The following is a 114,285-nucleotide window of genomic DNA, read 5'->3' as shown; positions in this document are numbered from 1 at the left end:
AAAAATCTGAAGATTTACCCTGGGTGGGGGCAGAAATAATGGGGCCTGAAACCATCACCCCTGTGGATGAGCCAGACTCCCAGCACCTGTTCAGTTTGGGGAGTGTGGCCATTGTGGGGCAGCGGGAAGGTTCTCTAGCCCTGGGGGAGGCCTGGTGGTGATTGGAGGGGAGAAGGAATCAGTGGAGGGAGTGGACACATGCAGGCAGGGCAGTGTGGCTTGGGCTCCTTGGCCTGCTGGTGGAGCAGGTGCTTTTGTGGGGGGGAGGGGTTTCTGCCTATGGGCCTGTGGACCAAGCTCTGGGAGACTGATTCCAGGGCCTTGGGAACTGGCAGAGACCAAGTGGTTTCATTCCACTGGCCTCATTAAACAGATGAGGAAAACAGGCTTGGAGGACAGAGGACAGTGGCTTTGTCCAGTTAGCCAGGATTCTAGGCCTGGGGTCCTGCCAGTCTTCAGGGATGCTTCTCAAATCCCACACTCCCCAGCAGCCTCCTGGCACCCCTCCCAGGAAACATAGGTGGGGAAGGCCTCAAGTAACCAATGAAAAATGATAAAATCTGGAAGTGGCCAGGGCCTAGAAGGGTGACCCCCTTCCCTCATCCCCCCAGCACCAGGCTAGTCTTGGGAGTTAAGCTGAAGGCAGAATCAGGGTGGGCATGTGGGTCCTCTCTCCCTAGGAGAGTCCTCCAGTCCTGGGGCTCCAAACACCATCCATATACTGATGACACCCATTAATGTCAACCCTCATTTCTGTCTCTCTTCTGACCGACAGACTGGCAGCCAGCTGCTTGCCCCCAACTCCACCTGGATGTCCAAACACATCTCTCGGGTGATGGCTAAAACAGAACTTTTTTCTCTCTCAAACCTGCTCCTCCCCAAGGTTTCTAGGGCAGTTCCACCCAAAGCACAGACTTGTCCCCATTTTTTCCCTCTACCCTCTCATTCAACCTACAGATTCCTGTCACATCTATCCGCAAACATCCTCCCCGAGCCCCACCCCGTCTCCACCTGTCCCCTCTCGGCTTGCCAGGCCCTGGCACACTGCAGGCACGCAGCAGCAGATGGAGCAGCTAACACAGAACTCTGATCTGCGTCTCACCTCTGCGGAAGGGCCTCCGGTGGCTGTCATCAGACTTAGGATGAGTCTGCTCTCAGCCCCACTGGCCATTTCTTTCCTCACACAGACCCAGGGCGTTCCCGCCTCAGGGTCTTTGCACCTGCTGTGCGGCTGACTACACTTATTCCCATCTCCATCCTTGAGAGCCTCCCCACGTAGCCGCCTAGCCAGCCAGGCTGCATACCTCCCAGAGTTCCTGTAATCACAGCGCCCTACTTGATTTCCTTCATAGCACTTACTATCATCATCATTTCTTTTTTTTTAAGATTTTTTTTTTTCATGAGAGACAGAGAGAGAGAGAGAGGCAGAGACACAGGCAGAGGGAGAAGCAGGCCCCATGCAGGGAGCCCGTCCCGGGACTCGATCACGGGACTCCAACCCGGATCTCCAGGATCAGGCCCTGGGCCGAAGGCGGCGTTAAACTGCTGAGCCCCCCGGGCTGCCCACTATCCTCATCATCCCACCGTCTTTGGTCTGTTTACATGTGTACCGGGTGCTTGGTAAGAAGAGCATTGGGTGGGCCTTGCTCCCCGCTGGACCCCAGCCCTGGGCACACCCTGCCTGGCTGCTGCCCCTGCTCACTGCCGCCTGCTACCTGGAGCCAGGACAGGTTTGCCTGCTCCTGCAACAGGAAGGTGGGCTGGGAGTCACAGGAGCTCCCAGCTGTGCTTGGACCCTAGCACTCCCACAAACTCCACGTGTGGCCCCCCGCTCCTCCTACACTACTCTGCCCTTAAGTGTCCCAGTTTGTGAAAAGGGGGTGGATGTGTGCCGCGCCCTCCAGCTCTGGCAGCCTGAGCCTGGACTTCTGAACAGAGGACATGTCAAGAGAAGGGAAGACCCACAAGAATACAACCTTCCTGGAGGATGAGACACGAAACAGAGGAGTCGGCCTGGCCCGGTGGCAAGTCTGGGACTAGGATGTAGAACCCTAGACTCTGGGTGGGCTCCTCTGCCTCTGCCGGCCTCGGGGTTACCTGTAGAGAGGATATCCGTTCTAGAGCTCAAGCGGAGGCCCCTCTGCATGGGAGGGTTTCAGAAGGCCTGGGTGGGTGTCACCAGCCTCAGGGACCGGGTTCAGAGGCCCTGCTGCTGAGGGCCCCTCACCAGGGAGGCCCCGTTGGCTTTTAACTGCTGAGGGTAACAGTGGAGGGCCAAGAGTGTCTCCCCAAAATGTGTTTTAAACCGAGAGGTTGGCTTCACCCTAGGCCTGGACCGGGAGGGAGGGTGATGGGGCCCAATTTGGGATTTAAAATGTAAATAGAGAGGCATTAAGTATTTTTCAGCATTTAAGGGGAGACAAAGGGAAATTCACCAGGCAAGACCTTGGGGAAGGTTGCCTTTAAGATGCAAATGTGTATTGTGAAGCCCCGAATGGGGACGTTCTTAGGGGCCCTGGCCCCCGGCCCCCTGTGGCTGTGCAGTGGGCTCTGAGGGGACGGAGGGTCTGAAGAACCCTGGCAGAGCGGCCTGAGATCAAAGGAGTGGACAAGTCGATGCTGAGGCTGAAAGGGTGCGAAACATGTGGACGGAGAGAGCTTAGAGTTCCCGGAGGCCTCACTTGGAGGTAGCTGGCTGGGCCCTCCAGCCTGGGAGGGTCCGGAAGGAGGAGCTGGGCCCCAACTCTGCCGGGAGAATGGGGCAGGCCAGGGGCGGGTTCCTAACCGCAGGCGGCCCAGGCTTAGGGCACCAGCAAACCCAGCCGGCGGAGGGCTCCGATGCGATTGTCTTGCGAATGGAGGTAAGGAGCGCCCCTGGGGGAAGAAACCAGACCTTTGTGGGGGGCGCTCAGCGTGAAGCGCCTTGTTCTTTCGGAACTGCATTAAGGCCGAGGGACGGCAGGCCCACGTGCACACGTCTGCGTGGAGCCTCAGGGCAGGGTTCCACCCCAGGCACCGGGGGACCTGGAGTGCCCAGTGAGAATCCTCAACCTAGAGAGGAGGCCCACAAAGGGGCGGAGAGCGGAGGATGGTCGGAGTTTGAAGCCGCGCGGCCCTGCCCTCCGCCCTCTCTGCCGGTCCTCCCGGGGCTGCGAGGGCTGGGGCCGGGCCGGGAGTGGGCCCCGCTGGCGGGCCCTGCAGCAGAGCGCGCTGCTCTTGCCCACGCCTTCGTTTGCCTCATTTCTTCAAAAGCCCACTCGAGATTCTTCTCAGTAAAGTTATTCGTGGTCTAAGCCCCCACGGTGTAGAAGGATGCGAAGTGGAAACAAAGCCCCGGCCCCACTCCCCGCCGGTGTCCGGGGCGCTCGGGCCGGGCCGGGGCTCCTGCGGGCGCAGCTCGCTCCTCCGCGGCGCCGCCGCCGCCCGCCCGGTGCCGAGGTTACCCAAGCGGCCCCGGGGATGGGCGTGCAGCGCTGTTGCCGTGCCCCGTGGCTACCCTTTCTTCGCTAGCGCGAAAGGTCTAGGAGATTCGTCTGTAAGCGGTTTCTCTGTCAGAGAGTTAACTCCTGGTGGCCATGGCCTGGCCGTCCTCCGAGCAAGCCCTGCCCCGGACCCCGTCTTCATCCCCGCCCCGTTTCCTCCTGCCGTGCCCCGTGGCCCCACCTGGGGCCCGTTTCCTTGCACCGGTGCCACCACGGGGCGGGTGGCGCGGGGCACTCAGCCTCGGGATTTGGTTTTCTTTTCCTGTTTGGCAGCCCCGGCTTGTGAATGTGCGCCTCCCCTGGGCCCCCATTTCGGGCGCTGGCGTCCCCCTCCGGCCCTGGCATCCCCGCGGCGCCCGCCCTCTGCCGGCGCGTCTAACTTCACATCCCGTTCCTCGTCCCGTCGCAGGCCGAAGCCGCCCGTCTGCCTGCCTGGCCGCCTTGGGCCCTGCGGCTCCCCAGAGCCCTGACTCCCCCGCCCTGGGGTCCCGGGGCTTGGAAAAGGGCGGGGTGCAGGTGCTGGGAGCTTGCTCGAGGGCTGAGGGTTAGGAGGAGGGACTGAGCCGTGGAAGCTGGGAAATGGCTTCTCCAGGCCCCGCCCTTGGGTGGGGACCGTGGAGAGAAGCTCGGAGGAGCCGGGCCAGTCGCGTTTGGGAGGCAAGGCCTGGGAGGAGAGGAGGGTAGCTCCCAGGCGGAAGCCTTCAGGGGGCGTCCTCTCCAGGGATGCAGGGGTGTCCAGGCCCAGTGTTGGGCCTCCCACCCCCTCCGAGGGGGAGCATGGCCCCGCTGGGCTGGACCTTGCTTCTGCCCCTTTGGGAAGTGCCGGCTCTGGGGATAGGCTTGGCTTCCTGAGGTGGACAAGGCCAGCCTCCGACCTGCGGTAGGACTTGACATCTCTTCTCCAGAAGCCTCCATGTGAGGCCCAAGGAGCTGGGACGGCAGGATGGAAAGACCATTCTGGGAGGGGGCTCCAGACAACCAGGACAAAACCTGACAGACGGAGAAACCACCTCCTTCCCCCTCCTGTGCCATCAAGCACACGCCTGCTTTGGCCGCCGCTGCATCACGATCCCTGTTCTGAGGTGCAGACAAGGGAATCTTGGCTTTATCTCCCTCTCTTACAAGCAGTCTCAGTTTGTGGACACCCTCTTCCTGGGGAAGAACTGAAAGCCCTAATGGGTGGGAGAGCAGCCTGGCCCCTGCTCAAGTATCACGCTGGCCAGGAATTGAACATTCCAGGGCAGGGGGGTGGGGGTGGGGTGGGTGTATTTCTACCTCCATTGTCCAGATGAGGAAACTGAGGCTTCAGGGAGGTTGGGTAATGTCCCCAATGATACTGGCCAGGAAAAGATGGCAAAGCATTTGCTGTTTACCCCATTGCAAGTAGCCCCTCCTGCTCTCAGGCAGTCTCTCTACTTTGCTGAGATTATCCTGTCCGCTGCCTGGAGTCCCCACAAGAGCAGGGACTTTGTCTAACTCACTGCTGCATAGGGTCTGGCACATAGTAGGCCCTCAATGAATATTTGTTGAATGAATGAGATGGGTGGGATTCAAATCTTAGTTCTGGCCATGAGGCTTGTGCTTCCTGTCACAGTACTGTCCCTACATGTGTCACAACTCAAAAAGTGTGCACTGAGCCTACTAGGCCTCCTAACAGAGCAGCCAAGGGACCCCACAGGATTGCAGCACCTTTGAAAAGTCTGGCAGAAAGCCTGTAATCTTTGCAAGGCCCAGAGAATTTTATTTCTGTTACTTGCTCGTCCAGTTTGAGGATCCTGAACTGGTCAAGAACTGGTTAACAAATGCTCTGGAAGTTTCCTGCTGCAATGAGGTGGAGGTGAGACCTCAAGCCAGACTGCTCCCTAACGGCCATTATCTGAGGGGCTTGAAGAGCAGGACGTGATGGCCGCACTGGGTGGCTGGTCACAAAGATGGGCCACTCTGGACAGCCACCTGCCAGTTGGCCCTGCCGCGGCCTTCTCCTCCCCCATGTTCAATCCAGCTCTTCCTCCCCTTAGAGGCAGCCAGGGCAGCTTTGAGAAGGCGAACCTGAGCTCTTTGCTGTCCTTGAGTGGACCTGCCCCCATGTCCTGCAGCCTCCAGACCCTGCTGACCTCTTCGACTTTATCTCCTGGCGATCCTGCCCTCCCTTTGGGCTCCCTCTCTGTGGGGCACACCCTGAGCAGACTCATGGGGTCCCATTGGGCAGTGACACCCTGGGGCCTGCCCCCCACACGAACTCCCTCAATCCTGCCATCCTGATTCCTTTTCTCATAAGATTCCTCTAGCTATGTGGGCTTTCATTTGCTTCCTTCCTATCTGTTCCCCTACCTCCAAGACCTTGTCTGTCTTGTGTAGCATCGAATGATGAGAATCTAGAAATGAGTCTAACCTCTGGCCCTACTCAGGTTCAGAGATATATATGGGGATGGGAAAAAAAATCCCAATCAAACCAACACTTAACCTGGAGCCTGACAAATAGCTCTCAGAAAATGTGTCCCCCCTCTTCAGGTAATCTCTCCTGAAAGAGGTGGCCTTTGAGGAATGCTTTGGGATGGGCAAGGGATCCAAAGGGAGGACCCTTAGCCCTGTCCTGTTGTCCCACCTGCCCTGCCCTTGCCTCGTTTTGCATGAAGCAGCTGAGGTCCAGAGAAGAGGCAGGGCCCGCGGGGGCCATCTGGATATACTCCAAGTCTAATTCCCAGTCCAGTACTCTTGCCCCACCCGACCCGCCTCCATCTCCTGTCCAGTTGAGAAAGCCTCCAAGTGGGGCTCCTGGTGCCAGGTCTTCACAGGGGCCAGGTTTCCCCAAATCCTCCATCGGGTCCTGCCCACACCCTGCTTCCCATCACACTTAGAGTAAGATCCAGGGGTCTCCCCCAGCCCCAAGGCCGGGTGTGGCCTGCGCCCCGCGGTCTTCCTCCGGTCCCCACCCCGGCTCCCTTCGCCGTCCCTGCCCCGGACCGCGAGCCGCCCGCCACCACGGGGCCTTCGTGCTGCTGTTCCCTCTCTTCGCAGACTTTCACAGTCTTCCTCCCTCTGTGCCGATCAGGTGTAGTGTCCCCAGGGAAGCCCTCCCTAAACACCCCATCTGCAGTGGGGTTCCCTGCTTCACCACTTCCCCGAGCCCCCGCCCCCGCGTCTTTCACAAATCACGTTTCCATGTTTTTCTTCGGTAGCACTTATCACCACTTGGGAGCTTTTGCACTGATAACCCTAGTTTTCTGCGCCACCCTCAGGCCAGCTTGTCTGGGCGATCACGGACTCCATCGCACCTGGCACACAGTAGATGCTCAATAAACATTTGAATAAATGAAATAAAAAGGGCCCTCGTGGCGTACGGAGGTCTGGCCTGGTCCTTCCAGCCCCAAGTGTCAAACCGGGCGTGTGCGGAGCCCGGGGTTAAGGGCGAGGCTAGGCCAGCATCTCGCCCCTCGCCGACCCCGTGACCGCAGGAACCCCGAGGGGCACCCCGGCTCCCCCGCGCAGGGAGGAGGGGGGCGGCGTCGCTGCGGGCGGCGAGGACCGAGGCCGGGCCCCGGCGCCGGCCTCTGGGGGCAGCACCAAGAGGTGCCCGGACGCGGCGGAGGCCTGTTCCCGCGCTCCCGGCGCCTGCCCGCCTGCCTCGGCCAGCGCCGCCCCCTCCCAGCCCCTCAGGTCTCGGGGGCCCTGGCACTGGGGGGCGCCTCTCCTTCCCTCCCGCATCCGCCCCGCCGCCGGCTCCCCCCGTCGTCAGAGACGCCCGAGCCCCGTCGGCTTCTCCGCGCGGCCGTTAAGCGTTGGGCGCGCGCCCCGCCCCCGGCGTCAGCGCTGCGGCGCTCGGCCCCGCCCCCGTCTCCACGGAAACCAGCGCGCTTCCCGCGCCGCCTCCCAGCGGCGTCCCGCGCCTGCGCCTGCGCCTGCGCCTGCGCTCCGCGGGCCTGTGCCCCCCAGTCGCCTCCGAGGAGTCAGGCGGTAGCTTCTTACTCTGGCAGGGCGGTTCTTAGGGTCGGTGAGGATCGGCGGGCTTGGGAAGGGAACTGACCCAAAGTCTAGGGAGTTTCGACCTGCATTAGAGCTTTGCTGCAGCCAGGTTCCCCGGAAACGTCGCTAAGGTTCCCCTGGGGCAGAGCCGAGGTCAGACACCAGGGGCTTGTGCCCTGGGTACAGATCCCCTGGGCGGCTGCAGTGACGGAGGCTCTGAGGCTGCTGGGTCGGGGACTTCCCTCCCCGGGGAAGCCACTGCTGCCTTGGGCACTGCTAGTCCGCAACAAATCTTAGCCAGGCTATCCCAGAAGCTTTGCAAAGCTGACGCCGTCTTTGATCTTGAACTGGGAGGCTGGAAGAATACTCTAGCGCTCACTTGTGGTCTCCTCCGCTTCAGGCTAGGCCACATCTAAGCCTGACAAGGAGACCAGCTGCTGATCTTGGAAGACCCCCAGAATAGATTTTTACATGTCTCGAGTCCCAGCAGAGAAACTCATGGGTTAAAAATACACATACTGGGGCAGGCTGACCTGAACGCTGACTTCTCGGGTGGCGCGGTGAACTTAATGCAGCACCAGCTAGCAGAGCTAGCTTCCAGAATGACCTTTTCACTGATCCCCACTGACCACTGGATAAAGGCTCTATTCCTGATGCTGCCTTCAAGGCCTGTGCAATAAGCACCTGCTGGCTCTCCGTCTTTAGGATCCATGCCGCCAGTCCCTGTGCTGACACTGGACCCTGGGGGCCAGTGCTTCCCAGACTTCCCTGACCAAAAACTACCGGAGACATGATCAGACGCAGAACACCATACTCTGCCCGTCTCAGTGCCTGGCTCGCGCACCCAGCCCTGAGATGCCTAAACTAAGGTTTAAAAATCTGCAACGGGGCAGCCCCGGGTGGCTCAGCGGTTTAGCGCCATCTTCGGCCCAGGGCCTGATCCTGGAGTCCCGGGATCGAGTCTCGCATCGGGCTCCCAGCATGGAGCCTGCTTCTCCCTCTGCCTGTGTCTCTGCACCCCCCCCCCCATGAATAAGTAAATAAAATTGTAAAAAAAAAAAAAAAAGATACCTGCGACGAATTCTTGGGCCCCTTTCTGGCTGGCTTATAAGTGCTAATTAGCAACCTGCCTTTGTCGGTAACCCAGCACCCACTCAGGCACACCAGCGATCAATTCAGGGACCACATTGTTCTAGGGGAGTCCTTGCCTCCTTCCTGTCCAGGTGTGGCTTCCCAAAGCAGTGGGATAGTCACAACTTCCTCCAGGGACCATGTTCATGTGCATACAATATGTGAAGAGCAGTTCTGCAGGTTTCAGTCCTTGATTAAGAAAGGAAAATTTTTTTTTTCATTGCCTACACAGAAGCACACAAAGCAAGAATAGAAATAAACCTCTGTGCCTGCCCACTAATACTAGTCTCTTGCCAACCTGTCATCTTACGGGGCCAGGGATGTCAGAATACAATGACTCCCACTCCTTCCCTACTTCTAGCTCTCCAGTCAAGTCCAAGCATCACCAGGGGGGGAGAACAACTGTCTTGAAACATGTGTAAATACTGCCTTGGGAGGTTAAGCTCTGCAGCTCAACCCAAGGAGATGAGAGCTCCAGGGGCTCCCAGTGGTCAAAGAGGTAAGCTTCTGGGCATCCCCGCTTCCAGAATGGCTGTGGGGAGGGGATCCACTCCCAAAAGTAGAGAGCAATCTGAAGCTGGGTAAAAGGGAAGCCTGGGACCTGGGATGGGGGGCGGGAAGAGGGGATGTCACTGCATTTTCCTGGATCATTTCACAGGGGGGTAAGGGTGCCCGACAAGCATTCTCTTTTCCCTTCTGCTTATATGTCCTAACAGGAGCAAAGCTGGCAGGTGTGGCCCACAGCTTCTCTTCAAGCATCATGGCCAAAGAAATCCTCCCTCCTCACTCCTCCCCAACACTGCAAAAAGCTCACCCTCTGTTCCTACAAGGAAGCTGCAATCAGAAGGCTGCAGAACTCAGAACTCAATAGTTCTCAACCTGGGCTGAGAGTGGAGGTTATATCCTTTGGTCTTGCATCCTGTATGATGTTGGGTGCTCACAACCTCCTTTGCAGCTGGGAGGGCTGATTCCAAAGAGGTGTCTGTTTTGGGGAGACATACAGAGGATGGAGAAGTTTTCAACCAGATATGGAGGCAGCTGGGGTTTCTGTGAGGCTAAGCCCTAGTTACAGGTTCATGGACTTTAGGTACTAATTGGCTTTGACCTTTTTTCATCATTGGTATCATTTTTTAAATAAAATGTATGCAACAAAATTCACAGCTCAATGCATTAAGTATATTCACAATGTTGTGCAACCATCATCACTATTTCCAGAATGTTTCCATCATTCCAAATAGAAACTGTACCAACTAAATATTAACTCTCCATTCCCCCTGTCCCTAACTTCTACTTTCAGTCTCTCAGACTTTTCCTCTTCTAGGCACTTCATATAAGTGGAATCCTACATTAGGTATCCCTCTATGTAGGCTTATTTTGCTTAGCATAATGTTTTCAGGGTGCATCTATGTCATAGCAGGATTTGGAATTTTATTCCTTTTAATGGCTGAATAGTGTCCCACTACATATATGTGTGTTTATAAAAATTGGAATATATAGTTAGAATACCAGCCATGTATACATATATGTTACATATATACACATATGTATACATATACACACAGTCATATATACCACATGTTTATCCATTCATGGTGCTGATGGGCACTTGGATTATATATATATTTTAAAGATTTTACTTATTTATTCATGAGAGACACATACACACAGAGGCAGAGACACAGGGAGAGGGAGAGAAGAGGGACTCCCTATGGGGAGTCCAATGTGGGACTTGATTCCAGGACTAGGACCACACCCTGAGCCAAAGGCAGAGGCTTAACCACTGAGCCACCCAGGCATCCCATCTACGTTAACTCTTTGAAGAGTGACTACTTTCCACAGTAGCTGCACCATTTTATATTCCCTCCATCATGCACAAGGGTTCCAGCTTCTCCATATCATTGTGAACACTTATTGAGTTGTAGGATTTTATATATACTCTATTAATCCCTTATCAGATATGATTTACTAAAGTTTTTGATTTTGATGAAGTCAGGTTTACCTATTTTGTTGTCATATCCAAGAAATCATCGCCAAAGCCACTGCCATGAAGTGTCCCCCTATGTTTTCTTCTAAGAGTTTTGTAGGTTTAGCTATTGTTCTTTGATCCATTTTGATTTGTGTATATGGTGTTAGGTAAGCCAACTTCTTTCCTTTGCATGTGGCTATTCAGTTTTCCCAACATGATTTGTTGAGAAACCTGTCCTTTCCTCACTCAATCATCTTGTCATCATTGTTGAAAATTAACCATACATGTAAGAGGTCTTTTTTCCCCCTTTTAGTAGACTCCACGCTCAACACGGGGCTTGAACTCACAACCCTGAGATCCAGAGTTGAGTGCTCTACTTGACTGAGCCAGCCAGGCACCCCAACAATGGTTCATTTCTGGGCTCTCAATTCTCTTCCATTAGTCTGTATGTCTGTTATCGTGCCAGTACTACACTGTTTTTATTATACTAGTTTTGTTATTTTGTTTTAAGGAGACAGAAGTTTATTGAACACATTGCAGCAGGCAGGAGAGCAAAAGAGAGATTGCCTACAGTAGTGCTTTTTTTTTTTTTTTTTTTTTTTTTTTTTAAAGAGGGAGTGGGAGGGGCAGAGAAAGAGGGAGAGAGAATTTTAAGCAGGCTTCAGATCCCCTGACACAGGGGTGGGTTTTACCATCCTGAGATCATGACCTGAGCTGAAATCAAGAGTCAGACACTTGACTGAGCCACCCAGGGTGAAAAACCTGACAGGTTTTTCTGTTGCTACAAAAAAAAAAAAAAAAAAAAAAAACAACATGATGAAATTTTGATAAAGACTGCATTGAATCTGTATAGTTTTGGGTAGTACTGTTCCTTAATATTAAGCCTTCCAATCTATGAAGATGGGATGTCTTTCCATTTATTTATATCTTTAATTTCTATCAGTTTTTTAAAAAATATTTTATTTATTTATTCATGAGAGACAGAGAGGCAGAGACATAGGCAGAGGGAGAAGCAGGCTCCATGCAAGGAGCCTGACGTGGGACTCCATCCCAGGACTCCAGGATCACGCCTGGGCTAAAGGCAGGCACTTTAACTGCTGAGCCACCCAGGTGTCCCTGGAATTATTTTCTTAAATTTACTTTTTGAATTGTTCACGGTTAGTGTATAGAAATCCAACAGATTTTTGTGTATTGACTTTGTAATTTGCAGTGTTACTGAATAGTTTGCTACTGCTAACACTGTGTGCGTATCCTTCAGGGTTTTCTGTATATAAGAGTGTGTTGGAAAAAAAAAAAAAAAAAGAGTGTGTTGGGGACACCTGGGTGGCTCAGTGGTTGAACATCTTCCTTTGGCTCAGATCATGATCCGGGGATCCTGGGATCAAGTCCTGCATTGGGCTCCCTGCAGGGAGCCTGCTTCTCCCTCTGCCTGTCTTTCATGAATAAATAAAATCTTTTTTTAAGAAAGTGTTTCATCTGTAAACAGAGATATTTTATTTCTTCCTTTCCAATGTGGTAGTCTTTTACTTGCATAATTGTTCTGCATAGAACCTCCCAACAGTATGTTCAATGGAAGTGATGAAAGTGGATATCCTTGTCTTCTTCCCTGATTTGAGGGAAAAAGCTTTAATGCTTTCACCCCGAGTATGATGTTTGTTGTTGGGTTTTCGTATGTGGCCCTTCTTATGTAAAAAAAGTTTCCTTCTCTTGCTATTTTTTTTTTTTTTTTAAGATTTTATTTATTCATGAGACACACAGAGAGGCAGAGACACAGGCAGAGGGAGAAGCAGGCTCCCGGTGCATGGAGCCTGCTTCTCCCTCTGCCTTTGTCTCTGCCTCTCTCTCTCTCTCTCTCTCTCTCTCTCTGTGACTATCATAAATAAATAAAAATTAAAAAATAAATAAATAAATAAACCGCTGAGCCCCTGGGCTGCCTAGTTTATTGTTTTTATCATGAATTGATGTTGTATTGTTTTGTGATATGACTGACATAACACTATATCAATTTCAGGTGCACAAAATGGTTTGATGTTTGTATATATTGTAAAATGATCACAGTATATCTAGTTAGCATCCATCAATACAATTAAAATTTTTTTCCTTGTTATGAAAACTTTTAATATTTACTCTGAAAAAAAAAGATTTACTAAGAACTTTCAAATATGTAATACGTATTATTAACTACAGTCACCATTCTATAATTATATCATGGGCTTCTTTTATAACTGGTATGTACCCTTGACCACCATCACTCATTTCCTTCACTCCCCATCCCCTGCCTCTGGCAACCACCAATCAGTTCTCTATATGACTTTTTGTTTTTTAGATTCACATGTGAGATCATACGGTACTTCTTATTTCCCTTAGCACTATGACCTTAAGGTCTATGTTGACACAAATTGCAAAATTTCCCTCTTTTTATGGCTGTGTACACACACACATAGACCACATCCTATCCATTCATCCATCAATGGACACTTAGATTGCTCCATGTCTTGGTTATCATAAATAATGCAGTGAACTTTGGGGTGCATATGTCTTTTGACCTTATATTTTCATTTCCCTTGGATAAATACCCAGAAATGGAATTCCTGGATCATAAGGTGGTTCTGCTTTTAATTTTTTGAGGAACCTCTGTATTGTTTTCCACAGTGGCTGCATCAGTTTGTATTCCCACCCACAGTACACAAGGGTTCCTTTTTCTCCACATCCTTACCAACACTTATTTCTCAGCTTTTTGATTTGGCCATTCTGACAGGTAATTTCTCATTGTGGTTTTGATTTGCATTTCCCTCATGATAAGTGATGTTGAGCACTCTTTCATATAGCTATTAGCCATCTTTGGAAAAATGTCTATTTACCTCCTCTGCCCATTTTTTTTAATTTAATTTTTTAATTTTTATTTATTTATGATAGTCACACAGAGAGAGAGAGAGGCAGAGACATAGGCAGAGGGAGAAGCAGGCTCCATGCACTGGGAGCCTGACGTGGGATTCGATCCCGGGTCTCCAGGATCGCGCCCTGGGCCAAAGGCAGGCGCTAAACTGCTGCGCCACCCAGGGATCCCTATTTTTATTTTTATTTTTTGCAGCTTTCAGTTTAGATATTGGTTGGATGTGCATAGGGAACATGGAAAATGGAAAGTCAAAAGTTAGTGGGCAAGACTGCAACTTAGTGTGTGTCTAGGATGTAGGGCTAGAGCACACATTTGCAATCTTGCATTTTTAAGGCTAAAAATTCTCTTATCTCTTTAGGAACCAGCAACGGGCTTACACATAATTATAGCTCATAAAATACTTAGGGTAATAACTTTCACCACTTCAACTCTGGCTGCACATTAGAATTACCTGGTGAGGCTTTAAAACGCTACCCTGGAGGTGCCTGGCTGGCTCAGTTGGTAGAACAAATGACTCCATCTCTAGGTTGTGAGTTTGAGTCTCACATTGGGTGTAGAGATTACTTAAAATCTTAAAAAAACAAAAAACAAAAAAAAAAGCTTACTGTAAAGTTCAGTAAATAGAGTCGGGCCCAGGCCTTCAGCTGATTTTTTTTAAGATTAGAGAAAGGAGAGGGAGCGAGAGAGAGCACACACACAAGTGAAGGGGAAGGACAGAGGGAGAGAATCTTGAAGATGTCCTGCTAAGTACAAAGCCTGACGGGGGGTTCATGATCACGATCCATGAGATCATGGTGAAACCAAGATCCGAGCCAAAACCAAGAGTCAGATCCTTAACTAAGCCACCCAGGTGGCCCCCTCCAGCTAATCCTAATACATAACTAGGCTGTTTTAACTTTTTTTTTTTTTCCTTCTCTTTATAGAGGGTATTTCGTACCTTACAAGGTTTTTAAGGAAAAGAGCAAAGTTTTAAGTCAGGAAAGGGGAAACCTGGCATGAAGCCAGCTTTAAGAAATGAAGACAAGTGAAAAGTTAATGACAGACACGGGAGGTAATATGTAGACAGGATTTGTTACAGGGCTGAATTGTGTCCCCTCCCCAATTCATATGTTGCAGTCCTAACTCCCAGTACCTCAGAATGTGAAGATGGCTCTTTATAGAAGTAATTAAGTTAAAATGAGATTTTTTTTTTTAAAGAATTAATTAATTAATTAATTTATGAGAGAGAGAGAGGGGCAAAGACCCAGGCAGGCTCCATGCAGAGAGCCCGATGTGGGAGTTGATCCCGGGACTCCAGGATCATGCCCTGGGCCAAAGGAAGACACTCAACTGCTGAGCCACCCAGGCGTCCCTAAAATGAGGTTATATATGCAGGTATATCTCACTCAGTATGGCTGGTGTCTTCATAAGAAGAGATTAGGGCACAGACACACAGAGGGAAGATCGTGTGAAGAAACAAGATGCCCACCTACAGGTCAAGGAGAGCAGCCCCCAGGAGGAACCAATTCTGCTGACACCTTGATCTTGAACTTTTATCCTCCAAAATTGTGAGAAAATAAAATTGTCACCCAGTCTTTGTTAAGATTAGTCCTAGTAAACTAATAATACAGGACATATCCAAGAGAAGGGTCAAGAAAACGAGATCTGTGAGGTGACAGTAGTTTGGGACACAGGAAAAGGCCTCTAGGAGGGCACGTCACGGTCAGATTCAGAGTTCGCTTCGTGATAAAGTTCAAGGAGTGGCAGATCAGATTATGATCTGTCAGGATGAAGGTAGGAGAATAAGGATCAGAGTCAGTGTTATGGTCAATTTTAGGATAATTACCATTTTTTTTAAATAAAGATTTTATTTATTCATGAGAGACACAGAGAGAGGCAGAGACACAGGCAGAGGGAGGAGGCTCACCATGAAGAGCCCAATGCAGGACTTGATCCCAGGACCCCAGGATCACAACCTGAGCCAAAGGCAGACGCTCAACCACTGAGCCACCCAGACACCCAATTATCAATCATTTCAAGGTCACAATAGGTTAAAGTATGAATGATGGTCTGTGTACAAACGATGGTTAAGATATAAGGTACCAGGTTACAGTGGCCTGTCAGCACAGTGGCACAATCAGTATGAAGGCAATGTTATTTGAAGGTCAAGCTGAGAAGGGTTAGAATGACTGTCAATGTCAAAGTGAGAATCTAGAGCAGGGTCAAGGTCAGGTTCAGTATGAAAGCAAGATATAGTCATCATAATGATCAGGGTCAGAACCAGAGTCAGATTCAAGGAAAAATTCAAAATCACTTCAAAGTCAGGGTGTCTCAAGATAAGGAAGGTTGTTGGTGTCAGGAAGAGAGCCCTAAAGGGGCACCTGGCTGGCTCAGAAGAGCATGCGACTCTTGATCTCAAGGTCATGTGTTCAAGCCCCACACTGGCTGCAGAGGTTACTTAAAAAAATAATAAAAATAAATAAAAACACTTAATAAATAGTCCCAAGAATTAAGGTCAGGTTCAAGATCAGGTTCAAGTAAAAATTTAGGCTAAGATATGGTCTGAGTGCTGGTTTACATCAGGGTAAGGGTCAGGTCAAAGGTCTGAATAAAGTGAAGGGCCAGGATTAAAGTAATTTTAAGTTCAGGGCAGCTCAAAATCAGGTCCATCATCAGTGACGCAATGAGCAGATTCAAGGTTAAGTATTAAACTCAGGATAACGACATGGCCAGGACAATAATCAGGGTGTTTCAGATTTAGGCTCAAGATCATGAAAATCATCAGTGTATTTGGTTCAGTACCATAGGCAATGTCACAGTTTCAAGGATAAAACTGAGAATAGAATATTGTAAGAATTATGGTCAGGATGAAAATGAGTCAAAATCAGGGCCTGGTTCAGGACCACTTTCAAATTCGAGGTCAAATTCATAGTCATTCCAAGCTCAGGGAGGATTAAAATCAGGATTATCAGTGTACAAGATAGGTCAAGGTCAAGTTAAAAGGGTGACCTATATATAGAACATTAGATCAAGGTCAGGTTCCAGGTCAATTTCAAAGTAAATACAATGTCATTTGTCATTTCAAGGGGATCAGGATCATTAGTCAGGATCAATGGTCAGGATCATTAGTGTATGAAGGACAAGATCAGGGTCAAGAAGTTCTGGTTAAAGTCAGCAACTCAGTTTGAGGTGGCAGGGTGATCAAGGTCGGGATAAAGGTCAATTTCAAGGTCACTTCAAGATGATCAAATTTGGGGCACCTGGGTGGCTCAGTTGGTTAAGCATCTGCCTTTGGTTCACGTCATGATCCCAGGATTCCTGTGTCAGGCTCCGCTCTGTGGGGTCTGCTTCTCCCTCTGCCCCTAACCCCCCATGCTGTATCTTTCTCAAACCAAACCAAACCAAACAAACAAATTTTAAGTTAAATTAAAGTTCAACATTGATCTTGCCTATTTTTAAAAGATTTTTATTTATTCATGAGACACAGAGAGGCAGAGACACAGGCAGAGGGAGAAGCAGGCTCCATGCAGGGAGCTCGATGTGGGACTCGATCCCAGGACCCTGGGATCACACCCTGAACCAAAGGCAGACAGACGCTCAATCACTGAGCTGCCCCGGTGCCCATGATCTTGGCTAAGATTTTGAAATTCAAGTTCACTCCAAGGTTGTGATAAATAGTAATATAATATTGAGGGTCAAGTTCAGGCTAAGCTCAAAATTGGGGGAATTCAAGAGAAACATGATTATCTAAAAGGGTAAGACTGGATCAGGGTTAGGATCAAGGGCAGTTTCAATGATAAAATCAAGTCCAAGATCATTTCATAGCCAGAATACCATTCTTGACCCAGGGCAGGTCAAGGCTGGGTTCATGGAAAAGATCCAGTTTGAGGCAAGGTACAGGGTCAATTTAAAATTAGGATGAGACATGGTCAGAATGAGTTTCAAGGTCCTTTCATGCCTGGGAATGGTCAAGGTCAATGTGAGGTACAGGAAGATTATCAAAGTCATAATGAAGGTTAAGGGTTCAATATCAAGGCCAAACTCACATTCAAGGTCAGACTGGGGGAAAAATCATGGGTCTCTGGCGTGTGTCTGGCTGAGCATCAGGGCCTGTGTCAGGATTAGTGAGACAAGAATGAAACTCAGCAATATAGATTCACCTCAACAGCCAGCTCTGAGAGTTTGAGTCAACTAAAGGCATCTAATTAAGGTAAGCATTCTCCATCTCAATCATTTGATTTACAAAACTCCTACTGCATACTAGTGTAAACCAAGATGGACTCAAGAAGTGTGCTCCACACATTCATGTAGAGTGAATTGGCATGAACTGAATTAGTGCTATTGAAAAGCATCATTATTTAGTTCAAACAACCTCAATCTCAGACATTCTTCCTAAAGGCAAAACCTTATTGCTGGTTAGTATTAACTAACATGAAAATAAGCAGTACAACATACATTCATCTCAAAGGCACATTCTTAACAAGAAGTGGAAGGAATGAGAATCAATCTGAATAGGTGTTTGGAAAAGAATTCCTGTTAACTGCAACAAACCCAGCCTCAGACTCCTTATAGATTGTTGGAGTAAACTTCAAGTAAGCACAGCAATACACATTCATATTGTGATAGTGAGTTTGGGTCAAACTAAGGCATACTATTTAAATAAATCTATATTAGTGCTGGGCATCTGGGTGGCTTAGTTGGTTAAGCTTCTGCCTTCGGCCCATGACTTGCCCCTGAGGTCTTGGGATGGAGCCCTGCATCAGACTCCCTGCTCAGTGGGGAGCCTGCTTCTCCCTCTCCCTCTGACCCTCCTCTTGCAAATAAATAAAAATCTTTAAGTTCATTCCCATTCTTCTCAAAAGTAACTCCTGTTAGAAAAAATTGAGAGGAATGGAAACAGCAACACACATTCATCTCAATTCACATTTTAAAAAGATTTTATTTATTCATGAGAGGCAGAGACATAGGCAGAGGGAGAAGCAGGCTCCCTGCAGGGATTCTAGGACCACATCCTATGAGCCAGCCAGGTGTCCCTCAATTCACATTCTTACTGGGAAGCAGAGCAAATTCATATGAACCCAAGGAGTATTACTGAAAAGAATCCTAAGTATTAATGAAAACAAACTCAATCCCAGACTTTCTTCTCAAAAATAAATCCTTACACTGCTTGTTGAAGCAAAACTATTTGTTTCTCTCAAAAGCACGTTTATGGTGAATCTAATTGGGAACATGGAAAATAGAACACAGAGTTCAGTCTCAGCCATTACTTCTTTTTTTAAACTTATTTTTTCAAAGATTTTATTTATTCATGAGATACACAGAGAGAGGCAGAGACACAGGCAGAAAGAGAAGCAGGCTCCCCATTGGGAGCCTGATACAGGACTCCATCCCAGGACCCTGGGATCACGACCTGAGTCAAAGGCAGATGCTCAACCACTGACCTACCCAGGCATCTCCCCGCTCCGCCTTTTAAGATTTTATTTATTTGAGAGAGCGAGCACATGCATATGTGTGCACGAGTGGGGGGAAGGAAGAGGGGAAAGAATCTCAAGCAGACTCCCCAGTGAGCAAGGAGTCTGATGTGGAGCTTGGTCCCAGGATCCCGAGATCATGACCTGAGCCAAAATCAAGAGTCAGGGTTCTCAACTGACAGGCACCCAGACATCCTTCAGCCATTACCTCTTGTGTAAGTGGTCATCTCAAAATGAGGAAAGTCAATGTCAGGATGATTATCAGTTTCAGACTGATGGTTGTGATCCGAGGTCCAAATCCGTTTCCACGTCACATTTAAGGTTAAGACTAGAGAACTTGATCACGGAATAGGAGTCTGGTTTGTATACGTGGGCATCACACAGGGTCCATAAACTGGAGAAGATCTAGGCCATGGAGTACTAGCCATGGTGGAGTTGTAGTTGTGAGCTTCTAAAAATGCTACTTGTAACACGAAAATTGAGCCATTAGCAGGCACGAGGAGAGGAACCAACTGAGGAGCCTGAGAAGTGGAAATGTAGAAAAGTGGAGCAAAGGAGAATCCAAGAGTTTAGTTATTGTCGGCATTTCTAGAAGCAAAACCTTTACCAACCCTCTACTGAAACACTACTATTTTATACATTTGGTGCTAGGTGGCATATATTCAGTTCTGGCTAGTGACCTAGAATATCGGAATACAGTGCCCTGCGGCTGCCACATCATCTTTCCCTGTGAATAATCAGAAAATCAGAACCATGTGATATCTAAGTATTAGCAACTATGCTGACTACAAAACAACACAAAAGCTAAGTTACACTTGTATCCAATAGGCTGTGCATGGTCCACAGGCAACCAACAGTTTGCAGTTGCTCCTCTACAGGGACAGGACAGTGTTTTCTCCATTCAGAGTCCCCATACCCCATCACTGTAATTAGAAAAAAACAAACCCAAAAACCAGGGACAGGTACTGCATGCAGGGCTGGATGTGACAAGCCTTTCTGCCTCAGAGGCACCACATGTGCCCAGTTACGGAGGATTCTTTGGCTTGATAAAGCACGGACTATGAAACATGGGCTCTACCGAGCCAAGGATCCAGAAGAAGGAAAAAAGACAGGGCAAAGGCAGATGATCTTTGTTCTTGTTACATTTTATTGGCATCACTGTTCATCTCTTTACAGAAGAACTTGGCCCACACCCTAGAATGTAGACCTTTGGAAAAAGGGGAAGTGCTCCGTTAAGCAAGCTACAATGCAGGGGCAGATCCTAGGGAAGGGGCAGGACTGTCAGGGTTCCATACCAAAGAAACAGGTTAATCAAGAGTGGACAGTACTGGGAGGCAGTGGGGAAAAGGAGAAAAAGGTTTGCTAACCTAAGGATACCACAACCCTGAAAGGAGCGCCTTCTAGAACAAAGGTAAAATCACTAGGACAGATTTGGATTTTCCTTTCCCTCTTATCAGTAGGATGCTGACCTAATAGGGGAGTTTTGAAGTGTGGAGCTGGGGGGAAGGGGGAGAGAAAGAAAAAAAAGAATTTTAATTTCTGAAACGACAGCCATTTATCCATTGCACACACCACTGTATTATGCAAATCAACCTTTTGGAAAATTTAGACACAGAAGGGAACTAGGCAGTTTTCCCCCTGGAGAGATGAAAAGCTTTTTGGCTCTTAAGTCTTTGATAAAAGGCGTACATAATTCTTGTGTCTACTGTACAGAATACTGCCTCTAGCTGGATTTCTGAATTCTGAGTTGCTAATACTCTGCAATCCAGACAGGGTTCAACCCTCCACCTTACACGCCTGCATTACAGGACTTAAACACATAATCCAAGAATTTCTTACACTAATTTATACATTTTTAATTGGTTGCATATATTAACATGTACTATAAGATTCTTTTCTAAGAAGCATTACATAATAAATGGATACTGTAAAAAGATCTGATTAGTTAAAAGTAACAAGCATTAACAGATACATACAAAACTCAGTCTGATCAGACTGGGTGTGAGCCTGTAATGAAGCACGGGGCACCAGCCTTCCCAAGTGGTAGCCTTCACAGGGGGCGGGGGGGGGGGGGCAGGATAGGGGGTAAAAAGACCACAAGACCGTTAAAAAAATCAGATAACTAATTAGACACAGATTAACTGTAAACAGTTCTCTCTCCCCAGTGGACAAAAAGACTAAACTTCCGATGCCGACTCCACACCAGAATGATTTCTACAGCTTGCCTGTCCTGTGGCCACACGAGGGCTGATGCGGTGGTGGGCAGACCCCAACGGCGTCATCGCAGGCCTGGGCTGGAGTCTGCTTGTGTCAGGGGCCTGTATGTGTGTGTATGTGTGTGTCAGGGTGAATGTGTTTGGTAGGGTCTTTTGGCAGCTGGATTCGAGAGATGACTTTATGTTTTGTTTGGAAGAGGAGAGGGGGCTCGTGTTGGAAGGCCTAAGTGTGTTCTTTGTTTGTGAAGGACTCTGTGCTCTGCTCTCACTGCCCCTTCAGCAACTGCAGCTTTCCGCTGAGGTCTTGGCCCGGTCGTTCTTGTCCAGTTTGATGGGTTCAGGGAATTCATTGTACAGCTCCACCTCTGTTTCCTGGGCAGGGAGAAAGAGAGGCCTGTTACTCAGGGTACTGGGCGCCCTCCAAGCCCAGCGGTGGCCCTTAGTGGTGCTCTCCCACGGGTTACTGCATGTGGCAGTGAAGGGAGGGCTCGGCAGGTTCTGTGATAACCCTGGGACAGCATGAAGAGAGAAACTAAGCAGGAAGAGCAGCAATCCACACTTTGAGCAGTCGGGACAGAGCTGACTCACGCTTCCAGCATGATGGCAATCTGGTGGCGTAGGGACCAAAGCCAGCCCCACAGATGCTCTCTGGTCTCCGTATCGGATCATTGCCAACACTCCAGAAGTCAGACTTCAACACGGGCTAGAATGTGGCAGCCCTTAGCACTTCCCCAAGGCAAGAGTGGGCTGGAACAGGAGTGCTACCTGCCTCCTCAGTCCCCAAACATCCTTCTAGCTCCCTGGTTGCCACTCATTTTTCTGGACCGATGGTCTGTTTTTTTTTTTTCTTCCAAAGGTTTAGGAAGGTTTTTGCCTCTAAGTGCTGCATGCTAAGGAACCAGCTATGGATGAATTTTATCACCAACTGGAGATGGTGAGAGGTCATAGGAGATGGACCATGGTCAGCTTAGTGTGACTTTTTGCTGAATTAAAATGTGTCCAGTGAGGAGCAGCTTTTACTTCCTGGTGTAGGAAGGAAAACAATGTGTCACTTGACCACTGAGCACCTATGTGTCAGGAACTGTCTAGGATAAGGAGATAAAGCAGGAATGTTTCTATTCATTAAAAATTCTCTGGGGGAAAATCATTCCATTCATAATAGCTATAAAAGTAAAAACCTCTAGGAATACACATTAAAAAAATTTTTTAAAAAGGTTTACTGAGATCTACCACAGTGCATATGATTCAGTGGTTTGGTTTTTAGTGCATTCACAAAGTTGGGCAACTATCACCCTTAATTCCACAGATTCTTTACCTCACACGGAAACCCTGCACCCATGAGTAGTCATCCCCCACTCCAACCAGACAGCCCCAGGCTTTGGTGACCAGACATCCTATTTTCTGTCTTAAGAGATTTGTCTATTTTGATTTTTTTTTTAATTTATTTATGATAGTCACACACACAGAGAGAGAGAGAGAGAGAGGCGCAGAGACATAGGCAGAGGGAGAAGCAGGCTCCATGCACCAGGAGCCCGATATGGGATTCGATCCCAGGTCTCCAGGATCACGCCCTGGGCCAAAGGCAGGCGCTAAACCATTGCGCTACCCAGGGATCCCCAGATTTGTCTATTTTGGACACTTCATTTGATGAACGTTTGTTTCTGCTTTTTGGCCATTATGAATATTCATGTACAAGATTTCATGTGGATAAGATTTTGTTTCTCCTGGCCTATACCTAGGAGTAGTATTGCTGGGTCATATGATAATGCTTTATGTTTAACTTTTTGAGGAACTGCCACACTGTTTTCCAAAGTGGGTGCACCATTTTACATTCCAATTAACACCTATGAGTATATTTAATATGAAAGGCAAAGGATCTGAAAAATGATAGTTTTATTGAAGGGTATCACACAGGATCTAAAATATAACAGCTGTCATGGACTGCTTGTATGTTTCCAAAACTCTTATGTTGAAATCCTAATCCTCAGGGTGCTAGTATTAGGATTAGAAAGTATTTATGGTTAAATGGGGTCACAGAGGTGGGGCCCTGATCCGAGAGGATCAGTGTGTCCTTTGAGAAGACACCAGAGAGTGGTGGTTTCTCACTTGCTCTAGCTCGCTCTCTGCGAGCACAGAGGAAAAGCCACACACCTGAGGACACAGGGAGAAAGACGGCAGTCTGCAAGTGGGGGAAGAGAGCCCTTAGCAGAAACGGAATTTGCTGGCACCTTAGTTATAAACCTCTGGTCTCTGAACCTGAGAGAAGATAAAAGCCTGCTGTTTTGCCACTGAGTTTGCAGTAATGCGCAATCTCAATTGTAATGCTTCAATCCACTGGGTAAAGTGGTTTATTTAACAATTTGCTACTCATATTTCAAAACTGGCTATCCCTCTGAAAGAAAAAGGTGAGTAGCTATTTCCTGCCATAAAGCCAAAACGAATTCTAACTGAATTAGACAATAAATAATCTAGACAGAGGAAACCTACACATTTAAAATGACACACCTATCTAACAAAAATTACTTTTTTTTTCTATGGCTCAGGGATACAGCGGAGGTGGAAATGTCACTTGCAACACAGGTAAAGTTAATTCTCATTCAGGGAACGCTCATGGGAAGCGATGGGTGCCTGGGCCAGTGTCATGTACTGGTGGTGGTGTGTAGCAGAGGGAACCCACAGATTGGCAGCAGAGTTACAGGTGGTGCTGGCCACCTGCTGGTGAGTGGGTAAGAGGAAGGACTGATGTACTACTGCCCTCGAGGAAAGTAGATCTGGTACCATTTTTTAAAAGCACACATACCTTTCAATCTAATCATCTTAGTCCCGAGAGCTAGCAGGTAGGAACAAAAAAGCACTATAATCAGACTACAGGGACAGCACTATTCAGAGAGAAGAACTGACAGTGGTTCTAGTCAAAGGGAGCTTGTAGAAACAACTCCCCATGCCTGTTTAGATCTGCATGCAAGGGTGGGAGAATTAGGAAAAGCACATTGGGTTACTGACCTAAGTGTGAAGGTGGGTTAAAAGAAGGGGGACGGGGGAAGCAAAGGCCTCAGACCTGCATCCTGCTATCAGTGTTGCTCAGTGGGGGCTCCCAGCATTTCGGGAGGCTTGATTCCTTTCATCAGGGGACACGCGGTGCAGCCTCCAGCTCTTGGAACAACCCAATCCAGTTACTTCCTTTCCCACAGGTTCAGATGCCCTGTTCTGCTAAGAACTGCTGCTTTCTATAATCCCAGTTTCCTAGATCTGGCAAAACCTGTTGTGCCCTTTACAGCTAACACATGCTTCCTACCTGTTTGCCGCGCCTTCTGGCGTGCACCTCACCTCTGACCCTCACCCACTCCCCAAGTCTGACCACCACAGATGACTGATGGTGCCTCATGATCTGCCCTAATGCACTGGCCCCAAAAGAGCTGTTGAATCAAGAGAGCTTTCAACTCCCTCATGCCAACAAGAGGTAACGGTCTCTTGTGGGAACAGCTGAGTAAACAACATAAATAAGAAAGAAAATCTCACTCAAGGAATGCAATTCCTAGAACTTCTGGTTAAGCTTTCCTTCTGGTGATCAAACAGAACCAGTTATGAGAACACCAAGAGTGAGCCCATCTCATTCCATCTTCACAACCACTCTGCAAAGCCAGTATTCATATTTGACAGATGAGGGGATGGAAGCAGAGATGATTAAAACAAAACAAAACAGAACAAAAAAACAAAAAACAAAAACAAAAAAACATACGTAATGATGGGTAGCAGACCTGGGATTTGAATTCAAGTTTATCCCCTCCTTTGGTAGAAGGAACCACCAGACCAAGGGCCTCCTGAAGAATAAAGAACATACCCAAATAATGGTGGCTTCAGCCTGCCTTTGTTGCCTCTGCATTGGATAGATTATTCACAAACAAGTAGGGTTTCTATAGAAGCTTTAGCAGAACGTCTCATTACCTTCCCAGATAAACAACACGGGTTCTTCTGGCTACACAGGAAAAAGCACTAAGAAAGATTAAGGACAGGAAAGCCAGGCATGGGGCTGGGTTGATGGTCAGTCACCAGAGGGAGCCAGACAGCTGCCAGAGACCCACCTGTTTAAGTGCATTCCTTGCAATCGTCTGGAACGCCTGCTCCACATTGATGGCCTCCTTGGCACTGGTCTCGAAGTAGGGAATGTTGTTTTTGCTGTAGCACCAGGCCTGTGCCCGCTTTGTGGCCACCTGGAAGAGGAAGCAAGATGTACGTATGCTCTTAACAGAAGCAGAGAGCATGGACTGTACCTTCTCTAGGAAAGGTCACAGTACCGAGGCTATACAGGTAGCACAGGGGAGGGAGCAAACTTGGGATGAGGGTGTGCAGGGTTGGAGGAAGGGAGCTGCAGACCTGTCCATGGTCATGTTGCTAGCTCTGTGTGATACAGCTGGGCCTCAAACCCAAGCCCACTCTACAATCCATAGTTTCTGACCCCTAGCTACACTTACAGACAACGGTGAAAGGAATAAGCAGCCTGAGAAGTAGTGAATCGTTTCTCTTGGGACCTCAGAGGTCCCAACCCAGGAAATGCCCGGCAGCTTGGTCTTAAGGTTTGCAGATCTTCCTCATTACTGCTAGTATTACACCACCTGTACCACACCCTCTTGCCAAAGAATTCTGCAGCTCTCACTGTCCCCCTACCTCTCCTACCCTAATTCCTTCCCCCACCCCTAGTTCATTTTCAGGCACGAGAAGACCATCACCTAGGAAAGGCAGAAAAAGAGATCAATGGCCAGAAATAAACCAAGCTATAATTAAGAGTCTATGCTCCCAAGAAAAATGTTATTTCAAAGTAAACCAGAGCAATTTTGCTCAGAGCCCAGAGTGCAATCTTCTGCACACATGGAGATCCAGGCAGGCCCCTGAGGGGCAGGAGAGCACTCAAGAATGACAAAATCTAATTCCTTCAAATGCAGAAGGAGAACTGAGGCTCAGAGGGCAAAGGCAATGGCCCAAAGTCATAGCCAGGCAGAGAAAGCATAGGGATTTAAACCAGATCTTCTGGGCCCCTGCCCTCAAAGGCAGCTGGCCGGAAGGTAGTTCATATTCCCACAGGTACCTTTCTAGAGCCCTTCTGGACTTCACACAGAACCCACGAAACCACAAGTCACTCAGAAGTCAGTGTCCCTCAGAGGGGAGGAAAACAGCAACGGTCAACTAGAAAGTCACCATTTCCCAAGCTGCTCCTAGGTGCCAGGGCTCTTGGGTATAGTCATCTGATTCTTGTCATTTGTATTCTTGTCATTGAGTATTCTTGTCATGTAAGTCAAGACTGAGACTCCAAGAAATATTCCCAGATTAAAAGTGCATGAGCCAGGTTTTTTGTTTTTGTTTTTTTTTTTTTGTTTTTTTTTGAGCCAGGTTTTAAATGCAAGTTTGCCTTTAAATCCAAAAGACCAAAATGCAGATTGCAACCAGCCTCAAGTCAAATTATTTCAGCAGGACCAAAACAATGGCTAGTATGGGCAACTCCACAAAATGGATTTGCTACTTTGTACCCTTGCAGACTTTCATGGTCTCTGTTTTCCCCCAGCAAAAACAGTATGCCTTTAGTAGATTAGGAAGCAAGGCCTGATTCCAAGGCTGGGCAGGAAACTAGTTAAGTCATCCCTCCTTCTCTCCCCCATGGTGGGGTCTTTCTCTCTCTCTCTCTCTCTCTCTCTCACACACACACACACACACACACACACACACACACACACACACACAGATACTGGATGCTGGTCTCCTTAAGCCACATGGGTTTTTACCAATCAAAACTAAAAACAGTACCTGTCATCTGAAACTTAGCTGCCACTTTTAAAAGAAGACCCTAATGAGGGTAGATTCATGAGCCTCCACATTTAGGATTCCCACTATCTTTAGCACTTACTTGTCTGTTTTCGAGGTCAATCTTGTTTCCCAACACAACGAAAGGGAAGTTTTCAGGATCCCGGGGACTGGCCTGGATGAGAAACTCATCTCTCCAGCTATCGAGGGTTTTGAATGTGTTGGGGGCAGTAACGTCAAATACCAGAACGCAGCAGTCTGCACCTCTGTAGAAGGCCACACCAAGGGACTGGAACCGTTCCTGGCCTGCTGTGTCCCAGATCTGCGAGAGACAAAAACATTATCCCTTCAGGGGCACAGCACTAGGAGTGAGGGGCATCAGAGGAAACGAGCTGCATCATGCAGCCACTCCGAGATAAGCAAAGTCAGATTTCAGAATTCAGGAAGCAGAGTACAGCACCAGAGTATCCCAAACAGCCCGGGAGAGAGAGCATGTGTGAGTACATGTTCTGCAAGGGCTAACACTGAGTCTGAACTCTGTTACAAAACCTTTTTATCTTGACATGGGTGGTGGTCACACGAATAGATATTTATGTAACGTTCAGGATGAAAACTTAAGATCTAGTACTCTAGGAACTTTCTGGGAGTGATGGAAATACAGGGAGGTGATCACTCACTGAAATATACATTTAAATCTACATATTTTACTGCATATAAAGTTATCTTTAAAAAAATCAACGTTTTATTTATGTCATAACTCAATAAAAAAAAAAAAGCAAAAACCCCTGACAGAGAGAGATGAAGGGAAAGATAAGAACATACTTTAGAATAGAGGAGAAAGCCAGCTTTTAATCAAAAGAACACCAGGTACCACTACTCAACAGCTCAAAAACTTCCTATCCTTCACTGCCTGCTAAGGTTCAAGAGCAAGGATGATTTCCTCATTGCTCTACATCCCTAACAAGGCCACCCTGGTCAACCTGAGAGATGGTGAGTGTTCCAAGGAATGGTCCCACACGCTCCAACAAGTCACCTGGTTTTAAAAAGCGTCTGCTCAGAAGTAGCACACCATCATTTCTAGCTGGCCAGGGTCTTCAACTGCTGGATTCACTGTTTGCAGGGAAGCCACTTAGCTTCAGAACAACACAAAAACTTGGACCACCCCTTATAACCCAAATAAATGCCAACTTTAAGTCCAACTCACCAGCCAATCACCCCAAAGACCCAGGGTTTGAACCAAAATGGGGTGTGGACTGGGCCACTATCGTGTTGTCTACAGAACCAGATTTTGCAGAAGGGTGGTTGAGTTCCTCTGTGAAGCCATTCTCAGGTGGTCAGTCCTGCCTCCCTCCAAGTGATCCAGAACACTTGCGGAACCTGTCCGGTGTCCCTAGGCCATACACAGATTGAGCTTCCAGTTCAGGTAGCAAGAATATCACAGAAGATGAGGTTATGATTAGAATAATATGCATGGGATGCTTGGCTGGGTAGCTCAGCGGTTGAGCATCTGCCTTTGGCTTAGGGTGTGATCCTGGAGTTCCAGGATGGAGTCCCACATCGGGCTCCCTGCATGGAGCCTGCTTCTCCCTCTGCCGTGCCGGTGTCTCTGCCTTTTTCTCTCATGAATAAATAAATAAAATCTTAAAAAAATTGCACAAGGGAAATATAACACAGGAGAGGGCAGTAATGCGGGATTCACATTTTCTTAATACTACACCAAGGTAATCAAAGCTCATGATGTTCTACTAAATCTGGTAACATCTCCCAAAATATCCTCTGAAAGAGTCCTAAAACAATGTGTAAACTCAGGCAGTTGGTTTACTCTTGGGGACCGGCTCAAATGACATCGCAGCAAATAGGAGCAGAGCCAGAACTTAAATACTAACTGGAGGGCTGGAAACATTAGAATCCCCTAAAGGGACGCCTGGGTGGCTCAGTTGGTTAAGAGTCTGCCTTCGGCTCAGGTCATGAACCAGGGTCCTGGGATAGAGGCCTGCATTGGGCTCCTTGTGCAGCAGGGAGTCTGCTTCTTCTTCTCCCTCTGCCTGATGCTCCCCTTGCTTGTGCACATACTAATATTGGCCCACAGACTGGCCAAGGACAGCTCAGGTCAGCAGCATGGTGGAGGGGGCTACTATGGTTACTGACGTCAGTGCTAGGCAAGGACACACTTAAGTTTTCCCCGAGAGCCCAAGCATTACTCCTATGAGGACAACAGCTCTGAGAAGCCCACCTCAGACTTTTCGTTCAGTGCACATGGTCCTCCACAGTCATTAATGACGACAGGGCTGACAGAACTCTTGGCCATAGCTCTGGAAGCAGGGAGCCTGACCTTGGCAGCCCACTCCATTCCCAGGAAACCCCAACTACTATATACACTATCTACACGCACTTCACTCTGGGAAGAACCCTTCTAAAATAGGACGTGCCCCAGCAGCCATGGGAGGTCAGCCTGACTGCAGAGTAGAGGTAGGAAGCTGTCATAAATGTCTGTGTATGGCAGAGAAGTGCTCAGCCCACTGGTAAAAGTAGGAACCACTCAGAACCAGAAGGAAGTGAAAATGACTTCAACATAAGGGTTAAGACCATAAAAACAAAGCAAATTTCTCTTATCAGGATGGGGAACTAAATGCAACCTTCAACGCAACAAGCTGAGTACACACATGTAGACCAAATACAATCTCTGTTGCCAGTGAATAACCAGTAGATAGACTGCTGGTGCTATCTGCTTGTGTGCTTTTCTGGTTTCCCAATGTCCTATAGCAAATGTGTGTTTCGCACTGAAAAAACAAACATCTCTCACAAGAGGGAGACTAAGATGGAGTGGGACTCAAGAGCATGGTCATACAATAAGGAAAGTAGAAACAGAAAATTACTCCTATAAAGGGACAGTAGGAAAGATTTAAAACCAGAACTTAAGTCTAGGCTTGTAGAAATTAAAAAAAATTTTTTTTTCTATTAGAGAAGTAACACTATTATGTAAACATTTGGTTAAGTAAAGCCAAAGCCAATACCCACACCTCAAGACCTGGCACCCTCCACACAGAGACCATCTTCATTACCTCATTTGTTATTCTAGGTGTCTAATGCTGGGGTGGGGGGGAGGTTATGGAGCTTCAGCTTTTTTTTTTTTTTTAAGATTTTATTTATTTATTTATTTACTCATGACACACACAGAGAAAGGCAAAGACACAGGCAGAGGGAGAAGCAGGCTCCATGTAGGGAGTCTGATGTGGGACTCAATTCTAGGACTCCAGGATCATGCCCTGAGCCTAAGGCAGGCGCTCAACCACTGAGCCACCCAGGCACCCCTATGGAGCTGAAATCTTTTTTTTTTTTTTTTAATTTTTATTTATGATAGTCACACACACACAGAGAGAGAGAGTGAGAGAGAGAGAGAGAGAGGCAGAGACACAGGCAGAGGGAGAAGCAGGCTCCATTAACCAGGAGCCCGATGTGGGATTCGATCCCCGGTCTCCAGGATCGCGCCCTGGGCCAAAGGCAGGCGCTAAACTGCTGCGCTACCCAGGGATCCCCTGGAGCTGAAATCTTAATACCACATGTCACTCTCTGCTCTCCCCCATCACTCCTACTCCTCTCTGTGTGGACTACCATGGTACTTTCTGACAGCAGCTCACACCTTTACTGCTGCCCAATAAATTCAGCAAACAATTTCATTCTTGTTTTCTAAAAACATATTGCTGGGGTGGCTAGGTGGCTCAGTCTGTTAAATATCTGCCTTTGGCTCAGGTCATGATCCTGGAGTCCTGGGATTGAGCCCCACAATGGGCTCCCCACTCATCAGGGAGTCGGCTTCTTCCTATGCCCCTACTGCTCATGTGTGTGCAAGTGCATGCACTCTCTCTCTTCTCATAAATAAATAAAAATCTTTAGAAGAATAAAAATATAAACACATTGCTGCCAATTTTCCACAATTTTAAGGACCTCAGAGTCTCTTCTGTGTTTCTGATTGCTTGTTTAGGACAGAAGAATCCCAAGAGGAGAGTAACATAAGAACTCTATGACTCCTGGTGGAACCAAATGGGTATTTGGAATTGGGGTATACAGAGAAGACGAAGTAAGGCTTAAAAAGTTGAAAAACTGGGGATCCCTGGGTGGCTCAGCGGTTTAGCGCCTGCCTTTGGCCCAGGGCGCGATCCTGGAGTCCCGGGATCGAGTCCCGTGTCGGGCTCCCGACATGGAGCCTGCTTCTCCCTCCTCCTGTGTCTCTGCCTCTCTCTCTATCATAAATAAACAAATCTTAAAAAAAAAAGTTGAAAAACTAGCAGTTATTCTTAGCAACTTTTTTTTTTTTTTAAGATTTTATTTATTTATTCATTCATGAGAGACACAGAGAGAAAGGGGCAGAGACACAGGCAGAGGGAGAAGCAGGCTCCATGCAGGGAGCCCGACGTGGGACTTGATCCCGGGTCTCCAGGATCATGTCCTGGGCTGAAGGTGGCGCTAAACCGCTGAGCCACTGGGGCTGCCCTATTCTCAGCAACTTTCAAAGATTAATTTATTTTCACACCTAGAAATGTACAGTCCTATGGCTGTGATCTTTTAAAATTTTTAACATTTTAATTGAAATAGTTTATTTTCTACATTCAAAGCACATCCCCTATATGTATTTACCCACACTCCAATGTGACAAATATTAACAATGCCACTTTTAAAAAATATATTTTATTTATTTATTCATGAGAGGCACACAGAGAGAGGCAGAGACATAGGCAGAGGGAGAAACAGGGAGTGGCAGGGAGTCACCTGGGCTGCCCAACACTGCCACCTTAATGTCAGTTATTTTTTTTCTTTCAGAAACGGAGTTAACCCTTCCTCAGCATTCCTTTTCCTTCTTCCCAGATGTAAATGATCCTATACAACTTTTTGCAACTTGTTTCTTTTCTTTTCCAAAAGTTAACAGCTATATAGCATTCCACTGTCTTCATATACACACTCTATTCCTTGGTCATCTCAGGGGCAATGAGATTTCTCTTCCTGAGCCCAGAGTTCATTCAGTTCCTCTAGGTTCTCTGCCTAGACAGGTAATTGCGCATGCTTAACAATGGAGAGCAAAATGATAGTCTCTAATGAAAAGGGCGGCACTGATACACTCCCATTATCAGTTTGAGAATATTCTACCATCTATATTCCATCCAAAACTTGTTTTTTCTTTCATATCTTTACATTTACAGCAACATGATTTATTAATTTTAAAGTAAAACATAACAAATTACTATTAAAATACAGTAAGGAATATCAGTGTTTTGTATTTAAATGACTTTATTTTTTTTTCTTTTTTTTTTTTTTAATTTTTATTTATTTATGATAGTCACAGAGAGAGAGAGAGAGAGAGGCAGAGACTCAGGCAGAGGGAGAAGCAGGCTCCATGCACCGGGAGCCCGACGTGGGATTCGATCCCGGGTCTCCAGGATCGCGCCCTGGGCCAAAGGCAGGCGCCAAACCGCTGCGCCACCCAGGGATCCCTATTTAAATGACTTTAAAGAACACTATCTACATTAAGAGACAGCTATGTAAAATGAGGAATCGATTAGAATTAAAATGCTATCTGGTTTGCATTTTTCTTAAAATGTACATAAATTCTCACTTCCAACTCATTAACTTTAGTATGTCATATCTGAACATTTACTTTCTACATGAGAGGCTCTTCGCTTTTAAAATATAGTAGTAGGGGCAGCCCAGGTGGCTCAGCAGTTTAGCGCCCTCTTCAGTCCAGGGCTTGATCCTGGGCACCTGGGGTGGAGTCCCGTTCGGGCTCCCTGCATGGAGCCTGCTTCTCCCTCTGCCCACCTCCCCCGTGTCTCTCATGAATAAATAAAAATCTTTAAAAAAATAAATAAAATGTTGTATTGGATCACCTTTTTGGTTCTGTTGATAAATGTTACTGTTTATGATCAAGAATTTCAAATGAGACTTTATATTGAAATAAGACACTTTTTCCCCATATCCATGATTTACTTATTTTATAACCAGAAGTTTGTCCCTCCTAGTCTCCTTCAACTATTTCTCCCATTTCCTACACCCTCCCCTCTGGCCACCCATCAGTTTGTTCTTTGTACTGATGAGTCTATTTTTGTGTTGTTGCTGTTGGTTCATTTCTTTTCTTAGATTACACATATAAGTGAAATCATGTGGTATTTGTCCCTGATTTCACCGGGTATAATACTCTCTAGGCCCATCTGTGTTGTTGGAAGCAGCAAGATCTCATTCTTTTTTATGGTGAGTAATATTCCATTGTGTATATATACTGCACTTTTTTTTTTTTTTTTTTAAGATTTCGTTTATGAGAGACACACAGAGAGAGGCAGAGACACAGGCAGAGGGAGAAGCAGGTTCCCTACAGGGAGCCTGATGCAGGACTTGATCCTTGGACCCAGGATCATGCCCTGAGCTGAAGGCAGACACTCAACCACTAGGCTACCCAGATGTTCCACACACCACATCTTCTTTATCCATTCATCTGTAGATGGACACTTGGGCTGGCTGCTTCCATATGAAATAAGATACTTACTGAATATATTATTATTTTACTTTAAGACCAGAGAAGATGGTGCTATCTCAAAGGCTTGGACAGAGTTTTCTTTTTCTCTTATTCCAGTAAGTTTACTTAACAGCAAAAAACCTGAGGTTTCTTAAGTGATATAGAGCAATGATGCTTCTGTCTGTGATAGACCCAGATGAGATTTCCAACATGTTTTTTTTTTTTTTTTAAGATTTTTTTATTTATTCATGAAAGACACAGAGAGAGGCAGAGACTTAGGCAGAGGGAGAAGCAGGCTCCCTGGGAACCTGATTTGAGACTCAATCTCAGGGCCCCAGTTTAAAGTTTACTTTAAACTTTTCAAGTTTACAAAGTCCCTCCAGTCATGCTCAATATAATGACATTTGCATGATCTTGTTTTTCCAGCATGCTGTTAGCCCTTCATGTGTCAAATCTAATGCTCATGATTTAAGAGTGGTAGCATCAACTGCCTGCATTCTGATTGCCCAGAGGGCCTGATGAAAGGTTGCTGTAGTCTTTCTACCAACTCTCCTGGCCATGGTAGCACACCACAGCCCCACAGCACAGCCACTTGGATGCCACCTGTCAGGGCTGACATCTGCTTGATTCAACCAACCCAAAGTATCCAAAGTCACGTGACCATGGGAGTTTCTTTAAGCCACCCAACCGCTGGGAAATTTTTCTAAAGAGCATCATTTGATAGAGAGAGAGATAGAAATAGAGATAGAGAGAGAGAGATATCCCCGTGTCTACAGCAGCGCTACCCTGTCCTGTCGTTTTTTACATTTGTTTACATTTTTACATTTGTTAATTCCCTGAAACCAAGTCACTAGACAGTAAAGGTTTCTTCTAATACTTGCCTGTTCATGTCATTTGTCCAGTTCTCCACAGGCTGTTTGTTGACTGGATATTATTATGCATTATCAACATTTTCTTCTGGTCTGCGGTTTCTGTTATTTGGGAATTCTGTTACTCAAATGGTTTTTTTTTTTTTTTTTTTTTTAAAGATTTATCTATTTATTCAGTCAGAGAGCGAGAGAGAGGCAGAGACACAGGCAGAGGGAGAAGCAGGCTCCATGCAGGAAGCCCGATGTGGGACTCGATCCCGGGTCTCCAGGATCACACCCCGGGCTGCAGGCGGCGCTAAACCGCTGCGCCACCAGGGCTGCCCTGTTACTCAAATGTTTAATGTGATCTACTATCGATCTTTAATCTTTTATGATTTGTGCTTTCTCTACTTTAAACACCTAAGGTAAAACAATTATTTTCATTTCTTTCTTTTTTAAAGATTTTATTTATTTATCCATGAGAGACACACAGAGAGAGGCAGAGACACAGGCAGAGGGAGAAGCAGCTCCATGCAGGGAGCCCGATGTGGGACTCGATCCCGGGTCTCCAGGATAACGCCCCGGGCCGAAGGCAGGTGCTAAATCGCTGAGCCACCAGGGCTGCCCAATTATTTTCATTTCTAAAGTTTTCATTTTATATTTTTTTCATTCAGGTTTTGAACCCTCTGGTTATTCCCCATCCAAATGGAATACTGGCCCACTCCCATTTACTGTATAACTACCCCTTTCCCTACTCTTCTGGAAGGCACCTGTCTACCCAGTGTCCAACTAGTGTGCCCTGTTTTTGTGTTCTCTGTCCCCGATTTGTGAATCTCTGACAATAACACATTGTTTAAATTACCATCACTTCATAGTAAGTTACCTTTACTTTTTTGAAGCATACTGGATTCCATCTAATGTTAAATACTGATTGATTTCTAGCTTCTTCGTGAACAAGAGAAGGAATTTAAAAAGAAATCCACAGGGATCACTAATCTTCCTCTGCACATTAAATTGTATAGGTCCAATCCCAGTTTTCTGTGATAGTTTGGAAGATACACACACTATTAGGGTCATAATTCTAATAATATATGCATACAATTAAAGTTTATCTCAGGGATGCCTGGGTGGCTCAGCAGTTGAAAGTCTGCCTTTGGCTCAGGGCGTGGTCCTGGGGTCCGGGATGGAGTCCCTCATCGGGCCCCTTGCAGGGAGCCTGCTTCTGTCTCTGCCTCTCATGAATAAATAAATAAAATCTTTAAAAAAATAAAATTTATCTCAGTTTATCTTACCATCTCAGATCTTACTAAATGAAATTACTTTCCTTCTGCCTGAAGTACAGCTTTTAGAATTTTCGCCATAGAACCTAAGGATGTAGGTTTTCATTTTTTGGGGTTATTTTTAGCAGAGGCAAAACACTGTGCTGAAGGTTTCTTTCAGAATCTATTCCACCGCCTGTTGATTTCCACTAATACTGTTCAGAGTCAACTGTCAGCCTCATTCTTGTTCCTTTTCAAGGTCATCTTTTCCTCTGATGCTTTCCGAGTTTATCTTTTGTTTTTGCAATTTTATTATGATTTGTCAAGATTTCTTTTTTATTTATCCAACCTTGCAATTTGGGCTTCCTCAATCTCTGAATTGGTGCCTCGTCAATTCTGGAAAATTTTTGGCAAATACTATCTTTGATCTCTTCTTTTTGAGATTAAAAGGTCTGACCTATCTACTGAATCCTGTTCATGCCTCTTTCCTACCATTCTTCCTTTCAGCTCTTCTGGCATATCTTTTTTTTTTTTTTTTTTTTTAATGATAGTCACACACACACACAGAGAGAGAGAGAGAGAAAGGCAGAGACATAGGCAGAGGGAGAAGCAGGCTCCATGCACCGGGAGCCCGACATGGGATTCGATCCCGGGTCTCCAAGATCGCGTCCTGGGCCAAAGGCAGGCGCCAAACCGCTGCGCCACCCAGGGATCCCTCTTCTGGCATATCTTAGCTGCTGCTAAAAACATTCTTGGATTTCCACCTTTTGTTTATTGTAGTTTATTTTTAGAAATTCTATTAACCTAAACCACCTGTTTAATTTCTTCTCTCCAGATATATGATTGCCTTGTTTCTTTAAATATAAAAATCACTCTGAATGACCAGGGAGCTTTCCATTAGTTCTTGCCTTGTTTTCTTACTTACGAGTTATCTTATTGCATGCTGCTAAAAGCCTGTGAAAAGTATGTGAATATTCCTCTCCTCAAGATCTAGGATGGTGGGCCACCAGGGTGGCTCAGCAGTTTAGCACCACCTTTAGCGTGGAGACCAGGATCAAGTCCCACTTCGGGCTCCCTGCATGGAGCCTGCTTCTCCCTCTGCCTCTCTCTCTCCCCCTCTCTGTGTCTCATGAATAAAGAAATAAAAATCTTAAAAAAAAAAAAAAGAAAGAAAAAGATCTAGGATGGTGATGCCTTTGTCCAGAGATGATGGTTTTCATTTCCCTCTAGTCTTTCAAGCTGGCCACAAGAGCATGAGGGTCAGCCGTTTTTTCAACCTTTCAGGAACACATTCCCTTTCCCACTGTTTCCTGACTCTGATGACCTGTGGTTCTCCATGTGGTATCCAGTCTTGTAGTGCAGCACCACAGGGTTCTGCTTGGTCGAATACATGGGGCTCTATTATAATGGCCCTACACTCAGGAGGAGCAGGTTTCTGACTCTGGGATCAACGTACATTGCTGTCAAAACCACAGCCTGGCTCCATAGCTCTGTCTCTCCTGGTCCAAGAAGGAGCCTTCAGTCTGGCTGGAACACATGTCAAATTTGCAGGTAGGACTTAACCCCAGCATACGGAAGACATTCCCTTTCCTTCTGCCTCCTGTTGTCCCTGAGAACTCCTCTGTTGTTCCTTTGTAAGTAATCTGTCTTTTCTCTCTAGCTGACCACGTTTTTCACTTCTTCAAGTTCTAAGTTTTCCATATCCTCATTTTTTTTAGTGTCCTTGTTCATTATGGTTTCTGTTCCTTTTTAAAAAAATCTCTAGTCATTGTGAACATTTTTTGTGGTACATTATTTCCTCATGTGGCTATGAGCTCATCTTCTATCCTGAGGTTGCAAGTCTTCCTATAGAATGGTCCTTTCTCTGCTTTTGTCACGAACGACGGGGATTTATGGGTTTATATTGAAGTCATCTACATTTCTTTTTTTTTTTTTTTTCATCTACATTTCTGTACCACAGAGTATAAGCTCAGAATCCAGACAAGCATAGTGAGAATGACAGTCTCCCAAAAAAAAAAAAAAAAAAAAAAAAAGGAAAAGAGGCAAAGCCTCAGGCCTTTACTTCATGAGCTCTGCCACTTCCTTGGGCTAAGGTACTTGATCCTGTTTCCACAGCTTTCTGAGGTCCTGGGTGACTGTGAGAGTCAGTGACAGAGAGAGGGAGAGAAAGAGGGTGTTTGTGTATCTCCCCAAGGGAGACAAAAAAGATAGCTCCTCTATCTTTTGTAGTCACATCTCCTGCCCCTGGTGAGTGATGAAGTTCTCATCCTGGTTATACACTTGCAAAGCACCATGAGCTCAGAAGCCCCTGAGCGAATCACTGGCTTTCAGTTCTCCCTTCTTTCTGATAATCTCGAAATTCTCTTTCTCTCAAGCTTGGCTTACTAAAACTTCAGTCATATTTTGAACATCTCTTTAATAATTTTTTGAACCCGTATTAAATCCATCCTGGATGTATGAGCCAAGGAAGTGTCGAGTCCTTATCCTCTCAGAGAACATCACAGCTTGAGGTCAACGTGTAAAAGCTTCTACTTGTAACACCTGGATCACCCAAACATTTTGGTGAGCCTGGTTTTTGCTAGGACCACACAGTGGGATTAAGAGTTACATTTGTCTCTAGAGGCCTAGTCTGCCAGGGATCTCATTTAATACAGGAAGGAGGGGATCCCTGGGTGGCTCAGTGGTTTGGTGCCTGGCTTCAGTCCAGGGCATGATCCTAGAGACCTGGGATAGGGTCCCACATCAGGCTCCCTGCATGGAGCCTGCTTCTCCTTCTGCCTAGGTCTCTGACTCTCTCTGTCTCTCATGAATAAATAAATAAAATCTTAGAAAAAAAAAATACAGGAAGGAACAACTGCTGTGGAGATAGGAATTTCAAAAGACAACACCTAGGCTAAAAGTTGGAGACTTTTCAGGATGGATGGAGATGGGACAAAGGGGTTGGGATGGAGATGGGACAAAGGGGTTGGGATGGAGGCAGACAGGTGCAACGACAGCTTGTTAAAAGCAGCACATGGTTTGGAAGGACTGGAAAAAGACAAAAAGTGAAGAATAGTTTGTAGTCAGAATGCAAAGACTTTCAAAAGGTCATATTAAGGAATGTGTATTTTATCCTAACTGTTGCAAGGGAAACCCCCTGAAAGATTAAAGTAAGGTGATACACAAAAAAGCCAGGCTGACTTAACAGAAATACAAAGTTGGTGGCTATAGATAGGACAGATTAAAAGTCAGAAAAACAGGGAAACTACATTAACAGCTACTATAAGAATCTAGGAGAGACCCAAAGATATTCTGACCTAAAATACTATGTGGCGATTTTTGTTTTTAAGATTTTATTTCTTTATTCATGAGACATGGGCGGGGGGGGAGCACCCAGAGACACAGACAGAGAGAGAGGCAGGCTCCCCAAGGGGAGCCTGATTCGAGACTTGATCCCAGACCCCGGGATCATGCTCTGAGCCAAAGTCAGACGCTCAACTGCTGAGCCACCCAGGCGTCCCCCATGTGGGGATATTAAGAGAAAGGAATGAGTTAAACATTTTGGAGACAAAAGTTTGGGCCTGTATGTTATCAAATTCAGCAAAAACAAAAAAACACAAACCAAACCAACAAAAAAACAGGAACTCCAATTAAATCTGAACTTTGGAAAACCAATGAAAAATTTCTAGTATGTCTCATGCAATGCCTGGGTCATACCTGATGTCCTGTATTTGTATCTGGCCATCCTACCTGCGACCAATTATCCATGAATATAGTAGTGGGAAATGAGGAATGGGGTGGGAAAATGCCTAGGCATGAACAAAAGAGTTCAGACTGAATGAACAAGGCTTGGGTGACAAAGTTGAGATGTGTGCTTACCTGCATTGTAACTAGTCTGTCATCCACCATCACCTCCTTTGTCAGAAAGTCTGCTCCTATTGTAGCTTTGTACTGATTACTGAATTTCTTGTTCACATACTGGTTCATGAGTGATGTCTTACCAACTCTGAAATTGGAGAAAAACCACAAGTATAGGTCAAGTTAGAAGGGGCAGAAAAATGATTCTGATATTTGCAGCTCTGAAGATACTTGCCAGCTTAAAGGATAACAAGCAACTGTAATCACAACAGAGGATAGTGCCAGCAAACTGCTCAGTGTTACTCATTCGAGGTTTTATTTTCTCCTGGAACAAAAGTACGGGCTATAGATGTGGATCAGATGTTGAAAAGCTGCTCTTAAGTTTTGGTACAAGTAACTCAGATGGTAGAACTTAGTATTATTTTTTCCTTCCAGAAAGATGTCAGCAAATACTCTCTTTCTAAAAGAAGCTACAGCAATAAGATCCTGCCACCATTCTAAAAATATCTCTGCTGTCCTGGGTGTCTCTCCATTTAGGGGCTGATATTCAGTCCAAGAAAGTAATAGCAGGAGAAAGTCACTGGCTATGAGCAGACATATATGCCAGTCAGCCACCTGCTACTTCAAAGATTAAAATCTGAAGTGAGGAAAGCATCAATATTCCCACCAAATCAGAATCTACCTCAGAGTAAGCTCCTCCAGGGAAGTTTTTCAGTAAGAAAACTCAGTAAGAGACAATGTGTGGATTTTTTTGGTGATGAGATTAGTTAGGGCAGGCTGAAGATAACATAAAAGTCTTCTTCCAAGTCAACAGGATCACCTTCCTTTCCCTCTAAGGAACATATTCATCTTCATAGGCAGACGACCTGGAAGTAAGTTATGGCTTAAGGCAGTGTTCTCCAATCCAGGTCACCTGGGTCTGAATTTTCAGGGGAGAGGTCAGGAGGTCTCTAATCAAATAAAGGCCCGGTGATTTTTCCCATGCAAGTTTGGGCCTAAAACAGTACCTTTCATTCCTGACAGCACAGTGGTCACCAGGAAGGAGGGAGGAGGGAGACAGAGAGATATATGTATTTAAGTACTGCCAATGAGGCCCAACACAATGGTCTGGAAAAATGCTTACTTTTGAAAAGCTCCTCAGGGCAATCAGAAAAGCCAGACAGGGTAGAAAAATCACTGCCTTCTTAAAGGGCAGGGAACTTTCGTGTAAGGAGGCACACCTGGATTTATCATCATCATCATCATCATCATTTAAAAAAAATACATAGCTTCTAGTTGGTCTAAGGTTTCCAGGTCACATCAGATGCTGAGTCTGAAAAGCCTCCCACAGAATCGTTAACAGCTACTGAAGAGTTAGTCACTTAATTAGTGGCAGATCTAGGATCAGAACCCAGTTTTCCAGTCGCAGGTTCTTTCAGATACACCCCAAATCAGACCCAGTAGTGGGAAGATACTGCACAGCTGTATCCAGACTCCAAACCCACAACTGGTAGGCATGAGGTCAGTGGCAACAAATCTACACATGAACAGAACTCCCTTGTCTAATCAGCTCAGAAAAAAGAGATTCCAGTGAAACCGTTCTTGAGTTTAAATGGCTACTCCTTCCCCTAAATCATGCCAAAGACCAGGGAACCAAGGATTACAGACTAAGAGATCATTAAAATTTCTGCTGTGCTTAAAAAAAAAAAATCTGCTGTGCTGGAAATGGCAAGAGACCTAGAACCCTACTGCCACTACTATTAGAGAAGTGGCAAATGTGAGCAGGGAGGGCATGGCTTCAAAGTCACATTTAATCCAAACCAATCTGTTACTTCAAACTTACCCAGAATCTCCCAGGATGATAACCTTCAGCAACACTTTCTTCCTAGAGGTCATCCTTCAAACTAAAAGGAGAAAGGAGAAAGTACTTGTGAGCGTGACAGAAATACCCAGGCAAACCTCATCCCTCTGTACAAGCATCAACACAGCCCCAGGAGCACTAAGCCTTCCCATTTAGCTATTTCCCTGCCACCCAGGGGGACCAGACAGAAAGCAGAATCAATCTTAGAACTTTGGACACAAGCTGGGCAAAATCATGAGAGGCAGGGTCATCCTGCCCCTTGGAGCAGTCTAAAAGGATGGATTCTCCCTCTCAGATGTTGCTGGATCACTGTGGATTAATGTTCAATTTAACAACTAGGCCCTGCTTCATTCAAGTCTCTGCTCACATAGCACTTCCTCAGAGACATGATCACTTTATCTAAAGTGGCACACCCTCTCCCCATCTGCTCTCTAACCCTTTACATTGCCTTACTTTTTTTCTTCAGAGCACTTACCACTACTTGACATCTAAATCTATTAATTTGTTTTCTCCCTTCTCCAACAACTTCCACCAAGACAGTTTTATTCCCCACTGCATCTCCAGTGCCAAGTAGAGAACAATTATCAAATATTGGGGTTGGGGGATCCCTGGGGGCACAGCGGTTTGGCGCCTGCCTTTGGCCCAGGGCACGATCCTGGAGACCCGGGATCGAATCCCACATCGGGCTCCCGGTGCATGGAGCCTGCTTCTCCCTCTGCCTGTGTCTCTGCCTCTCTCTCTCTCTCTCTATCATAAAAAAAAAAAAAAAAAAAAAAAAAAATTAAAAAAAAATTGGGGTTGGTGTGAGAACAATACTTGTTGACCTGCAGCTCTTGAGATCACCCTTTTCTAGAAAACCTTTCAGGGCAGCCCAGGTGGCTCAGTGGTTTAGGGCTGCCTTCAGCCCGGGGCCTGATCCTGGAGATGGGGGATCGAGTCCCACATTGGGCTCTCTGCATGGAGCTTGCTTCTCCCTCTGCCTGTGTTTCTGCCTCGCTCTCTGTGTGTGCCTCTCATGAATAAATAAAAAAAAATCAAAAAAAGAAAGAAAGAAAGAAAGAGAAAGAAAGAAAGAAAGAAAGAAAGAAAGAAAGAAAGAAAGAAAGAAAGAAAGAGAAAGAAAGAAAGAAAGAAAGAGAAAGAAAGAAAGAAAGAAAGAAAGAGAAAGAAAGAAAGAAAGAAAGAAAGAAAGAAAGAAAGAAAGAAAGAAAGAGAAAGAAAGAAAGAAAGAAAGAAAGAAAACGAAAACCTTTCAGGCAGCCTGGCTAGACAATATGTAAGATGCCTCATTTTTGCTTATCTCTATTCCAGAAATCTGCCCCTATTTACTTACTAAGGCAGGGTTCCTGTCTTAATTATCCCTTGGTCTCCTGAACCTGATTCTGAGTTTCAGAAGAGCAGGAGTCCTATATTCCGGACTCCAATGTTAGCAACTTACCTAAGACTGCTGGAGGATCACTCCTCAGACAGCTGGAATCCCCAGCAGAAGGCCTGCATTCTTCTCTATAATCAGGAATTCAAGACTGAATCGAGACTGATACCTACACCTGAGAAACCTTAGCTCTGGCCCATTATCCTCAGCAGACAGTGAAAATGCCAGGGCAGGAGACTACAAGGACCCAGGCAAGGGTCAACATCAACCTCCTGCCTTCAGTGGAGCTGGAGGAAATGTGTTTACATATAAAAAAGGCAGGTAAGGAAGTGGGTTCAGTAAAGCCTGTTGTTATTCTTCTTCAGTTTGGGGGAACAATGCTGTCAAAACTCCATTTCAGAAAAGCTACTTTTTAGTCTCATTTTTAACCACCTAGCTTCTAGAAGGCTGAGGCTGATCATACTGGCTATAGTGAGTGAGACTTAAGCATGCAAATACTGATCCTGGACCACTAGATTTTTACTCTGGCTATGCTACTCATTATTAGCTGTGATCTGAGGCAAGTCATGTAACCACTGTGTTGAGCTAGGGATATACAGGTAATGGCTATCAGGTCCTAAGGATGCTGTGAGGCCTGAGGGACTAAAATGCTCAGGACAGTCACTAGAATGTAGTAAGTGCTCAGTGAGTACTGGCTGCTATCATTTTAATGTGTGTCAAATACAGAGAGAATAAAAACAGAACATGGACTTCAGAAGGCATTGAGAGAACCAGTAAATCAAGAGTCCATGCAAGGCAATTAAGCTACGCTCCCTCATTTCCAGATGCCTCGCTGTCAACTGTTCTCTTTCAACAGGTGGGATTGCACCAAAGACCACAAACTGAAAGGAAATATTACAACTGACTACTGCCCCACAGGGAAGGATTAGATAATGAGCCCTATGCTCCTGAAGGTGGAGCTTTCCAAAAGCTTCTCAAACACTTTGGAAGTGGGAGCGAGACCAGAAGACAGACTACCAGGCACTTAAACCAGCCCCCACATCACACCCAAGGGTTATGCTGTGTCACTGCCCAAAGTCTCATTTCTCTGGTAGGTCTACTGAAGACACCAACTCTCTGCCCACCAGGATCAGTCTATAAAGTTCCCATTGGTGTGTCAGGGAGCAATATAGGATGAGCTGAGTTTGTTGTAAATTCCATTTCCTTTAGTCTTGCATCATACCTAGTTTTTTTTTCCCCCATCCACAGTGAGAGTTATACCCTCAAATCACCTGTTATCTAAGGAGCCCTACCAGCCCTACCTTCCTCCCCAGAGACTGCCTTGACCAATGTTAAAGAATCTCACCCCAAGTTCTGGTCCACATTTTGGGTTGGAGATCAGATTATGACAGGATAGTTTCAAACTTAAAGAAGGGCAACTTAAGGAAAAGGATGAAAAAAGATGAGAAGCTTTACAAAAAAATTCTTGAAGGATATTTAGGAAAGTCACTGATTTTGAGAACGTGAAAAGAGGTCTCCATTACTTGGTTTAGTAAACCTCACTGGTGTACCAAGTATTGCTTCGTATCTCTTTAATACTGTAAACAATATTAATTTAACAAAATATTTTATAATTTATTATTATTTTTATTTAAAAAACAAACACAACTCACCTTGTCAGGCAGACTGACTCTCTAGGGCAGGAGAGTCCTAAGTTCTTTCCTCATCTGCAAATCTCAGTCATAAAGATCCCAGAAACACCTGACACAGCCCAAAAGGTTCTTAAGTGCTCACTAGAGCAGGCACATATGCCCAGCACACAATCTATATTCTGTTCCTTCTGTATTATTCTTTATCCTTGTTGCTAGTACTTGCTTCTGTTATAGTCTTAACGCCTCATATTTCTTTGAGTGAATTAAGTGTTTAAATAGCCGTTCCTGGGGTGCCTGGGTGGCTCAGTGACTGAGCGTTTGCCTTTGGCTCAGGGCATGATCCTGGGGTCCAGGGATGAGTCTGGCATCAGGCTCCGTGCAGGAAGCCTGCTTCTCCCTCTGCCTTGTGTCTCTGTCTCTCTCATGAATAAATAAAATATTAAAAATAAATAAATGGCCATTCCTGCCTTTTACTTAATATACCAAAAATCTGGGGAAAGTCATGCTATAAAGAATATCTTTGAACTTGTTTGTAGGATCATTTCCTTGGGACACAGGAACAGCCATGTGGTGGGGATGATGTTCTTAGACTCACAAGCATATCACAGGGCATACCTGGCACTTGTCAAGAAGGAGGACTGGGATAGGAACACAGCTTGCTGGCTGTTCTTGTAGCAGTCTACACAGAAGAAGGCTCAGATACAGGGAGACAGTGTGGGTTCAACCCCTGACTTAATACCCACATTGCTGAGGAGCCAATCATCTCTTTTAATAGCTCCTTTGGCTCCTTGTGAGGGGCATATCCAGCACAAGAGCCACCGTGCTCTGGGAAGCCCAAGCATGGGGGTCTATTGGGTACTCACAGCCTCTCCCTGTCCAGATGCAATTACCAACCAGGAGACATTTTACTATAAGCCACAGTGCACAGCAACAGAAGTGATAGTCTGCCTTTATCAGGTTCCCTAGGAACAAAGTTAGCCACAGGCCAAATTTTCACACTGGCCAAAGGGTTTTGTTAAACTTAACTTACAGATTTTGTTCATGAATGGGGTTACTGAATCAAAAGTATAAACATTTTCATGACTTTAATTCGCTTTCCTAAAGGATTTTCCAAATTTATTTATTTATTTTAAAATTTTATTTATTCATGAGGGACACAGAGAGAGAGAGAGGCAGAGACACAGGCAGAGGGAGAAGCAGGCTCCCTGCAGGGAGCTGGATGTGGGACTCGATCCCGGGACCCTGGGATCACGTCCTGAGCCAAAGGCAGACAGTCAACCTCTGAGCCACCCAGGTGTCCCTCCAAATTTATACTATAACCGCTGTTGCAGTGATTAACAGCAGTATAGCACTTAAATAATGACAATCTTACTGAAACAAAGGAAATCTGAGTAACTGAAGAAATATTTCCAATAGGAAGCTTTAATGAGAGATGTAAATTCTCCCATACTGAAACAATCCCAAGGATTTTTATTCATAAAAATACACGAGTCCCTCTCAATCCTCCCCCAAAATAATAATGATAGGACAGCGGACTTGCCTTCATAGTCTTGGGAAAGTATGTTAGAAAAATAGAGTATTAAAAGTATGGGGCTGGAATAGGACTAAAAAGAAAAATAACCCAGAAATGAATAATTTGGGCAAATACGGCATTATAAAATTCAGTAGCAAAAGGATAAAAAAGAATTCACTAAGAGAAGGCAGCCAGAAAAATTCTGATGAGAATTAAGATCTCTACAATGCATGCTCCAAAACAGATTCCCAAAGGAGTAAAGATGTAAATGTAAAAGTTGAAAGGAATACACAGAACTTTAGCAGGTTCTTCCTGGGGGACAGAATTACAAATAGCTTAGTTTTCTTTATACTAGCTTATTGTGACCTTTGGAAGAACATGTTACCTTTAAACTGAAAAGGCCTCAATTTTGGAGGAAAATGTTAATATGCTGATTTTTCAAATACGTTTCCTCACTACAAAAATAGTCCTTATTCATCATGAAAGATGAATTACACATGAATGAGGATTTTCATCTTCACTTAGGGCCTATCGAAAATTCAAGGTTTGTTGCAAATGGCACTCAACAGTGGATGTGAAGAAACCAACATGTGGTTTCACCAGGACGTTGATGGCTTTAAACTGGCAAAGTTAAGAGCTATGTTTTTGTACTTACTGATCTCCAGGACCAAGAATGGGACACTTGTTTCTACAAAAGAGCTAAGAAAAAAACCATAACAAAACCTGAGTACTTTTCCTATAAGAAGCTGCCCAGGCTGCAATGGCTTTAAAATCTCCACTAGCAGTTTCTTCTTCTTCTTTTTTAAGACTTTATTTGGGAGGAGGAGCAGAGGGAGAGGGGCAAGCAGACTCCTCGCTGAGTGTGGAGCCTGACATTGGGCTCACACAACCCTGAGATCATGACCTGGGCTGAAATAAAAAATCGGCCACTTGTGCAGCCCAGGTGGCTCAGTTAGCGCCTGCCTTCGGCCCAGGGCATGATCCTGGAGTCCAGGGATCGAGTGCCAGGTCAGGCTCCCTATAGGGAGCCTGCTTCTCCCTCTGCCTGTGTCTCTGTCTCTCTGTCCCTCTCTGTGTCTCTCATGAATAAATAAAATCTTAAAAAAAAAAAAAATCAGCCACTTAACAGAGCTACCCAGGTGCCCCTAGCAATTTCTTTTGTTACTGATTTCCATCAGCACCTTCATGGATTTCTGAGGACTGAAATTACTTTTTGAAATCCTACAAACTTAGGCAACAGGGCTGGCTCAGGTGGTAGAGCATGCACAACTACAAACTAGCAATTTTTAACTGGAAAACAGTTTCTAACGCAGAGACCACTGGAGACCACAGGAGAAACCAAGGAGGCAAAGAGGAAAAAAAGTTGTATGAGGTCCCTAACCCCTTTTAACATTTCTGATAACATCCATTAATCCATTTATATACGTTATCTTCTAAAGGTCAGGAAAATACTTTCCAAGGGTCTAGGCTGGGCAGGGTCAATGAGTCAGAAAGGGCTCAATCGAGAATGGTCAAGGGGAGGGCAGCAAGAACAAAGAATGGGTATGGGAAAAACAGAAGGAGCAGGGAAGCGGTAGAAGTTGGCGGTCACGGGGCCACTACAAAGTCTGGCCAATGCAATTTTGCATGGTGATCACAAACTCATGATGACTGTGCTCAAGTAGAGGTGAGACTTTAGGGAGTTGCAGTATCAAGGAGCTGAGCAAAGCGTTGCAAAGCCATCAACAGTGTAAAACACAGGGAATAAAAGTGAACCAGGTGTTGTATCATATCCAAGATCACACAGCAACTGAGTGGCAGAGCTGGAATTATCAGATATGTCAGCCCAGGCCCCAATACTCCACCATCATGCCACTCTGCAATACCAGCTCTCACTGCAAGAGGATTCTGGTTCACCAAAGCTGGAGAACAATCCTCATCAGGGCATTCTGAAAAGTTCCCACTGGCAACTGAGGCACACACACTGGGTCTGGAAACCACTGATCTGAGGCCCCATAATTGCTGTTCTGATTTACATGTGTGTCTGACACAGTGATGGCAGAAACGTTAGATGTCCAACAAGGCTGGGACAGTGAAACCAACTGGTTTTCTAGAGCCCATTAACAGTTTTATTTGCTTGGTGTTGCCAAGTTAGTTGCCTACCTCTAACAGCTAGCTAGATCCTAATCAGACAGTTGGCTTTTCTGCTACCCTCTCTTCCACCCCCCAATTAAAGTATTAATTATAGAAAATTCAAAGGCATATAAAAGAGTGAAGCAAAGACAAAAAGGACCAAGGACCCAAAATTCCAACTCCTTGAAACAATCAATACTGAAACAGCACGGTAGAAGTCTTTCTAGTTTTCCTTCAAATGGTTGAGACTATACTGGTGCATCCTGTTTTTACTATATTAAATATCCTCCGGTGTTATTAAGGTGGCATGATATTTCAGCATATTGATAATCCCATTATTAAGCATGCAGTTATTTTTAATTATGAGATGAACCTATGCATATAATCTGTCAGCATATCTCATCAGACACAAACATAAATGTGTTATCATTCAGCAAAGTAGTATGAATATTTTAAAAGCCCTTGAAATATACTGACAAATTATTTTCCAGAACAGCTTTTATTAACACCCACACCAGCAGTGAACTAGTATTTCCATTTTGCCATACCCCAGCTATCATTAGCACAAATCATTGTTAATCACATAGCTAGAAGAGAGGGTCAACTGGTTCCATCTGCAACTCCTAGATAAGCAGAGGTCAAACATTTCAACCAGGTATCTTTCAGTTGTCTGATGGTCTTTGTCTATTTTACCTACTATAAAGTGATTCACTGCATAGTCTAAATACAGTATTGAGAAGAAAGTATCATGGGGACACAGATTTTAGAAGTTGTAGGCTTTTTTTTTTCTTTTTAAGATTTTATTTATTTGACAGAGAGAATGAGTGAGCACAAGCAGAGCTGCAGGCAGAGGGAGAAGGAGAGGGAGAATTAAGCCCCAGTGCCGGGCTTGATCCCAGGACTCTGGGATCATGATCTGAGCAGAAGGCAGACACTTAACCAACTAAGCCACCAAACCACCTGGAGCTGTAGGCTTCTGAGCAGGTTCTAAAGTACCATTCTAAACTTTAACCAGAATGAAACCTCTCCAATCCATTTTCTTCCAAGACTCTGTGCTCTGTACCCTACTATTAAAGAAGACCAGCAGGGGCTCCTACGTGGCTCAGGGGAAACAGAGGAGGGAAGGGACTGGAAAGGAATTTGAAATCACAGAGTATGACTGTGCTGGTTGCCAACCTCAACAGTAATGTCTGCTGTATCCACAGGGTGAGATGGAGTGCACAGCCAAAAGAAGATGGGCATGAGCTATTAACAGGCTGAGCAATGGGTACATGGGGGTTCACACTACTTTTGCACATATTTGAAACTTTTCCATAATAAAAACTGTAGGGGCAGCCTCAGTGGCTCAGGGGTTTGGTGCCACCTTCAGCCCGGGATATGATTCTGGAGACCGGGGATCGAGTCCTGCGTCAGGCTCCCTGCATGGAGCCTGCTTCTCCCTCTGCCTGTGTCTCTACCTCCTCCTCTGTGTGTCTCTCATGAATAAATAAATAAATAAATAAAATTCAATTTAAAAAACTGTAAATGCAATTCACATTTTTAACAAATTGGAATGTCTATAGGAAAATCAAGAATGTATACATTTATTTTCATTAATAAAAATACTGTGACAAACTTTTATGGCAATGTATCCCAGATTCTGGCTTGATAATCATCTCTGGTTATCTGTGATAATCAGCCTTTGGTTTGAGGGCAAGAAGACTGTTAGTTTTGTCATGATAGAAATCTTAGGTTAGAAACATCTAGTACATACCTTCTAAAAATGAAGCCTAAATAAAGAACTATGTTATGACTTTGATAAGTAACTTTTTTTAAAAAAGGGAGAGAGGAGAAAGAATTAGGGGGAAGGACAGAGGGAGAAGCAGACTCCCCCACTGAGCAGGAAGCCTGTCTCAGGGCTCAATCCCAGGACCCCTGAGATCGTGACCTGAGCTGAAGGCAGATGCTTAACCTAATGAGCCACGCAGGTGCCCCAGAAGTAACTTTTTTTTGGAGTAGGCTCCCGGCCCAACATGGAATTTGAGACCTGACCCTGAGATCAAGGCACATAACCTACTGACTGAACTAGCGAGGCACCCCAGAAGTTACTTGTTTTAAGATCAATTTGAGAGAAAAAGGGAGAAGCACAGTATGAATTTGGATTTCCACAACAGAGCAGCTTAAGATGGAAAGAGGGCAGCCTTGGTGGCCCAGCAGTTTAGCGTCACCTTCAGCCCAGGGTGTGATCCTGGAGAACCTGGGATCAAGTCCCATGTCGGGCTCCCTGCATGTAGCCTGCTTCTCCCTCTGCCTATGTCTCTGCCTCTCTCTCTCTCTCTCTCTCTCTCTGTCATGAATAAATAAATCTTTTTTTTTTTAAAGGATGGAAAGAGAAGTTTGAACAAGAGCAGAATCTTTTTAAGTAAACTACCCCCAAATTCATGATCCCAAGATCAAGAGTCATATGCTCTACTGTCTGAGCCAGCTAGGCTCCCCAAGAGCAGAATTTTCAACCAATAATAACACCCAGCCAATCCCAATGTCAATGGCTAAAAGGCACTGGCACTGTAGAAGGGTTCTAGAGTAGCAGGAGAAAACCATAAAAGGTCATAAAGGTAAATAAAAACAATTCTCAGCAGCAGCTCTAAGCCAGGAGATGAAAGGAAGTAAGTTATACTGGTTGTAGAAGGTAGGTGTGCTTGATGGGCATGGGAAGCACTGGTAACAAGTGAAGGAAGACTAGCTACGTGAAAGCCTACAATCAAACATTACTAAGTGCACCTCTTGAAAACTTACTGTGTGCTTGTCTCCAAGCTAAGCATCTTACCTGTATCATCTCATCTGGGTAAGCATAAAGATTAAGATAACTTAGTGTTACTTATGGGACAGTTAAAGGATGTTCAGTGTGTCCTTTGGGGATGGGAGTTGGAGCACGGCTACTTTAATAATCCAAGCGTTAGCAAATTCAGAAAATACCCTATTAAAAAATAAATAAATAATTTTTTTTTAAAAAAGAGGAAAAAGGACGGGGTGTAACAGATTGCCTGAGTTAAAAATAAAAATGTTCTCAAAATTCTAGGCCCAGAAGAAAGGCAAGAAAATAACATCTCAAATGATGTTTTGAAAGCTCCCAAATTAAAACTGAAGCCATAGTTAAAAACAGTAGCAGGAATCCCTTGGTGGCTCAGCGGTTTAGTGCCTGCCTTCGTCCCAGTGCGTGATCCTGGAGTCCCGGGATCAAGTCCCTCATCGGGCTTCCTGCATGGAGCCTGCTTCTCCCTCTGCCTGTGTCTCAGCCTCTTTCTCTCTGTGTCTTTCATGAATAAATAAGTAAAATCTTAAAAAAAAAAAAAAGTAGCAAAAATTCCTCCTATAAGGAAATGAGAAAGATGGAAAACTGGAGTTGTTTGGAAACCCAATGATCAGACAGTGCTAGTACCTGGTGCAGGTACACCAAAGTGAATGGGAGAAGAATGTAGGAGGCCACAGCCATATACTTCCAGAAGGGATACAAAGCTCCAGAGAGGAGGCGGCTCATCCTGGGCGGTGGCACAGGAGTGGAAAGATTGCCAATATGGGAAGGAAGAGGGAAGGACAAAAGCCCTTTCTGTGGAGTCAAGTCACAAGCTCAGGATAATGCTGGTGTTCTAGAAACTCATACAACAAGATTAGGTTGGAAAGAAGAATCTGGCAACTGGTTGGTACGAACTATCACTATCTCCAAATGTACAACAGGCATTCAGGCAGGTAAGCCACCTTTTTACTTTTAACTAGCCTTTGAATAAAGTCACTTGCCTGGTCTGGAGCACCTTTCTTACCCTTCAACTGGCTAAGCTCCAATGCCCTTCATTCAACACAAGTGTATCTCAGAATAATCCTAAAACCTTAAATCTAGGTCTCTACTCCAGGGCACCAGGGTTTGTCTGTAGCAAGTTTTTTCTTTCCCTTTCAGGTCAAATGCTGCCTTCAGAAGGAAGCCTCCTCTAGCCTCCTCTCCCCAGAACCCAAGACAAACTCAAGGCTTCCTTCCACTAGTTTCCATTACAACCACCCAGTACACAAATGGATGCTGTGGGCATGACTAAGCTGTCTTAGTCATATGTCTTAGGGCATACCCAGGGTGGAATGCCCTAAGAGGGAGCCCACACCTGGGACAAAGATGGCTGGGAGAAGTGGGCAGGGCCTGTGGAATTTCTTGCCATGCCGAACCAGTTTGTACTCTGGAAAGTTCAAGAGCCACTGATTTCTCTCTTTCTCTCTCTTTCTCCTATGAATAAATAAATAAAATCTTAAAAAAAAAAAAAAAAAGAGCCACTGATTTAACAGAGTCAAAGATCTGGTCAGGAACATGGATTCTGAAGTTCATATTTCAACTACTTTCATGTTACAGCTTAAGGGGACTTCCAAGTCTAGGAAAAAACATGAGCTCAGTTGAATTTTATCATATTCCCCTTTCTTCCTTTTTTTTTTTTAAATTTATTTATTTATGATAGAGAGAGAGAGAAGCAGAGACACAGGCAGAGGGAGAAGCAGGCTCCATCCCAGGAGCCCGACGTGGGACTCGATCCCGGGTCTCCAGGATCGCGCCCTGGGCCAAAGGCAGGCGCTAAACCGCTGCACCACCCAGGGATCCCCCTCCCTTTCTTCCTAAATAGAGGGCCCGGAGTAATTTTGCAATCAAATCTTTTAAAAAATTTATTTTATTTTATTTATTTATTCATGAGAGACACACAGAGAGAGGCAGAGACATGGGCAGAGGGAGAAGTAGGCTCCCTATGGGAGCCAGATACGGGACTTGATCCCAGGACCGCGGGATCACACCCTGAGCTAAAGGCAGATGCTCAACTAATGAGCCAGCCAGGCATCCCTATTTTTTATATAGATATACTATATTTAAAAAAGAAAAAAAGATATACTATAGTTGTATCTCAAATTTCACTGCTGAGGAATGTTTTTTGTGCTAGGATTTTATGACTTCAGTTTAGATGCCTGTGCTAAAATGGGAATGTCAACATTCACTGGACACACAGGGCAGTTCAAAGAACAGTAATAGATGGCTGGCCTTGCCTTCTAGAGGTGTGCTGTTTGATGGCAAGAAGACATAATCATTCCACAGGGCAGTATAAATACAGGAGTTTAAGGGAAAGAACACTACCAGCAGAAATACTGGAACAGTTTAAAAAGCAAGGCTGAAGAGCTGTACACACAATGTGTAAGGAGGAATGTCCAATGTGTCAAAACTAATTGGTCAGGATGTTTTACTTGTTTTCTATCCCTTACAAGCTTCAGAGAAGTTCCCAGGAAGTCTAGTGGGAAATGTTAAAGGACTGAAAAGAGAAAGAGCAAGACCGTGAAGGGTCAGGTCTGAGGAGCAGCTGGACCAGAAGGATGAAAAACAGCTGTCTGAGGTCAAGACAGCGGGGATGCCCACAGGACCTGAGAGTATGAATTCACATACTAGAGAGTGGGCACACAAAAGCCCAGCCTGCCATGGGCCCTCCAGACGACCATGGGAGGCAGGTATCAAGTCTAATCTTATAATATTTCTCCAGATTATGCATCATTTCCACCCCTATATTCCCTCTATCTCAAGTGCGCTTGCCACTCCTCCCCCAGGGTCCTACCCTCTTCATGTACCAGGAGCTTGCTCCTCTGGGAGGGGGTAACGGCTAGGTAATGTGGAGAACCTGTCTTCCTGCACACCACTCCCCAAACTCCAGAGCATCTGGGTCTCAGAGCCCCCTTCATCATACTGAATCGGGCCTTCCTGCATAACTGCCTCCCACGCAAACGGGGACAAAGGCAAGTTCTCCTTGAAGGCAGTCTCTCCTCCATCCCTGAATCCCCAATTCCAACAGTGTGCACCCCACAGAGGGCTTGGTAAACAACTACTGCTTGGACAGGGCACATGTCCTGTACAGTCGTTACTAACCACAGGTGGCTATTTAAATGAAACTAAATGAGGTCAAATATAGTTCCTCAGCCACACTAGCCACATTTTAGGCACTTGACACCCACCTGTGGCTGGCATCTAGCATACTGAACAGTGCAGATATAGAACATTTCCATTATCACAGAAAGTGTTATTGTATAGGGCTGGTCTAAATTCCAGAGCATTTCACTAGGATGTGTACAGTCCTCAAACATCTCAAATCTCAATTTACGGCTATTCCTTGTTTCATTATTGATTATCTTGTCTTTCACTCTTGACAACACAATAAAAATACTAGTTCTTTTTACCACAACACACCAATCCCACCTCTCCAAAAAATAAGATCTGTTAAAAAACAAGACAAGAGGCGTATAACGAAGTCACTTATCCTAAGCCCAGCATCACCAAATTGAGACGTAATTACAGTTCTGGGCTCTTCCAGAATGGAATCTTAAACCAGTCAGTCAGGAATTACCTGGTCAACACCAGTGAGGTAATCTGCCTGAAGACCCCTGTGTCTCCCATAGAAAAGTGACCTTCTCACAAAATCCACTTATTACTAGTTACTTATTTAATAACTTATTATTAGTTATTACTAATATATAACTTCCCTGTCCCACTCCCTTCTGCCAATAAAAGTCTTTTCATTTTGTACAGCTCTTTGGAGTTCCCTTCGCTGCTAAATGGGATGCTGCCTGGTTCATGACTTCTTTTTTTTTTTTTTTTTTGGTTCATGACTTCTTGAATAAAACCAGTAAAATCTTTAGTTTACTCAGTTGAATTTTCTTTTTAATAGGTCAAAGGAGGGTGCGCTTGGGTGGCTCAGTTGTTGGGTGTCTGCCTTTGGCTCGGGTTGTGATCCAGGAGTTCCAGGATTGGTTCATCAGGCTCCCAGGGGGAGCCTGCCTCTCCCTTTCTGCCTCTCATGAATAAATAAATAAAAACATTAAAAAAATAGATCAAAGGAATAAAAAACTGTAGCTATATAGCATTTCTCTCTCTCTGATATTAGAAGGAGGGAGGAGGCAAGTTACCTCTAGGGAAATACAAGTTAGAGCAGCAAACTCTTACCCAATGTTTAAGGTTCTACAGGGTTCTAAACCCTTGATTCTTTCTTCAAGTCAGATACTAGGAATGCAGGAATACTGCAAGTCTGACAACTTGTCTGAAGGGCTGAAGTGGCTGTAATTCTCAAAACAGATGCTCAAAGTAGTAAATGCTTCTAAGTACACCGGCTTGCTTGCTTGCTTGAAGTTTTTTTAAAGATTTTATCTATTTATTCATCACACACACACACACGCAGAGGGAGAAGTAGACTCCTCAAGAGGAGCCCAATGTGGGACTTGATCCCAGAATCATGCCTTAAGCTGAAGGGAGATGCTCAACCACTGAGCCGCCCACATGTCCCTAAGTACACCAGCTTTAAAATAAAGATCTTACTTCATATCATGTCTCCAAAATACATGAACAGATTAGATTAAGCCTAATATGCAATCACTGGGGCTTAAAATCAGAAAGCCTCACCACCAAAACCATTTTTAAACAAGTACTTAATATATGAAACAAAAGAAAGTAGAGAAAACAATATTATAGATTCTCATATTCTGTAAGTAAACTTGAATTTAAAAGCAGCATGGGATGTCTCCAGTGGGAAACTATGCATTACTTAGACTCTAAATCTAGAGCACTTTCTTTTGGGTTGACTCTAGCTTTCCATTGCCTGTAACCCAACTGTAAATTGTAGAGAACCTCTGTTTGTGGATATGCAAATGAATTCTAGCTGGAGAATTCTCTTTTCCCCTCTGGATGAGCAGGTTTTATGTTCATTTGCATGTTCCTTTCACTTTACTGACCTACAATTATATCTGTTCTTTGTATTCTTTGGTTGTAACATTTCCCCCCCTGCTTTATTCAATCAATGTGTTAAACAAAATTTTTGACATGTGTTCATTTCATATTTAAATGACGGTCATGATCTTACCTTTTCTTGAAAAGGATCATAGATTTAACAGCTAACATTTCTTTTTTGGATGGATGGATGGATGGATGGATGGATGGATTTATTTATTTTTATTTATTTATTTATTTATTTATTTATTTATTTATTTATTTATTTATTTATTTTAGACCTAGAGAGAGAGAGAGAGAGGCAGAGACACAGGAGGGAGAAGCAGGCTCCATGCCAGGAGCCCAACGCAGGACTTGATCCCAGGACTCCAGGATAGTGCCCTGGGCCAAAGGCAGGCGCTAGACCGCAGGGCCACCCAGGGATCCCCTACAGCTAACATTTCTAACAAAGCTTTAAGTGTGTTTGTTTTATCTTCAGAGGCAAAAAGCAATACTCTTAAGGAAAGAATGTGAGGAGTGTTGGGATTCCTTAATAATCCACAGCTGGTCATACAAAGGTTGGTCGGAATGCTATGGCTTAGGGGGTGTTCTCAATACTATTCCCGAAAAGCAGATCTGATCCTTATCCAGATGCAAGACAAACTGGGATAACAGACCAACCAAGCAAGGCTCTGGTTCAAATCAGGGCTTTGAAACCTACTAGTTGTGCAAGTTGGGGTAAATAATCTGCCCTTCTTGGGCCTTTTATAGTGAATTCCTAAATCTGTAAAAAGTTGTAGTTTTATCTTTTTGTGCTCCTTGAAGAATGAGAATGAAGATGTAAAAGAACCAGAGACACCAATGTCTGATACATTATCATTAAGGGGTGGTGGTGGGACCCCTGGCTGGCTCAGTTGGTTAAGCATCTGCCTTTGGCTCAGGTTATGAAGTCAAGGTCCTGGGATCGAGCACCACATCTGGCTCCCTGCTCAGTGCGGAGCCTGCTTTTCCCTCTCTCTGCCTCCTCTCTCCTGCTGCTCATGCTCATGTTGTCTATCTCTCAAAAAAATAAATGAATATGATCTTTAAAAAAAAAGTGGTGGTAGCTCATTACTATTAAGATCAGTATCAGGTGGCACAGCGCTTTGGTGCCTGCTTTTGGCCCAGGGCGCGATCCTGGAGACCCGGGATCGAATCCCACGTCGGGCTCCCGGTGCGTGGAGCCTGCCTCTCTCTCTCTCTCTCTCTCTCTGTGACTATCATAAATAAATAAAAATTAAAAAAAAAAAGAAGAACAATTAAAAAAAAAAAAGATCAGTATCTCCCCACCTCTTGAATTCTTGGAGCTACTAATGCTTAGTGGTAAAATGGAGTGAGTCCCTAATAAACGCAATACAATATTCTCCAATTCAGTTTGCTACGGGATTGTCCTTCAACCAATGTAACTATAGAACATACTTTAGTCTTCACTCTTCTTGCTGAGATGATCCCCATGACTGAGAACATTTTCCAATTACAGAACTTAAAATTAAAACATATCCTTTCTTGGGGCACCTGGGTAGCTTGGTCGGTTAAACATCTAACAGGTGATTTCAGATCAGCTGATGGTCTCAGGGTCATGGGATGGAGTCCAACATCAGGCTCCGCCCTCAGCAGGGAGTCCACTTGAGATTCCCTCTCCCTCTGCCCCTCCCTGCCTCCAGTGCAAATGTGCATGCTCTTTCTCTCAATAAATAAATCTTTTTTTTAAAAGATTTTATTTATTTATTCATGAGACAGAGAAAGAAAGAGAGAGAGGCAGAGACATAGGCAGAGGGAGAAGCAGGCTCCCTGCAGGGAGTCCAATGTGGAACTTGATCCTGGTCTCCAGGATCACACCCTGAGCCAAAGGCAGAGGCCCAACCACTGAGCCACCCAGGCGTCCCAGAATAAAAAATACATCCTTTCTTAACACTTAATGAAAAGAAAAACAGCAGCAAGAGTCCAATCAAGAAATGAACATCTACACGGGACGCCTGGGTGGCTCAGTGGTTGAGCGTCTGCCTTTGGCTCAGGTCATGATCCCAGGGTCCTGGGATAGAGCCCCACATTGGGCTCCTCGCAGGAAGCTTGCTTCTCTCTCTGCCTCTGTGTGTCTCTCATGAGTAAATAAATAAAATCTTAAAAAAAAAAAGAAAAAAGAAATGAACATCTACAATAAGCAAACATAGCCCTCAGGGATATCAATATGCCTCAGTCAAGATATCTATGTCAGAAGGGATCTCTGGGTGGCGCAGCGGTTTGGTGCCTGCCTTTGGCCCAGGGCGCGATCCTGGAGACCCGGGATCGAATCCCACATTGGGATCCCTGCATGGAGCCTGCTTCTCCCTCTGCCTATGTCTCTGCCTCTCTCTCTCTCTCTCTGTGTGACTATCATGAATAAATAAATCTTAAAAAAAAAGATATCCATGTCAGAGTACAATCTACAACGATGAAGCCTAAACATACTAATGGGCCAATAAATTTAGGTCTCCTTAGGAATTTAGGAGGTAAGAGAGGAAATATGGCTAGAAAGAAAAGGAAGAAAAACTCAAAGACCTGAAAACTGGGAACATCTAGGTGACAGGAGCAAGAACACAAGAGAGGCTTAGGAAAAGAGTATGTAGTAGCCACTGATCAAAAGCTTCCTCATCTCAAGCATAATAGGATTCCTTCTCTAGCAAAGCAAGGTATGGAGTGGGAAGACAATAAGGAAAGGGCAATCCTCATACCTTCAGTTTTAACAGGCTCTGTAACTACAACTTTTATAAAAGGAGTCTAACCATACTCAGAGATGGAAGACTCCAGAGGAGACTTGGATTTTTTCGAAAGAGAAAGGGGATGTGCCTCCCAAATTTTATTTTTCTTAAGGTAACACTGATTTTTTTTCTTTAGGCATCCGTTTGACAGGAGGAAGAGCCAGTTCAGAGAACACGGGAGACAGATGGGGATGAGGAACCCTGTATCATTTTAGAGTTGGCTAAGTACAGGCATACTCACATAACTGACAGGTGACTGAGCAACTGACTACTTTGATAACTGGCTTATTTATTAACCCGACAATTTCTGACTCTCCAGTGTATCCAGTGAGGGACATAGACGACAAATGTAAATGCCCCCTGGGTACCTGAGACCCTACCTCAGTTTAAAATCTAGTCCTGGGACTCCTGGGTGGCTCAGCAGATGGGCATCTGCCTTCAGCTTGGGTCGTGATACTAGGGTCCTTGGATCGAGTCCCACATCCGGCTCCTCATGGAGAGCCTGCTTCTCTCTCTGCCTCTGTCTCATGAATAAATAAATAATATCTTTCAAAAAAACCCAATAAAATACAATAAAACCTAGTCCTATTTCAAGACTGTTGGAAATTTGAGGTAGGCAGATTTCCTAGACATCACAACAAAAGCACAATGTACAGAAGGATTGACAAACTGGACTTTATTTTTTTTTAAATTTTTATTTATTTATGATAGTCACACACAGAGAGAGAGAGAGGCAGAGACACAGGCAGAGGGAGAAGCAGGCTCCATGCACCGGGAGCCCGACGTGGGATTCAATCCCGGGTCTCCAGGATCGCGCCCTGGGCCAAAGGCAGGCGCCAAACCGCTGTGCCACCCAGGGATCCCGACAAACTGGACTTTATAAGGGTTAAGAACTTCTGCTCTTCAAAAGACACTGTTAATACAATGGAAAGACAAAGATGGAATACATATGTGCAAACCATGTATCTAACAGACTTAGAACTCTAAAACTCAGTACAAAAACAACTCAATAAAATAAGCAAAAGATTAACCAGATACTTCATCAAAGATGAGTAAGCATGTGAAAAGATGAGCCACATTATTACTCATTAAGGAAATGCAAAAACCATGAGATAAAACTACCCACCTGGGCAGCCCAAGTGGCTCAGCAGTTTAGTGCAGCCTTCAGCCCAGGGTGTGGTCCTGGAGACCCAGGATCAAGTCCCATGTCAGGCTCTGTGCATGGAGCCTGCTTCTCCCTCTGCCTGTGTCTGTTCCTGTGTCTCTTATGAATAAATAAAATCTTTAAAAACAAACAAACAAACAAACAAACAAAAAAAAGCTGCCCACCTGTTTGAATGCCTAGAAATTTTAAATGACATACTGAGTGTTGGTGAAGATATGGAACAATTGGAGGATATGGAACAGTACTGCTAGTGGGAATGTAAGACACAGAAAAACCATTTTAAAAATTAAACATACATTTTGGGGTGATGAAAATATAAAATATGTTCCCAGAATGACAGAGTTGTGTTGGTTGCACAATCTTGTGAATAAACTAAAATAGCACTAAAACAAACCTTGAAAGGGTGAGACTTAACAATTCCCCTAAGTAGCTGCCCAAGAGAAATGAAAGCATATATCCAGACTTGTACACAAATGTTCATAGCAGGTTTGTGTGTTTTTTTTTTTAAGATTTATTTATTTATTCGGGGGGGGGGGGGGGGCAGAGAAGCAGGCTCCCTGGGATCACGCGCTGAGACAAAGGCAGACGCTCAACTGCTGAGCCACTCAGGCGTCCCACAGCAGGTTTATTTGTAATAGCCAAAAACTGGAAGCAAATGGCCATCAATCAGAGAATAGAGAACTGTGACACATCTATATAATAGAATACCATTTGGTTTCAAAAAGGTATGAACTACTTGATACATTTAACATGGATGAATCTCAAAATAACAACGTTGAAAGAAGTCAAACACCTCTCCCTCAAAAGTATATCCACAGTATGTGCATATACATAAAGTACATACACAGATTCCATTTAAATGAAATGGAAAGAAAATGCAAACTAGAAAGCAAGTCAGTCAGTGATTGCCTGGGGATGGATAAGGAAGGGGCAGTAGACAGGAGGGAGGATTTGTAAAGGGGCATTAGGAGACTTTTGGGATAATGCATTTGTTCATCATCTTGATTGTGGTGACAGTTTCACAGACATATGCATATGTCAAAACTCAACATATATAAACACGTCCAGTTTACTATATGGCAATTATACCTCAATTAAGCTGTTCTATAAAAAAGAGAAGGTAATCAGAGGCCATCTGCAGATATTTGAGGAGATGACCTGGAAGAACTGGTGACCTTGCAATGCTTCATTTTCTACTTCATTCAGGGCATCAAACCTGGATTCCAGTTTATGCTTTTATCTGCCGCACACACATTTGTCATGTGTTCTGTGAGCACCTAGAGTAGCATCACATACAAAACATTCCATCCACCCAAATCTGTCCAAGGGGAACATTCTCTCCTGTTCTCAAACATAAAACTATTTCCTATGCTCCTCTACCCTAACCATTACATCTGACCTAGTCCTACCCATAACTAATTTTCCCTAAACTTTTCAAAAACTTGCACAGCCCCAGTGAGAATCCTCGTTATTTCCTGCTTCTTTATTTCTTCAGCCCCAGAGTTGCCCTGCTCTGCTCTATATACATGGTGTTAGCAATCACAGAGCACCTTCGGCTTACTTTTCCAGCCCTCCCAGGGCTTGGCCCCAGCTCCCTTTTGGTCTATTTGCTTACCACATTCAACTCCCCCCTCCATTGTAACCTGCCTCTTCACACTTTGCCAGCCTCAGCTCCCACAAGGAGCATCCCTGTTGTACTGTGACCCAAACCCAGCAACTCCTGATTAGACTAAAAGTAAACAACTGACTGAAGAGAAAGCCAACCATAGTAGGGGCTGAGCCACGCAGATTCTCAATGGAATCTGAATCCCAGCATGCAATCTGGTTAAATAGTGCCAAGTACTGGGCACAAAAAGTCCAGCAACAGATGGTGTCAGGCAAGCCAGCCCCAGGTGTAAGTCAAAAGACAAGAAGAACCCACGTCATACCCACTAGGATGACTATAATTGAAAGGACAGACCATAACAAGTGCTGATGAGCACGTGGAAAAACTAGACCTCCATACACTGCTGGGGCAAAGGTGAATGGGTGCAGTCACTCTGCAAAAGTCTGGCAGTCCCTCAGAAAGTTCAACATAGGGATCCCTGGGTGGCGCAGCGGTTTGGCGCCTGCCTTTGGCCCAGGGCGCGATCCTGGAGACCCGGGATCGAATCCCACGTCGGGCTCCCGGTGCATGGAGCCTGCTTCTCCCTCTGCCTGTGTCTCTGCGCCTCTCTCTCTCTCTCTCTGTGTAACTATCATAAATAAATAAAAATTAAAAAAAAAAAAAAAAAAGAAAGTTCAACATAGAGTCACCCTATGACCCAGCAATTTCATTCCTAGAGTTGAACCCAAGAGAAATGAAACATACATCCACACAAAAACCTGCTCACAAATGTTGACAGCATCATTATCCACGATAGCCAAAAAAGAGAAAACCACCTGTGTACCAACATCTGGTGTTGAACACAGAAAAAGCTGAGTAAGCAAAATCATCTGGACCCTTAGGGAACCTAAAGAAATAAAAAAAGGAGAGATGAGAATCCATGAGACATTCCACAGAGAGGACTACCTTTCCCCCTCCCATTAAGCTGGGCTGGAAATGAATTCCCTAAGATTCTCTCCACTGTCCTCCTGGCAATTCTTGCAAGCCTGTCCACGTGAGTCATGAGTAATGTGGAGGCAGTCTAGACTGCACACACTGTTCCCATCCTCAGAAAGAAACAGTTCCCTTAGCCACAACTTTCTTACTTTGCCAAACTCAGTCCCTTTCCAGTGCCCTAGACTTTTCTACTGCTGATTCTGCCAGTGATGCTGCTTTTAACTCCAATGGCCTTCCTGCCCCTTTTCAAGGGTACCACCAACCCTCCCTAATCCACCTCGAAAAACACAATTAAATAACGCCTCCTAAACAGAACACATCTAAAAAAATAAAAAATAAAAATAAATAAACTGAACACATCTCTTCAGTTGGCCTCTCTACCTACATAGGCAAATTAACATTATAACATTAACATGATAACATTAACATTGAATACAGATAATCAAACATGGTAGCCTTAGAATATAATAAATGTTTGCCAAATTGCATTACTCTGGATGACAGAACCTGAACTATCTGTTTAACAAATAATTTTGAGGGATGTCTGGGTGCCTCAGTCAGTTGGGTGTCTGATTCTTGATTTCGGCTCAGTCATGATCTCAGTTTGAGTTCAAGCCCTGAGTTGGGCATGGAGCCTACTAAAAAAAAAAAAAAAAAAAGGAACATATAAAGAATAACTGAAATAAAAAAAAAATCATCTTGCAACCCTTAATGAAAACAAAAGGTTAAGGTCAATATCATCAATGATGCAAAAAAAAAAAAAAAATATCAATGATGCTAATTCCACAGGTGAAGGGGGGATGGGGAACTAAAGCTGTACATGTATGTCACCAAAATAGCACCTCACAGATCATTTCCTAATCACAGAGGTTGGGAAAGAAGAGCAGTACATATTTGTGACCATTTTAATATAGTGATTAATCTTCACTAAAAAAAAAAAAAAACTAATCTTCACTAACAGTGGGACAATCAGACATTATGAAATATTCTCATCAAAAACATATAACCTGGGACACCTGGGTGGCTTAGGGGTTGAGCATCTGCCTTTGGCTCAGCACGTGCTCCTGGAGTCCCGGGATCGAGTCCCACATCAGGCTCCACGCAGGGAGCCTGCTTCTCCCTCTGCCTGTGTCTCTGCCCCCACCCCTCCCTGTGTCACTCGTGAATAAATAAATAAAATCTTAAAAAAAAATTTTTTTTAACCTAAATTCACCCAAACTTTTAGATCTAACTTTCAGTGCACAAGAAATATCAGGGCTAGAGGAACATTCAATATCAAAGGATATACCCAGAATGTGGAACATTCTGTTAAAGCAACTGGCTTGATGTTTTCAAGTTAAAGGTAATGGCATAAGTGGGGGGGAAGGGACCACATTCTAGATGAAAAGACTTGAGCATTTAGGGGTAAAGTGTCATGAAAATATCTAATTTGCTTTGTATTAGTTTAACCAAAAAAATAGAGCAAATAGAGTTGACCGTTGAACAACACGGTCTGAACTGTGTGGGTCAACTTATATGTGGACTTTTTACAGTATGGTACTAAAAATATTTTATTTTTTCTCTAGCTTACTTTATTGTAAAAATACTGTATATAAGTCATAAACAAGTGTTAATCGACTTTTTATTGGTAAGGCTTCTGGTCAACAGTCTACCGGTACTTAAGTTTGCAGGGAGTCAGAAGTTATACTGGAATTTGACCAACATGGGGGTTTGTACCCCTAAGTCCTGCATTGTTCAAGGGTCAACTGCTGAAATTAGGTAGAAGTGTGTGTGTTCGTGTATTTTATGATTCTATTTACTTGAATTTTTTCATAATAGAACATTTTAAAAAGAGACAGCTACTCCACATTAGAGGAAGAGTGGCTTCCTGAAGCAGCACTGTTAGAGCATGATCTCTGATCAAATCAAAATCTGGTTAAACAGTTTCTGATACTTAATCCCCAGAATCCCCCAACTTCACCATGGGCTTTCAACATGCAGAACTTCAACATGCAGAAATGCCTCAAACTAAACTAAACCTTCTATAGTACTTCAGGTGTCTTTAACCAGTAGCTAGTTCTCCCCAGGCAAGAAGGCTCTCCACTACTAATTCAGGTTTAAGTAATGATTGACGTCATTATATTACTCCCGTTTTTTTTGTTTTAGAGTGCTGTGTGATAAGACTTCAGAAAGTTAAGAAGTGTGGGAGAGATTTGTAATAAAGAATAAACAACACTGTTTAGTTTACTGCGTTGGGGCAGAAGGGCCTGAAAGGGAATGAATACCAGTATAAGGATGCTCTGGGACCTGTCCTTAGGAAAGAGTGACTCTATTAATGCCAAATGTATTAGGGTTCTCCAAAGAAACAGAACCAACAGACCACCAAGATGGAGGAAGAGAATCTATTAGCTCTGTTGCACCATATATAAGCCCATATTTTGCCAGTCACCTTCAAGCAAGATTTAAAATATGTTAAAAATAATCTTTATATATGGAAGATTTGTATCTGTTAATAATGTATAAGATCACATGAATACATACAAGATTGTATATATACATACATAAACTTTATATATCTAACATTTATTACAAGGAATTAGCTTGCACAATTACAGAAGCCAAGAAGTCCCAAGATCTGCAGTCTGTGGGCTTGACAACCAGGAGAACCAGTGGTGTAAGATCCAGTCTGAGTCTGAAGGCAGGAAAAGACATTCAAATAGAGTGAATTCTCTCTTGCTCAGCCTTTTGTTCTCTTCAGGCCTCTAATGACTGGATGAGGGCAATCTGCTTTGCTCTGCTCAGTCTACAGATTCAAATTCAAATTAATCTCAGCCAGAAAGACCCTCACAGATACATCCAGAGTAGTGCTTTAATCAAATACCTGGGCATCCCTGCCCCAGTCAAGCTGCCACATAAAATTAACCACCAGGCCAGGGCTAGATATGAAAAGCTAACAGAGCTCACCTATTTGAGGTTTCAGGTAAAATGGGGAACTGTAATGCTCAAGCACAGGCCCAGCTCTTTAGGGTTAAAAAGGAAATGCTAAAGAACAGTAATGTCAAAAGTTTCACAACACTTTGCTTCTATTTCAAAGATTACATTATTGAAGAAAAGGTTTAAGGGGACAGAAACTATGCTAGTAAGATTTTGGCAAAATAAAGATCTGTCTGCCAAACTGTATATCACCAACACATAGCTTGCTTCGGACATTGAGAGACATCACTGCTAAATACTCAAGGTGAAAACACAAAACTACCATGACAAAAAAGGAAAAGGGATGAACATTCCACCACATTCCATAACTATACTTGCTTTTCCACCACACCATACTGCACAGCTGAGCACACTATGTGGTAATACATGGTTTATAAAATCATACTTCAATATCCATAATCTGTCAGTTAAGATGCAGTCTGGCTGGGACACCTGGGTGGCTGAGCATCTGTCTGTGGCTCAGGGCATAATCCCAGGGTCCTGGGATCGAGTCCCACATCAGGGTCCCACATCAGGCTCCCCACAGGAAGCCTGCTTCTTCCTCTCCTTATGTCTCTGCCTCTCTCTGCATATCTTACAAATAAATAAAATCTTTTTTAAAAATGTAGGCTGGCTTTATTTGAGGAAGAGTTTATATGAAGAGAAGATACTGATTTTTTTTTGAAGATAACTGATCTTAATTTCCTCGTTTGTAAGAACATCACCAGCATCTATTTCCAGAACTTTCTCATCACAGCAAACAGAAACTCCATACAAGTTAAGCAGCAATTCCCCAGGTCCCACTCCCTTAGCCCTTAGTAATCTCTATTCTATGAATTTTCCTTTCTTAAAATAGCCCATGTAAGTGGGATCATACAATATTTGTCCTCATGTCTGGCATATCTCAGCATGTTCTCTCAAGGTTCATCCACATTATAAAATGCATCAGAACTTCATCAATCTTTATAAATAAATTCAAGTTAGTTAACATATAGTGTATTTTGGGGACACCTGGGTGCCTCAGGTGGTTGGGCATCTGCCTTCAGTTCAGGTCATGATCTCCAGGTCCTGGGAGAGAGCCCCCCCCCCCCCCCCCACAATTGGGCTTCCTGCTCAGCCGGGTGTCTGCTTCTACCCAACCCCCACCCCACTCATTCTCTTTCAAATAAAATCTTAAAACCAAAAAACATATAGTGTATTTTGCTTATCCTTTTATCTGCTGATGATGTGGGTTGTTTCTACTTTTTGATTATTGTAAATAATTTTGCTATGAACAACAGTGTATCATTAACTGTTTTCAAATCTTTTGGGTACATACCTAAGAGTGGGTTTGCCAAGACATATAGTTTGTCTTTCCTACCAAGCTAATTCTAGTTTTTTTGGATGCTATTTTAAGTGGAACTGTTTTCTTGCTTTCCTTTTTGGATAGTTCATTGTTAGTATATCAAAATGCAACCAGTTTTTGTATGTTCGTTTTCTATCCTGCAAACTTTGCTGAATTAGTTTATTAGCTCCAAGATATATTTTTATTTTTAGGTAGGAAATCTTTAGATACTCTACATATATAAGATCATGTTATCTGCAACAGAGATAATTCCACTCCTTCCTTTCCCATTTGGATGCCTTTTATTTCTTTTTCTTGCCAAACTGCTGTGGTTAGAACTTCCAGTATTATTATGACTAGAAGTGGTAACAGTGGGCATCCTTGCCTTCTTCCTGAACTAAATCAGAGGAAAAGCTATCAGTCTTTCACCAATGACTATGCTGTTCACTGTGTGCTTTTCCTATGTGGCTTTTATTATGGTGAAGTAATTGCCTTCTATTCCTAGTGTTTTGCGTCATGAAAGGCTGAATTTTGTCAAAGGCTTTTCCTGCATCAACTGAGATGACCATGTGTTTTTCTTGTTCTTTTCACTCCGTTAATGTGGTATATACTATACTGATCACTTTTTCAATGTGCAATCATCCTACCTCTCAGGAACAAATCCCACTGCTCATGTGTGTAATCCATTTAATAGGCTAAATTTGATTTGCTGGTATTTTGTTCAGTATTTTTGAATCATCATAAGGGCTACTGACCTGTAGTTTCCCTTTCTTTGTAGGGTTTGCCTGGCCTTGGTATCAGAGCAATGCTGGCTCAAGAATGATTTATTATTGTTCCCTCCTCTTTGATTTCTGGGAATAATGTGAGGATTGGTGTTAGTTCTTTCAATGTTAGAATTCACCAGTGAAGACATCAGGTCCAGGGCTTTTCTTTGTCGGTAGATTTTGGGTAACTGATTCGATCTCCTCACTTGACAATAAAGTATGATTTTTATTGAGTCAGTTTTGGTAGTTTGTGTTTCTATGAACTTATTAATTTCATCCAGGTTATTAAATTTGTTGGAGTACAAATGTTCACAGGACCCTCTTACAATGTTTCTTTTTTCCCCCCCTGTAGAATTGATAGTAACATTCTCATAAAGTTCATTTCTGATTTTAGGAATATTTGGCTTTTTCCTTAGTCAATCCAACCAGAAGTCTATCTGCTATAATCTATATCATTTCCTTTCCTTCTACTAGTTTTGGGTTTGGTTTGTTCTGTTTCTGATTCTGTAGGAAGTAAAGTTAGGTTGTTGATTAGAGAGGTTTCTTCAGGGGATCCCTGGGTGGCACAGCGGTTTGGCGCCTGCCTTTGGCCCAGGGCGCGATCCTGGAGACCCGGGATCGAATCCCACGTCGGGCTCCCGGTGCATGGAGCCTGCTTCTCCCTCTACCTATGTCTCTGCCTCTCTCTCTCTGTGACTATCATAAATAAAAAAAAAAAAAAAAGAGAGAGAGAGAGAGAGAGAGAGGTTTCTTCATGGGGTACCAGGGTGGCTCAGTCAGTTTAAGAGTCTGACTCTTGGTTTCAGCTCAGGTCATGATCTCAGGGTGGTGAGACTGAGTCCTGCATGGGGCTCCACCCTCAGCACGGACTCTCCTTGAGATTTTCTCTCTCTCCTTCCCCCTCTGCTCCACCCCTGCATTTGTGTGCACTCCCTCTCAAATACATAAAATCTTTAAAAAAAGATGTTTCTTCATTTTCTTTTTCTAACACTATTTATTTATTCATTCATGAGAGACTCAGAAAGAGAGGGAGGCAGAGACACAGACAGAGGGAGAAGCAGGCTCCACACAGGGAGCCCAACGTGGGACTCAATCCCGGGACCCCAGGATCCCATCCTGGGCTGCAGGTGGCACTAAACCGCTGAGCCACCAGGGCTGCCCTGTTTCTTCATTTTCAATGTTAGTATTTATTGCTATAAATCTTTCCCTTAACACTGCTTTGCTATGCCCTGTAAGTTTTGGTATGTGTGTTTTCAATTTATTCATCTCTAAGTATTTAAAAATTTCCCTTGTGATTTCATCTTTCGTCTATTGGTTCTTTAAAAGTGTGTTGTTAAAAAAAATAAAAATAAAAAATAAAAAAATAAAAAAAATAAAAATGTGTTGTTGGGGGCAGCCCCGGTGGTGCAGCGGTTTAGCACTGCCTTCAGCCTAGGGTGTGATCCTGGAGACCTAGGATCGAGTCCCACGTCGGGCTCCCTGCATGGAGCCTGCTTCTCTCTCTGCCTGTGTCTCTGCCTCTCTCTCTCTGTATCTCATGAATAAATAAAATCTTAAAAAAAAAAAAAAAAAAAGTGTGTTGTTGGGGCAGCCTGGGTGGCTCAGTGGTTTAGTGCCACCTTCAGCCCAGGGCCTGATCCTGGAGGCCCGGGATCAAGTCCCACGTCAGGGTTCCTGCATGGAGCCTGCTTCTCCCTCTGCCCCTCTCTCTCTCTGTGTGTCTCTCATGAATAAATAAATAAAATCTTAAAAAAAAAATAAATAAAAGTGTGTTGTTTAGGGACGCCTGGGTGGCTCAGCAGTTGAGCGTCTGCCTTCAGCTCAGAGCATAATCTGAAGTTCTGGGATCAAGTCCTGCATCGGGCTCCTGTATGAAGCCTGCTTCTCCTCCCTCTGCCTCTTTGTCTCTCATGAATAAATAAATAAAACCTTTAATAAAACCTTTAATAAATATATAAAAGTGTGTTAATATTCATAGATTTGAAATTTTTAGTTTTCCACCTGTTACTGATTTCTAACTTCAGCTCATTGTGGTCAGAAAAGTTATTTTGCATGATATCTACCTTGCTATTGAAACTTAAATTGTGGCCTAACACCAGGTGTCCTAAAGAAGGTCCCATGTGCACTTGAGAAGAACACATGTGCTGTTGTTGGGTGGAGTCCTGTATATGTCTGTTAGATCTGATTGGGTTATTCAAGTTCTCTATTTCCTTACTTCTCTGTTCTCTGGTTCTATCCACTCTCGAGTATCATGGTAAAATTGTCTATTTCTCCCTTCAGTTCTGTCAATTTTTGCTTCATATAACTTGATGGCCTGTCATTAGATGTATAAAGGTTTACCATTTTATCTTCTTGCTGTACTGAGACTTTTATTAATATATGTCCTTCTTTGTCTCTTGTATTTTTTTTCTTGTAAGTATTTTTTAAAATTTTTATTTATTTATGATAGTCACACACACACAGAGAGAGGCAGAGACACAGGCAGAGGGAGAAGCAGGCTCCATGCACCGGGAGCCCGACGTGGGATTCGATCCCGGGTCTCCAGGATCGTGCCCTGGGCCAAAAGCAGGCGCTAAACCACAGCGCCACCCAGGGAGCCCTCTTGTAAGTATTTTTAATTTAAAATCTATCTTGAAAAAAATAAAATCTGTCTTGACTCATATTTGTACAGCCATCTTAGCTCTCTTTTGGTTACTATTTGCATTGATTATCTTTTCCCACTATTTCATATTCATATTTTTTTGTGTCTTTGGATCTAAACTGAAAACTATTTGTAGACAACAAATAGTTGGATCAGGTTTTTTTTTTTTTTTTTTAAATTTTTATTTATTTATGATAGTCACAGAGAGAGAAAGAGAGAGAGGCAGAGACACAGGCAGAGGGAGAAGCAGGCTCCATGCACCGGGAGCCCGATGTGGGATTCGATCCCGGGTCTCCAGGATCGTGCCCTGGGCCAAAGGCAGGCGCTAAACCGCTGCGCCACCCAGGGATCCCAGGATCAGGTTTTTCTATCCAATATGTCAATCTGTCTTTTTGGAGAGTTCAATGCATTGACATTTAAGAAATTACTGATAAGGAAGGACTTATTTCAATCACGTTAGCGTTTGTGTTCTATATGTCTTACAGTTTGTTATTCTACATAACTATCTTCTTTTGTGTTCGCTTGATAAAAAGTAAAACTTTTTAATCCTTTCTCATTTCTTTTGTGGGTATTCTATAGCTATTTTCTTTGTCATTATCCCTGGATTACCTTTAACATCCTAAATTATGCACACCATTATGTGTATTTATACCAGCTTAACTTCAATAACATAAAAACTCGGCTCCTTGGGGCACCTGCGTGGCTCAGTGGGTTAAGTACCTGCCTTCAGCTCAGGTTATGATCCCACAGTCCTAGGACTGAGACTGTTCTGGTCTCTCTGCTCAACAGGGAGCCTGCTTGCTTCTCCTTCTCCCTCTGCCGCTTGCCCTGCTTGTGGGCTCGCTCTCTCTCTGTTCTTAAAAAAAAAAAAAAAAAAAATTTTTAAACAAAAAAAAACCCCACCCCCAAAACCTCAATTCCTTTATAGCTCCAACCCACACCCTTTCAGTAACTAATGTTACACATTTATGCATGTGTCCAAAAATATTTATTTCTTAAATGCCCTTTTTAAAAATTTTTATTTATTTATTCATGAGACATACAGAGAGAGAGAGAGAGAGAGAGAGAGAGAGAGGCGCAGAGACACAGGCAGAGGGAGCAGGCTCCATGCAGGGAGCCCGATGCGGGACTTGATCCCGGGACTCCAGGATCACACCCTGTGCCGAAGGCAGGCACTAAACCACTGAGCCACCCAGGGATCCCCATGTCCAAAAATATTTAATTTAAAAAAATATAAGGGTAGCCTGGGTATTTAGATATGGCCTAAATGAAGAGAATCCTTCAGGTTGAAAAGAAAGGACACTAGACAGTAACTCAGAACATTATAAATAAGGCCACTTGGATGGCTCAGTTGGTTAAGTGTCTGGTAAAGAAAATACTTGGAAAATGATAAAAGCTAGAACCTACTGTAACTTGGGTCTTTCCACTTTGGTTTATCTGGGAATGTCTTAATTTCTTCCTCACTTTTGAAGAATAGTCTTGCCAGATAAAGGTTTCTTGATTGACAGGTTTTTCCCTTCAACATTTTGAACATGTCCAACCCAAGTCTGGCCTCCAAGGTTTCTGATGAGAAATCTACTCATGACCTTATTGTTGAAAATAAGATGAAAGAAAGCAATCTTCCTCTTGGCTTAACAGATAATAGACCTTATTGTGTTGTATGCAACAAAACCCTTTCCTATACTGTGATAAAAACAGAGTTGCAGGGTCATTTTGAGGCCAATCACAGTTTAAGTGAAAGGAAATGGATATTTTAAGTGTAAACACTGAGGTCTTCAAAGCTAGAAATTGGGATCCCTGGGTGGCTCAGCGGTTTAGTGCCTGCCTTCTGCCTAGGGCGTGATCCTGGAAGCCCGGGATCAATTCCCGCATCAGGCTCCCTGCATGGACCCTGTTTCTCCTTCTGCCTGTGTCTCTGCCTCTGTGTATTTCATGAATAAATAAGTATGGAGAAAGAAAAAGAATGAGAGAAAGAGAAAGAGAAGAAAGACAGATACCTGGGTGGCTCAGTGGTTGAGCATCTGCCTTCAGCTCAGGGCACGATCCCAGGGTCTGGGAATCCCGGGAATCAAGCCTTCCATCCGGCTCCTGGCGGGGAACCTGCTTCTCCCTCTGCCTATGTCTCCACCTCTCGCTGTGTATCTCATAAATAAATAAATGAGAAAAGAAAGAGAAAGAGAAAGAGAAAGAGAAAGAGAAAGAGAAAGAGAAAGAGAAAGAGAAAGAGAAGACAGACGGATACCTGGATGGCTCAATGGTTGAGCATCTGCCTTCGGCTCTGGGCGTGATCCCAGGGTCCAGGGATGGAGCCCTGCATCGGGCTCCCAATAGGGAGCCTGCCTCTCCCTCTGTCTCTCTGCGTCTCTCATGAATAAATAAAATCTTAAAAAAAAAAAAAAAAAAAAAGAAGTACATGCTGTGTGTGCAAGATGCTTGCGGAAGAAAACTTGGTAATTATTGATAAGGAAATATTTACTTCTGCTGAGTAACATTTGTTTTCTGTACGTCTCTTTTTTGTTGTTCAGTTCTTCACTTACTGATTTTTTTGTATCTAGTTGAATTTTTAATGTAGTTTTATGTACCATTGATTCCCTCTTCTTTCCTCTTCTGTTTATTATTATTATTTTAGTGGTTACCTGGGGGTTGACAATTAACATCTTTTTAGTTTCAATGGTATACACTTTCTTTTTTTTTTTTTAAGTTTTATTTATCTATTTTTTAAGATTTATTTATTTATTCATTCAGAGAGAGCGAGAAAGAGGCAGAGACACAGGCAGAGGGAGAAGCAGGCTTCCATGCAGGAAGCCCGATGTGGGACTCGATCCCGGGTCTCCAGGATCACACCCCGGGCTGCAGGCGGCGCTAAACCGCTGCACCACCAAGGCTACCCTGGTACACACTTTCTAATCTGTCCCTTCTCCTTTACATTGTTATTATCAAAGATTACATCTATATACATTGTGTGCCTGTTATGACAAACTTGTAACTTTTATGTTTTTGTCATTTATTTATTTTTAAAAGATTTTACTTATTTTTTTAAAGATTTTATTTTATTTATTCATAGAGACAGAGAGAGAGAGAGAGAGAGAGAGAGAGAGGGAGAGAGAGGCAGAGACACAGGCAGAGGGAGAAGCAGGCACCACACAGAGAGCCCGACGTGGGACTCGATCCCGGGTCTCCAGGATCACGCCCTGGGCTGCAGGCGGCGCTAAACCGCTGCACCACCGGGGCTGCCCAAGATTTTACTTATTTATGGGGGTGGGGCATGAGTGGTGGGGATAGGCAGAGGAAGAAGGAGAAGTTTCCCAGCTGAGCAGGGAGGCCGATGCAGGGCTTGATCCCAGGACCCCGAGTTCATGATCTGAGCCAAAGACAGATGCTTAATTGACTGAACCACCCAGGCACCCTCATGTTCCTGTCTTTTTAAAATCATATATTTAGGGGCACCTGGGTGGCCCAGGTTCCTGGGATTGAGTCCCACCATCGGGCTCCCCAGAGGGTGCCTGCTTCTCCCTCTGCCTATGTCTCTGCCTCTCTGTGTCTCTCATGAAGGAATACAATCTTTTAAAAAATCATATATTTACAAAAAGGACAGAACAAAAGAGCAATAATATTGGCTTTTATAGTTACCTTTACCAGTACTATTTCTTCTTATGTCTTTGAGTTAGTATCAGTGTCTTTTCACTTCAGACTGAAGGACTCCCTTTAGCATTTCTTGTGGGGCAGGCATACCTATGATGAATAACCTCAACTTTTGTTCATCCGGAAATATCTTAATTTCTCCTTCAATCTTGAAGAATAGTTCTACCAGATACAGTATTCTCAGTTGATAAGGTTTTGTTCCCCCTCTCAGGACTTTAAAATGTCATTTGTACTGTCTTCTGGCAGCCATGAATATTCGTTTTTAAGATTTATTTATTTGAGAGACAGAGTGTGCATGAGCAGGGTGGAGAGGGAAAAGCAGAGTCCCCAGTGAGCAGGGAGCCTGACATGGGGCTCAATCCCAGCACCCCCTGTGCCTATGATTTCTGATGAGAAATCAACTGTTATAAACCTTATTCAGAATTCCTTATATATGACAGGTTGATTCTCTTGCTTTCAAGTTCTTCTTACTTTGCAAATTCAAGTTACAATTTGACTATAACATGTCTTGGTGTAAATTTCTTGAGTTTATTCTCCTTCGACTTCATTAAGCTTTTTGGATGTGTAAATTCCTTAGATCCTGGAAGTTTTTGGACATTAGATTTTCAACAAATGTATTGTTCCTCTCTACATTCTCCTTCTGGAGCTTCTGTGAAGCGTATCTGGCATGCTTGATGGTGCCCTGCAGGTCCCTCAGACTGTGTTCATTTTTTATAATTCTCTTCTCTTTCTGTTCCTCAGACTGAATAATTTTGATGGTCTTACCTTTAGCTTGCTGATCTTTTCTTCCGTCTGTTTACATCTGCTGCTAAACCCTTCTAATAAATTTCATTTCAGGGGCATCTGGATGGCTCAGTCAATTGAAAGTCTGAATCTTGATTTTGGCTCAGGTGATGACCTCAGGGTCATAAGATGAAGCCCCATTAGGCTCCCTTCTCAGCAGGGAGTCTACCTGAGATTCTCTCTCCATCTGTCCACCCCCCATCCCCACTCGCAGGTGCTCTCTCTCTCTAAAATAAATAAATCTTTGTTTAAAAAAAAAAAAAAAACTTTGTTACTGTACCTTTTTTCTACTCCAGGTTTCCTTTTTAGAATTTCTTTCTTGATGGTTTTATGCAGACACTATTCTCAATTGCCCTTAATTCTTTGTCCATGATTTCCTTTAACTCACTGAGTATATTTAACACAGTTGATTCAGTGTCTTAAAAAAAAAAAAAAAAAAAGAGATTGAGGGATGCCTGGGTGGCTCAGCAGTTGAGCATCTGCCTTTGGCTCAAGGCGTGATCCCAGGGTCGGGGATCAAGTCCCGCATGGGGCTCCTTGCAGGGAGACTGCTTCTCCCTCTGCCTATATCTCTGCCTGCCTCTCTCTTTCTCTCTCTGTGTCACTCATGAATAAATAAAATCTTAAAAAAAAAAAAAAAAGACGGATTTATTTTAAGGAGAGAGAAAGCATGGGCAAGTAGGGAGAGTAGGAGAGAGAAAGAGAAGTAGACTCCCTGCTGAGTGCAGAGCCCAATGTGTGGCTCAATCCCATGACCTCAAGACAATGACCCGGAAGAAATTAAGAGTTGGATGCTCAGCCACTCAGACACTCCAATTTAATGTCTTTAACTTACAATTCCAATGTCTGAGCTTCCTCTGAGATGGTTTCTGTCCAATTCCTTTCTTCCCTGTGAATGGGTCACAGTTTCCTGTTTCTTTTTATGTTTCATATTTTTTTCTTGTTGAGAAATGAACATTCTAAGCATTATAATGTGGTATATCTCCAACCAAGTAGGTCCTGGAGTTCCAAGACAGTTGATTCCAACTGCTCTCTCCAGGTCAATAGCTGACTAGGTAGAGGGGTTGCCCTCTAAAGATTCCCATTCAAGTCATTTTGTGTGACATCACTGCAGTCTATAATCTTTTATTTATTTTTTTAGTCTATAATCTTTTAATGTAAATAGTCAATCAGTCCAATTTTCAGACCTTGATCAAACTCATTCAAGCCCTTGAATTACTGCTAATTCGCTCAGCAGAAAATACCAAGTACATGAATATTTTTTGGACATAAATATGACCTGTTTTCTAGTTCTGGTGAAGGATCGAGATGAGTCATTCCTTCCTTAAATGTAACATCTTTCTTAAATCTCTTGTGACTATAGAAGACCATCACGGGAAAGAATGTGACATGCAGCAGAAGACAAAGATAATCTAATAACACAGGCTTAAAATATGAAACTAGGGGCTCCTGAGTTGAGGTATTGTTCAAAATACTAGGAGTGAGGGCAGCCCCGGTGGCGCAGTGGTTTAGCGCCGCCTGCAGCCCAGGGCGTGATCCTGGAGACCCGGGATCGAGTCCCACGTCGGGCTCTCTGCATGGAGCCTGCTTCTCCCTCTGCTTGTGTCTCTGCCTCTCTCTCTCTCTGCATCTCTATGAATGAATGAATAAATAAATAAATAAATAAATAAATAAATAAATCTTTAAAAAAAAAACAAAAAACAAAAAACAAAATACTAGGAGTGAAATGTAGTATTAAGAGGTGGTTGGAAAAAAAAAAGAGGTGATTGACTAGGAGTAGGGCAGAGAATTTACTTCAAGAGTTTTTGTTTTGTTTTCTAGATTCCACTTATTTATTCATGAGAGACGGAGAGAGAGAGGGGCAGAGACATAGGCAGAGGGAGAAGCAGGCTCCCTGTGGGGAGCCCGATGCTTCAAAAGTTTTGATTTCTGGATACAACCATCCAGTGCTCTAAAGGTACAGCTGGAGTTAATATTTCTAACTCTGTGCTCAGCACATATTAGGGACTTAAATATTTGCTAAAATATTTAGCTTCCTTTGTCTTAATAGAAGCAACTTTCTGGAAGCATACATAAGAAAGGATACAAAGAATGCTCCATACAGGTAAAGTACTTAGCTCACACTCCAGAAACCTTCTCTCTCTAAAATATGCCTTTTGGGGGGGGCACCTGGGTAGCTCACTCAGTTGACCATGCAACTCTTGACTTCGGTTCAGGTCATGATCTCGAGGCCCCAGTGAGGCTCCACGCTCAGCACAAAGGCTCCACGCTCAGCACAAAGTCTGCTTGTCCCTCTTCCTCTGCTCCTCCCCCTGTTCACTCTCCAAAAAATAAAACTTTAAAACACACCTTTTTAAAAATTTATTGTTTTTATTGGAGTTCAATTTGCCAACATATAGCATATTACCCAGTGCTCATCCCGTCAAGTGCCCCCCTCAGTGCCCATCACCCAGTCACCCCAACTCCCCGCCCACCTCCCTTTCCACCATCCCTTGTTTGTTTCCCAAAGTTAGGAGTCTCTCATGTTCTGTCATCCTCACTGATATTTTCACTCATTTTCTCTCCTTTCCCCTTAATTCCCTTTCACTATTTTTTATATTCTCCAAATGAATGAGACCATATAAGGTTTGTCCCTCTCTGAGCTGACTTCACTCAGCATAATACCCTCCAGTTCCATCCACGTCAAAGCAAATGGTGGGTATGTATTTGTTGTTTCTAATGTAAAACATGCCTTTTTTGAAGCAATAAATTTGTATTAGTAAAATAAGCCAGGAGTTACAATGTTTGAGAAATTAATGTTCTAACAGTCAGCAATTCCCAACAAATACCAAATAAATGCTTCCTCCAAAAACAGCCAAACTACCTCAACAATTAACCAGTCAGTGGCTGTGAATATGAGTTCACTATGAATATGACATAATCATTGGTTAGGAGCAATCAATGGATACAAATCAGGGTACCACACCATGCCCGCACTGCCCAGGTATCTTCAGTTAATGGTTAATCCTGTTTTTTCAGGAGCAGCCAGCTGTTTCCTCTTTCACCAACACCCTGTGCTTGCCCATGCCTACCCCTATGTGTCGCAAAACCTGTCAAATAGGTGTCCCTGCACAGTCACCATCTTAGACCAAGCTTGTAGGTCAAAACCAAGCAAATCTATAGGGTTCACGGTCTCTACAGTAGGAAGGACTGAGGTAGGAAAATATTTGTTTTCAAGGCTTCCTTCTGTACAACTGGATGTATGAAGTATATCATTACCTCTTCACATACAAAAACTGACACCTGTCCAGAAGCCTACTATCAAATCTTTTTCATACTACATCACCACCTTTTGTGGGTGGCTCCTCACATGTCACAGTCAAAAAGAAAAATTCCTCCAGGAACTACCTCACTCCTCTGGCATTTCCCTATAGCACTTGATACAAAGCATCCTTTGGATGCTTGATGTCTGAATGACTACATTTCCACTTCCTCTGTCACCAGGGGTAAAACTTGCTCTCTACTACAGCAGTGGGAAGCAGAAAAACCAACTCACTTTTCAGATTCTGACATGCACTGTTTGATTTTGGCCTGAGAACACTACAGATGAATTATTCATTAACTGTATATACCATCTGTCTAGGGAGCAGGTACATTAAAAGGCTGACCAATAGGAGCTCCTCACTCCCCTCTCACCCCCCCCTTCCCAAACTCACAAGGGGAATCTTGCTACTGCCTCACTTCTCCAGTGGTCTAACAGAAGTCTGGCCACAAGGCTCCACCCTTCACAGAAACAGCATGCCTTTCTCTCCTCCAAGTAGATCATGGATGCTCTATAACTCCAGATGACTTTATGGGTGCATAGAAATGCAAGCCAGAGAAGACTGCCATTTGGCAGGGGAGCTGGCCAGTCATGTGCAGACAAGATTTCATGTTGTTGTCATGCAGAAATGATTAGCTATAACTTTAGAATAAGCAAGGGAAAAAAAGAATTGCCTGATCCAGTGTACTTTTTCCCTAAAACACAATCGTTTCTCCCAATTCAAACTAACAGTCTTTCAACAGCCCTAAAAATAAAGACTGGGCCACTGGTTTACTCCTTATCTGTGAAAATTAATTAACTCACTCCTTATCTGTTACAATTTAAAAAAAGAAAAAACCATTTTAACTCATGCCAAGTCTCAGACACTCCTATGGAATCTGCTTTTACAATCCTCCACCAGAAGTGACAAACAAATCTCATTTGTCAGAGACCAAAAAAGTTGGTAAAGGGACGCCTGGGTGGCTCAGTGGTTGACCATTTGTCTTCAGCCCAGGGCATGATCCTAGAGTCCTGGGATGGAGTCCCACATTGGGCTCCCTGCACGGGGCTTGCTTCTCTCTCTGCCTCTCTCTCTGTGTTTCTCATGAATAAATAAATAAAATCTTAAAAAAAAAAAAAAAAAAAAAAAAGTTGGTAAAAAATCCATCTAGAGTGCAGATTATAAACTGTGTATGTTCAAATACCACAAGAAATGACCATAGAAGTCAAAACATGAAATGCATAAAAGCTTCATGGACCTAATTTAAATACTTGCTTTCCAAAGTCTTTTTTCAATCCATTACATAAGACACATGGGTTGTAAGGACTGAAAGATACTGCCCCATCAAATCCAAGGCTCCTTGGATTTCCAAGGCTTCCTCAGAAACCAGGTTTTCTATGGTTTGTAGAGCTACTACCTTGCACAAGGCTTGGGATATGGTGGTACTCAATAAAACCTACTGACTTGTATGAGCAATTATACAGATACATATACAGATACATATTTGTCCCAGATACTTAAGAGAGAGAATTTAGCTGCCTCCCTATGCCAGGGCACCTTAGAAATGCTTCTTCTAAATTTCTTGATGGATGAAACTGTCAAACAAACTGATTAAAGAACCAGGACAAGGGGTAGAAAGAACACCAATTTAATGAGAAACAAACGTGTTTGAGCCTAACTTCAACAAAGTTCTATGAAAGATGGAAAACTGCTGAGCTTGTCAAAATGTATTATGAAGCAGAAGCAAATAAGACAATAGTACTGTCCCACAAAGAATAGATCAGAAGAGTTAAAAAAAAAAAAAAAAAGACACATGTAGGTGGGTAATTAGTTTGGATAAAAAGATTTCTAGTCAGTGAGGAAAGGATGACAATACAACGAAATACTGGGACAACCACATGTTTGGAAAGATTGTGATGTCATACTGCAGCATATGTAAGAATTCCAATGTACTAAGTATGAGGGGAAAACATCGTTTTTATTGCCCTTAGGATAGGGAAGGCTTAAGTATATTTAACATAAAACCCCAAAACTAAAACAAATCAACAGATGTTGACTATAGCAAAGTTTCTTTACTACGAAAACACACCATTAACCAAACCAAGCCATGTATAACAAGCCTGGAATGTTTGCACCATGAAAAAGGTCAATATTCTTGCTCTATAAAAAGTTTAGTTTAAAACAAAACTAAAAAGCCTCACTTGAGCTTTAGAGAAAACAGTCAATTCACAGAATAAAAAGAAATGGCTAACATTTTTAAAAAGCTACATCTATTCATCAATAAAATAAAAATGAGGTATCATTTAAATTTCCCCATTAGGGGATGCCTGGGTGGCTCAGTGATTAAGCAAGCGTGTCTGCCTTCCGACTCCGGGCACGATCCCTGATGCTGGGATAGAGTCCTGCCCCAGGCTCCCTGTATGGAGCCTGCTTCTCCCTCTGCCTGTCTCTCTGTGTCTCTTATGAATAAAATATTTTTTGAAAATTTAAAATAAATACATAAATTTCCCATTAGTTAAACTAGCAACCATGAAGAAAATTGACAATTGGCAACTATATAAATAGAATTCTCAAACTACAAATGTAAAGTAGACAACCTTCTTGGAGGCAGTATAATGAATACCAAATTTTAAGTATGAATAACAACTATAAGGTAATGATCAAAGAAGTGGATAAAGATAAATACTAAATAACTAGGGGTTTTTTTAGATTTTATTTTATTTTTTAAAGATTTTATTTGTTTATTCATGAGAGACACAGAGAGAGAGGCAGAGATATATGCAGAGGGAGAAGCGGGGTCCCTGCAGGGAGCCAGATGTGGGACTCAATCCCAGGACTCCTGGATCACACACTGAGCCAAAGGCAGATGCTCAACCACTGAGCCACCCAGGCATCCCTAGATTTTATTTTTAAGTAATCTCTAGGCCCAGCATGGGGCTCTAACTCACAACCCCGAAATCAAGAGTCACATACTCCACGGACTCAGCCAGCCTGGTGCCCCTTAAATAAATTTTTTTTAAGATTTATTTATTCATGAGAGACACACAGAAAGAGGCAGAGACATAGGCAGAGAGAGAAGCAAGCTCCCCACAGACAGCTGGACATGGGATCATGCCCTGAGCTGAAGGCAGACACTCAACTGCTGAGCCACTCAAATAATTTTCTTAAAGAGGAAAGTTGGAACTAACTGAAATATTCATTTAGAGGATGGTTAAACTTGGTAAATATGGTATTACACAGCCATTAAAAACAGTATGTACTGGGGGGCACTTGGGTGGTGAAGCTGGTTAAGCACCTGACTCTTGGTTTTGGCTCAGGTCATGATCTCAGGGTCATGAGATTGACCCCTGTGTCAGGCTCTGCCCTCAATAAAGTCTGCTTGAGATTCTCCCTCCCTCTCCCTCTGCTAATTGCCCCCCAACGGCTGCGTGTGCACACTTTCTCTAAAATAAATCTTAAAAGAAAATAACAGTAGGTAATGACAAAAAAAAAAAAAAGGTGTGTAGTACATACAATATACTTTTTTTTTTTAAAAGCAGGTTACAGAAGAGTGTACATTGTATGATACCATTTAAATATAAACAAGATTGGAAGTATAACCACCAAATTACCCAGAAGGGTGAGAGAGAACTATTCACTTACCACTGAAATTTAGAAACAAATCCGTTTTAGGAAAAATCTAACCACCTATATAGTGCGATAACTCTTGCCCCTCATAAAGAAGTCAATGAGCAGGACCTTCATGTGGGTGATAGCTTTTAAAATGGCTTAAAGGGTCCTCAAAGTTTCCTATAGCGTCATCTTGTCAGTTGGGATATTGCAAAAGCCACTGCAGTATGATCAAAAGCCAAAGAAAGCCAAAATATAAAATGATCTTGAGAAGAGCCAATCTGCTACTCTTGTTTTGCAGAAGTGGAAACGGAAGCTTAGTAACTTATTTAAGAGCCATACTGTGGCCCTGCTTAAGAAAGTCTCTTCAGGGACGTCTGGGTGGCTCAGTGGTTGAGTGTGTGTCTTCGGCTCAGGGCATGATCCTGGAGTCCCGGGATGGAGTCCCACATCGGGCTCCCTGCATGAAGTCTGCTTCTCCCTCTACTTATGTCTCTGCCTCTCTCTCTCTCTCTGTGTCCCTCATGAATAAAAAAAATCTTAGGGCAGCCCAGGTGGCTCAACGGTTTAGCGCCGCCTTCAGCCCAGGGCTTGATCCTGGAGACCCAGGATCGAGTCCCACGTCAGGCTCCCTGCATGGAGCCTGCTTCTCCCTCTGCCTGTGACTTTGCCTCTTTCTCTCTGAGTCTCTTGTGGAGAAAAAAAAGAAAAGAAAAGAAAAGAAAAGAAAAGAAAAGAAAAGAAAAGAAAAGAAAAGAAAAGGGAAGGGAAGGGAAGGGAAGGGAAGGGAAGGGAAGGGAAGGGAAGGGAAGGGAAGAAAGAAAGAAAAGAAAAGAAGGAAGGAAGGAAGGAAAAAGAAAAGAAAAGAAAAGACTCTGCAATCCTATAGCTTCTGGCCTACTGATTTCAAACAATGTGAAGAATTTACAGATATTTCTTTTTTCAGCCAGAGAACGCAACAGATGTGCATACACACACACACACACACACACACACACACACACACAAACATCAAAAGCCATTTGGAGGACATATTTTCAGTTCTTTCCTTCAAATGATGAGCTTTGGGGGAAAACATAAATTAATATCTACCCTGAAGCCCCTCTCCTAGAGTAGGCAAATGCATACACAAAATGAACATAAGACACATTTATGAAATACAAGTCACAGGCGTTCAATGAAAGCTGAGAGTAGCCACAAAAAGCTTTAAAAATGGAGCTCGTGGTACCTGAGCCAGGCAGGATGCCAAAAGAAGAACACTGAAATGAAGGGAAGTGACAGGAGCCAAGCTGAAGGAAGCAAGGAATGTGTGGCAAGGAACAAGTAAGTAAAACAATTTAGGATAAATAAAACAATACAAGGTGTGCATCAGAGAAAGGACCAAACCAGAGGCAGTGTGTGAAGAGACATAACCAAGGGCAATGGAAAACCAAGGGTTCTCTGGGCAGAGAAGGAACAACCTAAGGAGTACTTTTAAGACTATCTGATAGTGCTTTACAAGAAGGGGGGCGGGGGGCTGAGAAATCAGTAAAAGGATATCTACTAAGTCTATAGGATTCCAGCACTGAAAACATGGAAGGCAAGGGAATACTCAATCGTTTCTTTCACACCTGCTTCTGCAAAAGGTATTTCAAGGCACTTGAATTGAGATTATCACACATCATTTAAAAGAAATACAGATTTCTTAGGATAGGTGATCTGTCAGTGAGGCAAGGTGGTATCCTTTTCCTCATTTAAATTGCCACTTGACTGGAATGAGAATCTACAAATGAGGCATTCTTTCCCCCAACAGCTATTACCTATTAACAGCAAGCCACTGTAAAACTAGTACTATTTCCCAAATATTTCCAACTCTGTGCTTTCTGGGTCCACAGCAGAATCACAGTTCTTGATCTCTTGTGTGGTGTGACTCATCCTGGCCAGAGAGCTGGAAGCTGAAGTGACGTGTCATTCTGGGGTGGAACATTATTAACTGCAGGAGCAAGACCCTCCAGTATTTCTTTTCCACTTTGCCAAGATACGCAACAATATTCCGTACCATGGCTGCCCCTTCAACTGAAGTAGGAATGATGCAAAGCCTCTGGAAAATTTATGTTGCACATGCTGCATGAACAGAAAATAAACCTATGTTGCTTTCCACCATTTTGAGGTTATTATTTGTTGCAGAATAACCTAGCCTATTCAGTCTCATACAGCTGGAAAATTCACTACCTGGAAAAAACTTACATTTCAAAAGAAGTAGTCAAAGCATCCCTCTTTAAAAAAAACAAAACAAAACAAAAAAAAACTTACTAGGATGCCTGGGTAGCTCAGCGGTTGAGTGTCTGCCTTCAGCTCAGGGTGTGATCCCGGGTTTGGGGATCAAGTCCCACATCAGGCACCTTGAGAGGAGTGTGCTTCTCCCTCTCTCTGTATCTCTGCCTCTCTTCTCTGTATCTCTCATAAATAAATAAATAAAACTCTTAAAAAAAAAAAAAACTTAAACTGAACAATAAAATTTACACAGGCTGTTCTTCCAGAGAAGACGTTATTTTCCTCATGACCATTAGGGTTAAAGAAATATCTGGCAACTTGGAATATGGAGTGCCAGTTCCAATCTCACTACTCAGGCCTCCATGATACTGAGCATGTCCTTTGGGCCATTTCCTCATCTGAAAAGAGATGGTCACAATTCATGCTGCTTGAATTGAACGCTGAAGTGAAGCTGAAAACAAGGTAACAGGTGAGCTCTGTAAGAGACTGATCATACATACTTTTGTTCCTTGTATCAGTCATGTGGAAGGGGGGAAAAAAAAAAAAAAAACTAAAGCAACTTTTACAAAGGAGTAAGTTCCCTGCAAAGCAATTCTCGTTAAGAGGACTTTGCAACCCAGCCTAGATTCTTGACTATGATGCACCCCACTGCTCTCAAGCTTTCTAAAGGCAGGTACCAAATCAAGAGCTGAGTTTTTAGCCAGAGACCTGGACGATGGTGCCTTTCCCCCCTCTTTTTTGGTAAAACAGATTGGAAAGCAGAGATAGTAAAACAGTTACACAGAATTATTTCCTATAGCTCAAAGCTTTTGCTAGCAACCTTAGTTTATCTCAAGCATTTACCTAGTAAAATAGATTATCCATAAATTGGTAAGAGGAGCTCAAAATGGGCCAGCAGGCTAAAGAGGAAAATCAAATTGTTCTGTCTCCATCCCATCCGTCCCAAGCCAACTCCTTTTAATGTGTTAAAGGCACTTATGTGGAAGCATCTCTTTCAAAGTTTAAACACATTTGTATTTGAGTCCTAGTCCCACTAATCTCTCAACATGTATTTCTCTAAGTAAATTATAACATCAAACTCATTCCTTATCCATAACTGGGATACCACCTGCTTTACTCAGTAGGGTACTGAGGTTTAAGTGAGAGGATGCCCTATCCTAGCACTACCTAGTGAAGTACCACTTTGTTAAACATAAACCCTTCAAGAAGGCACTGGAGTGCCTCCCCTCCCCCACTCCATCTGGCCCCCATACATACAGTCTTTCCCAATTTGGAGATACTGCAGCTACTCCATCTGCCTTAGCATTTCCCTACCTCCATTCATTTGCTTGTGCCATTCCCTCCAACTATAATGGGTTTCCCAAGTCTCCTTCCATACCAAAACTCCACTCAGCATCTACCGAACCAAGACATCTGAACACCTCTGGCATTTTCTTTAAGCTATTTTTATGACTTCCATCCGCCTTGTTTTACAATTATTTCTAAACCTCCAGTGATCTTTATTTTATATTCCCCACAGCTGCCAGCAGTGTTTTCTTACACCAGACAATAAAAATCTGTCAAATGAATACAGAACACAGTTTAGCATCCAAAAAAGCTCTACATATTAATCACAGGCCCAGAAGCATAACTTACAAATAGTAACTTACTGTGCAAAGTTAGAACTGGAAAAAAAAATTTAAGTTTACTGAGTAGTGTTTCAAGATCTATCCTAGAATGATTCATCCCTGCTCTCCAGGAGTTTAGAGTTGTTTTTTTTTTTTGGGGGGGGGCGGGTAGGAAGGGAGGAAAAGTCATGTAATATTTCAACCAAACTAGGTCTATAGTAGATGTACAAAGCTCAAGATCACTCAGCCAGAAAACTGCTGGTCAAACACCAATATCTAAATGGTCAGTCAGAGCCACCTGGGTGCTCAGCGGTTGAACATCTGTCTGCCTTTGGCTCAGGGTGTGATCCTGGAGACCCGGGATCGAGTCCTGCATTGGGCTCCCTGCATGAAGCCTGCCTCTCCCTCTGCCTGTGTGTCTCTGCCCCTCTCTCGAATAAATAAATCTATAAAAAAAATAAAATAAATGGTCAGCCAGAATATGCAAACAGACCTATTTCTAGTATGTGTATGAATGAATCCAATATATTTTAGTACATGTATGAATGAATCCAATATTTTCAGGGCTCAAGCTTAGATCAAAGAAGAATCTGAATGAAAGCACTGTTTATTATGGCTAGATTTATACCCTACAGATGATACTTTTGGGCCAATTCCACCACCAGGAATGGATCCAGATCATAAATGCAAAAACTAATCCACAACTATGGAGGACTAACCACTCACTAGACAGAAACCAATCTGCTTTTCTAACCCTAACAGATTTACGAAGCATTTACAAGAGGTTGTCTCAAACTTTAACACGCTTAGCTCCTTAAACAACTTCTCTACTCCTTCAAGGATTGCCTATACTGGTACTGAATGGGGCTATAAAAAGTAGGCTCCTACCCGGGCGGCAAAAAAAAAAAAAAAAAAAAAAAAGAAAGAAAGAAAAAGACGACAATTGTTAACAAAGATGTGGAATATTTGGAACTCTCAATACTGCTGGTGGGAGTGAAAGCTGGTACAACAATTGGATAATTGAAAGTATCTACCAAAGTGCAATACATTTATGGGCTGAATTGTATCCCCACCAAATTCATTTGTTAAAGTCCTAACCCCCAACACCTCAAAATGTGATGATCTTTGGAGACAGGGACTTTAAAGATATGATTTGAGGTTAAATGAGGTCATGAGGGTGAGCTCTAGTCAATATGACTGATGCCCTTATAAGAGATTAGGATACATGGGATCCCTGGGTGGCGCAGTGGTTTGGCGCCTGCCTTTGGCCCAGGGCGCGATCCTGGAGACCCGGGATCGAATCCCACGTCGGGCTCCCGGTGCATGGAGCCTGCTTCTCCCTCTGCCTGTGTCTCTGCCTCTCTCTCTCTCTCTCTCTGTGACTATCATAAATAAATAAAAAAAAAAAAAATTAAAAAAAAAAAAAAGAGATTAGGATACAACAGGTACAGTGGAAAGACCATGTGAGGACACAGGAAGACAGCCACATACAAGCTAAGAAGACAAGTCTCTAAACAAGTCAAACCTACCAACACCTTGATCTTGAGCTTCTAGTTTCCAGAATTATAGGAAAAGAAATTTCTTTTGCTTAAGCCTGTGGTATTTGCTACAGCACTCCCACAAAAGAATACAGATACATACCCTAAAACTCAGCCTTTCCACTGCTTGGTATTAACGTAATAGATATATGTTAGTTAAAAGACAGACACAAGAACATTCATACAGAATGATTTGTAACAGCCATAAATTTAAAACTATCCAAATGCACATCAATAAATTAATAAATACATTATGGTATACCACATAATAGAATACTTCTGAGCAATGAAGATGTAGTTTACAGCTGCACTGAATGCAAAACACAACAATGGATCGAAGAAATCAGACAAAGAAGAATATGTAGTGTGTGATTCCATTTATACAAAGTCCAAATGCAGCAAAATCACATTATAATGTTCAAAATCAGCAGACTCATTACGCTGGGAGGATGGGAGGATAATGACTTGAAGGAGTCACAAGGAGGCTTCTAAGTTTATAAAAAATATCCAAGTTCACTTATTTGTGTACTTTTCCGTATGTCCTACTTCAAATTCAAAGTTTACTAACATAGAAATGAAAAATTACTTAAAAACAGGAGCAACACTTTACTTATCAAGTGTCACCACACCAAATAACTTTATTCTTGAACTGGATGTATCAGGTTCTTTACCAGTTGCCATTAAACATATGAAAAACACAGCTAGTCTGATGATGCCCAGCTTCCTATCACTGAGTGTTTTTTTAGGAAAGATCCCATAGGTCAAAGACCCAAGAGTGTTCAGTCCCCCCATAGTTAAATTACCATACTGTATCTTATTCAACTGCATAAAAGAAAGATTAAAGTATACATTCATAGGAAGAAAATAACCAGTTAACACTGTGGTCTTCCTCTGGGTAGTGAATCGATTTCTTTTTACTTCTTCTTTTCCCCTGGGGGGGGGAGGGTGTTCCCCCTCTTTTTTCTTAAAAATAATTGACTTGTTTACTAATCAGCAAAAGAGAAACATAATTTTATTAAAGATTTATTTATTTTAGAGAGCACATGCAGGCATAAGCAGGTGGTAGGGGAGCGGGAGAGAATCCTAGAGCCCCCTCCCTGCTAAGCGCAGAGCCCCAGGTGGGGCTCTATTGCAGGACCCCAAGATCATGACTTGAGCCAGAAATGAAAGAGCCACTTAACCAACTAAGCCACCCAGGGGTCCCAAGAAATGTCATCCTAAATAAAAGGTAGTGGGGGGTGCCTGGCTGGCTCAGTGGGAGGAACACGTGACTCTTAATCTTGGGGTTGTAAATTTAAGCCCCATGTCGAGTGTAAAGATAACAAGAAAAAACCAAAACTTTAAAATGGTAAGTACTACACAAACACTAAAAAGCATTTAGAAACAAGTATTGTGTAAGAAGGTTTCTACAGAATGTTAATACTCTTTAGCAACGGTCAACTGAATGGCAACATGTCATAGGATGAGTGGCTCTTAACTTGTAGGCTGTCCAAATGACCCAGGGTAATTTCCGGGGTCCTCAGATCTGTAAGTGCATAGAGCACTGCTGGTAGATTGACTAAATACCATATGTAAGAGGCACTACTTTTTAAATAAATTCTATGCTGTTACAACTGGGTTTTTAAAAGGTTAATTCATATTGGCTTTATCATGTACTCTCAAATTACTCAAACTAAAAGTTCATCAAATGGAAATAAACTTTTAATTAAAATTGCACACAAAAATTAGAAACCAACAATGTAGCTATTTAGCTCACAATGTAATTTTTAAAGGATTACCAACCCAACTGAGCTGAACAACTATAGGAAAGCCAGTAGCAAGCACAAGCCATCTTTACTTGAAGGGTCAGGGAGAACAGAGAAGCTCCACCGTTTCTGGCAGCAATCACACAAGCAAGCTCATTTGAGAGCCAAGTGAGGTTACAGAATTCCTAACACTGTCAGGTCCCCAGGCCTCCCTTACCATGCCTCCTCAGTCTTGCTCTGCCCGAACAGCAAGCAGTCTGAGTCGACCAGGAAATGGACAACAAAGTCAGACTGAGCTCCACAGCAGTGACGACATCACCAAAACAGCCTAGAAGAGGCTTGAGGTCCCTTGCATTAAGAACTGCATCCTCAGGCAAATGAGCAAGGCCAACACTGTATGCCACCACTGGAACCAAGTCCCAAGCTTTCTTCCTCCCCTACAGAGACATTCTGTAAGTAGTTATTCTTAAATTTGTTTTTGAAATCACAGCCTGAATACTAAAATTGAAACTAGTCAGAGGCACTGCTAAAAAGCCTACTCTGATTTCACCCACCACACATCACGTTTACCTTCGATTCACAAATCACACTGACCACAACCACCATGAAGAAGTTTTAAAACACAAATGCAAGCTATTTTTCTGTGTTTAGGAAAAAGCAGAAAATAGAAGGAAGATGTGAGAGCAAAAAACTGAAGAGATCAACACGTTGCAAAATGTGTCTGCAGCAAACTGCAGACAGGCATGGAGATCTGGGAGATGGCAGTAACAGATGATTGTCTGCTAACACAGGATGGCTGACCCGGGACACAATAGCAACCTTACATGGGTGATGAGAGTCTGCAGAAAGCCAGCAGCCACAAGGTGGGGGGGGGGGGGGGTGCTCATCTCTACAGCTTTGGTCTCCTTCAGAGGATGACATCAGTACCAAGGGGAACCACCGGTTAGCCTTACTCTGGAGGACTCGTCCTTACTTCCCCAGAAAACTCTGCCTGTCTGTATGTAACTCCTAGTCCAATATTTGGTCAAATCCAAAGCCTTATTTGTTGAATTGTACAGATGTAGAGTTAAACGCTTTATCACAGAATAATGGTAAATACTTATGTCAAATCTCAGAAAGAAACAGTGCATAAGAAGACTATCACAAAAGTGTGGTCTGAGTTTGCTACACCTTTGCAGAGAAAGGCTAATACTAAATAGAAGGGCAGAAATGACCGCACAATTCTCTTGGAGATTAGAAGCTAATCAATAATCAAAACCAAGTTTTTGTTTCACTTGGTGGTGGGATCGCGAATCGGCTTCAAAGCCACACTTTATTATAAAACAATGCTCTTGATTACAGGGTTTGGGGGTTTAGGCCTCATTGGCATGAAAAAACGTAACAAAACAAGCAAATGCCCAAGTGACTGCTAACAATTACCTAGAGAGATATACTAACAAAACTATTTTTAGAGTGTCTTCTCTACATTCCACCCTTCTGTTTGTTTACTCATGCAGTTCTACACAAACATAAAACTTACATCTCCTTTTAAAGAAGGGGAGCCAGAGCAGTGGCAGGAGTTGGGGTGGCGTAGGGCTTTATTTAGTAAAATACTGGGACTATAAATGGTGGACACTATATTAAACTTTCTTCATCGGCTAAAAAAATAATAATAATAATCCAGCATGCCAAATGTGCTTTTGCTCCAAGAGCAGAGCAACAGCAAACGTTTACAGTGTCAAATAGCAGTGACAAGAATTCCCTCAAGTGAAGGACAAAATGCCAGTGCAGCAAAAGGAAAAACATATTTAGTCTTGAAGGTTTCTCTTCCAAAGACATGACCAATTTGAAACTGTAACATTATCCTCTATACTCTCAAGAGCAAATCATACAAATGCTATTACAATTAACAAAGCCTTCAAGTTGGCCAGAACATCAGACTGCCTACTATGGATTCACATGCAGTGATGAGAAAAGATTCCTCTTTCCAAAAGCCTCAGGTTCTATCACCAAGCCATTCCACAACAGAATTCCTGGCCATGATCACACGCCATTTTTAAATTCCTTCAGGACAATAACCACACCTGTCTCCCTGAGTCAATAACCAGTGATGCCTAATTCATGGTAGATACTCAAAACATCTCTGAATGAAAAGGTGGTCATCATTATTCTCTAAATTCAAACATTATTTAAGACTCACTTAAATATATCAGTTTGCCGATATATTTAACTGAGTGATACCCAAATATAACTTTGGGTAGCAAAGTTTAAAAAGAAACTAAATTAGAATACAATAGGATTGGGAGAACTAAGCTTTAGCTTGGACAGTATTTTCAGAAATACTCACAACTCACCTTCCAGTTCTCAGACTCAAATCTGAACAAAGTCTCCCAAGTCTGAAGAGAAACACACTAATAGGAGACTCTATTAATCCATGGATGATAAGTCATGAGGCTAATCAGCTGCTTAAGTCACAAGGAAAAGACAAGAGGCTGTTCTTTTGGAATCCAAAGAGAAGATACAGTATTTTCAACAGGACAGAACCAACTGACTAGACACCCATGTACTAAGGTTTTAAGAAAGGTTCACATGGCAGGATTGCCAGGCTTACTTCATTTCACAAAACATTTACTTATCAAAATTTTTCAGACCTCAATTAAGCACTTTGCTAAAACTGCAGAGCTTCTAATCTACTGCCACTACAGTACAAAAAAAAAAGTTGTGTTAAAAGTCACAACCGCAAATGGAACATTTTATGATTTTAAGGTAGCACTAAGTTGGCTGTAGGGTAGAACCGAAGGAGGCTTTCAAATGGCATCACTGGAAACAAAGGAGGCGGAGAGAGGAAGATGCCAGGTGACAAAAGATAGATCACAAACTTCAGGAGCCTCGGAAAGCAATACAACCCAGAGACTGAGCACAGTACTCCGGAGTCTGCCTGCCTGGGCTGGACTCTCCGCTCCATTACTTATTAGCTGGATGACCTTGGACAAACAACTTAACCTCTCCATTCTTTGACAATTACGGTACCTCAGAGAGCTGTTCTGAGAATCAAACACAAAAATCTATGCAAAGGTCTTGCCACGCTGCCCAGAACACAACCAGCGCTCAAATGTTTGCAATTATTCTTCTCAATTTTCCACCTTTACGAACCACTAGGCATCAAGCTTCGATGTAATGCAGTAAGAGGCCCCCAATGCGGTGGGATCCAAACATAGCTCTAGAGTCAGCCACCATCTCTCACCCAGTAAGTTTGAAAACTTCCTTCGGGATTGACCACAACACATTTACGACAACAAGCCCCCTGTCTCCCAGAGCCAGAGGCGTCTCACATGTATACAAGCGCTTGGGGCGAGCCCAGTGCACGTGACCTGACTCACCGCCTTGACTCAGTTGCCGTCAGGGAACCTCCCGCACTAACAGGGTCAGGAACGTGCCTCGGCCCCGGGCGCCTGTTGGCAAGGCCCGCGCGGTCGGCGGCGCCCCGGGCCAGCGTCCCCGGACGAGGCAGCGGGCGGGGTCGGCTCCGACACACTCCGCTCGCGGCTCCCAGGGACTCGGCCCAGCGCGTCCCACCGCGGCGCAGGCCCTCAGTGTCCGGAGGCCACCCAAATCAGGAGACACTCCGGGTGTGAGGTCTTGACGCTAGCGGCAAACCAGGCGTCCCAGGCAGCCGGCCCGCGGTCCGCAACCCGACCAGAGGTCACACCCGGCGACCTCTGACCTCCTCCCCGCCGGGTGCGGTCCGGGCCTGGTCTCGGGCCCCGAGCTCCGCAGGGTTTCCCCACGGGGCCTGTACCGGCCCAGAGCCGCCCCAAACTACCGGCGACGGGAGGCCCAGGCGACCGAGGAGCTAAGGAGGGGGATGGGGCCAGGCCACCGGCCAGGCTGGGCCCGCTGCTTACCGCAGCCGCTCCGCTGGAGGCTCCGGGCAGGGCGCGTCGCTAGGGCTCCCGCGGAGGAAGTGGAGCAAGGATGGACAGGGGCCGAGGACAAGTCCAAATTCCGGTTCCGGCGGACTCCTCGGCACTCCCCAGGCCTTCAACGCCGCCGCTGCCGCCGCTGCCGCCGCCTTGGGCTTTATGGCCAAGACTCCGGCTGCGCTCCCACTTCCGCCACCGCCGCCGCCCCGAGCGGAAGTACCTGTCACGAGACTCTAGACGCCAAGAGTGCGGGGAAGGAGCCCCGCCTCAATATTGCGTCACGTTCCGGCCGCCTCTGGGCTGAACCTGGATCACGTGGTGCAAATATGTCTGCCCCCAGGCAGTTGTCGCCATCTTTGAGGCTCGTACAATGAGGAGGACGACGCCATGTTGAATCCAAGAACCGATGTCTCGGCCATCTCCCCGGTGTCCCCGGAATAACGAAAGCCAGGGAAGAGGACGAGATTAAACTGGCTCTAACAGTAGTGTCCCTCTGCAGAAGGCACAGATCAGTCAACTAAGTAATCCTACTATGTGCCCTGAGCTCTTCCGGATCCGCAAAGCAGCATGCTCTAGGAATGGGCTTTCTCATTGAGAAAGTGGTGGGAGATAAGAGAGTGATTATTTGACACACTTGCAATGCTTTGGGAAAGGGTACCCCTATTTACTGAACACCTGCCGTGGCCCTATACTGCACCTTTGGATCATCTCTATTTGTCCTCACTTTAGCCGCTTAAGGAGAGATTATTTTCACCATTTTGCAAATAGGGAACAGAGACCCACCACAGTTACTTGACCTCACTCTCACACTTAGGTGGTAGAGTGAGATGAGAACCAAGGGGTGTCTGATGTCAATGTGCATGATCTAGTAGGCTGAAAACAACTGCACCAATGGTGTAACAGAGTGGTAGAGACACCAAGGTGAATTAGGCATTACCAGAACATTTCCTATGGCAGAAGAGAGGGTCCAAGAAAATGGAAAAATAGTGTAACCCAACTAACCTGAGGTTGCTCCTTAATGAGTCACAGATACACCAGATGGAGTTGTCTCACAAAGTAAACTTTATTTGCAGCAAATAAGGAAATTGCTGGGAAATAACTGCCAAATCCATGGCTCATGGATCAAGGGAGAATGGGTTCCTATCATTTGGGGTTAGGATGATTGTTTAGATAGGGAAGCCTTGTCATCGAATGTAGAGGTGGGCAAAAGGAGGTGCTTGTGTCTTAAGGAAACATGCCTACACAAACATACATTGTATTTTATGTATATAAAGCTTGTGCTCCTCCTTGGGTCGAGATTTTACTATTATAACGAGGTAACTTGGTCACTCTGTGGGTCACTCCATGGTCCATCTGCATAGGCATGAGGGTTAAGTCCAAAGTGGTCTGTGTGATCTGGGCAGTTGTTATTGTTTGAGGGGTATTTTGGTTTCCATCAGGGAATATTATGCCCCTCGGATCTTTTGCCTGAGTTAAGAGATAAGCTGGAAAGAAGAACCTAAGGAAAAATGTGAGACCCATCAGTAAGTACAATAAGCAGGTAGACAGTAAAGGTCAGGTTTCAGAGTCCAGCTGGTGACAACAGCTCAAGACTCTGAGCTTACTATTAAAGGTGAGACAATAGGGCAGCCCGGGTGGCCCAGCCATTTAGTGCCTCCTTCCACCCAGGGCGTGATCCTGGAGACCTGGGATTGAGTCGAGTCCCATGTCAGGCTCCCTGCATGGAGCCTGCTTCTCCTTCTGCCTGTGTCTCTGCCTCTCTGTGTGTGTGTGTCTCTCATGAATAAATAAATAAAATATAAATAAATAAATAAGTAAATAAATAAAGACAATAAAGTTGTACACTATACAGCTCTTAAGAGGATAAGACATACTACCAAAGATCCACCCCATCTGAACACATTCAGATCAACTCAGAACTTTATCTCCATCTTCAACATCATACTCTTCTCATAGTTTTTTCCTGTCTTGGTTCATGAAAACTTTATTCTTTCAGTTGCTCACTCCACAAAAAACTTTGGAATCATTCTTGTCTTCTGTGGTGGGTTGAATAAGTGACCTACAAAAAGATAAGCCTACATCCTGGAACCTGTGGATATGGTTCGATTTACAAAAAGGTACTTGCAAATGTAATTAAGGATCTCAAGATGAGAGCATCCTGGATTATCAGGTGAGTCCTACATCCAATGACAAGTTTCCTTATAAGATACACATGGAGTGCAAACACACAGAGAAAAGAAGTCCACGTGAAGATGGAGTCAAAGATTGGAATGAGTAGCCACAAGCCAAAGAGTGCTGACAGTCGTCAGAAGCTGAAAAAACCAAGGAAAAGGAGGGGTGTTGATTTTGAATTTCCTATTTAGGTTGTATGAGAGAATACATTTCTGTTGTTTTAAGCCACCAAGCTTGTGGTGATTTCTTACAGAAGTCCTAGAAAATGAATTTAACTCCTTTTTCTCTGGTACCCCTCATCCACAGCCTTCAAAAGATATTCAGAACATGACTACTTTTTACTATCTCTGCTATTACCACCTGGTCTGAACCTCTATCATTTCTCCCCTGCAGTATTGCAAAAAAACCTTGGTTTCCCACTCCCATGTGACCCTTTGCCATTTCTTAAACAGCAGCCAAAGTAATTCTATAAAAATGTCAAACCATTATTCTCCTCCTCAAATTCTTCCCGTAAATAAGACTAAAACTAAAAGCTTTGACCCCAAAATACCTCTCTGACCTCATCTCCTTCTAATATCCCCTCAGATCAGTCTTCTCAAACTATACTAGTTTATGAAAAGAGAAGGGATATATCTAACTCGGGCATTTGCAGTTGTATTTCTTTCTATATTTCTAGAATGCTCTTCCTCCAGATACATGTATAGCCAATCCCTCACTTTGACTTAAATGTCATCTTCCCATTGAGAATGGCTTTTCCTATTTAAAATGGAAGTTGCGGGATCCCTGGGTGGCGCAGCGGTTTGGCGCCTGCCTTTGGCCCAGGGCGCGATCCTGGAGACCCGGGATCGAATCCCACGTCGGGCTCCCGGTGCATGGAGCCTGCTTCTCCCTCTGCCTGTGTCTCTGCCTCTCTCTCTCTCTGTGTGACTATCATAAAATAAAGTAGAAATTAAAAAAAAAAAATTCTAAAATGGAAGTTGCCCTTCCTATCAACATTTAGACACAAAACACCACATGCTATTTTCCTGCTTGCCTTTTTTTTTTTTAAGATTTTTATTCGAGATAGAGGGAATGGAAGAGGGAGAGAATCTTCAAGTAGACTCCCTGCTTAGTGTAGAGCACAGTGCAGGGCTTGATCCCACGACCATGAGATCATGACCTGACCTAAAACCAAGAGTCAGATGCTTAACCTACTGAGTCACCCAGGCACTTGTTTTGTTTCTTTATATTGTTTTCTTGCTTATTGCCCATCTCTCCCACTAGAATGGCTGTTCTATAGGGCAGGCACTTTTGTCTATCTCATTCAGTGCTATATCCCTGATCCCCTAGAATAGTGCTGGCGCACAGAAGGTGTTCAATGAGGACCATTTGCAGAATATTTGGGAGAATAGAAACTGGAAATGGTCTCAAAGGCCAAGAATTATGAAAATTCCACCCTATTCTGCAGCCATATAAAATGCTAGGTTTGAAGATAAAGAAGCAATTAGAGAACACAGGAAAAGGCAAAGCAAAATATAGAGAGCTGTGAGCCCCAGCCCTCCAAAAAGCTGACTGAGAAGGCTATTCAGATATAAACATGGGCCATTTCTTTTTTTAAAGATTTATTTATTTGAGAGAGAAAGTATGAGCAGAGAGAGGGGCAGAGAGAGAAGCAACAGACTCCGTGCTGAGCAGGGAGCCCAACTCAGGGTTCTATCGCAGGACCCCGGGATCATGACCTGAGCTGAAGGCAGACACTTAACTAAGTCACCCAGGCGCCCCAACATGGGCTGTTTCTTATGGAAAAGAAGGGATGACTTAGAAGAAGCACATGAGCCAAGAGGATAGAGTCAAGAGCTGCACAGAATCATTAACAGGGAGCAAGAATGAACCCCTATCAAAGAGCTGGCAATGTGTGCTTAACTGGATTTCAGAATTGCTATGACCCAGTGGTAGTTATGTTACTCCTGTTTTTCCCATTTTTGAACAGAAGTGTTTGCTCTGGGGGCACCTGGGTGGTGCAGTCGGTTAAGTGTTCAACTCTTGGTTTCAGCTCAAGTTGCAATCAATCTCAGGGTCCTAAGATCTGGCCCGTGTCAGGCTCTGCACTCAGTGGGGAGTCTGCTTAGGACTGTCTCTCTGTCTCCCTCTGCACCCCCCTTCAAATAAATAAGTAAATCTTTTCAAAAAAGTGTCTGGTCTGGTAATCTCAAGCCCATCAATTCTGTTGGGTTTCTGAAGAGCAGAAGACCTATCTGTAGCTTACAGGTCTTCAAGAAGAATAGTACTCAAGAATCTGTTCTTGAGGAATCATGCCTAATCTGTACTGGGACTTGATTTATATGATAAGATACATTATGACCCAGCGATGTTTTAGAATGAGACCTTAAGGGTCCTTGGGAGGAGGTGAATATATTTTGCACATGGAAGGAAGTAAATAATGTGTGTCCAGAAGGTGGACTATGGTAGATTAAAGATGGTGGTAAATTTTTTGCTCCTCCTTCAAGATGTTGAATCTACTTCCCTTCCTTTTGAATTTGGGTTGGCCTTCCTGATTTATTTGGCCCATAGAATGTAGGAGAAGTAATATCCTGTGACTTTCACAGCTAGATCATAAGAAGCCTTAGAGGTTTTTTTAAGATTTTTATTTATTTATTCCTGAGAGACACAGAGAGAGGCAGAGAGAAAAGCAGGCTCCCTTTGGGGAGCACAATGCGGGAATCGATCCCAGGATCCTGGGATCGCGCCCTGAGCCAAAGGCAGATGCTCAACCGCTGAGCCACCCAGGTGCCCCAGCCTTCCAGTTTTCAACCAGAAGTTTTGAAAGCCTCAGGCAGTAGAGGCTCCTCCTCAGAAATCAGCCTTCGTGCTTTGGGAACCCCAAACCATCACAAGTGTTCTTAACAACAGCCCCAGCTGAGCCCCCAGGAGGCAGTCAGCGTTAGTTGCCAGCCACGTAACTGTACCATGTGGGATGTCTAGCCATGTTAAACTTCAAAAGAGTATAGCCCCAACTAAAAGTTGACTGCAATCATACAAAAGGCTCCAAGTGAGACATACCCCGTTGAGCCTAGCCAGCCTATAGAACCAAGAGATGCTAATAAATTTTTGTTTTAAGCTGCCATGTTTTGGGCTGCTTTTTTTTTTTTTTTTTTTAGATATTATGATTATTTTTAAAGATTTTATTTATTTGAGAGAGAGAAAGCAAGAGACCAAGTACAGAAGGAGAGGGAGAAGCAGATTCCCTGCTGAGCAGGGACCCCCCCAATGCAGGGCTCAATCCCAAGACCCTGGGATCATGATCTGAGCTGAAGGCAGACACTTAACCCACTGAGCCACCCAGGTACTCCTGGGCTGCTTTGTTATATAGCAACAGAAAACCAGAATAGGGTCTATAGAAAATGAAGGGGAAAAAAAAAGAAAATGAAGGGGAAGGGAACAGTTATATAAAAGACATCTAGTAAAAAAAAAAAAAAGACTTCTAGTAGAACAGATTTGAGGAAGACAGACCTCAGAGTTTTGTTTTTTTTTTATGATAGTCACAGAGCGAGAGAGAGAGAGAGAGAGAGAGAGAGAGGCTCCATGCACCGGTCACACACAGAGAGAGAGGCAGAGACACAGGGAGAAGCGGGTTCCATGCACCGGGAGCCTGACGTGGGATTCGATCCCGGATCTCCAGGATCGCGCCCTGGGCCAAAGGCAGGCGCCAAACCGCTGCACTACCCAGGGATCCCTCTCAGAGTTGTTAGTTAAGGAAATGACATGCTGACAGCTGTTTTAAGAGTCTTCACTAAATTGGTGTCCTGCAGGAAGTGAGAAAGGAAGCCCAACCTGGGACTGCATGTGAGGCTGAGTGGGCAGGGAATGAGAGATTGTGACTTATTGATCCATGCAGAAAACTCACTTAAGGAAATTTGTCAGTGGGTCACAGATGGGACGTGGTGCTCTGACTGAGTTTGTGAGGCCAGAGGATAAGAGAGAAGTTTGGAACCTGGAAGGTTCAAAGGAGGTTAAAGTGAGGTTAGGAATAAGGAGCTCAGTTCTGGAAATACTGATTCAGAGGATGTCTGTGGGACATGTAAGTAGAGATGTGGAGGAAACTGAGGAAGAGAGAGGGCAGTTAGCAATCTGGGTCCCTCAGTATGGATTTGGATGACAGTAGAGATTGAAGAGTAGTGATGGGTGTGACTAAGATAACCCATGAAAAAAGTCTAGAGGTGGTTGATTTTTCAATAAACTATTTACTGAGATTCTCTTATGTGCTAAGCATTGTTACATGCTAAGGACATGAGAAAAGCAAGGCCTCTGCTCTCAAGATCCTTACTACTTTGTGTGGTAAACAATGCAGAAGTAGACACCTCCCCACATACACAGAATTTCACTCAAATTTCCATCAAGGGGAAACTGGTTAAATAAAGTACAATACATTCAGTCAATGGAATACTATGCAACTATAAAAATGAATGAGAGAATTATCTGTGTATTGATATGAAAACATCTGTAAGAATTTTATTAAGTGACAAGCAAAATACAGAATATACCATATGTTGCTTTTCAGGAGGGGGGAAGAGTGAAGGTAGAATAAGAACATACTTCAGCAAATAAAACATGTGATTAACTGGTGTATCAATTTATTTATTTGACAAAGAATGAGAGAGAGAGAGAGAGCACAAGCAGGCAGAGAGGCAGGCAAAGAGACAGAGAGAAGCAGGCCCCCCACTGAGCAGGGAGCTCGATGTGGGACTCGATCCCAGGACCCTGGGATCATGACCTGAGCTGAAGCCAGATGAGCCACCTAGGCACCCTCAATTAAGACTTTTTAAAAAAGGTTATTTATTTATTTATTTATTCATTCATTCATTCATTCATTCATTCATTCATGAGAGAGGCAGAGACACAGGCAGAGAGAGAAGCAGCCTCCATGTAGGAGCCCGATGTGGGACTTGATTCCGGGACTCCAGGATCATGGCCTGGGATGAAGGCAGACACTCCTGAGTCACCCAGGTGTCCCTTAATTAATATTTAATCAGAGAAATTAGAATAGGAAATTAATGGTAGGGGTTAGACCTACCCAATTGTTGGAGTTGTTAAAAAAGTTTATGCAGGCTGTTGCTTCTGTGTTCAGTGTTGGACCAACATTGGTCACCATAGGTCAGATATGGAGGAGGGCAATGACACACTGGACCCCATACATATAATTAGAATCCACAAGGACCAAATAGAACCCATGTCTGTCTTCTCACCTCTAACTTCAGTGCCACGAGTAGATGACATGCAGCAAAACCTAGTGTCTGTCCTTTGCCATAAAGCTGCACACATGCTTGGCCCAGGATTAAAAGAAGCTGAAGGGGGGGATCTGATGGAGGGCTGGAGAGGGTGTTGACTCAAGCCAACAAGACCACCAGACTAGTGACACTATGAGCTGTCCCAGGAGCAGGCGCCCTGTATGATTTTCAGAGGATAAACTGTATAATTGCTGTTTCACTTTTGCCTTCCAAATCTCATGCAAATGTCTCTTATGACCAATGTGACCACAGATCCACATAGAGAAAGAGAATTCTGGGAAATGTAGTTCCAGCTTAGTTGTACTACAAAGCCACCATAATACCTGGTGAATGAGATAAAGCTGGGAGCTAGATTTTCAGTCCATGCCCTTTATATTATCTTTAAATTTTAACCATGAGATTATATTATCTATCAGATATTTAAATTAAAAAAAAGAAATCCATAAAGTGATGAAGGGATGCAGATGGTAAGATGGTATATGAAGCAGTGATGGAGGGATGTCTGGGTGGTTTAGCAGTTGAGCGTCTGCCTTTGGCTCAGATTGTGATCCCAGAGTGCCAGATTGAGTCGCACATGGGGTTCCCTGCATGGAGCCTGCTTCTCCCTCTGCCTGTGTCTCTGCCTTCTCTCTGTGTCTCTCATGAATAAATAAATAAAATCTTAAAAAAAAAATCAACAAAGAAACAGTGATGGAAGTTGGGGGAAAAGTGATATTAGACACAGGTGGCAAGAAAGGCTCCCTGAGGAGGTGACATATCTGCAGACACCTGTTGACAAGGCGGGGAGCCAGCCTGTTGACAGTACCTGAGCAGAAGACATTACAGGTAGATGGAACAGCAAGGGCAAAAACTTTGTGAAGAAACAAGTGTCCTGCTCAAGGAACAGCAAAGACCCCAGTGTGGTTGGAGCAGATCGAGGAAGGGAGAATGTACAAAGAGGTGAGGCTGGAGAAATGGGCAGAGCAGGTCACATGGGGTCTCATAGTCATGGTAAGACCTCTGAAATACATACTAGCTGTGATGAAGCCCCTGGAAGTTAGGCAGAGAGTGTGTGCATGTATGTGTCTATGTATGAGAGGTGTCTCCCATCACAGGTCACTTGCACTGTAGTGCTTTTTCTGGCCATCACTCTCTTGTCTCCTGTTTCCACGTGAAGCCATAGCCCTGGTAGGCCCCTGTCACAGCCCCACGACACTGCTTACTTGATGTCTGCTTATTCCTCTGCTCCTCAACTAGACTGAGGGGCTTCTCAAGGGCCAGCACTTGTTCGGATCTGCCTTAATGTCCCCAGTGCCCCAATAGGCATTGCCAAACCTCACCACACAACCGAACCATTCAAAACAGAGTCAACTGTTGCATTATTCTCTCTGACACAGCTTTACATGATTTATGAAGTTCTTTGGGGTTTGCTATGTAAACATGGCCAGTTTTGCTCAAGAGTTCCTTCCTTGGCAGTTTTTACTAATCCAGGAGTCACTGACTGGCTGTCCCTCCATGCCCGCTCTAGTCTTCCCTTCTTGGTACTTCCCCAGTCTAATCCCTTTGAGCAACTCACTTGAGCAATTTGGGCCTCAATTTCCTCATTCTAAAATGGTGTTAATAACCCCAACTCTGAGATATTGTGGGAACCAGATGTGAAAGTGATTTATCAAGTGCTCTATCACACATAGAATGGCTGAAGTTACGTATCAGTTGCTGGTTGAGATAAATCTGGGATGGTAGCTTCAGGCATTTTCCTGCTAGATGTGGTGAAGAAAGCAAAGATTCATTCATTGATTCATCCAAAATAAATCAGTCCTCAGCTTCCAGGACAACCCTAAAGACACAGAGATGAACCAGCCACAGTCCCTATGTTCCAAAAGGTCCCAGTTTTGTGTGTGTGTGTGTGTGTGTGTGTGTGTGTGTGTTTGTGTGTAGCCCGGGGTACACCCCCAAAAAGACAACCTCACATCATACTAGGTCCTCTTCCTCCTCCCATAACTCTAGCCACGGGCTGCTTTCCAGAGCCTTCCTGCTCACAAAGCTACACTGCAGCCCCCTCTCTGCCCACAGTAACCCTTTCGGAACAGGCACTCAACCAGCTCCAGGGCAATCAAGGCCAGTAACTCTCAGATCTGCTTCTTTTTTTAGGGTGGAGGGAGGCAGATAGATTAGAAGGAAGAAGATCTTTTCCCTGTGAAGAAAGAATAAGACATGTCTAGAATTGCTGGGGGACTTCTTATCACCTCAAGGGCAGAACCTATTGGAGAGTAAAACTAAATACTAAGTAAAAACAGAGGAGGGGTGCCTGTATGGCTCAAATGGTTAAGCATCTGCCTTTGGCTCAGGTTGTGATCTCGGGATCCTGGGATTGAGCCCTGTATCAGGATCCCTGCTCAGCGGGGAGTCTGCTTCCCCCCTCCCTCTGTCCTTTCTCACCACTCATGTCTCTCTCTCTCTCTCTCTCTATCTCTCTAAAATAAATAAATAAAATCCTGGGATGCCTGGGTGGCTCAGTGGTTGAGCCTCTGTCTTTGGCCCAGGGTGTGATCCCGGATTATGCCCGGGATCCGGGATTCAGCCCCACATCAGACTCCTTGCAAGGAGCCTGCTTCTCCCTCAGCCTATGTCTCTGCCTCTCTCTCTCACTGTGTCTCCCATGAATAAAAAAAAAAAAAAAAAAAAAAAAAAAAAAAAAAAAAACTTTAAAAAAATAAATAGATAAATAAATAAATAAATAAAATCTTTAAAAATAAAAAAGAGGAGAACAGGGGTGCTTAGCTGGCTCAGTCAGTAGAGCATGCAACTCTTTATACTGGGATCGTGAGTTTGAGCCCCATGTTGGGTGTAGAGCCTACTTAAAAAATAAAAATAAATTAAAAATAAAAGCAGGGGAAAACAAAGAGATGGTGAGGGACACGTACATCTTAAGGTTAAAACCTGGGCACTTGTATCCAGTGATGCCTGAACTCACCTGCCTTTCTCCCTTCCCCATTTCCCCAACCTCATTTCCACTCCACACTCCAACCTTTACCACTTGCTTAAAAGAAAATCTCAGCTGCATCAGGGGCTAGTCTTAGCTGGAACTGGAGCAGCTTTCTGTCCCAGGTCCTGCCTGAATGGACTCACAGAGGCTTTGGTGACTCTTCTCGTGACTGCTCAGGAAAGTCAAGGGATACAGCCCAGAGATGTGGGGGAGTGAACATCCCCAATGGGACTCAGGATTTGGGGAGGAGCTGAGAGGTAAAGTCTTTGCTTTTACCTTTCCCCAGTGGATGGTTCCAAATGCCTTTCTGGTGACATCTCATGGGACTAAAGTTGTCAGAATTAGCCAATAAAAACACTTGGTGTAAAATACTGTTTGTGTTCATCTGGAATTCAAATTTACCCGGGGGTCCTATATTGGTCTGGCAGCCCTGTATGAGACCCAGCAACAAGCTGTGTCTGCTGAGACTGTGGTCAGTGTGATAACGGTGTGACAACCTTGTGTTTCTTTTCTTTTCTTTTCTTTCCCTCATCACTCTGTCCTTCACTCTTGCTGCCCAGGTACGGAACTCCACAATAAAGTGGCAGCACATTAGCTTTGTTCTCAAGGGCTGGTTTCTAAGAGCTAAGCCAAGATAAGGCAGTTCAAGTTAGGTTTCTTTCACTTACATCCAAGAGTCCTGAGGAAAACTCACCTGTTTCCTCTTCTGTGGAATGAGGATAAGAGTTCCTACCCCATTGACACCCCAGGATGGACGAAAAGGTAAAAAGACCTTATGACCCACACAGCCAGAGCCAATGGGTCAGTGCAGTCACTCTGGAACACAGGAAGTTGAGTCCCAGAGCTGGGCCCTGACACATTGAGTTAATGGGGCTGGGAGACAGGGCTGCTATCTCCTCAGTGGCTGCAGGCTCCATCTGTGTTCTCCTGTGTAAGCAATGTCTCCCCTGGCTCCACTTCATTGGACCACTGCACCTGACTGTCTCAGACTTTGCCCTTCAGGGGACCAGGGAGCCCTGCTTCCACCCAGTCATTCTTCTATGGTGTGAATTGAAGCCGTCCTCTGGCTCCATTCTGACAATGCTGTGGGTGCTTCGTCCTGCCTTTACCAACACATGCCCATCCCTGTGTGTGCCTCTGTCCCCTTTGCCTGGAATGGCCCTACTACTGAGGTCTTTGAGGCCCAACATCATTTGGTCTTTGTCTCCCTTTCATGGATTTATTCATGCAATAAGCCTAGTTTGAGCATTTACTGAGTGGCAGGCATTGTTCTGAGCCTTGGAGAGAGAGAGCAGTGAACAAATCAGACAAAACCTCTTCCTTCATGGAACTTACATTCTAGTGGAAGCCCCTGAAAATAAACCATGTAAATAAGTGAACTATGTAGTATTAGATGGTGTAAGTGACAGAGAAAAACAAAGCAGGGAAGCAGGGTGGCAACAGACCCTGTCCCCTGCCATAAATACAGCATGATAATGCTACATAAAGGAAGCAAAGGACTGAGAGTGGCCTAGCAGAGGCACCTATGTAGCCTGGGAGACTACATCAGGTGCCTCCGGGGGACTTCCCAGAGGAGGCAGTGCTGAGGTGGCTCATGAAGGGTAAGAAAGAATCTGCTGGGCAAAGGAAGGAGGACATTACTGCCAACAGAGGGAGAGCTATGTGCAAAGATTTGGAGAAAAGAGAGAGCATGTCATAACTCATTCTAGAAACTGCTGACAGTTCAGTGTTCCTAGAGAACAGAGTTAGAGGAAGGAAGCAGGAGCAGCAAGGAAACCTAAGAAGAAACAGCAGTCATGATAGGTTGTGAATGCCTTTCATCTAGATGTTGACGGAAAATTTTCCTGTTTTCCTGGTATTGACAATTGAGATACAAGATTGAGGACAGAGTTGAGGACCTCACATTTAAGGATGATTAAGGATTTCTGCTAAGACTTGGGCAAGAACAGGCACTGCCCTGGGAGGATACGGAGAAGTGGCAGGACTGGCCCTACAACAGTCACTCACCCTCCTCCCCCGCTCTCAATGAGCAAAAGTGTGGGAAGTGTTGAGACAGGGAATCTGAGTAGGCCTGGGCTACTCCCACTGGGGAATACTGGGTTTTTCCCCTTCTCCACCACTGCCAAGTTGAGGGGGTTCTGAGAGATTTAAAGGTAGGGTGGCGGGGCTACAAACAAGATTGACGAGCATCTCATTTCCTAGTGGAACCCCTGATTAGGCAGATGTACTGATCCTGCCTTCCGCTTCCCTAGACAGGGAAAGGATAGGGATAAAAGGACAAGACGAGGCTGCAGGGGAGCTGCCGATGAACCCACGTGGGTGAGGCTAATGTGCAAGAGTTTCCCAGGTTTGGTCCAGAAGGGCATCAAGCATGAGCCATTGTATTAGCTACCTATTGCTGCAAAACAAAACACTCCAAAATTTAGTGCCATGAACCAACAGATGATAAATCTCATGATTTCCATGGACCAGAAGTTCAGATGGAGCACAGTGTGCATGACCTATCTCTACTCCATGATGTTTGGGACCTCAGCTTAAAGACACAAAGCTAGAAGCTAGAATCATCTGAACGGTTACCTGGGGCTAGAGAATCAATCTGCTTCCAAGGAGGCTTAATCGCATGGCCAGCAAACTGGTACCAACAAATTGGTTTTTTCCATATGGGCCACTCCATAGAGCTGTTTGATTGTCCTTATGACATGGCAGCTGACTTCTCCCTGAGAAAACAACCCAAAGGACCAAGGTAGAAGCTGTAATGTGTGAGATGACCAAGCTTCAGAAGCCATTCATCATCACCTCTACAGAATTCTACTAGCTATACAGTTCAGCTTTGATTCAATGTGAGATGAAACTGCAGAAGGAAATGAATACCAGGAAGTTAAGCTCATTGGGCCCAATATGGAGACTGGAGACCACATCCTTCTTTTGGCTCCTCACCCAAGAGGGCTGGTGAGGGAATGGAAGAAACTTAAGAGGATTGGGAATATTTCCTCAGTAGAGCTAAGGGGTAGAAATAGTTCAAGCATGAGTCAGATCTCCCTTATAATGGTGTTGAACTATGGGAAGGCCCCATAGGGCTCTGTGCATGTGCCCTGTGTAGAAATGCAGCCCCCACAGAGGATGTTCGGGATCACTGAGCATAGCCAGAGAAGCAGCCATGACCCGGTATCATCTATTAAAAAGATCATCTGGGACGCCTGGGTGGCTCAGTGGTTAAGTGTTTACCTTTCGCCCAGGGCATGATTGCAGAGTTCATGGATGGAGCCCCACATTCGACTCCCTGCGGGGAGCCTGCTTCTCCCTCTGCCTGTGTCTCTGCCTTCTCTGTGTGTCTCTCATGAATAAATAAATAAAAATCTTTTTAAGGGATCCCTGGGTGGCTCAGTGGTTTGGCGCCTGCCTTTGGCCCGGGGCGTGATCCTGGGGTCCTCAGATTGAGTCCTGTGTCGGGCTCCTTGCAATGGAGCCTGTGTCTCCCTCTGCCTGTGTCTCTGCCTCTCTCTCTCTCTTTTTTTTTTTTTTTTTTAAATTTTTTTTTATTTGATAGTCACACAGAGAGAGAGAGAGAGGCAGAGACACAGGCAGAGGGAGAAGCAGGCTCCATGCACCGGGAGCCCGACGTGGGATTCGATCCCGGGTCCCCAGGATCGCGCCCTGGGCCAAAGGCAGGCGCCAAACCGCTGCGCCACCCAGGGATCCCTGCCTCTCTCTCTCTCATGAATGAATGAATAAAATCTTTTTAAAAAATCTTTTTTTAAAAAGATTTTAAAAAAGATCATCTTGGGGTGCCTGGGTGGCTCAGTCGGTTAAGCAACCAATTCTTGGTTTTGACTCAGACGATGCTCCTGGGATTGAGCCTCTTGTCAGGCTCTGTCCTCAGCAAGGAGTCTGCTTCAGGATTCTCTCTCTCCTTCTGCCCCTCCCTTCGCTCTCCCTCCCTCTAAAATAAGTAAATAAAAAATATTTTTAAAATATTTTATTTATTTGAGACACGGAGCACAAGCAAGAGAGAGAGTGAGAGAGCATCCATGAGGTAGGGGGAGGGGCAAAGGGAGAGGGAGAAGCAGACTTCCCAGGGAGTAAGGAGCCCCTCACAGGGCTCAATCCCAGAACCCTGGAATAACGACCTGAGCTGAAGGCAGATGCTTTTCTTTCTTTCTTTTTTTTTTTTTTTTAAAGATTTTATTTATTTATTCATGAGAGACACAGAGAGAGAGAGAGGCAGAGACAGAGGCAGAGGGAAAAGCAGGCTCCATGAAGGAAGCCCTATGCAGGACTTGATCCCGGGACTCCAGGATCATGCCCTGGGCCGAAGGCAGGCATCAAACCGCTGAGCCACCCAGGGATCCCCAAAGTTCCTCAGTTTTACATGTGTTCATTTGTGTGTATGTATGTGTGTGTACTAAATTCTATACAATTTGATCCCCTGTCTAGGTTTGTGTCTCTATCATCACAGACCATGTGTTTTTTAATGGTATGTCTTGCCCCAACTTGTCCTAATTTAGGAACCTGGGCTGATGGAGCCAGCCTCCACCTCCTGACATATCACATGTTACTGCATTACAGAGGTGTGACTATGCAAACTATGCTCTGGCCACCACCCAGATGTGAAACATTTTGCTTCCATTTGTGTTTTCTTAGACAAAGCCTGTCACATGGTCATGCCCTAACTTCAATGAGGCAGAGAAGCATGATATTACTATGTCCTTGAAAGGAAGAGAATCTAGGGATCCCTGGGTGGCTCAGGGGTTTAGCGTCTGCCTTTGGCCCAGGGTGTGATCCTGGGGTCCTGGGATCAAGTCCCGCATTGGGCTCCCTGCAGAGAGCCTGCTTCTCCCTCTGTCTGTATCTCTGCCTCTCTCTCTCTCATGAATAAATAAATAAAATCTTAAAAAAAAAAAAAAAGAAAGGAGGAGAATTTGAATACTAGTGACCATGATCACACTATATGTTTTTCTCCCACTGTGTACATTGGTGAATATCCTGAAGGGGCCAGGTCTCTAATCCACTCTTAGGGGAAGTAAGGCAAATAGAACACAAACAATTATGTAAAGCTTTCAAATAACTTGAAATTAATAGCACTAGCGATGTGAGAGAGTAGATCAATTTCCCTTCTCAGGTGTCTTTGGAGATTATGTCAAGTGTCAGACAGTTATTTTGGTCATTTCTCTGCCTTCAATTTTTTTAAGGTTTTATTTATTTATTCATGAGAGATGCAGAGACATAGGCAGAGGGAGAAGCAGGCTCCCTGTAGGGAGCCCCATGCAGGACTTGATCCCAGGACCCTGGGACCACGCCCTGAGTCAAAGGCAGACGCTCAACCGCTGAGCCACCCAGGCGCCCTTCGTGCATCTTTGTACATACCTTGTTTCTTGCAACCTTGATAAGCTTGTTATTAGCTCTAATAGTGTACATTGTTTCGTGTGCACTTATTCCTTAGGAGTCTCTATTATATGCAAGATCATGTCATCTTTCTTTCCAATCTGAATGCTTTTTATTTCCTTATTCTTGCCTAACTTCCCTGGCAAAAACTTCCAGAACAATGTTGACTGGAAGTAATGAGAGCAGATGTCCTTGCCTTGTTCCTGATCTTAGGGGAAATCTCTCATTCTTTCACTATTAAGCATGATGTTAGCTGTGGGTTTTTGTTAGATGTCCTTTATCAAATTCATGGAACTCTCCTCTATACCTATTTTGTTAAGTATTTTTTTTAATTAATTAATTATTTATTTATGATAGTCACACAGGGAGAGAGAGAGAGGCAGAGACACAGGCAGAGGGAGAAGCAGGCTCCATGCACCGGGAACTCGACGTGGGATTTGATCCCGGGTCTCCAGGATCGTGCCCCGGGCCAAAGGCAGGCGCCAAACCGCTGCGCCACCCAGGGATCCCAGGTTTTTTTGTTTGTTTGTTTGTTTTTGTTTTTTTTTTATCATAAAGGGTGTTGGATTTTGTCAAATGCTTTTTTGCATTTATTGAGATGGTCATTTTTCCCCATTAAATTAATTAATTGATTGATTTTTTTGTTAAAGATTCCATTCGTTTATTCATGAAAGACACGCAGAGAGGCAGAGACATAGGCAGAGGGAGAAGCAGGCTCCATGCAGGGAGCCTGATGCGTGACACGATCCCGGAACCCTGCGCCGAAGGCAGATGCTTAACTGCTGAGCCACCCAGGCGTCCCCCATTTTATCTTAATAATATGGTGCATTACCTTAATTGATTTTCATATGTTGAGTAAACTTTGCATTCCTGGGATAAATCTCAGTTGGTCATGGTATATAATTCTTTTTATATGCTACTGAATTTGGTTTGCTGCTAATTTGTTGTGGATTTTTATTTTTATAATCACAAAAGATGTTGGTCTGTAGTTTTTTTTTTCTCTTTTCTTGTGATGTCTTTCTCTGGTTTTGTGTCAGGGTAATACTGATCTCATAGATTGAATTGGGAAGTGTTCTCATATTTTCTTGTTGAAAACTAGACATTTTATTTATTTATTTTTTTTTAATTTTTTATTTATTTATGATAGGCACACAGTGAGAGAGAGAGGCAGAGACACAGGCAGAGGGAGAAGCAGGCTCCATGCACCAGAAGCCCGACGTGGGATTCGATCCCGGGTCTCCAGGATCGCGCCCTGGGCCAAAGGCAGGCGCCAAACCGCCGCGCCACCCAGGGATCCCGAAAACTAGACATTTTAAATAACTGAATGTGCAACTCTAGAAATCACATTCTCTCCCTCCTCAAGGTCTTTTGTCATTACTGCTTGTTGTGGTAGTTGTCTGTTAAGTGACTATCCTGAACTATATTGTCTGTATTCTTTGTTATATAGGGCCACTGACGTCTACTCAGTTAGATTAGTGGTCAGCTGATGATGGGACAGAGATTTCCATAAATGCCTGGAATCAATAAATCTCCAAGTTTGTCAAGGGGCTCTGAATGTATATTAGGACATGCTTTCAATGTGCAGGCAAGCAGTTACAACTACACCTTAACATTCACTTCCTGCTTGAGCAGTGCTTCAAGAGCAACTAAAGATGAGAGCTTAGGGTGTTTTTGATTCTTTCCTGAGCATGTGCATCCCTGGGCAAGTACATTGAACTTCTAGACTTCCTAGAATATGTCAAAGCTTTCAAAGCCCCTATGGACATCTATTCCCTACTTTTTCCTTTTTCAGTCTTTTTTTCATCTATTGTGTGACCCAACTCTTATCTACTACCTCCAGCAGTCACAAAGTTAAAATACCTGCCTGTATTTGTTTTTTAAAAAATATCCCCCAGGGGTACCTGAGTGGCTCAGTTGGTTCAGCATCCAACTTCTTGATTTTGGCTCAGGTCACGATCTCAATGTCATGATCTCAGGGTCGTGAGATGGGGCCCTGTGTTTGGGGGGGGGGGTCCCTAGATCAGCGGGGAGTCTGCTTGAGATTCTCTCTTCCTGTGTCTCACCCTGCTACTCTCTCTCTTTCTAAAATAAATAAATCTTAAAATCAAACAAACAAACAAATAAATAAATAAATCACCTAAAGAGAAAACTTTTCACACTGGGTGAGCTCCAAGTGAGCCAAATACAATCTTGCCACTGAAGTCTTTTAGGGAACCACCAGACAAGTCAAATAATGAAAATCATTTGGAAATGCATCTTTTAAAGAGTTCCAGCTCCATTCTTCTTCCTCTGGTATCTGCCACACTATACCAGGATGGCAGTTTTTTTTTTTTTTTTAAGATTTATTTATTTTTAGCGAAAGAGAGAGAGTGTGTGATAGGGAAGAGCAGAGGGAGAGGGAGAGTCTCATGCAGACTCTGTGCTGAGCATGGAGCCCAATGCAGGGCTTGATCCCATGACCCTGGGATCACAATCTGAGCTGAATCAAGAGTGGAACACTCAATCCACTGACCCATCCAGGCACCCTGCAGACTGTTTTTTTTTTTTTTTTTTCAGACTGTTATTTTTGAAGGCTACTGAGGACCTGGAGAACAGGAGATAGGTCTAGGGCAAGTTAAAATGTCATAAAACTCACTGTTCTTACTGGTATTCACCTTTATTCTTGAATAAATTTTTAGTTATTCCAAGCCTTTGGCTAATTTCCACACTCCTCAAAAAGTTGATTCTGATAATTTTTGCCAGTTTTCTGGTTGATTTTATGGAGGAGACAATTTTTTTTGAGTCCTTGTATTGTCATTTTCATTGACCTCACTCACACATACTTGTTTTTTTTAAACTTGAAAATGAACCCTGAACTTTTAAAAATAAGACTAATTATCCTAAAGTATGATGTTCTCATGACTGAGTTGCATTCCATTCCATGAATAAATTATTGTTTCTTTAAGAACCACCTCCCGACTGTTAGACATTAGGAGGTGGAAATCTCCAGGCATATGCTGGAGCCAGTATGCACTGACTTTCAAGACCCATTTGTATACATCTATTCCCAATTCTCTGTTCAGAGAGAGTTCATTGATAGCTTGAGATCACTCATGGTTGAAAGGCTTACACCACAGAAATCAGCAAAAAATACAAAATGTTTCTCTCCACCCCCAACTGATAGGTGGCTGTTAAACAATCAACAGCACATCACTAGGTACAAGTACCATAACAGAAAGTCATATTAGGACCACATTTTATGGGATGCCTGGGTGGCGCAGCGGTTTGGTGCCTGCCTTTGGCCCAGGGCGCGATCCTGGGGACCCGGGATCGAATCCCATGTCGGGCTCCCAGTGCATGGAGCCTGCTTCTCCCTCTGCCTATGTCTCTGCCTCTCTCTCTCACTGTGTGCCTATCATAAATTAAAAAAAAAAAAAAAAAAAAAGGACCACATTTTATTCATTTGTGTATTCTTAAGACTCAGAAGAGGGTCAAGCACACTGTAAGTGATCATGAGTTTTTTGGATTTTTTGTGTGTGCATGCTTCTTAACAGAGTCAGATTTTCAATTTGAGTACTATTTTATAATATTTCTTGATTCAGAAAAACTTCAAAGCTTATTATATTTTGACACATAATTGTCATTATTTTAATAGCTGCAATTTTCCTTTCAATGAATGAATCATATTTCTTTAATCCTTCTGATGTCGATTTATTATTAGGTTATTTCCGATGTTTCACAGTGATGGACATCTTTGCATAATGACCATTTTATATCTTTTTACAACTCCTTTAAATCTGGGAACAAATTATCTTGTCAAAACAAACAAACAAACAAACAACATCTGAGGGGCACCTGAGTGGTTCAGTTGATTAAGCATTGAACTCTTGATTTTGGCTCAGGTCATGATCTCAGGGTCATGGGATCAAGCCCCATGTCAGGTTCTACACTCAGTATAGAGTCTGCTTGTCCCATTCCCTCTGTTCCTCCCCCACTCATGCTCTCTCTTTCTCAAATAAATAAATAAATTAAATAATTTTAAAAACCCCACCTCCTGGGTCGCCTGGGTGGCTCAGTGGTTGAGCATCTGCCTTTGGCTCAAGGCATGATCCTGGGGTTCCAGGATCGAGTCCCACATCAAGCTCCTTGCATGAAGTCTGCTTATCCTCCCTCTGCCTCTGTCTCTGTCTCTCATGAATAGATAAATAAAATCTAAAAAAAAAAAAAAAAAAAAGCCCCACCTGAGATAGAGTAAAAAACACATATGACCTCTTAGATTCTTTTCTATAGTGAGTGTCTTTTCTGGGCCTAAGTCTAGCACCTGTTACAGGGACTCAGGAATAAAACCCTACATTTAGAATTTTACCAATATTTCCAAATGAAATTATACCTGCCAAAGAGTAGTATTCATATAATTCCATAGTTCTGAACCAGGAACAATTAGGGTGTAGTTTTAATTGCTCTAAGAGAGAACCTAAATACTTGCACATTAAAGAGAAGTTTCTTTTTCATCTGTTAATAGTCTTGCTTTGCAGTATCAGGGAGCCAGCCTCCAAATGTATCATTGCTCACCTGTACCTAGGCATGCCCAAGTTTGCTCAGCCCAATATGGCTTACTGCCTATTGGAAGCAAGAAAACACCTTTTCCCTTTTAAAGCATCTGAAGTTGTGTATATCACTTGCTCCCACATTCTAGAGGCCACACTTAATTATATGGCCACACATAGCTGCAAGGGAGTCTGGGAAGTGTAGTATTTGACCTGGTTGACCATAAATACAGCTAATAATTGAGGAACATGGGCAGCCTGGGTGGCTCAGCGGTTTAGCGCCACCTTCAGCCCAGGGCCTGATCCTGGAGACCTGGGATCAAGTCCCATGTCAGGCTCCCTGCATGGAGCCTGCTTCTCCCTCTGCCTGTGTCTCTGCCTCTCTCTCTCTCTCTCATGAATAAATAAATAAAATCTTTAAAAAAATAAAATAAGGGATCCCTGGGTGGCGCAGCGGTTTGGCGCCTGCCTTTGGCCCAGGGCGCGATCCTGGAGACCCGGGATCAAATCCCACATCGGGCTCCCGGTGCATGGAGCCTGCTTCTCTCTCTGCATGTGTCTCTGCCTCTCTCTGTCTGTGACTATAATAAATAAATAAATAAAATATTTAAAAAATAAAATAAAATAAAATAAAATAAAAATTGAGGATCATGATAACATAAAACGTAGAGAACCGATTTGGAATAAAATTAACATTTTTCTCCTGGAGTTTCTAATACTCTTTTAATGTTAAAGCATTAAGTTGGTAAACTTAAACCTTTAAACAGTAGCAGCTATTTTGCTACCCTGTTTCTGTCTTCTTTCTCTTTTTTGTATGCCAGGAGCTAAAAGGAATTGCCCCCAACTTTGCTCAGCTGTGTAAACAGAGACAGGTGAGACCCAGTCCCTGCCCTCTTGGTCTAGTACAGGAGACAATCAAGTAAATAAATAATTGGAGAAGGTATACATACAGAAGCCAAGAACAAGACTTTTTCCCAGGAGGTAAGAGAAAGCTTCTAAGAAGAGGCAATCCAGGAACACCTGGTTTGTTTAATTGGTAGAGTATGTGATTCTCAAACTTGGGGTTGTGAGTTCAAGCCCCACATTGGGCATAGAGCCTACTTAAAAAAAATAGGACAGGCCATCCAAATTTATCTGGAAGGAAAAGTAAGAGTGTTACCAACAAAGGGTTCATCTTGAGAAAATGCATTGAGTATTGGAGGTACCCCAGCAATTCAATTGAACACAGTGTGGATGGGTTGTAACCCGCAACCCATGCTGGGGAGATTCGCTGGGCCTCATTTTTCCAACCGTGGTAGGCAAGATAAACTGACTCTCATTGTCCATTCCAGTATCCTAGTGTGCCTTCAACATGTTTCAGAGTTTAGAAAACCAAAAATTTCACTGCCTTCCTTGCAGGTGGAATTCTGGGTAAGAGTTAGCTCTACCAGTTAAACTCATGCAACTAGGAGTGGAGGCCATTATTTTGCTTCTCTGGCTGGCAATGCCTGGGAGACACGAGGTTTCAGCAGCAGTTCACAGCAGCTCCTTGTGGGAGCTAAAAGAGATTAAGGGAGAGTTGCAGCTGAGGCAAAAGCTTCCTTATATCCAGATCACAGTTCAAGTGACAGTCTCCTGACTCCCCCACTTCCTAAGGGAGAAACTGCAGTTCCTCTGGTAGGTCAGCTCTGCTGCGTCATTCTGGGTGCTGGCTTAGAGACCCAGCAAAGCCATTCCTCTAGGCCCTCCAATGATTTTATAAGCATCTAATCCCCTATATTAAATCTCCGTGTGGTTAAAATCACTAGAATGGGTTCTGCTTCTCATAATTGAATTCTGATTAATGCAGAGCGATAGTCAGTTGGAACTATCTAGCTGTATTCC

At 44.0% G+C, this 114,285-nt stretch overlaps 1 protein-coding gene across 1 annotated transcript; it reads right to left on the bottom strand.

The window, feature by feature from the left end:
• Nucleotides 1-20,017: 20,017 nt before the first annotated feature.
• Nucleotides 20,018-92,332, bottom strand: RAB7A (RAB7A, member RAS oncogene family). Its single transcript, XM_077857616.1, has 6 exons — nucleotides 92,096-92,332; nucleotides 41,166-41,226; nucleotides 39,365-39,491; nucleotides 27,001-27,219; nucleotides 25,187-25,315; nucleotides 20,018-21,476 (listed from the first exon to the last, which is right to left on the bottom strand). Exons 2-6 carry the CDS (start codon nucleotides 41,216-41,218, stop codon nucleotides 21,381-21,383), a joined length of 624 nt encoding a protein of 207 aa, XP_077713742.1. The 5' UTR covers nucleotides 41,219-41,226; nucleotides 92,096-92,332; the 3' UTR covers nucleotides 20,018-21,380.
• Between the last annotated feature and the right edge of the window lie 21,953 nt (nucleotides 92,333-114,285).

Source organism: Canis aureus, chromosome 19 (assembly GCF_053574225.1).
Source record: "Canis aureus isolate CA01 chromosome 19, VMU_Caureus_v.1.0, whole genome shotgun sequence".
NCBI lineage: Eukaryota > Metazoa > Chordata > Mammalia > Carnivora > Canidae > Canis > Canis aureus.
Note: the sequence above shows the minus strand (reverse complement) of the source record. Positions and strands in the feature narration are given on the sequence as shown.

What these genes read in the sequence shown, in the direction of transcription:
- RAB7A (XM_077857616.1), bottom strand. Translation starts at nt 41,218, where the DNA reads ATGACCTCTAGGAAGAAAGTGTTGCTGAAGGTTATCATCCTGGGAGAT. An exon ending in ATCATCCTGGGAGATTCTGG is followed by an intron (nt 39,492 to 41,165) that starts GTAAGTTTGAAG and finishes CTCCAATTTCAG; the next exon opens with AGTTGGTAAGACATCACTCA. An exon ending in CAAGGAATGCACTTAAACAG is followed by an intron (nt 21,477 to 25,186) that starts GTGGGTCTCTGG and finishes CTCCCTGCCCAG; the next exon opens with GAAACAGAGGTGGAGCTGTA.